At 33.5% G+C, this 125,596-nt stretch overlaps 1 protein-coding gene across 1 annotated transcript; it reads right to left on the bottom strand.

Moving 5' to 3' along the window:
• Positions 1 to 7,386: 7,386 nt before the first annotated feature.
• LOC132718068 (synaptic vesicular amine transporter-like) lies at positions 7,387 to 115,003 on the bottom strand. Its single transcript, XM_060701685.1, has 15 exons — positions 114,908 to 115,003; positions 63,837 to 64,438; positions 48,018 to 48,351; positions 47,260 to 47,318; positions 46,096 to 46,179; positions 44,942 to 45,034; positions 38,743 to 38,832; positions 33,201 to 33,302; positions 32,188 to 32,283; positions 31,087 to 31,217; positions 25,229 to 25,292; positions 22,129 to 22,248; positions 9,977 to 10,022; positions 9,326 to 9,413; positions 7,387 to 7,592 (listed from the first exon to the last, which is right to left on the bottom strand). Exons 2-15 carry the CDS (start codon positions 63,973 to 63,975, stop codon positions 7,491 to 7,493), a joined length of 1,548 nt encoding a protein of 515 aa, XP_060557668.1. The 5' UTR covers positions 63,976 to 64,438; positions 114,908 to 115,003; the 3' UTR covers positions 7,387 to 7,490.
• Between the last annotated feature and the right edge of the window lie 10,593 nt (positions 115,004 to 125,596).

Below are 125,596 nucleotides of genomic sequence, written 5' to 3'. Positions count from 1 at the left end.
AGCCTATGCCGCATTTCATCGGATAGTGTGGTTATTTCCAGTCAAAATTCACGTGAAGTAAAGCTTGCACAAGGCCAGAAATTTGTTAGCATGCTCCTTTGGATGTTGACAATGGATCCATAACATTCATTTACTCGAACACAGTTGGGATATGTTAAATATAGATGAATACTTACCGTCCGTCAATTGTGTTTTCTGGCCGACATGTATATACATGTACTGGTACAGCTGTCGACGCTTGAACTGCTGTCTGTACGGTGTGCTTACCCTTCGATTGACCTATTTTCTCCTTCATATATCCATCTGGAGCAGAGGAAATTCACAAATATTTTTTACAGATGCTCTATTTTGAGATTCATACGTGTTCTAGCACGTGAGTATCATTTAAGACTAAACAATATCGTCCTCGTAAACGAGCCTTCACGTACACTGTCATGACATTTTATTTAAACTCGAATGCATGTTATTGATTATAATGGCAAAAACGCCGGAGACTACCAAGAAAAAAATCAATATTTCGAAGCGACAGTTAAAGCTTTATTTACAACAAAAAGTACAGTACTGTTTTATAGATTCATACATACATGAAGATATAATTGGCTCTTTCAATATCACATGCATTAACAAACGTACAGAAAGGGAAAAATCGAGCAAACTTAATCATACCCGTTTCTGAAGGTAATTAGTAATTACCAATGTCTGCGCATTCGAAAGGATTGCTTCTGAGATTGTTAATGTTTTTGCTTATGTAGGAACTGGGTGAATACTTTTTGTGTAACTATGAAAAAAAAACTTAATTTTAGAGAGTTTTCTTACTGATCATAACCTTCCCGACAAATAATGACAATAGAAGTACGGAAACGTTATAGGGCCTCCATTTAGTGTGATCATGAGGCGTAAGACGGCTCATTTTTTTTCGATTTGATTAGATGTTTACGAAAGCTTATCAGGGCCTCCACTTATTTAAAAGTTTCACGTCATGTCAACTTGTTTCTTCTCGATTTGACCAAAAGCATCCCATGAACGTGATGGCTAATACGTAATACATAATACTAGAAGTTTTTAATCATTGCGAAAAAGAAATTGTTGAACTACGTGAGCTATTTGTCAATGCGAGTATCGCCTTTGCGTCTTACATAATATTTCAGATAGGTCGTGAAGATACTTGACGATAAGATAAAGGTATTTTGTATTTCAACATGATTAACCCGACTTTTGACATTTTTAACGTCTAGTACAAGGCCATTATTTATATTTATTTTTACCCCACGTCAGGTGATACTAATACGGTGGCACAAAGATGACATTTGTGCGTTTTTATTTATTTCGTGCGCATGAGATTATAAGTCGTGGCCACGAGATAATTAAGTGGTGCGCACGAGATACTATATGTCGTGGCCACGAGTTATTTAGTCGTGGCCACGAGTTATTTAGTCGTGGCAACGATATTATTATGTCGTTGGCACGAGATACTATGTCGTGGCCACGATTTACCAAGTCGTGGCTACGAGATAATTAAGCTCTGCGCACGAGATAAGTTACGAATCAGATCACACACTATATATATATATATATGATTTTTTTAAAACTTACATGCAACATTAATCTTTGAAAATATTGAAGATATTCACTTTAAACTTGATACATGTCTTTAGGATCATATTAGAAAGTCACCTTCCAAGGTCCATAAATTAGACATTACTTTTGACTTAGTTAGGCCTTTTGTAGGGACAATTCTTTGATAGAATTAGTCAGTATGTACGAACAACGGCCTGTAAATTTTGTTTATACGATAACTTGAAAACAAGTAAGTCCTTGTTTATTTTATTTGGCATGGCCATTGCCTGTGGGAAGTAGATTGGCTATAATGATGTTTGAGGGCAATGGTCAAGGTAACCATGACACTGCATGTAAAATCCTTGTCTGATGAATAATTTAGAAGGAGTAAGCCATGGTTTGTATAATCTAGAAAGATCATTGCACCTGATCAGTAGGTGACACCTTATCATTTTGAGGTCATTGGGTCAAAAAGCAAGGTCACAAAGACGCTAAATGTAAAATCATTGTCCAATCAATATCTTGTATAAATGGCACATTTACAGGCAGGTGAAGTAGGGGGTTCCTTGTCCTATAACAAACGTCTTGTTAACAAGGAAATTTCATTTAAAAAGTGTAATCTGATAAATTAATTATCTCGTGCGCACGACTTATTTATCTCGTTCCCACGACTTAATAACTCGTGGCCACGACATAGTATCTCGTGCGCACGACTTAATCGTCTTGTGGACACGACTTAGTAACTCGTGGCAATGACACAGTATCTCGTGGCCACGACAAAGTATCTCGTGCGCAGGAGATATATAAAAACACACACATGTCACCTCTGTGCCACCGTATATCAAGCATATCGAGAAAAGCTAGTCACGTGTCGTAATGTTTTTGTCGAAAATCACGAAGCGTAATTTTTGTCGACTAGATTTTTTGTCGAAGTTACAAAAGCATCAAGCATATTGAGAAACGTTCAGTTGCAGTAAATTTTATTGAGATTTGTAAAAACGTCTTATTAATGCGAATAAAGTTCAACATCTCATCAACTGTAGGCACTGATAAGCTTCCGTAGATGTTCTATCACAAATCAATCCATTTTATTCACAAAAAGTTGACAATGTTTTGTCATTCTTAGTCACTTTTCTCAATATGTTTGAAGTTTTTGTCTCAAAAAAAAGGACAAATATCTTACAAAAGACGAAAAGATACTTTTTCGCCAAGAGAGTGAAATTCAAGCATACCGAGATAAGGCTCGGCGATATGAACGTTTTTTTGTGTGTTTTTTTAAACATCTTTGTGAATAAAATTAATTGATTTGTATATAAATGTCTAATTAAATCAAATTAAAATCATCATGACTTACACACTTTGATCCCACTTGTTGGAGTCCCTTTAACAGTGTATAACGTTTCCGTATATAAGGATATATAAAGTCCATAAACTGAAACGTGTGAAATATCATATTAAAACAGCCATTTTAAGAAGATAGTTGTTGACAAGGACCATGTTTCATCTTAATAAAGAAGCTTCACTTATTATGTATAAAACGCTTTATGCTTTGCAAGAAATATTTTTTTCGTTTGCTAGCTTAATGATATACTATGCTCATCTTTGAGTAAAATAATTTCATCTAATAAATTTATTGAAATCTATGAAATTCTTACTAACTATGTCTTATTTGAACAAAAGAATGTACAAACTTAACTGTCTATTATAGGTCAGATAAAGTTGGCCCTTTCTTTAAAAAAACTGCCAGCTTTTTTTAATGACACTATATATTCATATTATAGCCTCCGATAGTGTTAAAGGTTTTAAACATAACATATCTACTTTGTGTGAAGTCCAAATATGTTTATTTCATATTTACTAAGAGACAGTGTAACAATTTTCAAATATCAAAATTGAGCATAATAAATCTTTAATGCATCTATAGTTCTCAGGAAAATAATAAAGTCGTGACTTTAAACTTAAATTTTTTTTACTTAAAAATGGTGAAATTTAAAGTGTTTCCAAATCTTTTTTTATACATTACATAGGCCATTTTTTATTATAATGATAATAAAAATGAAAGTGATTTAACATAATTCTTCAATACAAGTTAAGTAATTAAAAATACTGTACAACAGTGCACAATCACTTTACTTTATAACAAAAATCCAACATATAGCATAATTATTGAATATAATTCACACCTGGAAATAAGTTAAGCACACCCCGGAAATTTAAAATTGGTTGTGATTGAGATGCCAAGAAATAGTTATTTGATAAGTAGCGATACTACGGAAGCGTATCAGGGCCTACAGTTGGTGAGATGTTTTGCGCTAAGTCAACTTATTTTTATTCGCAATGATCAGATGTTTTTGCAGTTCTCAATAAAATTTACTGATAAAGATGAGAAGCTTTTAGGCATTGCAACTGATTTTTTCTCGATATGCTTGAAGTTTTTGTCTCTTCGACAAAAATCCTATCGAAACTTCTTGATTTCACGACTTTGCTGAAATATTTAGTAAGACGCAAAGACGTTACTCGCATTGATAAAAAACTCACGTAATTCAACAAAGTTTTTTTGAAATGATTAAAAACTTCAATGTATTACGTATTAATCATAACGTCTTTATGGAATGTTTTATGTATTACGTATTAATCATAACGTCTTCGTGGAATGTTTTAGGTCAAAACGAGAAGAAACAAGTTGACATGACGTGAAACTTTCAGATAAGTGGAGGCCCTGATAAGCTTCCGTACGATACCAATTAAGAAACATAAACCAGTATATTTTAGTTTATTTTTTTACCAAATTATTGAAGCATAAGCAAATGTGTTGTTTTCTTTACAAAAAGTGATTATAAGTATGGTGTAAGAGCGTTTACAAAACATTTACTGGTGGATATTTTTGGTAAATGTTGACGATTACGTAACCTAAAATGACATTGTGTAGCCAAATTTTTAATAACGTGTGTAACCACCATGTGTCCGGATGATAGCCTCAACCCTTCTCCTCATACTACCAGTAAGGCGTCTAATGCGATTTTGAGGTCAATTTGGACATTCTTGGTCCAGAGCTTGGTTCAGTTGTTGCAGGTTGACTACAGGTCCCGTGTTCATAAAGAAAAGATCAGGATCAGGTGATCCTGATTTTATTTCCATTGTTTTATAAAACTAAAATTGATTGTATTATGCTAGAATTCAATGGTACATATTCTTATTGTAAATAATTGCTTATTTGCAAAGAAACCAACCTATTTTGGGATAAAATTAACTAATAACAAAACAAAAACAAAAATAATCGGATCAAAATGAGGATCAATTTTAGGATCAAGATCAAAATTTGGATCAACTGTAAAATGCCCATTTCTTGTAAAAATAACAATAAATTTATTCTAAAATTTCATAAACATGCTATTTTAAGTCCAGTTTTATCAAGTTAATATTGAATATTTAATCTATGAGGATAAATAATGGAGAATATTTGAGTTTTTAAATTTGATCCTGATCTTGATCCTGATCCTTAAATCTTTGTGAACACGGGGCCAGGTGGTTCGTACCATAAATTTAAAATTTCAGTTGTGGTCATGTCAAAATTTAGGCAAAATGCTGGGTGTGCTTAACTTATTTCCAGGTCTATATGTACATAGAAAAGTAAACATGTTAAGAAGTGTCTCCTCTAACTTGACAGCAGAACAAAATTTAAGGAGCTTATTGAATTAACCAATTTTATACAATAGCATAAAAGAACACAGTTAATTACATAATAAATAGATGACACTTAAAAATAAACTTTTGTTAATATGTCATCAAAGCCGAATAAAAATGTTTTTACCGATCGCTTGTGACAAACTTAAAAACGTATTATTTGGAGAAGATGTGACAAAAAATGTGATTGTAGAAAATAATTTCAATGGGGGTAAAGTTAATGTGATGGACTTTGGCGACGGAGCAGCCAATTTCTCTGGTTAGCGGCTCGGGTTATATTTACAAACAACCGTTAATATACGGCCATATAACCTGTCAAAAATCTTTATAGCTAATAATATAAACGTCACTATTATCCAATGAAAAGCGACGTTACAAACGTGCGGTATTATAAAGTTCTTTATAATACTGCATGTTTGTAACATCGCTTTTCATTGGATAATCGTGACGTTTATATACACGGCTGCTGTCGATTTATAAAAAAATCTCGCTTTATTCCACTAAAAATGATGCTTGCTGTATTGTAAATTCGTTATAAATATTTCTGACAACAATCAACAATCTTTATAACGAATAATATAAACGTCACTATTATCCAATGAAAAGTGACGTTACAAACATGCAGTATTATAAAGTTTTATAAAGATAGCTGCTGTCGATTTCCTTTATGTATCAACTGACAAAGCAAATAAAGCGAAACATGTATTGATAATTGGTTTTGATCTATTTGTCCTATCCTGTCGATTTATAAAGAAATATCGCTTTATTCCTCTAAAAATGATGCTTGCTGCTCGGGTTACATTTCCAAACAACCGTATATAGGGCCATATAACCTGTCAAAAATCTTTATCACTAATATTATACCTCAATATATCTGCCTATTATGTTTTCTTATATAGATAGCACATGCCTGTCGGGGTGATAGAGGATTTGTCAACCCTTGAACTGGCATGTTACCCCTCTGCGCATGTGTTTATTTTATTATACCAAAAGAGTATGAGAAAGAGTTATGTGTCCCATGTTGATACGGGGAATATATCCTAGGAGGGTGATATTCAATCATATACAGGGTTTAATCCGTCAAATAAAAACCAATATCACTCGTAGTGTGGCTGTAGTAGCTTAGTCGAATTGCTTTTGGCGTTTGTTGCAGTTGATATCGTCATTCAGTCAATTTTGAAATTAACTTAAAATATAATTGCTGCCTGTTATCATGTATTGCATATTTTTGATTAAAATATTATTATATCTCTATTTTTTTTAAAGTTATTCCGCAATAATGACTTTTAGCTTGATGCTCAGGGATTGTGTGCCGTTGTACATTTAACGACACACGTCTGATTTCCGAACTTTGATGAAAAGTAGAAAATTGCCGGGTTTTTTTCCACATATTAGGCATTCAGTAAAAAAGAAAATTTGTTTTCCGTGAATTCATATGCTATATATCACACATAGAAGAAGTGATATTTTATCACTTCTCAGTATGACATATACCATGTTCACCCAGAACACAGATACATCAAAAATCCTTTAATCTGCACGTGACCATGACCTAGGCAATAGTGACCTGAAACGTGCCTCACAATGTATAACTCACATTTATGTATATTAACCCACATATACACACCCTTTATATCCCTATAATTTTATCATTTATTCACACCCACACATTGATACCTATGCAATAATGATTGCACGTATACACTCAAACAGATCTACACAGTGACATTCGTATGATGAACAAATAGCATTTTGTATTTAGACTTTCACAATAACATTTTGCACCCAAACATTTTTTCTAGCAAAACATTTTGCATATATCTAATAACATTTTTTCAGCTAACAAAAACCTTGTTGTGTCTACACATTCACATTCATACCTACACAATAACATTTTGCTTTAAACATGGTACCCTAATTAATACTTGTTTGTATTTACTTTTATCCCTGGATACAGGTAATACTGACCAAACCGGAAAAAAATGACGATTTTGCAATATTACCCCAAAATATCTTTCATGTCACCAATTGGCCTCTCACGCCATTTCTTTCGTGGTATCAATTTCTATCAAATATTAATAAAGTGTGTTAAACGTGAAATCGCTGCACTTTGAAATCATTACAACTATATACGAAAAAACGTGGCACATGTCATTATATTTATATATTCATTATATAACAATTGCACGTGGAAAATTGGCATGCCAATCTTATGTTCGTTTACGTTCTGGCACGGAAAATATCTAATGTTATTTGTAGTAGCCGTCCTCGTCCTCTGAAACCAGATTACTGGTCTGTGTTTGGTTATATGTCACGTACTGCACCGGACACTGTTCATTCATGATCAGCGACTGAAATCAACAATACACATTTAAAAAAAATGTTAATACAAGAAGCGCCGCAGGGTGCGAACGACCAAGTATTGATTTTACAGGAATTAGGAATAAAAATAAAGTTGGTTTAAATAGTGCAAAATAAAATATATACCAGATACCTGAGTAGTAATGCCAGGCTAAACACATGCCAAGTTAAGTAGTGAACTTAAGTTATTGAGTAGAAGCTGAACATTCTATTGTAAGCAAGTGACTTTGACCTTGTTCACAGACACTGGGATAGCAATCCTAAGTTTCGTCTTGATATAGGCTACCAACATAACTAAATTTGGTACAATAAGTCTCAGCAAACTCAAGTTATAATGCGGAGACTGAATTTCTATTTTTAGCAACAGTGAACTTGATCACAGACGTCTGGGAAGCACTTGATATATGCTACCTACACACAAAATTTGCTGTCTATTGGTCACAGCTTACTCAATTTATTGAGTCGAAACTGAATTTCTATTTTAGCAACAGTGACATTGACCTTAATCATAGTCATCCGGGTAGTAACCCCAAGTAGCGTCTTGATATAAGCCACCAACATACTATGTTTGGTGTCAATAGGTCAACGCAAACTGAAGTTATTGAGCGGAATCTTAATTTCTTATTTTAGCAACAGTGACCTTGAACTTGATCAAACATATCTGGGTAGCAATCCCAAGCTGCCTCTTGGTATAAGCTACAGATACACTAAATTTAGCGTCAAAAGGCCAAAGCAAACTCAAGTTATTGAGCGGTATAGAATTTCTTTTTAAAGCAACATTGACGTTGACCTTGATCACAGACACCTTTGTAGCAATCCGGGTAGCGTCTTGATAAAGCTACCATCACACCTAGTTTGGTGTCAATAGGTCTCAGCAAACTGAAGTAATTACTTGGAAACTGAATTTCTATTTCATTGACATTGACCTTGATCACAGACGTCTGGATAGTAATCCTAAGCTGCCTCTTGATAAAAGCTACCCATACACTAATTTTGGTGCCAATAGGCCAAAGCAAAATCAACTTATTAAGCGGAAATTGAATTTCTTTTTTTCTTTTTCTTTTAGCAACAATGACCTTGACCGTGTTTACAGACACCTAGGTAGCCATCCAAAGCTGCCTTTTGATATAATCTACCCGTACACCAAGTTCGGTGTCAATAGGCAAAAGCAAACTAAAGTTATTGAGCGGAACCAGAATTTCTGTTTTAGCAACATTGACCTTGATCGCAGATACCTGGGAAGCAATCCCGAGCTGCCTCTTTATATAAGCTACACAAATACTAAGTTCGGCGTCAATAGGTCAAAGTAAACTAAAAGTTGACCCCGCCAAATAAAAACCTGGTGAATGATGTAAATAAAGATACATATATATTTTTCAAACACAATCTAAGATATGTTTAATATTATGAGGTTATGAAACATATATCTTAATGTATCTGTATATGAGTTCAATACTGAATTCATAAGCTGTCATATGTATGATGAACGGGGCGATATAGGTTTTGCAGCTGTGCACGAGTCGTTTATAACAAATCTTGTTCTCAACGATGTTAATTTTCACATTTTTTGACATTTTCACAGAGCACGTTTATTTCAAATGCAATAAGGAATGGATATATACATATATATTATCTTGAAAATGTAAATGAGGCTAGACAACAAAAGCAAAAGTCTACGTTATTGTGGACCTTAAACAATGTCAACAAGAATGAATATAATCACCATTTTTTCTTCCTTTCCAGGCGGATTCCTCAATAGCACTATAAGTGGGGTGTAGATAAAACTTGCAATTGCTATGATCCACAACATCCTGTAAACATAATGTATAACATATATTCAAGTAAAATAAAAAAGATTGTCCTCATATCTTCATAGACTGAATCAATTTTCATTTACGCACTAGCTAAGCGTATGTTTTTTTCTGTATTAACGCTGATTTCAACATACTTTTGGTCATATCTCGGCGTAGGTCCACCAACCTACCTTTCCTGTGGTAAATAATGGTAAATAAACAGAACCTGACGTTAAAATGTTAATAATAATAATAATAATGATAATATATAAATAAATAAAAAGGGGGAGGCAAAAATTATATTAAACTGTGTCAGTGTATCAAGCTATATATCTGCTGCAAACACCATTGCTTGAATTTTTAAAAATGATAGAAGAGATAGAGTTTGTTAAAACCAAGCGGTAGAACTACTTTCAATCCGTATTAACTCCTAGGTTCTTGTGAGGTTCTGATCGATACTAATGTCGGGTAGAAAAACAATCAATCCTGTATTTTAGCTCAATGACATGAAAACAAATTAGAACTATTATAGAAAGAGTTTTAATTTTGTAACTACAATAAAGAGGGCCATAGCCACCTACCAACTAAATCCAATTGCTTTTACTATCGTACCACTCATCATAGGCCCTGAAACATAAATCAAATTATTTTACCTGAATGGGAGATAAATGGTGTCACAAATTAATAACATATTTCGATTTATTTCCAGTTATTTCCCTCACCCACCTCTGTAATTTAGATGAAGAAAATCATATTTACGTACATTTATACCACCAAAAAGTTCTTTTTTGTGCAATAAAAGTTTTATAAGATTTTACTAAGTACATTATTAGACATTATTGCGATATCAGTACGGTACACAACAATATATGATAATGTCTGACAGGGATTTACCGGACGCAGGATCCTGCGTCATATACGCATACAATGCAATCTTGTACGCACAAAAAATAAATTCTGCGTACACATGGACGCAGAAAAATTGTCTAAAGTAACTTTCATTTCCATATTTTAAAATAAATACTTAGTACGGTAACAACACAAACATTGTTTAGAGTAACTCTCCTTTCCGTATTTTTACGATATCTAAAATGTTAGGTCATGGGAATCACCAATTGGTATTTATAGTAACGCGTCAGTTTATTGTCTAGTTAATGTCCGCATTTAAAATACCGACCAACTCTTTATTTAACATCACGCATCCTTGGCGTAAGATTAAATCACATTTAAACGACTGTGTTTTATACTATATTAAAGATACAATTTCTTCGAGTCCAATATGGATTTGATATGAAACGTTTGGACTCGGAAAATAGAAACGAAGCTAGATAGAGTTTAACGTCGATCTGATGGCTTGGAAAATGAAAACGAGGCTAGATGTAGTACAATTTGCATTTAATATGGATAATTTGGACTCAGAAAATTTAAAAAAAGGAAGCTAAACTGAGTATACTAGATCCAATTATTATTTATGTTGGAACATCATCTGGTGCTGGAAATTCATTGGTTACATTTTATAAAGTATGCATCAAGTATATTTATATTACGCATTAAATATGCCATGATGTACACTTCTGTTGCTTGCAGTAGCATGTTGCTCAGTTATTCCAAAGCTGGTGTACTTTTCAATGCATGGTAGTTACGAGAAAATTTTATATTGCTTACATATATAATAACGCGCCATTTTCATGCAATCTGAACAGACTAGAACACGGAGGGCTGCTATACCGTGCAATCTGAACAGACTAGAACACGGAGGGCTGCTATACCGTGCAATCTGAACAGACTAGAACACGGAGGGCTGCTATACCGTGCAATCTGAACAGACTAGAACACGGAGGGCTGCTATACCGTGCATTTCATTTTCACATACTGATATACTTTATACTACTTATACTACCAGTCAAGGATAGTTCTAAATTCAAATATAGCGGTTATGTCAGTATGACTCCAGATTTGTGTTGGTTTTATGAAAACATAAAAATTATTACAATAAGTTAAATGTTGTGAAGTGGACCAACGGCTATTGATATTGTATCATAAATAGTTTTATATCAAAAATAGATTTCTAGAACTTCTGGTCATATATATTGCAAAGAATCAATAACGTTAATTTTCAGATACAATGTATTTAATTTGTTACTTTTCACTCTTATTTTAAAAAACGAGATTGAAGTCCCTATTGACTGGTAAAATTAATTCATGAAATGATTTGCACGTGCTCTTACATGATGAACGTCACATCTCATCAATTAAATATGCCATGCTATTATTATTTGTCTAACCGTTAAAGCCGCTCAATAAAGCCTTTAAAATAACTATTTATTTATTACTGTTGACATGTTTCTAAGTTAAAATACAAATTTACAATATATGATTAATGATTTTTACAAGCAGGTCAATAAGTTCAATATAGCACACAAAGAGTGTCTATTATTTGTGTAGCCTTGTCATATTTACAAAAATTGTGACGGATCGGAATAAAATATTTAAAAATAGTTCCAGATAAAATATATACTATAAAATAGTACTTGAGCAAATCTTACACATGTATAAACTGTTTGTCTGCTGTTCATATTAAAGTGTTTAAGTTGAGTCGGTAGGTATCGTACAGTACGTTAAATTAAAGTAAACCCATAATGATAGAAACCCGTAAAATTTAACCCAATAGAATGAAACAGTATTTTCATTCTTTTGGGTTTAATTTTACGGGTTGCTATAAAAAGATGCGGCATATCGACAGAGACAGAGAAAATAACTTGTACAACCAAAATTCTTTTCGGAGTGGAAGACAGTTTGATTGCGGAAAACAAGCACTATATGTTGGAGCAAACGTCATGAATTTTACTGTTTATCAATCGCAATAATATAGATTCAAGTAAAACCAGTCATAGAAAGCTATTTTATCTTGAAACTAATGTTAAGATTTAAATTTTTTATACCAAAAGAAATAAAATGATATGGTTAAAGCAATAAAAATCATAATAAAAGTTAACTAGAAAAGGTTCAATTAATTATGGCGGTGGCTTAGAGGTGGTATTTGCGGGACTTGTCATCTTGTGGTTAATGATAGAAAGGTCCCCAAGCTATGATACAACAAGTCATTGTATCATAGTTTGGGGACCTTTCTGTTGAAAATGTGTCAGAGTTAAAACGTATACATATACATGCACAGTGCGTTAACTGGAGTGCAGATATTCGTTACCCGCACTCCAGAGCATGCCCATTGATTGGCTCATTTTGTCTAGGGGCTTACTTATTGTGGCGACAGAGAAAGGGATAGCGACAGAAATATCATATTTAGATGCTCGCTCATTGGTTACATTTTTCTTGGGTTTCATATTGTGACAACAAGGAACGTGTTTTTATTTTTGACTATGATATACAAAATTGAAAGAACATCAAAACACTCGGCAATCTGATTTATACTCGGGGGCTACGCCTCCTCGTACAAATCAGATAGCCTCGTGTTTCGATGTTCTTTCTATTACTTAACGAGGATAACCGGCTTCAGTACTACTTTACTCGAAAATTATTTAGGCGTTTTTTTCTATAGATAATACTTTGTCCTGGAATTACCAAATTGAGGTATTTTGTTCAAACCCAAACTCAAAAAATAGCGTTATCGAGGCGTATGTCTTATTATTTGACATATGAAATGAAACAGCCATTTCATTTGTAGAGCAGTATCGCTTGCATTTTGCGTGTAATATGCCTACCGATCAATCCCGTAAAGTTTCATTGAAATTGCATTAGCGGTTTAAGAGGAGTAGTCCAAATTTAAAAAAAATGAATCGTTAACGGGCCATAACTGACAAAAATCAATGATCCAAAAATATGGATAAGATGCACAACTAGACATATTGATCGTTCATAAAAGTTTTAATGAAATTGCACCAGTAGTTTCTGATGTCCAGTAGTCCAGACAAACTTCTGTGTAGCTTGCAACACAAAAAACACATTTTTTATGTAAGGGCAAAAATCATTCAACCGGAAAACTTGTGTATTATGTGCAAGTACTTGAACAACCAATCAATCCTGTAAAGTATCTTTGAAATTGCATTAGGGGTATATGACAAGCTTTATTAAGGCCTTTTTTTATTCAAGGGCCATAACCACACCGTACAATCAAATGGGCCGACAGCTGTTCCAGCGTCGACAGCTGTACCAGTATATACATGTCGGCGCGGGGAATACAATTGACGTACGGTAAGTATTCATCTATTTTAACATATCCAAACTGTGTTCGAGTAAATCAATGTTATGGATTCATTGTCAACATCCAAAGGAGCATGCTAACAAATTTCTGGCCCTGTGCAAGCTTAACTTCACGCGAATTTTGACTGAAAATAACCACACTATCCGATGAGATGCGGTATTTTTAGTTTAAAGTCACCAAAACTTATATTTTCTCATGATAATAAATCCTTTTTTCATACGATTCGTAAACGTCAACATTTCGTCATTAAATATTCCAAACCATACCTTCAAAAAAGCTTTTCTGTTAAAGTTATAAGGTATTTAAGTTTGAGTGTCATCATAATTTTAGTAACGTCATCAGCTGTTCGCCTCTTTTTAATGATAACATCGACAGCAATTCATCGGCAAGAATGAATAACGCTGAAAGCCGTTCAACGAAACAATTTTCAGCGCTTTTGTGCTACAGTAACTAGGAAAGAGTAAAACTTTTTTTTTTCATTTAAAATATTACTTTATTCATGATACTTTCTAATTATATAATTTTTATTATTACTTTCTATTATTTGTTGTATCTTAGCTCAGAGGCCTTTATCTCCATTTACCGCACTGTATTTCAATATAAAAATGTACCAAGATCTATTAATATGTTTCTGAAATGTTAAATTCAAAGAAAGTAAAGGCAAATTTAACGCTTAATACGAATACTCTGTATTATAAATAAATCCATCAAGTGTTATTATACGGGGAAGTCAAAGACCGGGCCCGCGAAGCGGGTCCGGGCTTTGGATTGCCCGGCTATAGACTACACGTGTATATTTAAAAGAAAATCAAATAAAAAAACAATTCAAAAATATATAGAATTCTATACCTATCAATGAAATTTTCAGTGTCAGTTCTAGTCGGGCGCCGCCATTTACAATGCTACTCAATGATAATAGGCGTGGTATTCCGATAACGGAACAAATCTCAACTGTTCGGATTAATAATAATCGCCGAGTGTTCCGAGTGAAAACGGAAGCGACATTCGGAACTGCCTCGGCTATTATCTATAATATTAACCTCGGAAACAATACGGATTGAAAGTAGTTTTACCACGTGGTTTCAGATGTAAACAGAAACAGAGATAATGTAAAACGAATGTATATATTTGACATCTAATGCCTGTTCCGGTACTCTTTTGCTTCAAAATATGTCTGACAACAATTTGTAATTTAAATATGCCCACTGATGTTCAATTTTAAACAAATCCGACGAAATGTCAACAGGTTGGTTTTTTGTACTTTCGGTTTCTACAACCATAATGATAAATATATAAATAATGAATTGTTTGCTTTTGTACCTATGATATCACTTATTTTAGGTGAACTTTTACTACATATATTGGAAATAAACTTGTAAACAACTCCGAGCATTAAATTACTATTTGTTTACATGTTTAGTTTCTTAGCGTAGGTTAGACCGAAATACCGCATCCGTTCTGTGTATTCATACTATTGTGTTCGAGGTCCTTATCCGAAGACTGACGGAAAGGGCCGAGTAGTTGCGATTGCGGAAGCGATGCATGAAATACCGAATGACACCTTTAAAACGGAAAAAATGAAAATAAATTTTTAACGACTTCCCCGCTCATAGGCTTTGCCTAATTTCATATTAAATAATGGCAAATAGTAGACGTGTCCCATGCAGTAAATGGCTTTGTTACCCGAGATGTCTGCCATATAAAATGATTTATTGCATATGTTACTATAAATAGTAATAAAATGCGTTTCTTTTTTCTGAATATGACATGCGAAAATCCTGTATTTGAGCAAGTGTGCCAATATGCCATATTGGCGCACTTGTCAAATGTGCCAAAATCCCATATTGAGGCTATTTCCGGTTATCACGCACCTGTTGTATAGTTACGGCAGAACGTCCGCGTTGTAATTGACAACCGTATCGCAAAAAAAAAAATGGCCGTCGAAAGGACGTTAGATAATATAATCGAACAACACGGATAGCCAATTAATAACTATATTAGAACAATTACGTTATTACTTGACTTTCTTACAGTCTGAAAAATTGCTGCAGAACATATGCAATAAACATAAAGCCCTCGGGCAAATAATTCACCAAGTGTGTCAATATGTACTAAAGGCACACTTGCCCCATGCTATAACCTCTACTTATTTAAAACATAAAAAATTAAATATTTTTTAAGAATGATTATTATTTCTATTGCACTATACATTAAAACAGATTTTAAGGATCAAAAACAACATCTTTTTCCATGCACTTTCATATCTCGGGTTACACAGCCATTCACTGCATAGGACTTGTCCACTATATGCCTTTATTTATAATAACACTTGATGGATGCCTTCATTTACAGGACTGAATATTCGTATTAAGCGTTAAATTTGCCTTTGCTATTTGAATTAAACATTTCATAAACCTATTACAGGAACTCCACTGAGGTTTATAAGCCTAAAAACATGAAATTTTATTTTTTCACATAGATAAACATGAGCACTTAAAACATAAATATTAATAAAATATAATCAAGAAATATAGAAGAAATACATTGAAAATCATATGTTTGTGCTATTTTCAGTCCGATTTTAGTGAAAAGCGTTTAAACTCTTTTCAATTTTGGGTCATTTTTCACTATTATAATAATTATTCTGGAAAAACGGAGCAAGCTAATGATCGAAAATTTTGCACATAAGTTATAGAGGATATTTGTTTGTTTTGCATGTAAGATTGAAATATAATTTCACTGAGTGAACATCAGATGCAATATTTTCACGAGTGGCGTAGCCACAGTGAGTATATAATAGCTGGTGTTCACGAATGGAATATATTTCAATCTTATATGTAAAACAATTAAATTTTCTTTTTATTTTATGCTTTTTAAGTGATTTTAAGTTATTTTTTTACTGATTTTGCCGCGTAACGTCGCGCATTCTCCTTTGTGACGTCATTATATCATGACGTCACATCATCAGTTTTGAAATCTAGTTCCGTTAAATTTCTCTAATTTTGTCAATGACATTGACTTTCTTATTCTTAAGAAGCAAAATTTACGTATGACGGCATTTATTTCTGCCTGTTATTCCATTTAGTTATGATTTTCTGTTCATCCGCATTCAGATATAGTCCGACTACAGTGAAAATTATATTTTATATTTCATTAGTGGTTTATCAGAATATAATCATCAGATATATTACAACAAGAAAAGCATTGATGCAAAGCATCAAAGGGCGACGCCAAAAGAATTTGATCCAGGTTTGCACCTAAATACTTAACAAAAGATGTGTACTTTATTGCAGTACCATTACATGTGACCTGGAGGCTAGGCCCAGTTTAAGTTGAAACTTAAACCAAAAAGAATAGACTCTGTCTTGCCAAGATGCAAAGACAATTTATAGTCAATTAAGCTATCTTATAAGACTCATGCTATAAGAAAGAATTTCTTCAGATTTATTTTACCACACACAAGGAGTCATCAGCATATAATCACAGGCACGAGTATCGGACCTGGGAAGAAAAATATGACCAGATTGATAAAAAAAATTTGATCATAAAAACCAAAAAGAAAATGTAAATAATGACCCCCTTTAAAAATATACTATTAACTGAAAGTATATTTTTAAAGGGGGTCATTATTTACATAGTTTTTTTTTTTTGACACTTTTTAAGATGAACACAGGTTTATTTTTCAATCTGGTCATATTTTTTCTTCCCAGGTCTGATACTTGTGCCTGTGCATATAATAAAAGCTTATTGCTTAGGTTTGCAGACATGTCATTGACATATATAAGACATAAAAGAGGACCTAAAATGAACATCAGGGGGACACCATAGGTACTCAGAGCAGTAGTAGAATGAGTACCAGCCACATCCACCAGCTGCTGTCTATCAGAGATAAGACTTAAACCATGTAAGAATGTCATTACATAATTGGCAGATGCTTGAAGTTTCATGAAGAAGAAGAAAAAGAACTTCTTCATGTGCAGTATAGTGTGATCAACTGTATCAAATGCCCTTTGTAGATCTAAAAGTATCATGCAATGTTGCCTTTGTCCATTTCAAATTTAATGCAATCTGCTAAATGAATCAAACACGTGTCACTTGAAAAACCACTTCTAAACCCTGACTGGAACTGCCTAACCATGACTCGAACCCATGACTTTCAGAAGACCAACTGAGCTATCCGGCTGGCTACACATTTTCTCTTTAATAATGAAACAATTCTAAACCACAACATATTTCCCCACTATATTGATTTGTGTCCTTGAATTTCTTATGTTTACAGAGCATAATAAATTGAACTCATGCTTATATGCAGTCACAGGATGAGAAAACCTTTCAGCTTGACCAGAACTCGAACCTGTGACCCACAGACTAATGTACCGAAGCTGTAGCGATTAAGCTATCTGGCCGCTTACACATTTTCTCCCCTAAATATAGTGAACAGTTCTAAACCGTGACAGATACTTGTAGATTTTTAAATTAACAGATAATTTATTCTTAATTAATAAATAAGAAAAAAACCTTACATACTCATAGTCTTAATTAAAGTAACAATTTAAGTATTATTGTATAATTATTTTTACTAAAAAGGGCTTAGACAGTTATTGGTTGTGCCATTATTTATAACAGGTCAATTTTGAGAGTGAACATAACTGTGCTAATACATGTACAATATCTATATAATTATATCTATTTTTTGTACAAATACAAAAACTAACCTTTTGTCTATGATAAGAAATTTTATGCACCGGGCGAAAACATGAAAATGCAAAAAAACGAACAACTTTGTGGTAGATTGTATTTTCATGTTTTCATCTGGCGACCGGTTACTTTTTGTACTATGTTGGTTTTCATGTAAAAAAAAAAAAAAAAAAAAAAAAAAAAAAAAAAAAAAATTATTATGATTATTATGTTTTGCACTGATGAAGGCATATAGCCGAAACGTTTGCAATTAAATTAAATTACTAAATGTTCGTGTTTGTGTGGCTTGTCTGATTATTTGGTTTTCATGTGGCACAAATCACCCACTATAAAATTTAGTGCACAAATTTATTCAAGGCAAGAAACAATCTACTCTATGAAAAGTCTGTTGTTGGGTTGACTCAGGAGACCTGGAGGTTGAGACCGGTGTCCCTCCATTACAAACAGATTAGACAGAAGCTGTCCTTTTCAAACTATGCACATGTTAGAAAAAAGTTAGAATAACTATTCAGAATATGATTTTTTGGTGACTTTATTAATTATATTGCTTTATCCAAGTTTAAGGACATTTTCAATCAATACATGTATTATCATTTATAACTTTAAATGAATTTTCATCCCTTTAATAATAATGACATAACTGTAACTCTTTAAATTCAGAAATGTTATAAGTCTCATCATATCAATATACTAAGATGCACATAACATTAATAATTTACAGTTCTATTAAATAAATATGAAATCCTTACATTAACATGCTTTTGATGACCTTACAACTGGTAAATTTTAGTAAGTAATACCTAAGAAAGACAGAAAAAAACAAATAATTTAGTAAATATGAGTTACTTCCCCTTAAAGAAAACCTGAAACACAAGAGAACACCCTAAACAGCAAAATTATGAAATGTTGCAGCCTCAGTTTTAATAAGCCATGCAAATTGATGGTAAAGTATTCATAAAAAATAGTTGGCCATGTGACAGCAGTAATTGCAGAAAATCGGATAGCGTTCAACATCCGGATACTGGTACACTTTGTAAAAACAAACATTCTGTGCAACAGATAAACGTAACATGGATAAAATCAATAGGATAATCGTTAACAACAGTTAATTACCTATCCTTATACTCATTTGCAGGTGAACTTTCCTCTTGTAGGAAAATTTTGAAAATATATAAATGAATGATGAATGTAGACCACAACGATATTCGAAATCCGGGTTTTAGTATTGTCAATAAAACTAAGGGACAAGCTGTTAAACTTAGCCTGCAATTTCCTGACAATAATATCACAATGCACATGCTTTTTACATAAAGTTATTAAATACAAATATAACAACATATTTGTTTACTTGATTTTTACGAATCAAAATAAAACTAATAAACTCAACATGACATTAACTGCTAATAATAACAGCTCCTTCCATAGGCCAAAATAAAAAGCGTTCCATAAAAGACGACGCCGCTCACCGGCGTCGCCAATAAAACACTGGAAAGCATGAAATAAATTAGTATAGATCTACATCAAATGGGGAAATAATCTCAAAAAATTATTTCCAGTCCCGTCATGTCAAAAAACCTTAGTGGAGTCCTTGAAATAGATCTTGGTGCGGTAAATGATAAAGGCCAAACAAATAATAGAAAGTAATGATAAAAATTATATAATTAGAAAGTATCATGAATAAAGTAATATTTTAAATGAACAAAAAAGTTTTACTCGTTCCTAGTTACTGTAGCACAAAAGCGCTGAAAATTGTTTCTTTGAACGGCTTTCAGCGTCATTCATTCTTGCCGATGATTTGCTATCATTAAAAAGAGGCGAACAGCTGATGACGTTACTAAAATTATGATGACACTCAAACTTAAATACCTTATAACTTTAACAGAAAAGCTTTTTTGAAGGTATGGTTTGGAATATTTAATGGCGAAATGTTGACGTTTACGAATCGTATGAAAAGAGGATTTATTATCATGAGAAAATATAAGTTTTTGTGACTTTAAACTAAAAATACCGCATCTCATCGGATAGTGTGGTTATTTTCAGTCAAAATTCGCGAGAAGTTAAGCTTGCACAGGGTCAGAAATTTGTTAGCATGCTCCTTTGGATGTTGACTATGAATCCATAACATTGATTTACTCGAACACAGCTGGGATATGTTAAAATAGATGAATACTTACCGTACGTCAATTGTATTCCCCGCGCCGACATGTATATACTGGTACAGCTGTCGACGCTAGTACAGCTGTCTGCCCATTTGATTGTACGGTGTGATAACTCGGCTAAAATCATTCAACCGGAAAACCCGTGTAATATGCGCAAGAACTTAAGCTACAGATGAATCCTGTAATGTCTCATTGATATTGCCTCAGTGGTATAAGAGTGGTCCGTACAAACTTTAAAAATATTTTTTTTAAAGGGCCGTATCTCTCACAAAAATGATTGAACCGGAAAATGCAACCGATATGCACATCTAGACATGGTACTGATCATTCCAGTGAAGTTTGGATGAAATTGCACCAGTACTTTTTGAGGAGTAGTCCGGACAAATTTTGTGACGGACAGACAGACGGACGACAAAGAAGTGATCCCTTTATGTCGCCACTACTCTGAAGGTTTAAAAAGGTTTAAAAAAAGTAGTCAAATGTGTAAGCTTCTTTTTAAAGCAGCGTTTTAAAAACTTACTATACACAATATGATGCAATAACTTTGGCTATTTTAAGCATATATGCAAATTTCTTATGCTCCTTTGCCTCATGACTTATCAAACATAATTTTCAAATGATTCGTGTATCTATATGAATTTTTAAATGGCACAAATGCTTTGAAGAGGGGCGAATCAGTAGACGATGACAACCAATCAGGCAGACGTCCGTCCGTAATGCCGGCGCATGTGACGAGGGTTGTCCAATATATTCGTGCACTGGTGGAATATGTTACATGTACGTTGCATAAAAACTACAAAATACTTTGCATCAATCATTTCTCTATTGACAGTAAAACAAATTATGACATAAAAAGAAAATGCCACTTTACAAGCAACAAAAAATTATTACAGTAACAGTAATGAACTAACCCAATTTTGTGTCGTGTGCCGGTATAACGTTACTTAGGAAACTATATGACGATTCGTTTTCACGACACGCCGGTTACATGGCTTTTTGTTTTCTTATTTGAGACAGATTTCCCCTTCAAATGATATATAATTCAGGTTTTTTATCAATAACTCTCACGACAATAACTGCAGTGGACGATTTTTTTGGACAACACTCGTAGCGAGTTGAAAGAAATATAGTAACTTCAGCAAAATCAATCGGTAACTAATTGTTCTAACCTTTTTTATTTTCTTTCTTTAAATTCTAAATTATTCTGGTTTTCATTAAATTGGAAGAACTTATTCATTAAGCTGTATATTAAAAACATAAAGAAAATGCCATGTTGATAGACTGTAAGAGCATGTTCCTTATTTGTTATTTTACAGATAACTTAATATTTAACGATCCTACAGGCAGTCCCTTCTTTTGTACAAAGTCTCATGAATAACATGACGAATTTCAACTTTTAAACATGCAAATTAAGCAACCAAAATGTTCGTCGGTATGAATTAACACACAACCTACTTCCAAGTTTAAAGCATGTCTCATGATGCCAGCATTACAAATCACGTATTAATTAGCAAGATGGACTTCTTTCAAGCATGGAAATATCCCATGGTGAACATTACATATAAATATGCAGAAAATAATATTCTAGCAACAAAGTGTATTTCTAATTTTAAACTATACTTTATGCGACATATCTTGCGGTAAATTTGGAACATACCTACTGCAAACCCCATGGCAAAAGCTATATCAGCTATAGCATACACATTCCCGTACACGGACACGTGACGTAAATCTACAAGGTAACCCATATGTGGCATCATTGATGCGTCGACCATACCTAAAACATATACATAAGAATTCTATGTGAGAAGTTAGCTAAGCAAAAAGGCATTACAATTTATATAGGGAAATCAAAGATCTGCTGTTATGTTCAGCTGGGTAAGCAATTAAGCGGAGCATTCCAAAATAATTTTTTAGGAATACCCTGCTAGATGCCCAAGACAGCTGAGTATTACAGCAGATCATTGATTTCCCTAAATAATTTGAAATGCCTTTTTGCTTAGCTCACTGTTCACTGCTAACTTCTCACATACAAAAAATAACTGTTCCGTAGAACTGCTTTGTAGAAATATAATTAAAATTCGAGAACATCAACTTTCGGCACTATCGTCGGCATACATAAGATCAAAAGTACTCGCATTTGGAACACCGTGTCGATTATCAATAATGCTTACCCAAAGTATGACGGTACTTTATTAAGTGCCGACAAAATTGTGATTCGCTTCTTATATTAAGATTTTATCTGGAAAGTGGTGAAGATAGCCGATATCTTTTACGAAATAATTGTCTGCCGATATCTTTTACGCAAATATTTGTCTGTACATGTAAATATTCATTTGATAACATTTTACATGTAAAAGTCTACATTTTTTAAAATTTTGTAGATAAACATTAACGTATTGTACGACACCTTCAAAGTAAGTTGTTGAATACAGTGAGTTTATGTTTAGTTGTACAGAATTTATTTCGGTTCGATTGAATAGGAAGCTATAATTACAAACGCTCGACGAAACAATACTGAGCAAAGTGTGTAATCAAGAAAACAACGGCTTGCCCCTAGCGGGATTTCAACCCACGCCACTAACGATCCTTAGATTATTTGCCCGACCCGTTAACCACCGGCCTTGCTGCCACTTCATGTATACTGCATATAAATTACAAGGAAAGCTGTGCACCGAATTTACGCAAAACGATGCGTTGCGATACTTTTGCGAATATTCTAAATATGCTCGGTGAAGTTGAGGTACTCCGGCGTGTGGTGGAGTATGAGTTCTCACGCGGCGACTGAAGTTTTAAATTTAGCGGATCGTGTTTCAACGAAATTTAAATACCAATTCACACCTTTATGATATTAACCTTCTGTTTTCATGTCATTACTACACTCCTGACAGATGTTTACTTCGCCAAGATACTGCCCAATCAAAACGAACTATAGTCATTTCCACGAACAAATAAACATAATTATCTAGAACGAGCCTGATCGTCGGATGAGAGTAAAATTCCACAGAATTCTTTCAGCTAATTGTTCATACACACAATATAGACTTTTGTAAAGCTGTGATCTCACTTACTCCAGGCAGAGCACAGGACCATCCAGGTAAGTTACCGGGATGATCCGGGACGATCCAGGGTAAAATTATTGTTGCGGTCACACTTACCCCGGCAGCACTACGGAAATTCCCATCTAACCACCCAGGATGCGCTCCGGATCATCAAGGCAGAGCCCAGGTGAAGCTACGGTTCATTCCGGTGCTTCCCCGGTCGTTCCCGGATGACACCGGAAGAGCCCCGGTTGATCCAGGCAGAGCCCCGGTCGATCCAGGCAGAGCCCAGGACGATCCAGGCAGAGCCCCGGTAGAACCCCGGTGGATTAAAAGCGCGCGAAAATGATTACATTGATACTTAATTTTTATTTAATTTAATATCTATCGTTCAAGAAAAGTAATTCATGATGATTTTCTGAAAAATCCTTATGCAAAACTGGATAGAAGGGAAATGGGAAGGGTTTTAATACAAACAAGTGCAATCATCGCAAATTGTCGTGATTCTTTTGAAATGAACCGGGCTTTGCCGGGGCTCTACCGGGATCAACCGTAGCTCCATCGTCATCCTCCGGGGCTCTGCCGGCATCCTCCGGGGCTCTGCCGGCATTCACCGGGGCTCTGCCAGCATTCACCGGGGCTCTACCGTAGCTCTACCGGCTATATCATACCCCGGATCATCCCCGGTTTGTGCCGGCAGAGCTACGGTGCTTCCCCGGTGTAACCCCGGTCGTTCCCGGCAGAGCTAAGGATGAAGCCGGCAAAGCTATACTTCCCGGATCATCCCGGACCACCCCGGTGATATTAAATATTTTATTCCATCCGGGGTCGAATGCCGGATGTTCCCGGATCATCCCGGACGTTGCCGGCAGAGTTACGGATGTACCCCGGTTGTTCCCGGTCGTACCCCGGTCGTTCCCGGATCACCCCGGACGTCTACCGGGGCTCTGCCGGGATGTCAGTGAGACTGTAGCTTAAACCTGTGACTTTATAATTGTCATAAAATACAAAAGTGTAATATTAATTGAAATGACATTCCTACGACACATTTGTTCAAAGATTCATGCAAATATTTTGTCATATCCATTGTTATAATTATCAAAATATAAAGTTGTTGGTGTATATAGTTCATAGTCATGAAATCTAAAAAGGAACTAAATAGCAAGAGCAGCGCTGTCCTCTTTTCTCAGAATAGGATAGTAAATACTATATTTTCTAAATAAGATTCTAGATCCCAGGTGTATTTTTCTCATTTTAAGCCCCAGAGACCTTGCACTTTGACCGTAAAGTTGGTCTGGAAATTTCAAGTTCCTAAGTCAATGCACTTGTATTTAATGCTGGGATTAATGTTTTATTATAACAGATCCTTCAATCAGTTACCTTGAACCTTTGACCTGTAAATGTATGTGGCTTGTATCTACATACAAAGTTTGAAGTTACTAGGCCAATGCACTTTGTTTGCACGGCCAATTTTATTTTTTATTAAAGATCCCTGTTACCTTGACCTTTGGTAGATAGAATTCATCAATGTAAAAAAGTAAAACTCATTTACTTATCTGCCTGCAATTTCTTCCAATCCCTTATAATACATTTTGTACTAAATATAGTCAAAATAAACATCCGACAACCCGGTAACAAGGTTATGGGTGGGGCTGGGGGTAGGTAGGGGCATACCAAACCCTCCCTCAAGAAATATTCACTTAAATCTCTACTCACCTATTGAAAACCCCAGTCCAAACATGGGAGCAATTAAAAGTGCAGTAGTTCTGCAGAATGGTGTCTGAAATAAATAAAAGATCAATACATATTCCCCCATTGTTCAATGTTATATAAGCTATAAATACATCTTTATTTGCAATGTATAAGGCCCATGGCCCAAAATTAAACAGTTAGTTTAAATTTTAGCATTCACACATGTTACTCAATAAACAACAAGTTAACAAATTATATAGGACACATAAAAACATATAAACATATAAAGGTAAATTTATACTTAATAATCCCGTTTTATTCTTATTTTAAGTATACATCTCTTCGAACTTATAAAGAATAGATGTCTTGAATATAACGTAAATAATTTCAAATCTTGCTCTTGGATCACAAATCAAATCAAATCAAAATTTATTTATAGTCGGTGAAACATATTAACATATCACAAAACATAAGGTATGCTTTATGGTGGCTGATTTGTGCCATTCGTGTTTTCGCCCCGCGACCCGCCATGCGAAAAGTCGAAAATTAACAAGTTAAAATGGCGGGGGCGGGGCGATAACACGCTAATTAGCGAGGGCGCGAGCGAAATTTAAAAAATAAAACTTTGCCCCGCGGGGGCGCGGAGCGGGATTTACGAAATAAAACGACGGGATCGCGGGACGAAAACACGCTTATTAGCGGGGGCGCGGGGCGAAGTTTAACAAATAAAACTTCGTCGCGCGACCCTGCTAATTAGCGTGTTTTCGTCCTGCGAAAAGTCGATAATTAACAAGTTAAAATGGCGGGGTGGGGGCGGAGCGATAACACGCTAATTAGCGAGGGCGCGGGAAAAGTTAAAAAATAATAAAACTTCGCCCCGCAGGGGCGCGGAGCGACAACAACAACACATCTTTTATTCACTCAAACATGCATACAACATGTAATATGAGGATAATGTCAAAATGTTTAACGAGGCATTTATACAAATTGAGCTCAGACTATAATTACTAAACAATATCAACATATCTATTACATATTATTTAATTACATGCATATTTTTTAAACTTCTTTAGAAAGTGCAAACCTGAATTATACAACATTTAAATACTAGTATTGCTTAAACAGAATGTAAGATATTTGTTACTAGGAGAAAGTAGCTATAAATGTGATATAATTTGTCATAAAAGTTATAAAATGTAAATAAAGTAGTAGTTTAACTTCCATACAAAATACATATTCACTATACTTGTATTTATTTCTAAAAAGCAACAGTTGAAATGAAAGATGATTCATGTCATAAGCCTGTGATTAATCTTTTAATACTATAAAAGTACAGCAAAAACTTAGTCTTATGAGAAATGAAAATAAAAGTATATGTGAGGCATAAAGGACCTTTGCTGTATAGTAAGAAAGTGGTAAGTGAATATCAGTAAAACAAAAAATATATCTCAGAACATTACAAAATCATAACTGACTTTAAAATGAAAACATAAATATTTGATTACATTCTTACATTTCTTATAATTATCATTAAGAATTTGCATAGTTTATAAAATGCAGGTGAATCTTTCATTGTAAAAAGTTGTTCTAATTTATACATATTAGGACGTCTATAAAAATAAGGTTTTATAAATTGTCTTCTTTCATTAGAAAATCTATTACATTCAAAAAGATAATGAAACTCATCACCGATTATATTTCTACAAAAAATACACATTCTTTCATTAACAGGTATATTTGACCAATTTCCAGTTTCAACTGGTAATCTATGGTTTCTTGTTCTGAATTTGACATAATTAAAAATCATTGCATTTTGGGAGTACGAAGATAAGGTTCAATTCCAAAAGACTTTTTAAAATTTTTGTAAAAAGAACTATTGCTCGATTCATTTATTTTTGAATACCATTCATTTAAGAAAAGATCTTTTAGCTTTTGTTTTACTGTTAATTTTAACCATTTGGTACCGGGAAAATTATGATCAATCCAACATTGTTGATACCGCATTTTATTAGTATTGATTTTAAATTATAAATCCACGGATAATAACGTTCAAAATCATTATCATAACTATCTATTGTATTTCTAAGCATATGATGATATACAAAGTATGATAATTTATTTGGTATTAAACCATTTTCGTTCTGAAGGAGACGCGCCCAAAATGAGACTATTCTTTCCCCGATATCTACAGACAATGGCATGCATCCCGTTTCACCGTATATGAAATAACTGGCCGTCGAACGTTTAAGTTTAAGGATGTGTTTTAAAAATTTGAGTTGTACGCGTTCAATAACGTCAATATTACCGTATCCGCAGATTTCAGAACCATAATATTGGTTTAACAGTTTTATTAAAACGTTCAATTTGTAAGTCAATTGGTAAATTTAATCTATTTAAATTTCCTATCAGGCTGTACATCGATCTTGTAGCTTGTTCTGCAATATGTGTCTTCGTTTTAGCGAAAGAACCACTTCTATTAAAAATATGCCGAGGTATTTATATTTATTTACTATTTCGATTGGTTCATTTTTATAAGTGAAATGATAATTTCTTTGTCTCCCTTTTGAAAACACAACTATCTTTGTTTTAGAAATATTGACTGTAAGTTTCCAAATATCGCAATATCTTTCATATGTATATAGTGCTTCTTTTAAGTCATTTGCTGTCTCAGCCACAATAACAGTTACATCTGCATATAACAGAATAAAGATTTGTAAAAAATTGTAAAGCTGAGGTTGAAAAACCTTTTCTAAATCCTGCTTGTGTGTTATTAACAATATCATTTGACTCTACATAATCAGTGATTCTTTTATTTAATATGCTTGTGAAAACTTTGCCTAGGCAACTTAATAATGTAATTGGTCTATAATTTTCTGGTTTTGCAGGATCACCCTTGTTTTTAATGATTCCAACTGTCCAGTGTTCTGGGATTAGACCCGTATCAAGCACTACGTTGAATAATTTGACATAAACATGTTTCATCAAAGAGAGAGAGGCCTTAATCTGTTCATTTACTATGTTATCATAACCACTCGCTTTGTTATTTTTAAGATTTTTAACTGCTTTAACGACTTCATTGATATCAAGAGGCATATTAAGTAAGTTATTATTATTATTGCTATTATTATTGTTGTTATTGTTGTTGTTGTTGTTATTGCTATTACTGTTATTATTATTATTATTTGTTATTGCTATTACTCTTCTTATTATTATTATTATTATTAATATTATTATTATTGGCACCACCATTGCTTTCACCTTAACTATAGTTTACTCCTTTGAAATAATTGAATAAATCTGTTATATTTGCTTCAGTTTTATTTTCCTTTTTGCCTTTCAGAATTTTCCCGAATTTTCTAGATTTTGCCTTTATCTTAACTTTAAATTAAGTTTGTTTTTGTTGTTTTTATTTATTTTTTATATATATTCCCCTAAAAATTTTCGTTTTTTGTTTTTAATTTATAAATTGCGAAATTTGTTTTCTGGAATTTAAAATTTGGCCCCGGGCAAAAAGAATTGCGGGGGGGGGCAATTTTTCTAATAAAATTGCCCCCCCCATTCTTGTTTTTTGGAATTGAAAAAAATTAATTCAATTTAAATTAGAAATTGCGTATTGTTGCAAAATTTTTAGAAATTGCGTCATTGGTTTTCCTCATTGTTTTGCTTTTTTCATATTTTTAGAAATTGCGTATCAAGATTTTTATTTCTTAGAAATTGCGTGTCATTTTTTCTATTTTTAGAAATTGCTTGTCATTTTTTTCTATTTTTAGAAATTGCATCATTTTTTCTATTTTAGAAATTGAGCATCATTGTTTGCTCATTTTTAGAAATTGCATCATTTTTTCTATTTTTAGAAATTGCGTCATTGTTGCTATTTTAGAAATTGCGTCATTAGTTTCTATTTATAGAAATTGCGTCATTGTTGCTATTTTTAGAAATTGCATCATTGTAGCTATTTTTAGAAATTGTGTCATTTTTTCTATTTTTAGAAATTGCGTCATTGTTGCTATTTTTAGAAATTGCATCATTGTTGCTATTTTTAGAAATTGCGTCATTTTTTCTATTTTTAGAAATTGCGTCATTGTTGCTATTTTAAGAAATTGCGTCATGTTGCTATTTTAAGAAATTGCGTAATGATGCTATTTTTAGAAATTTGCTTAATGTTTCTATTCATATATATATACAAAATATATAAACAAGACAGACCAATTAATTTATAAAAAGGAAACATTAAGATATGTTCAAACCTTTCTATGTTTGCATTTAGAAAAAGTAAAAAGTCGAGCGTTGCCCCCGCCCGGCGGTGGCTCTTGTTATTCTATATTATCATTAAAATCTTAAGCGTAAATCATACAAATTACGGAAACCAACGAAAAACGGCCAGAAAATTAATGAGTCTCGGGTCAATATTGCCATTTAATAACTATTAGTAAATTTGTTCAGCAACGTGTACAATAGCCAGTGGTCATTAAATACAGTGAGATGTTTTGGTATTCAATCACAGTAATCACTGTGGTGGCTTTTCCTATATTTATAATCGACTCGCTTGTCTTAAAATCTTTTATTCCAAATATTGTTTCTAAAAATACATATATTATAATATTTTATGATGAATCCCAATCACACTGATATAAAAATGGTATATTTGAGATCAGTTTTCATATGATATTTCAGATTTCTCTTCACTACTTCACTACTCCAAATAGAGAGAGAAAGCTATGAAGATAGAGCACATCGTACAATCAAATGGACAGACAGCAGTTCAAGCGTCGACAGCTGTACCAGTATATACATGTCGGCGCAGGAAACACAATTGACGGACGGTAAGTATTCATCTATTTTAACATATCCCAACTATGTTCGAATAAATCAATGTTATGGATTCATAGTCAACATCCAAAGGAGCATGCTAACAAAATTCTGGTCATGTGCAAGCTTTACTTCACATGAATTTTGACTGAAAATAACCACACTATCCGATGAGATGCGGCATTTTTATTTTTAAGTCATAAAACCCTATATTTTCTCATGATTATAAATCCTTTTATCATACATGTACGATTCGTAAACGTCAACATTCCGTCATTAAATATTCCAAACAAACCTTCGAAAATGCTTTTCTGTTAAAGTTATAAGGTATTTAAGTTCGAGTGTCATCAAAATTTTAGTAACGTCATCAGCCGTTCGCCTCTTTTTAATGATAACATCGACAATGAATAACGCTGAAAGCCGTTCAAGGAAACAATTTTCAGCGCTTTTTTGCTACAGTAACTAGGAAAGAGTAAAACGTTTTTGTTCATTTAAAATATTAATTTATTCATGATACTTTCTAATAGACCTCATGCTTACGAAATCAATCTACTTTTCAATAATTTTTAGATTTTCCACCATAATAAACGATTTATTTTACAGCATGTAAATTAATTTAAAGTATGATTATTAGTTAGTTAGTTAGTTAGTTAGTTAGTTAGTTAGTTAGTTAGTCAGTCAGTCAGTCAGTCAGTCAGTCAGTCAGACAGTTAGTTAGTTCTCTTGACGGGTTATTATTTGTTGTATCTTAGCTGAGAGACCTTTATGTCCATTTACCGCACTGTATTTCAATATAAAAAAGGTAGCAAAATCTATAGATATGTTTCTGAAATGTTTCATTCAAATTAGGTAAAGGCAAATTAAACGCTTGATACGAATATTCATATTTATATTACCTTTATTATATACGGTACATTGTAATTGTATATCATTTTTGTTTTTGTAAAAAAGTTTTTTTCTACTAAGAACGTGCAATTCTAATTATTACTGACCTATAAATTTAACCATTTGACGCAATTGTTATTATTTGTAGTAATAGTAATTTTATGAAGTAATTGTATTTCTATACTAACCGCAAATAGACATATTGATATAACTATCATTCCAAGCATAGTTGATAACCAGCGTCCTATTTTGGAAGCTACAGGCCCAAATATATTAGTACCCAACAAGTACGATATGCTGGCTGGAAGGAAAGCTAAACCTGTAAGAATAAAAAAGGTACAGTTGTCAAAAAATGAAAACGTTATAGAAAAGTATGAATAACGAATTGTTTAAATGGTTAAAGCAACTTTTATTTTTGCAAAAAACATCAAAGAAATATTTCTTTTGTTGTTTTGGTTCTTTAGTTTGCATGGCATTTCGGCTGTTACTACAGTGGATATGTATATCATGTATGTGCCATCAACTGGACCAAAATGCTAAATGGCAAATTATTTTGATGGCTGGCTAAATGGACCTCAACATTTATTTTAATCTCATTTAGACATTCTTTATTTTCTTATATTTCAGCTCAAATCATATAAATATTATATGATACTCTTTTGTTTACACTTGGCAAAACGTCACAACTAGAGAACTTTGCATTGTGTATTCTTAACAGTTCTACAGATCTAAGACTTAAGAAATATATATTTATATATATTGAACTTTAACGAATGCAAAAAGACCTAAAGATGGAATAAAATGAATTATTTCCTCGTTTTAATATTTTACCAAATCCATTTGTGTCACCTGTTTGTTCTGTTTTGAACTGAGAAAAAATCAAAAAGTTTAAAGAAACCCCTTCCCCCTCCCAACCAAAAAAGCTAATTTATCTGAACCTTTTTTGTTTTTACTAAGCAATTTGATTTGAAGACAAACAACGGCTTTGTTTATGTTTTGCTACTTTATGAAAAATAAATTCATACTCATTGCTGCATTTTACCTCTGATAACCATCTAATATCAACTAAAGATGTTAATAAAACGTTTCAAACACATGTATGTTTTCCACAGATAGCAAATTGTATTCATTTTAGGGCTTAATGTATTGTTAAAGGGATTCGAATATCAAAATAACCAACAGTAAAAATCCTGGTTAGACTGCATTGGATGTGCAGGATCTCATAATAATATGCTGTTGGCAAGCGATAATCATTTTCGGTCCAACAGGAGTCAAACGGTCATAATTACCTTGCTCCCATTCTTCGGCGCCCATCACTTTATTCATCCATATGGGTAAAGATGGTTCCATCATGGCAATTCCCATGTTCGCAAAAGTTATAGAACCTGTTCATAAAAAAAGAAAAAGAGAAATAATTCACACAAAAGTACTTTATGGTTACATTGGCAAACAATACGTCATCCCAAATATGGAAATAGACTTATCACAAGACAAATGTTTGATGTAAAGAATCAGATAGAAGCCTTTATGTCTCGTTTCACAATTTGACATATAACATTCTTAAAGACATGTGGTGTTTGACTGTTTGTTACCTAATCAAGAATGGTATATCTTTTCCAACAACTAAAACTGGTGTCCATGTATAGGGAATGTAATACAAGTGCTGATATTTGAATTGAAAGAATAAAATCTATTGAAATGTAATGATCTCATGATTTGCTTTACCAAAGATTATAATTATATATTTATATCGGTGTCCGTATCTCACCTAAAATCTTGTTAATTTTTTCTGGATTTTAACCCGTTTTTAATTAACACAATTACTCCTCATATCTCGGCAATAGACCCACTTAACCGGCTTTCCCGAATAAGTTACCAATTCCTCCAGAAGTAACCGACTACAAATCTCATATAATTTCTGAATCAGCAGTTAGAGACAAATGACCATTTGAGTTAATGTCCGAGATCAAACGTCTCGGAGTATTTCACCTCGCCCGAGGATATAGCTTAAAATTTAAATGTAAATAGATAAAAATCAGATTGGTAAAATGCTCATTTATATCAATGCAACGCCTCTTATTCGTTGTTTGTAATGCATGTAAACATGATCGTAATTTCTTTGAACACCTTTCTATGTTGTTAGTGAATATTACATAACTGATAGTAATAATTTCCTCAAAGTAAGTTTTTTTAACAATATATACTTAAAAGTAAGCACTACTAAATGAATAATGTTAGTCTTAATGAAAGCTCTTTAGAGCATTTCTTCCGTATGGTGGAAAGAAATTTGCGACGAACAAACCTGCTGCTATCAGTATATATGGATCTTTAAGTAGAGTAATGTAGGATGTTCCCTCCTGGGATTCCGGCTGGACGGTCGGCTGTAGTACAAACATTTGTAATGCTGAAATATAAATATCACGCTTTTCACATTTAGTTTATATTGGGCTGTCTATATCTGCCAAGGCTCTTCTAGTAATTAAACCTCCATATTATTATTATTATTTCAGTTTTTCTGTGTATTACAAACTCATATTCAATAAATGTTACTATGAACCTGTTACTTGCCTCAAAGATTTTTTTTAACTTTCTTATTCAAGGTTTTTAGTTCGAATCTTGATAAATTTTATAACATTATTTTTTATATACATTTATTTTCTTTACTATTTCCTTTGCTATATCGAGCTAAACTTGATCATTCTGTTTGTGTGCATGCGAATCATATATTGTTCGACTTGACATATTATAAATGAAAAATGACATACGTTTTTGTGAAGGTAATGAAATGACAAAAATGGACATTGGCAATTTAACAATAGCTTATTTATTTAAGCTGCAAATGATTAAAGAAAAACGAAATAATAAGCTAAAATATCTAAATGGTTTGTTGAAGACTCGAACTTCTTAACCAACCATTTACAATTCCGTCTTTGGTCTTTCGTCGTAATTATTGATTAAAGTATCGAGAGATCTATACAATGCCTTCATTGTTGTAACTTACAGAAATTATCGAAAACATCTAAAACCATCAGTGACAGATAAGTGTTGACAAACAAATACTCATGACCATTAATCACGTCAAACAATATAACCAAGTAAATAAAATAATATGCTACTATGAACATGTACCAATGAAACCAATATGCTAATTTGAACATGTACGGGTTCTCAACATGCTAGTATGAACATGTATAAGTTCTCAACATGCTAGTATGAACATGTAAGGGTTCTCGATATACTATTATGAACATGTATTCTCAATATGCTAGTATGAACATGTACGGGTTCTCGATATACTAGTATGAACATGTACGGGTACTCAATATGCTTGTATGAACATGTACGGGTTCTCGATATGCTACTATGAACATGTACGGGTTCTCAATATGCTAGTATGAACATGTACGGGTTCTCAATATGCTAGTATGAACATGTACGGGTTCTCGATATACTAGTATAAACATGTACGGTTTCTCAATATACTAGTATGAACATGTACGGGTTATCATTATGCTAGTATGAACATGTACTGGTTCTCAATATGCTAGTATGAATATGTACAAGTTCTCAATATGCTAGTTTTAACATGTACGGGTTCTCGGTATACTATTATGAACATGTACGGGTTCTCGATATACTAGTATGAACATTTACGGGTTTTCAATATGCTTCTATGAACATGTACGATTTTTCTATCTTTCTGCTGAACAAATAAACGACAAAACTGTTTAACGTTTGGGAGAAAATCATACACATTTTATTGCGATGTGCAGATTTTTAATGACACTATATATTCATATTGTGACAACCTATAGTGTTTAGAATTTTAAACATAACATATCTATTTGTGTGAAGTCAAAATATGTTGGGTTTATATTTACAAAAGAGACTGTGTAGCCATTTCGATATTTTCTAATATAAAATTTGAGCATAGTATACCTTCAATATTCTATGTGCAATTACGTTTTATTGCCTCCTACAACAAATTTTAAACGTGTCCGAAACAAAGATCAATTTAAAAGAGTTGTTCGTGAAATTTAGATGACTGCTGATGTTATTCTTAGAATTATCTTCTAGCTGAAAAATGAATTATCCAATGTTTATCTTCTAGTTGAATGATGAATTATCCTAGGTTTACCTTCGAGGTAATTTTGATGAATAATCTAATGTTTATCTTCTGTTGAATGATGACTTACCCTAGGTGTATCTTCGAGTTGAATGATGAATTAACCAAGAATTAACTTTAAGTTGAATGATGAATTAACTTAGGTTATTTTCGAGTCTATAAGGTTTATCTTCTAGTTAAATCATGAATTATACAAGGTTTATCTTCAAGCTGAATGATGAATTATATGCAAGGTTTATCTTCTAGTTGAATGATGAATTATGCAAGGTTTATCTTCTAGTTGAATGATGAATTATCCAAGGGTTATCTTCGAGCTGAATGATGAATAGTTATTATCAAAGGTTTATCTTCGAGTTGAATTATCAAAAGTTAATCTTCGAGTTATACGATGAATTATACAAGATTTATCTTTGAGTTGAATGATGAATCATCCAAGGTTTATCTTCGAGTTAAATGATGAATAACCAAGGTTTATCTTAGAGTTAAATGATGAATTATCAAAGTTTTATCTTCGAGTTTAATGATTAATTATCCTAGGTTTATCGTCGGGTTGAATGATGAATTAACCAAGGTTTATCTTCGAGTAGAATAATTAATTATCCTAAGTTTATCTTCGAGTTGAATGATGAATTATCCAAGATTTATCTTCGAGTTGAACGATGAATTATCCGAGGGGTTATCTTCGAGTTAAATAATGAATTATCCAAGGTTTATCTTTGAGTTGAATGATTTATTATCCTTAGTTTATCTTCTGGTTGAATGATGAATTATTCTTAGTTTATCTCAGTGTTGAATGATGAAAAATCCAAGGTTTATCGTCACGTTAAATGATGAATTATGCAAGGTTTATCTTGGAGCTGAATGATAAATTATCCAAGAATTATTTTCATGTTAAATGATGAATTATCCAAGATTTATCTTCGAGTAGAATGATGAATTAACCAAGGTTTATCTTTAAGTTAAATGATGAATTATCCAAGGTTTATCTTCTAGTTTAATGATGAATTATCCAAGGTTTATCTTCTGTTGAATGGTGAATTATCCAAGGTTTATCTTCTAATTGAATGATGAATTATCCTAGGGTTATCTTCTGTTGAATGATGAATTATCCAAGGTTTATCTTCTAATTGAATGATGAATTATCCTAGGGTTATCTTCTGTTGAATGATGAATTATGCAAGGTTTATCTTCTAGTTGAATGATGAATTATGCAAGGTTTATCTTCTAGTTGAATGATGAATTATCCAAGGTTTATCATCTAGTTGAATGATGAATTATCCTAGGTTTAACTTCTGTTGAATGATGAATTATGCAAGGTTTATCTTCTAGTTGAATGATGAATTATGCAAGGTTTATCTTCTAGTTGAATGATGAATTATGCAAGGTTTATCTTCTAGTTGAATGATGCATTATCATAGGTTTAACTTCTGTTGAATGATGAATTATCCTAGGTTTAACTTCTGTTGAATGATGAATTATGCAAGGTTTATCTTCTAGTTGAATGATGAATTATGCCAGGTTTATCTTCTAGTTGAATAATGAATTATGCAAGGTTTATCTTCTAGTTGAATGATGAATTATCCAAGGTTTATCATCTAGTTGAATGATGAATTATCCTACGTTTAACTTCTGTTGAATGATGAATTATGCAAGGTTTATCTTCTAGTTGAATGATGAATTATGCAAGGTTTATCTTCTAGTTGAATGATGAATTATGCAAGGTTTATCTTCTAGTTGAATGATGCATTATCCTAGGTTTAACTTCTGTTGAATGATGAATTATCCTAGGTTTAACTTCTGTTGAATGATGAATTATGCAAGGTTTGTCTTCTAGTTGAATGATGAATTATGCAAGGTTTATCTTCTAGTTGAATTATGAATTATGCAAGGTTTATCTTCTAGTTGAATGATGAATTATCCAAGGTTTATCATCTAGTTGAATGATGAATTATCCTACGTTTAACTTCTGTTGAATGATGAATTATGCAAGGTTTATCTTCTAGTTGAATGATGAATTATGCAAGGTCTATCGTCTGCTGAATGATGAATTATCCAAGGTTTACCTTCTAGTTGAATGATGCATTATGCAAGGTTTATCTTCGTGATGAATGATGAATTATGCAAGGTTTATCGTCTGTTGAATGATGAATTTCCTAAGTTTATCTTTGAGTTGAATGATGAATTATTCTAGTTGAATGATGAATTATCTTAGGTTTATCTTTGAGTTGAGCACTTGGCGGCAGGCAAAACCATGGCATTACAGTATTTCAATCCAGCAAATATACTTGGAAATAAGTTCATAGAAACGCTCGCCATGCCACACAAAAGCCGAACAATCTGAATTCCTAGCCTTGATGCATTATTTTTTGACACGTCTGTGTATTTTTCATAGAATATTTAAAACATGAAACTGAAAGAGAAAAAGAATATTAACAACATTTAATCAAAATTGTATCGATGTTAAACAATAAACGTAATTATTTTACAGCATATACAATGTACTAGTCAATGTTAGCAATGAATTTCAAGCACGACAATTTTATATGATGCAAATTTTCAATCGGAAGCCGTCAAATATTGGTTTTACAATCTAAAATACAAATCATGAAAATACTATCGGTGTTTGCAACAGAATGGTATATCTGTTCTAACATCTAAAACTTGTGTCCATCATATGAGGGAGTCTGTAAAGTCTTACATCAAAATCATCTTCAAAGATATACGAGTATAAACGTGTTGTATAATTACATTTCATTAACCATCTAGACGTTTGGTTTAAACAGTTTGAATCTAATTCATATGCAATTTTGTTTAGCCAGAGTTTGTAACTTGCATTTAAGTTCATTTATGCACACGTTTTCTGCGTATACCGTCTTATTTCTTAAGAAAAAATGTTCTTATCACTTAAAGAACAACACAATATCGTGATTCGAACCTAACACCTCACATATACGAAGCGAGCATTACGGGCTTGCTATAGAGTCATCAGGAAAAAAACAGAAGCAAACAAAATGGTTTTTGATTTAGAATTTTTATGAGAACCTTAATTTAACTCAAAAGTAACAAGAATATGGATGTTTTTGTTTACAATCTCTTCATTGCATTCCTAGAAAGAAGAAATTTCAGACTTCAAAATATCCATATCAAATCACTATCATACTTCAACATATCAAATCACTATAATTATACTTCAACATAATATATCAAATCACTATTATACTTCAACATATCAAATCAATATACATTTGAGTTCCATTTTAAAACTTAAAATATCAAATTGTTCCATGTGATTAACAAGTAAGCAAATATAAGCACGATCTCACCTTTATTTCTTTCCTGGTGTCACAGTTGTTTCTGTCCCTCGATAATAACGTGGTCTCAAGTAAACTGGATGACCATGTTTGTGTGACCAAATCGTGCGGAACATTCTTCGATTCCTCCATCAAATAATAAAACAGTGTGCCAAAGATAATAACGCGAATTGATTTCGATAAAAAATTCGCTTGTTTGACAATAAAAACGAAAGCTGTATGCGCTTCCTCTGCTGATAATAGTACTGGTGTTCTGACATGTTGAGAATCAAGAGAGGCTTAAAACACCAACATTGAAATGTCTATGCACACTTCTCTAAATAGGTTTGTCACGGTATTGACTATTTTGTTATAAAAAATAAACTTGTTTTCTACATTGAACCACGGTTAAACAAAAAAAAGCTTACCTCCGTCAAAGAGGGCCAAAGCAGCAAGGATAAGAAACGGCGCCTCTTTGCCGGCAAACTGGTACATCACTCCACCGAACGGCGGACCAACTGATAACATTAAAGTATACAATTAAAGTAGTTAAATCAAACGAAATATCTAATGTTTAATAATATACCAAAATTTCATAATAGATTCTTCTTTTGTTTTTGATAAAAATATCAAAGTTTAGGAACAATGATAAATTATTGTTTCAATGATACAAATACGTTTATATCATTTTATTAATCAAACTCATACATCAAAACTTACATTACAAAACTGTTCATGAAACACCATCTGATGTCATTTATGTCCATTACAAATGTAAAATATACTTATAGATAATTTCTTTGATACTGAAAATTAACGTTATATTATTATTTATAAGTTAATAAATTTTTTGTATAAATTTAAAAAAAAATGAAAAAATGATTTTATAATTTTGGTTGCAACATCTCAAAATGGATAAATTGGAAAGTTATCATTGTAGTAGCACATTTGTCTCGGAGCACATTTGTCTCGGAGCACATTTGTCTTATGTCAGACCGATGCGGTCGCATTTGTCCCACATGCGACAAATGTGCTCCGAACAAGTTTTTAAGGGACAAGAAAGCACATTTATCTCATGTTTTAAGGGACAAGAAAGCACATTTGTCTCGTGTCATTTTTTATGAATTATTTGTCACAAATTTTCCAAATGCAGTTTTTTTTCGAGGTTCGCCGTTTTACCTCATGTCAAGTGTAATCATCAATAGGTTTGCTAATGCTTTTTATGAAATCTTAAACCTAAAAAACTACACTGGAACTATTAATTCTTATATCTCTAAATCAAGAAATTTGATTGACTGAACCTGAAGGCATACACTGAAACATTCGGAATTCCGTTCACGATGAAGCGCGGTGACCCAATGGTACGATGATAAAAACGCGATGGAACGATGGTGAAAACACGATGGTACGAACGTGAAACAACGATTGTACGATGATGAAACAACAATGGTACGATAGTGAATCAACGAAGGCACGATGATGAAAACATGATGGCATAATGGGCCTTTAATTTTAAGGAATACATTCACAATTTATGTACTAGAGTACTTTGTTTTATGGACACAAATTTAAGATATTTCAAGTGGTAAAGTAAATGAAACTTTTATCACTTAAGGTGACAACAGACACTTTCCGTGGTACTACCATAAATGTCATTTAAACCAACTTATTTTAGTAAAAATTGTTATTTATTTAAATTTTGTGCATTAAATGTCTTTAATCTTCATAAAAAATAACATATTTGAAAAAAATGCCTTTGTAAATTATTGATTTTGATAAAAAAAATCTATTTTTCTAATTTTAAATCGTCATATCAAAGTCATTTTTTATATTTTTGTCATCAATATTTTGGAATATAAAAATAATTATAATATCTGGGGAACCGTGCCTCAGATTTTTTCTCTCTCTTCTCAAAAAAATATTACGTAACGTCAAACAATTTATGTGACTTTTTTTCACCATACATATTACGTAATTAAAGATAATTAAGTCGCTGATTGAGCAAACAAAAATCCCTGACACGGTTCCCTCCGTAATTAAATTCCCTTTAAAGTGCTTTAAACCGCATGTAAATTGCTTGTTTATTAAAAAAGTTATGCCGATTCAAAGTTAGTCCGACGCACATCAAACGAAGTGTCATAAATCGGCTGTTCTCTCCCAGACCCCTACGTTGTCCGTTAAATTATTGTATCACACCAAAGGGGGTGACATGATGCGGTTACAAACTCTAACAACTTTAAATGACCCAGTGACATCTGACCAATTAAAATGCTGCTGATAAATATCATTTTATAGCAGAATTTCTTCAAATCTTAATGTGATCTACTGTCCGTCTGGTATCTGTCGCAGATGTCACGTGGCTATCGGTAAAATTTGAGGCACTCAGGGGGGAAAAATAAAAAAGAAAATTTAACGGTTTGTACTTTTTGGTTTAAAAATTTTTAAAGTTAATTTTTCCCTTTTATTAAAAGGGGCACAACATTATCATTATTATTATAATATTATTAGGATAACAGTGCCATTAGTATATATGAAATTCCGTTAATATATATATTAAAATAAAACGAAAAAAACTGTGCTCCTGACAGACTTTTTTAAGTCCGTGCATGGTACGCTGTACAAATAAGAACGGGATATTATATATTTTTTGTCCGGTCAGTTCATATAAATGCTTGACATAATTTAATAGAAATAATAGGTATTTCCCGATCAATATGATCTGACGTTTTCATGACTTTTATTATCCCGTATTTTATCTATGGCACGGCATACATAGATTCAATTTTCTTCTGGGGACATACAATAAATTGTGTTCGATTTACAGTGAACAACATATGCAAAAACGTTCACTGAAAACATATTTTTCATATCATTTTCATTGATTTATAAAGAATTAATCTTTTCCGAAGACTATCGTAAAAATATTTTAGATATGTTGTCTGTTTCTTTTAACATTGTTAGAAAACGAGGTTGAATGTAAAGCAAGCTTCCGTACTTAAGTTCATAAACTCAATATAATGTCTATCCGATTACGGGATAAATAAATAACTATTTTACACATTATGGATAAAGGCAGCTACATTGTTTTAACCCCCTCATGGTCGTGCGATTTACCGCTATGCTTAATTATTTGTTACATCTCGGTCGACAATTTCTTAATTTATAAAATGGCTACTTAAATGGTAGACGATATAATGTTGACATATTCATAATAGATGCACAGTATTTTTATGATACATGTATTACGTGTAGTATCGACTAATAACAAATAAACCGGTGATTCATGGATATAATTATGGAACTTCCGATTTCCCTCATTGATGCCTCAATAGGGGGCGGCGCGTTATCGATAATTGACAGGTTACTCGCATAGCAGATAAGAATTGTAAAGGTATCGTTTTAAAAAGTTTAAAAACATAGTTTCTGGACTAACTGCTTCCAAAGTTAAATCATGAATGTATAAAATTTTAGAAAAGGTTAATAAATCTACTTAGCAAAAAATCTCATTTTAGGTATTTTAGTGATAATTGACTCCGTTGTCACCTTAAGCATCAAATAAAGTATCGACCGCCATCTTGAACTTCACCTCAAACATTTCAATGTCAAGATCAAAAATAAGTCAGTATACAGTTTTTAAGCAGAACTCAGTTGACACCTTCAGACCTCTGGAACCTAAAGTGCGTTAATATGTAGCATATTAACGCACTTTGCGGTCAATTTCTCGATTTTGACCCCAAAGTGCGTTGGACCCCAAAGTGCGATGCGAAGTTTAACGCACTTTGGGGTTAGACCCAAAGTGCGTTGGACCCCAAAGTGCGGTGTTACAATGCTCTGTATACAGAACCATAATTATTCAGGGGCCAAAACTCTATGTTCAAAGGTCCGACAATATCCCCTCCCAGTTTAATCGGTGGAGGATAATAATATGACATACTTAAAAGTTTTCATATCTTCAAGATTCCAGGCCAGCAAGAGGTGAAGTTCACACATAGGTCGGAAGAATTGAACGTCTTGTGAAAAGGATTATTGTGTACAACTTTGAAAGAAATACATCAAACAACAAAGCATTTGAACGGAAAACGTGCATTAATATACAATATTATAATGCACGAAGAATTAATATCATTTAATTATAAAGTTGGACTTTATGTTTGGTGGTTAAATTTGTTTTCGCCTCAGAGTTTCCAATAGAAACGTTCCCTTTTCCAGTGGGTTGAAAAAAAACTGTCGTTAAATCTACCGTGTGTAGAAACATTTTGAGAATATAACGAATTTTGAAAACGTTGATAAATCTTTGTTTGTTTATTTTATTTCACTCTATTTTTTTCAAGCGAAATACAAATTATTAAAAACTGAAATAAATGTAAAACTTAACTCGTTTGCGACATTAAAATAGCGTACTATATTTGATTGTTTTGCACGTGCTGTTTGGCGCTACATTGTGACGTCACGTAAACAACACTTTAAACGTCAGTACAGCGTTTACGACTGAATAAAAAGATATTGGTGTTCTGATTCATTTTCTTAGTTAGACCATTTTCTTTCATTCTAGATAGTTTTCACAACAAAATTCGACAACAAATGTTTTTATTTATCAGATTTTTCAAACAAAATTGGCGCCCTCAATGTGAAAATACACAGGGAGATAATTAAGAAACGGCGAGTGCATTGTTTAACAAATAATATATCCCAAACTGTGATTTTTATCGTTCAGCAATAACATCCACTGTTTGAGTTCGGATTGCGAGGAATTATATCACCGAGGGCGTTAGCCCGAGTGATTATATAATGATGCGCACCGAACGACAAACAGTGATGTTTAGTCCATAGAAATCATTGTTTAACAAACACACACTTTCGGTTCTTCTATTTTCAAAAGGGAAAATGCGAGTCGTGTTAGAATGTAGAATAATGCACGCTTCGGGCCGTCTTTGTTTATAAAGAAAAAAATCCGATAGTGTTAGAATACCTGAACTTTTTGCATCCCAGTACCATTACAAGTAATGCAAATTGGCATGCAGTATCATTACATTGCATTACTCTCAAGAAAAGTAATGCATTCCTACCGCATAACCATTACCAGTATCATTACCCCAAGCCTGCTAGCGTCACATTTGTTACTGTCAAATCACTTAAAAAATCTCTGCTGTGACGTGGAAGAACCACCAATTCACTTTATCAAATACAACCTTTGCTCGCATTTTTTTTCTACCAAAATGTCAAAAACATATCCGTGATGAAATTTAAACAGAAAATAGCTTAAATTTAGACATCTATGGCCATGCAGCGTGAAAAAAAATTGTCCAATAACCTGTCCGCCATTACGCGACAAGCCAAGAGGGCTCCCGCATTGGTTCAGTCAGACCTTTGAGAAGCACAGACACGAAGCGATGCGCGAGAGACACGAAAAGTGAAATTCTGGCAAAACATGAAGCGAAGCACGATATTCTACCTGGAAATCTCGCGGTACGGGATACTTCGGCATTGCAAGATCTCGTGTTACAATATCGCGCCGCGCTTCGTGTTTCGTCGGAAATGTCGCGTCTCGCCCGATTCTTTGAGTTCCGATATTCCATAAATATAGAATTACCCGGATTTGTTTAGGAACTCATGCACGTTGAATGTGCTTTTTCAATGGTGGATCTGAAACAGCAATTCTCGGAAAATGGCGATTTTTTATATACATGTATTTCTGATGAAAACAAAATACGTGTGGGATGGTCGTCTCATTTTTTTCCTTAGATCATTTAAAGGTCTCCGTGTCCGAGTGAGTTCAAAAAACCACTTGCCCCTAACCGCTGTAGGTTCGACACTCGGAGCGTCGAACTATTCATGCGAGGAAGCCGGTCCAGGGTCCAAATGCAAAATACCTATCCGCGTGCTCACATAATAGTTATCGCGTGCGCACGCAATAACTATCCCTTAGAAGGTAATAGCTATCCGTGCGCACGTAATAGTATCGCATGGCCACGTAATAGTTATCTCGTGCACACGTAATGGAACTATCCCTATAGAACGTAATAGCTATCGCGTGCATATGTAATAGTATCGCATGGCCACATAATAGCTATCTCGTGCACACGTAACGGGACTATCCCTTTAGAACGTAATAGCTATCGCGAGCGCACGTACTAGTATCGCGTGGTCACGTTATAGCTATCATGTACACACGTAATAAATAAAAAATCCTATGTACCCTTTATGCCATGAAGATACTTGTTGTTGCTTAGAATATTTCTGAAATCACTTATAAAACTTTAAGCATCGGAAAGAAACGTGTCAAAATTAATTAAGATAAAAATGGACTCGCTTCAGATTTTCTTTGTGACACACAGAACAGGGATATTCTTTAAGTTAATATGTGACTCATATGCAGAGGCGGGAAGTTTTTGATTGACCGGAAGTGACCTAAAACGGTATTATAAATACAGAAAACACAGAACAATGGCTGGTAGCCGGAATACGGACGGGAATAATTATTATCTTTTTAGAATTTTATGGAAGAATGTGAGACAAATGTGCTTCAAGTGTCCTGCTGTCTCATTTCCAATTGTCGCAAATAAGAATGTTTACGAGCAGATCGGTCACACCTCGTGAGACAATTGTGCTCCTACAATGCATACTTACTGAGTACACCGAGGGCAAGTCCACCTAGGGCGATACCCATTGCCCGCCCTCTCTCGTCGTCGTCGGTATACCGGCAAGCTAACATCCCCATTCCTGGTTTAAATAAAATATTACATATTTATAATAAGCAAAATTCTATATCAGTATAGTGTAGGCGTATTTTAAACAAAATTGTATTGCCATCTTTTCCAATGGAGCCTATCAAATTAAAAAAATCCGTACAACAGTAAAAAGCCATTGTTATTAAGGCATTGCTTGTAAACGTGAGAGGCACGAACGGGCACCTGAGTAGAACAAGCGACGTTCCGTAAGCTAGCTGGATAGCTTCCTCACATGAAAGAATCCAAAGAACCCACAGCGGTGAGGGGCAAGTGGTTTGAAGTCAACGACCCTAACCACTCGGCCACGGACGCCCCTTGTCCTGGAATTACAAATCGAAGCCCTTTACAAATCGAAGTCCTTTGTTTCACGCTGAACAGACGCATTTCTAATTATTCGACAGACTAAATGAAACAGTTGTCTTATGATGCATACATGTCTAATTTTGATAATTGCTGTGCTGTTTGGAGCAATGAAAATTTTAGGTCTTTAAAATCAGTTTAAATACAAACAAGATCTACCATGATGGTTTAAAGCAAAATATCTCAAATAAGAAATCAAGATATTCTGAAAGAACCTGGGTGGATATCATTCATTGAACGATTTGTCTAATAAATCAAATTATTGTTTGTTGTAGAACCAAATCTTAATTGACTCAATGGAATAATTGTTGTTGTTGTTTGATGTTATTTTTATGTGTTCTTTATATATGTTTTAGAAGACCACAAATCAAATTAAGATATATTATTTGTTTGTACGATGACATAACATGTGTGACCTTTTTTCAATAACGATACATGTGTATTTTTGTAATTAAATATAAAAAAATGTGGCACAATTAGCTTTGAAAAAGTAAATAATATACATTTAAGTGCATCCGCTAATGTAGAATACACGTTGCTAGATGAATCAATGGATCTCTGTTGATTATATATTACCATACTTTCATTTGAAAACCATAAATACATGTACATCCCAGCAAGCATATTCTCTCAAACGTAAAGCATAATTTATATATTTAATTTATATTTTATATAAACTTTCTAGAATGTTACCTGCAACACTTGAGCAAGCGGAGCCAATGCCCTGGAATGCTCTGGCAACAAATAAAACTGCATAGGTTTCTCCAAAAGCAAATACTGAAACAAAAGTAATGAAACCGTTATATAAGCAACATTTACATTTTCTTAGACAAACATCAGTTTCTCCGTTACATTGAAGTATGATCGATAATCAAGTAGCGTATTTAAACTGTGATAATTATTAACTAACAAGTATATTGAATGCAATGCAAGAATATAATTACTTAGCACTTGGGTACTTATAGAAATTAGCTTAATGTAATATGCACATTAACCCTCAGAATTGAGTACTTTTGTCTTCTTCAAAACTAGCATTATGTGTTTTTTATCATAATGTATCAAGAGCATGTTTGATGAGTCTAAGGAAGGTAGTACTGAGTCTTAAAGTAACCGAAATGTAAACAAAGTGGTATTTTGCAAAAGAAGCAGAGGATGATTCAGTTCTATTGACAATTAGTAACTTTCTGGACACCGTAACAGGATGCCAAAGATAAAAAACATAGGAGAAAACAAACTTTATACCATTGCTGTGGCTTAATATGCCTTTAATTAAGTTAGATCTTCCTAGAATTGTTAACATCGATTTACATTGAACAATCGTGATATTTGTTTAAAATGTATGTATATATTTACATGTATTGTAAAACATGTTTAGTACAACGTTACATTGTAACTGCATTAATTTGTGTGTAATGGAATCAAAACACAATTAAGCAATTTTAAAGATATGTTACCTTTGACAGGTTACATAGTCATTTATAAACGGGTTTTTTATATATAAACTTGGATTGTAATAGCTTACACTTTATTCATATTGGGCCATTTAACCTGTTAAAACTCGTATATCTACATGTTTAATTTGGGCATCTTTCAGTATGAGTGGCAAAAAAACAACTAATGAAATTTGTAGCATACAGACGTATCTTTTAATAAGACAATATTTGTAAAGCTAACATATCATGAGATCAAAGTATCTTTGAATACAATTATAACAACGTAAATCATTGAGAAAAGACATATTGAATTATTTGTATCTCGCACTCCCTGGCAATAATTTCCCTAACGCTACAGAGCACTATACGAATTCAAATTAGCAAGATAGGAATTAATGCCTGTAAGCCGGGCATCTGTACTTACTTACTGTTGATGTCATCATTATAACGAAGCCGGTAAACATCGGTATAGTATAGCCGATCCTACAACGATATCAATGACAAAAAATTAGCAAAGACTTTAAACTGTATCCTTTATCCTAGCACATTACCTGTTTTTTGTTGTTGTTGCTAAATTCGATAATTGTTATTAACAGATACAAATAAATACACTTCTCGAGAAATAAGGCATTATTATAGCAACTTAAATTGATTGTCTTTCTTTAAAATAAGCAGCGTGCTAAAGCCAAGATGCTAAAATGTTCAATAGAAATGTGTTTTTAAAAAATTTCAATAGTCAATTATTTCTCGGGCCCAACGGTACGGATTGACTGGCGGTCTTTTCCGTGAGCATAGAACATAATGTGTCATACTTTTCGGAAATAACATTCTACGTGGACTTTTGTTAAATTTATAGCAACACAAACTTTGGGAACCCTTCATGATTTACATGTTAAACTGATTTTGTTTATAGGCAATACTACAAAGCAAATCTTCTATTTACATTTTCTGCCAAAACGTTTATGATAAAATTACAAACCATTTAAACTATGAAGAAGATTTTTAAATAATATCCGAAAAATCATGTTACGAAAATATATTGTTAAAATAGTAAAGAATTAAAAAAATAATAATGTATAAGTGATAAGTTATCAAAATTCAACAAGTAAACAAAATAAAAATGTATAATAGTAATTATCAAAAAAGTGTTTATGATCGCTGAAACCTACTAGTATTACAGACCTGTTCGTAATGGGTCCAACAAATGGATTGAACAGCATCTGTACAAGGGCTTTAGATCCGAACATGATACCTGCTTTAACGTTGGCGTCCCCATATTCCGCGTATTCCTCTTCCTTCGCTTCCTTTTTAAGTATCTTTTCGGCAGTTTCGTTTCTTTCACTTTTACATTCTTTGGGATTTTTGGTAGTAAATTGTATATCACTAATATTAAAGCCAATGACTTGATCGTCATTGAGAATAGTTCTATCTTCACAAACTATGTCTATTTCCGTGACATTGCGTTTAGGTTCAGACTGTTGTTCCAACTTAAGGATAAAGTTCGGTACTATAGGCACTGTAAAAAGAGTCATAGCATGTTAATTACATGTACGAAATAAATCCGACATAAAACCATTTTATAAAATCATATAAAAATCTCGTTATAATACTGCTTTCATGCGGGCGTGCTTCATTAATATGCTTCAGTGTATTCGAGTATTCTTACGAATGATGCGTTAAATGCGTTGTACATGAATACATCAAGATTTTGGAAAATGGTTAATGGTTAGATGAGCTAAAGGCAGAAAAAGGGTGAAGGAAAATGCGTTTATAAAACAGAGAAGGAGGTAGTAGTAATATATGTAATCACTCTAATAAAGTTAAGTAAAATAAACCTGTTAAATTAACTGCTACTTATGTGATCACTAAAGTCAAAAAAGGTGGCTACTGCGGAATTTTTTTATCATTGGACAAACTAGATTTACTAGGTTAAAACTCTATTTATAGATGTAGAAAAATCTTATATCTTTTAAAACTAAATCTATCTCGTAATCTTCCGAATTTGTTAATTATCAATGTTATTAGATACTAAGATGGACTTCTCACTAATGGGTCGCAGAGAGAGAAGCAGCTATCAGCAGCCAGTGGTCGCTATCAGCAGCCAGTGGTCGTTATAGCTACGGTCAACATGTGTATTTTAAGTTGTTTATATAGACCGTTGTTTTACCTTTTTTAAAACTAACACTTTATTTCATTTTATATTTAAATACTTAAGTGCTTAAATTGTGAGTATCATTTGAGAAGGGAATATTGTGATAAAAAAGTAGGTTTCCTTTTATCGTGTATTTTTTTATGTTAAATTTAAACGGGAAAATTGATTTAGCTTTTCTAAACATAAACACTCATATATGTCTGGACGTCAGACAGTATATTTATGTATCCATGTGTAGTTATACATTATATATAACAGCAATGTTTTAAAAGCCACCTATTGTCTAACACCACAGAAATGCATATTCGTTGACTTCGTAATAACGCTTATATCCGAACTCCATTGAAAAGCCACCTATTGTCTGAACACCCACAGAAATGCATATTCGTTCGTAATAACGCTTATATCAGAACACCATTGAAAAGCCACCTATTGTCTTACACCACAGAAATGCATATTTGTTGACTTCGTAATAACGCTTATATCCGAACTCCATTGAAAAGCCACCTATTGTCTGAACACCCACAGAAATGCATATTCGTTCGTAATAACGCTTATATCAGAACACCATTGAAAAGCTACATTCGTCTGATCAGCACAGCCAAAGTACATATTTTTTCGTTATAATGCTTAATATCCAAACACCATGGAAAAACTAATATTGTCTGAACACCACAAGCAAAATACATATTTGTCTAAAAACATCATGGAAAAGCCTAAATTGTCCGAACACCACAGGCAAAAGACACGCTTGTTCGTAAATTGTTACTTATCCATACACCATGGAAAAGCTAAAATTGTCTGGACACCATAGGCAAAATAAATATTTGTTCACAATAATGTGTTAATTACTGATCATTTAGCCACATTGGGCAGCTTCAAAACAAACAATTTGTCGCTTGATAAAGTTAATCATGCGCATATTTTGGTAACGACCAGACGATAAATAAATCAGCAAACTGGAGCAATGCAAAAAATTTTTTACTAACGGTTATAATAAACCGTTGTAAAAAAAAGAATGGAAAATCATTGCAGTTATTCTGAATATTGTTAATTATTAGTTGAAATAAGAAGCAATGATATTCAGTAGAAAAGGAGTCATTGATCTATTAGTTAGGGCAACGGTGGCAGTTAGACAGTACCATGGCGAAGCACGACTAGTACATCGTATGTCATGTTGCGCCATCGCACTGTCTTTCTGTCACTATTGTAATGTGTAGGCGGCTGGATAGCTCAGTCCGTAGAGCCGCGGTACGGTATTCCTAGGGTTCCGGCTCAGTCCGTAGAGCCGCGGTACGGTATTCCTAGGGTTCCGGGTTCGAGTCCCGGTCAGGCTGCACATTTTTCTCACCCTCTGGCATTGGGCGCCAACGTGGGCCGTGACTGAATATAGCTCCGAATTTAATATCATTGCTCTGAAACCCTGAGAAATTCGGGGACGAATTTCAATAAAGCGGAGAGTATGTCACGGTTCAGAACTATCAACTATTTTGAGGAGAAGACAGGGGTAAGCGACCGGATAGTTCAGTCGGTTGAGCCGCGGAACGGTATTCCGAGGGTCCTGGATTCAAATCCCGGTCAAGCTGGACATTTGTGACACGTAGTAAATGTAGGCAGGGAACCAGACTGGTTCAAGAATGATGCAATGAAACATATGGACTTGTCCGATTGGACAGCGGAACACTATGCAATTACAGAAAACAAAGGATTAATATTAACAATTAGTTTAGCCTACCAAAATTCCTTCTTGAACAACCCTAAATTTAGAAACATGGTTATAAACAGGAGTAGAAGTATAAAGAAGTCGGAAGCTGACTTAACTTAAAATTTTATTCTGATAATACCTTGGTAAATTGCACTTCAAACTATTTAACAATGAAAACCCATGGTCACTCACTACCACTCGCTTACTTCGTTCAATTACATAACAACACCAGACAATTTAACCTTAAAACAGACTATACGGAGTTTCTTCCTCTAGCACTTCTGAAGGCAGGGAACCAGACTCAATTATACGATGCAATAAAACATGTGGACTAGTCTGATTGGAAGGGGGAACACTATGTAATAACAGAAAACGAAGAAATAATAAAAACAAGCAAAAATGACATTTATATTATAGTTGTGATAAAATTTCTGATGAGGAATTACATATTTTGCCATTTTGTTACTAAACCTTCTCCGTTTGTTCAATGATCTCAAATACATTGTTTTCAGGTTACGTTGTTTACCTCTTAATTCAAAATAAAACTTCCTAATATCAAGAGGTGTGTGCTCATACATTCTAAATGTCAGGAAGTTCAATGTCGTCACGTCTCAAGTTGAGTTTCAACAAACATAGAAAAGGAATTATTCATTCATTATCCCTCATGAGAAGAAATAATAATAAAAATGTCCATTTTCTTCCTTTTCGTCCCCCCGCGAGGATGTAGACAGTGGCGCGTCAAGTCACTAAGAAAAGAGTGAAATAAAAGAAGACGTATAAAAGATACATGTATTATATACCTACAAGTTTACAGTGGAAAAATTGAAGGTTGTGATAAAAGTAAAAACAGTTTTGCACTCTTTTATGGTGAGATATGCTCAAATTTGCTAATATTGGACTGGTTTAGAGTGGATAGGCTGTTCCAGTTCATGTATAGTAGTCTGTCTTGACTTAGATTATCCTATAGCTAATCATGTAGGCATGTTGCGAGACATTCCCTCATGGGATAAGATGATCTTCTATTGGTATGGCAACTATATCATTAGTGTATTTATACATCATGGAGTCTTTCAGTCAATACGACAAAGATCTAGTATTTTCATCAAGTCGTAAAATGTCTGAAAACAGGGCAGATTGCTACGTGTGCTTGCTTTACCGTGGCAGCTCTCGAAAATTTTAGAATTCAGTCACGGTTTTGAGAAAATTCTACAAGAAGATTATCACATCATTTGATATACATTAGAATTCCGGGTACCCTCCAATAAATTTCCAGGATATCTTAAAGTAACAGCAAAGTTATCTATAAAAATATTACTTGTAATAAATCGAGTAATATTTTCTTTGACCGTATATAAAAGTCACGTGGGTTGGCTACATTGTAGAGGTGTTAAAATATAATTGTAATACACCCTTTGTTAGCCATTGAAATAGTATTAAATGTATAAAGGACTTTCAAAAATGGTTATTATTCAGAGCGGGCGCTATGGTGCAGTGGTAACACTGTCTGCCTTCAAATCAAGGGGTCGTGAGTTCGATCCCCCGCTACTCCACTGAACGAATGAATGACTACAAGACTGACAAAACCAGGACATCGACACAGAATGACGTCAACGATAGATACAAGAAAAGACCTTAACGGATCAGGTAACACGAACCAAAAGTACAAGACCGAAGACGACGACTGATAAAAGAAGAAAGAACGGGTACAAGAACTGAGAACGAGCACCGATAACAGAAGAACAGAGACAGTGACCGATAACAGTAAAACTGACAACAAACAAACAGACACGTCGACCGATAACAGAAGAACAGAGACAGGGACCGATAACAGTAGAACTGACAACAAACAAACAGAGACGTCGACCAATAACAGAAGAACAGGACAGGGACCGACAACAAACGAACATACCGATAACAGAAGAACAGAGACAGTGACCGATAACAGTAAAACTGACAACGAACAAACACAACAAACAAACAAACAGACACGTCGACCGATAACTGAAGAACAGAGACAGGGACCGATAACAGTAGAACTGACAACAAACAAACAGAGACGTCGACCAATAACAGAAGAACAGGACAAAGACCGATAACAGAAGAACAGAGACAGGGATCGATAACAGAAGAACTGACGACAAACGAACAGAGACAAAGACCAATAACACAAGAACAGAGACAGGGACGGATAACAGAAGAACTGACAACAAGACAACGGAGACGAGGATTGATAACAGAAAAAAAGAGACAAGGACCGATAACAGAATAACAGAGAAAGGAACCGATGACAGAAGAATTGACAGGGTAACAGAACTGACAACAAGACAAACAGAGGCAAGGAACGATAACAGAAGAACTGACAACACAGAGACGTCCACCGATAACAGAAGAACAGGACAGGGACCGATAACAGAAGAACAGGACAGGGACCGATAACAGAAGAACTGACAACAAACGAACAGAGACAAGCACCGATAACAGAACTGACAAGACAACGGAGACGAGGATTGATAACAGAAAAAAAGAGACGAGGACCGATAACAGAATAACAGAGACAGGAACCGATGACAGAAGAATTGACAACAAGAAAACAGAGACCAGAAGAAAAGAGACGAAAACCGATGACAGAAGAACGGAGAAGAACGAAGACGAGAACCGATAACAGAACAGGACAGGTACCGATAACAGAAGAACTGACAACAGGACAACAGAAACGAGGACCGATAACAGAACATCTGACAACAAAAGAACTGAGACCAGGACCGATGACAGAAGAACGAAGATCACGACCAATAACAGAAGAACTCACAACAAGAGAACTGCAACGAGGACCGATAAAAAAAGAACATAGACGACGACCGACGACCGATAACAGGTAAACGAACACCAACACCCAAGAGTAATCAGATAAAGGTGCCTTTAATAGGAATCTGAGTAGCCACACTATGTGCTTGCATAGAGTGTCAGATAAAATACATGAAAGCTCTATATCTAGCAGATAGGGCAGGGAACAAGAGCTGTCCGTAAGACAGCGCGCTCGACTTTTTTAGTGCTTGCCTATAATACAAAAAAATTGACAGTTAAGGGCCATAATTCAAATAAAATCTTTGACAGAATTACCTTCTCCTGGACATGTTTGGGAATCATGATTGTAAACAAGTATTCCAACTTTCAAATTAATATCTCAAACAGTTCAGTCAAAAAGTGGACTGGTACTAAAAACTTAACCAAGATTCTAAGTCGATAAAAGGCCTTAATTTTTAAAACAAATCCTTGACAGAGTTACCTTCTCTTGCGTACAGATGGGGGTAATGATGTGAAATAGCATTAAAAGTTTCAAAGCAATATCTCAAAGGGTTAAGGCAATAAGTGGATTTTACCCATATTCAATGTATTTTCTAAGTCAAAAAGGGGCATAATTCTGTCAAAAACCTTGACAGAGTTATGTCCTCTTGTCTGTTGATGAAGGTCGTGATGGTAAACAAGTATGGTCAGTTTCAAAGCAATACCTCCAATGGTTTTGAAATAAAGTGAGGTGGTACAAAAAACTTAACCAAGCTCAATACACTTTCTAAGTCAAAAAAGGGCCATAATTCTGTCAAAAACCTTGACAGAGTTATGTACTCTTGTCTGTAGATGGAGGTTATGATGGTGAACAAGTATGGTAAGTTTCAAAGCCATACTTGTAATACTTCTGAAATAAAGTGGGGTGGTACGAAAAACTTAACCAAGGTGTGACGCCAACGCCGACGCCGGGGCGAGTAGGATAGCTCCCCTTTTCATAGAAAAGTCGAGCTAAAAATGTATGTGCCTTAAAATTTTTACTTCTATATTACTAATATTGGCCTAAAAAATGTTCGCCATCTTGGATTTTTCGACAAATATTGGATTGTTTTGTTTTAATTCTGTTTTTGGTGTCTAATTTGTTTTTACCTGAACATGCTTTGTGACAAATTTCAGGCTTTTCCATTCCTTAAAAGTTTTATTTGCTATATCATCCACTTATGATAAAGAAATTTGGCGGCCATTTTAGTGGTCATTTTAAATGGCCATTTCAATGGTCAAGATCAAGTTTTTCAATTTGGTATCCACCTTTATCGGATTCAGCAAACCTAAAATAGGTAAAATACACCAAGATACCACTTGTACTACAAAATGCCTCTAGCATCTTATAGGGAGCCAAATCCTCAAAATCAGTCCTGTCTATAGTAGGCGCAATTTTCAGTAACTATAGCATCAAACACTGGATGTGCGTCCAAAGTCAGATTTGCCCCAACGCTTCTTCTTTGGATATATTCCTATCTGATCAATTTTAGTTTGACTATTGGGAAAGGGGACCAAACTACAGATGCATATTTTAGTTGTGTTGAACAAGGATATGCCAAAGCCGTAAAGGGTTCTTAGTTTACCTTTATACATATGTATCACGGCACAAAAAGCATATATGACATTTATAATTAATTGTAACTTTTTCGTGCCACATTTTACAACAAATACAAAATTTGTTTCCCACTATGTTTGAAACGATCACGGAGTGCGTGCGTTCCGGATCACTAGTCATGACCCGACGCGGTATAAGAAAAAAGGCGCGAAAATGTCAAAATATGAACGTTTCAAAGCGACATTTCTATGTCTTTAATGTTTTTGAAGAGAGATTTTGAAATATAAGTACAAAGATTGTGGCACCGTTATATGTCGCAACGACGCTAAAATTAATGTTGCACTTGCTGCTAATTGTCGCATTATTGCCGTTATATGTCACAATCGCCGCTAAATGTCTCCAAATTTGTTGCCGTTAAATGTCACAACACTACCGTTAAATGTCGCAATATCTTAATTCATATATTCATTATAATTTTACTCATTTAGCAACGTGGATTCGAGCTACGACATCAGCCTGAGATTGATCCAACTCACCAATATTTTGATTCTAGAAAAATTCAATCTCAGATCAGAATTTTTTATATTTTGTGTCGGCATTTCGCTTACAAGCATATCTGCCTGCGGTTTTATATATGTGTTATTTTTTGCCACAATCAGACTACAGTTAAATAAATTTCATTGATGCAATCATCACTTATGGTCAAGATGTGCAATCTCAGTTAACTGTCGTGTTGTGACATTTAAGGGTAAGGGAAAATGGTGAGACATTTAACGTCATCATTGCGACATTTAACGGCAAAATATTGTGAGACGTTTAGCGGTGGTTGCGACTTTTAGCGGGCAATATTGCGACATTTACCACAAGTGCTATATTAGCGTCATTGTGACATATAACGGCGCCACAAATATAAATTTTTGTTTATCTGCTGGAGGACGGGTTGTTTTAAGTTTTTGCATTTTCACAGAGTATACTAAATTATGATGTCTTTTATTCACATACTTCATTTGTAAACCAAGATAATTCAGTTTATATTACAGTGCTTTTATCTTATAAAGATCTTCAAAAAACTGGTTCATACTCATACAGGATGTTTTACGTTGGGTGGGGGTATTAAGACTATGGAACTGGATATAAACTGGTAATAAAACAAATCTTCCTTATGTCATGACATTATGAAACATCTGAATAAATCCTTGTGGATTCTATTGTGGTGAAAAGTAAATGGAATTTCTTCTTGCATGCTTTCTCCCATAAATCTTCAAACAGAATACTCTGGACAATAGTCAATTTTGAAGAAAAAAATCCAGAAAAATATCAATGGTAACTTTTATAGTTTACAAAAATCAAAAATGGGATGTTTACAATTTAACCTCGTTTTGTTACGTTTTTATTTCAAATAATGAAATAAATCATTTCCATTTGAAATGCGACTATATATTTTTTTCATATCAAATTTGTTATTTCTATGTTATATTATATATATCTAAGTTATTACTTGAGCATACTGTCTGTAGATGCTTGAAAGAAATGTTTTCTTGTGTCATATTTTAGTATCTTACATTATTTAAAGTATTTGTTAATATTCACTCATTTAAAGACAATCCCTTTAATATTGAATCTTTAATAAGGACAAGTTGTTCATTCACGTATTTATACTAAGGTTTTTGAACGTAAAAAGAAACAGATGAGATTTTACGACACAAGTCCATTGGAAAACTTGTAAGTTTCTTGTCTGAAGAGGTTTTCACTATATCCATTTATTCTAGTGGAATGAAGATCTAACGCAAATCCCTCGCAAAAGAGGCAATAAACACTTTAACGTCTTAATAAAACACGGCAGGCTTTTAAGTTCTCTGGTGCGAGACCAACTCATTTCCACCTTACATGGAAAGAGGTATTATAAAAGTGGACCAAGATCAATAGATGCAAAGCTCTGAAATCTTTACTTTAAGTGGCAATATTATCAGTAAATGGTACTGAGCAGCTTGAAATACTGACACGTGTTAGACTGTACGGGTATGTAGGATGCCCTGACCCATGCGTATTGTCATCATTTGAAAAAAGCCCGTTTAATAACCACGTGATTTCGGACTAGACTATGTTAAGACAACAGACAATGGTATTGTTTGATTTCTATTTTGTTTGATTTCTATTTTTAGGAAATAGATATCAATTCTGAGTGCATTGTTGTAGAATAATGCACGATTTGAGTTCAAATGCGTAGTATATATAATCACGAAGGCTGATAGGCCTGAGTGATTTCTTACAAAGCATATGAACGAAGAGCCGTGCACACGGGGGAGGAAGTGTTACACGAGGGATGGAATTCTTATGATAACTTGTCAAGGAGTTCTTGTGATAACTGCCACGGAGTTCGTCGGAAAACTATTGTATATACTGCAAAAACACTCGTCAAAAATGCTTAAAATCTGGTAGTTTTTAGTAAACATTTTTAACATTATATGTCCTCATTTTTGTGCAGAAAATGAGCGTACTACATTTCATAATGATTTACAACCTTACTGAATAATAATAAAACGCTAAAACGTGACGCGCAAGAAACACATTGGCAGTAACAAAAGTTATCATAAGAACTCCAGGACATATTTTGAGTTATCAAAAGAACTCCGGAACATTTGAAAAATCGGGTATAAATTTGTTAGCCGGGGTTTTATGTTTGCAATTTTGCATTATAATTAGGTAATTATGTTTTCGCCTCAGAGTGTCCAATAGAAACGTTCTTTAAAGGGGCTGTTCCAGTCAGTTGAAAAAGACTGTCATTAAGTCTACTGTTCGCAGACACATTTTGAGAATAATAAATTTTGAAAACGTTGATTATTGTGACGTGACGTAAATAACACGTTAAACGTCTGTACAGAGTTAATGACTGAATAAAAAAAGATATAACTGTTCAAATTTATTTTCTAAGACCATTTTCTATCATTCTAGATAGTTTTCAGAACAAAATTCAACAAAAAGTTTTTTTTTTCAAATTTTTAAAACAAAATGGCGACGTAAATGTGTCGGATTAAAAATACAGAGGGAAGAAAAAAGAACGGCGAGTGCATTGTTTAAGAAATAATATATCCCAAACAGTGATTTTATCGCTCAGTAAAATCACTGTTTGGAGTTCGGATGCGAGGAATTTTATCACGAGGGCGTAGCCCGAGTGATATAATGATGCGAATCCGAACGGCAAACAGTGATGTTATCACCGATTTGGATATATTATTTCGATTCTAACACGACATCAACAAATAAATGCTGCCGTACCTGATTATGATATTAACCTAAATTGCGCCTGATTTGTTTCCGTACTTATTATCAGCGCGTCACATTTTTAGTGGTTACGTCACGTGAATAATGATTACGTCACATGTCTAAATATAGAATGTCAAACTGTGATTTTATTGCATATTCTAACCAGACATGGGGCGATTACTTGACAATTGTAATCGATTAAATTATGATTATTTGTTGAAATGCTTGATTAAATTAAATTACTGATTACTCCATTTTGACATTGTAATTGATTAAATTACTGATTACTGACAGGAGTAATCAGATTACATTTATGATTACTGATTACATGTACCTGGGAAGTGATTTTTCTCACTTAATTGGGAAGAGGCCTGAGCCTCTTGATTTGGGGAAAAATTATCGCTAAAATTGCTGATTTGGGAAGTAAAAAAGCTGGTTTAAGTTCAGATTTGTGGGAAAACTGCATGATTTTAAAGAAAATTTCAATTGGGAAGAGGCCTTTTTTCGGAGTCTGTTATATAAGTAGGAAAATCACTGCTGGGACATACATCCCAGCATGTGCATAAGTTAAGAAATGCAATGGTTCAACACTATCGTTTTATTGAACATTTCAATACAACAAATGTACAAAAAAATAATCCAGCTTAGTTTTACAGTAATTAATTCTGTCTACATATGTACATGTGTTGCCTCCTATTTACTAAGCTGTATTCTCATATTACATTTAATGTTCATTAGTTTTTCAAATGTATTTGGTTTCAGGAGGCACAAATGTATTTGGTTTCAGGAGGCACCTTGTAGGAGTAAAGATACCACTTTTGTCAGTAATTGCAGCATACATGTATTTTTGCTCTTTACTGAACCTGTAAGGTTTTTTTTTTTTTTTGATGCGTTTATTTAAGGTCGCCGCCGGAAAGCCCATATGGGCGACCGTACACTCAAGTCGGATCATCCTAGAGTGTCCCGCCGAGATTTTTTGTCGATTTTTTCCAGCTTTATTAGTGGAGGAAGACCCCAGGTGCCCCTCCGGGCATTATTTCAGGCACGAGCGGGCACCTGGGTAGAAACACCGACCTTCCGTAAGCCAGCTGGATGGCTTCCTCACATGAAAGATGAAAATGTATTTGGTTTCAGGAGGCACAAATGTATTTGGTTTCAGGAGGCACCTTGTAGGAGTAAAGATACCACTTTTGTCAGTAATTGCAGCATACATGTATTTTTGCTCTTTACTGAACCTGTAAGGTCTTCTCAATTAATGATAATATACCTATCCAGGCCATTGTTATAATTTCACACCTAAATTTAAGTGGTATAATTGTGACAATCATTTATGTATTGGGTCAATCTGTCAGTGATCTTTTCACCACCTTATTAAAACACAGGTGTCATCAAATCTCACCTGGGTGCCTGCATTTAATTTATCTACAATACTGAAGACAATGAGTAGGCATTGACACTGGTACTTTTTAACTTTTATATGTACATGTATGTTTGTTCAGAAATTTTGTTTAGCTTAACAGGTATTGTAATCATACATGTAATCATTGTGATTACTGATTAATTGGTCTTGTAATTGATTAAATTATGATTAAATTACAGGAAAAAAAATTATGATTACTGATTACTGTGATTACTCAAAAAATTGTAATTGATTAAATTAAATTAAATTACTGATTACGATTACCCCATGTCTGATTCTAACACTTCTCGTGATTTTGTCACTAGAGACAAAGAAGAAAAAAAACCGGTGTTAAATTGCCAATAATCACTGGAAAGGGAATATTTGTATATGCGGCTGTTAGTTAACAAAGCCATTTAAAGTAATAATAAAAAAGCATTTTTATTTATATTTTCAGTTTTTATAATCTTTTTTCTCATACAATACCGAAATAATATCTCACATACACTAGATCTAATGCTACAGATTTGAAAACATATCAGTGACAAAACGGCGCCAATCCGTATGCAGCTTAATGACGTAATTCTAAGTATATAACTCATTTATAAACGCTGACGTCATTTCAAACATACAATAATCACAATACAATCCATTCTAAGATGTAAATTTTTAGTGTTGAAAATTTGTTAAAGATTTCTTTTTTCTTATTTTTTCTTTTGTTGAATAATTTCTATATCTTAGTAACAGAAGGATGCGAAATCGAACAGCGTTATACGGAAATCGGAACAAATTAACATTAGTGATCTCCCTTATTTTATCTTGTTAGAATCGAAATAATATCGGTCTTATCGGTGTTTATCGGCTATTTAAAACCGATTTTGTCGTTTTGATGCGAAAAAATTAACCACTTAGGCCTACGGCCTTCGTGGTCAATTCCTACGCATCAAAACTCCAAACCGGTGATAAATAGCGTAGAATTACGAAATATTAATTCAGTTTTACGAAATAATAATTCGTTTTTACGAAATATTTATTCGTTTTTACGAAATATTAATTCATTAGTACGAAATGTTAATTCGTTTTTACGAAATATTTATTCTTATTACATGCTTTTCGGTGGTTTATAGAAATATATCCGTGAAATAAAAACTGATAATTACACTGTTTTAAACAGTGAAATTATCAATTTGATAATTTCACTGTTTTTAATATTTGAGCCCGTTACGTTGTTTCAGTGAAATACAAGCGTTCACAGTACTGGAAACCAACTTAATGACGTCACGTCGTAAATGACGTCACGTTGTATTATTATTTTGCGCCCTTTTCAACTAGTACTAAGTTAAAATGCCTTTTTAAACGTTTCTTTGCATATAATAAAAAGAAAATTTGTTTAGTTCAATGTAAGATTGAAATATATTTCACCTCGTGAACACCAAAAGTTCATATTTCACTCGTGGCTGCGCCACTCGTGAAATATACCTTTTGGTGCTCACTCGGTGAAATATATTCCGATCTTACACTGAACTAAACAAATATCCTCTATATTATTACGAAATATTAATTCGTAATTACGAAATATGAATTCGTTTTTACGAAATATTAAGTCGTAATTACGAAATATTAAGTCGTTATTACAAAATATCAATTTGTTAAGAAATAATTAATCGTTTTTTACGAAATATTAATTCGTAATTACGAAATATTATTCGTAATTACGAAATATTTATTCATAATTACGAAATATGAATTCGTTTTTACGAAATATTAATTCGTTTTTACGAAATAATAATTCGTTGTTACGAAATATTAATTTGTTTTTACGAAATCTTATTTAATATGTATAATAATATAAATTATATTCATATACGAAACTCGGCTGGTTAAGTGTTAAACAGAACAGAACAGAACATGAATTTTAAATACACATTAGTATGTCATGTTGCGAATTTTGACGGCAAAATGTAATAACTTTAATGACAATGAAAATATAACAAAAATGTAATTAACGGTAATTAAATGTAACGTTGATAGTTTTAATTAGCGCTCAATTTTTCATCAATGGAATTTCCTCTGTTCTCATCTTTGTTAGTGTACACTATATGATACTATTGATGTATTTAACACTTCAAGAGTGCAATATTGATACATCCCACAATCTATCATTGAAAAATATTGGTTTTCTATAACCAGATTTGTATAGAGTTTATTGCTGAAAAAAGGCCGGATTTTATTACATCGCTATTAAGTACATTTATTTCACTACTCGTATTTCGAGGGGATTCAGAAAAGCATTCTCTTTGTTGTTTTTTCTATCCCATCTAGTATCTATGGCGTTGAAACGTCATTTCATTATCGAATTAGTGGAAGCATACTTATTTTAATGTCTATTTGTAGTACTTAATCAAAATTAGTGAAGGTAAGGATCAGAAAAAAACCCAGATCGCAAATAAAGTTAAGTAATAGATAAAATATGTAGATCATTTTATTATATTTTGGAAGTATGCAACAAAATATTTTAGCCGATGTCAATTATTTAGCTGTAATGCTTCCAAAAAGAATCTGATTTCAAAAAAATCAATAGGTTCGACAATTATAACGGAATTAATATCACCCCGTCCAAGTACGGAATTAGACCTGACCCGTTGCAGTCATAAAGATCATTCCTTAAAATGTTAATACAGTGTAGTTCCCAGGTTGACTAATTGTACCGGTATATGTTAAAGTGTGATAACTTCAATTTTTGCCTCCTTACTTATGGGAATTATAAGTATAATTATTGTACTCATTACCACCAACATGACACTTTAAGCTAGACAATTTTAACGTTGTTTAAAAACAATTGCAGAACAATGTGGATCCGAGCTTCGAACTATTTCTTTGGTGAAAAAGTTAGACGTTGATTTCTTAACAATGACGGTATCAAGTTATGAATTTCCATCACAATAATATATGTCAACTTTTTTCCTGTATGCTAGTTAAGTAGCCACCTCGACCTAAAACCAAACAGTTTTCATCTCTGAATATTTTTATAGGTAACATTATGGAAAGTTTAAGAAAATTATTCTGGCTTGAAATTCTACTTTCCTGGTAACAAAAACTTGGTTCTACTCAGACCTATCAGGAAGATTGTATATCTTGTTCTTTTGAAGTCGCGGATTTGCAATTCATCAATATTTCGCATTTGAACAGACACACAGGCAACGGAATATATAACCTGATACCGTATACGGTAACGTATTTGGTCCATTAACAGCCGGAAACATAGCCCCATAATGTCTATTATGCGACGTAAAACTAAAATCTGAGATGTACTATATAAACTGGAAGGCAAAACATAACAACACTTTTTCATTTAAAGAGACAAATTCAAACATGTTGTAGATTAGTTTATATTATCAATATATACATATGTCTGGGGAAAATGAAACAAATTGTAATATATATATAATTTGTATTGAATTTTGAATGGGTTATCTACACATAATTTCAACATCCATCGTTGTGTGTATATTAGTTTCGATTTTTTCGATGTTTTGATAAACTTTGTAGGTTTGTGATCTTTTTATTCTATAAAGAATAATATCACATCTTATAAAGAGTTAGTTAATAAGGAGTTACGTAAGAGATAATAATCTGTATGTGAGATAATGATTGACTAGCGAATGGGTAAGTGAATTAGTGAGTGAGTACGTAGGTTTGTTTAGTAAAAAGAGCTTGAAACTGATTAATTTCGCCAGAAATTTACAATTCAAGCAAATAAAAAAAAATTGAAATATAAATCAAATTTTTGGTATACCTCGATATAAATGGATTAACATTGATTAAAGATATTTATTCTTTGAAATTGTAGGTACCAATTAAACTATAAATTCTTTTAACCACACAAATATAGCAAACTGTTTTTTTTCTCAATATAAGAACTGAAAGCTATTACATAACGGGCTACAATAGTATCGTATTTATATATCACAATTCAAATAATGTATTTACAAAAATAAGATTTTCGAAGGCTCAGACTGAGATGTTTCCAATTGTAAAACAGTTAGAAAAAAAACTAATTTTATCAAGAAAGAAATATTAAAGACAAAAATCTAACTTACCTACAGTTGTAAGCAGCATATTATCTAGAAATATCGCTATAAAAACTATAAATAGGATCAACTTCCGGGAACCTCGACAACTTGCCACATACTCTTTTACTTTTTTCACCTTGCTTGTCGACGCATCTAAAAAAGTCATATTTTTGTGACCTCTATCCCACTACTCAAACAATTTATCACGGAAACTTTTTCTTAATTTCTCCGCTAAAGTATAAATGCTCTCTTTTTTTCTATTTCACTTTTATTATTATTATTATTATTATGATTACTATTTTTATTTTCTCGTTTTGAATACTGAGAACCCTTCTGTTCGCTAGAAATTAATATCCCTCACGAAATAAAATTCCAGATTTCATGAATTATTTCAAGCATTTTCTTAAGGGCAGAAAAGTTTTTGTCCTTCGTTTCGTATGAATATTTGAAAAAAAAATCTCAACGCATATTTCACATATTGTAACTTCTCCGTAATTTGAGATAGCATCTGCCAATAAAATTCCAGCAATAAGACTTAAGTCCAATATTCCTCCCGTTTGTGTCTCACGACCATGATTTATTGACTGTTTAAGCACGGTCCGTCCATCCAGTTTGTTCACAGTTGTGCGCTATTTGACAAATAAATAAAAGAGTGTTTATTAGCATGTTACATGTGGGAGTAAATACTAAACACTAACAGAACAGTCTTCACCTGTATCTGATTAATTGATGCAGATTTCAATAAAACAACTGTATAGTTTGTTTATTTTCATGCAAGCAACACTTCAGTTACATGTAGAGATAATAATTTATATTCAAATTGCCTATTCACAATGCTACCATTTGCATTTTCAAATCTCAAATGAGCGAAAATATAATGAATTCACAATGTAAATGAATAAATAAATCAATATGACTATATCAAATTACATTTTGTTGTTTAAAAGTATTTACATTTTTCTTATATTATATTAAACAGCATTAAAATATACAACGATAATGGAAACGATTTTTTTTAATTATTAAATGATATAATATTTGTTTTTAACTGAAAACTGATATAAAACACACTGCCAAAGCTAATTACGTTTTGTTTTCCTTAACCACCATATGTCTTTAAGTTTTAGAGGAGCATGCATCAAGTTTTTTATCAACTGTGCTAATTTGTATTCTTTGTTGAAAAGTGATCACGATATTTTTGAATATGCAGATTCAGTTTACGAAAACATCAAAAAAAATATTTAAAGCGTTTAGTCATACTTTGCAATAAATTAGCTCTGAATGATTGATTTTATTAAGGACAACCATTTATGCATGGCGTAAATTCTGTGAAAGGTTCAAAACGAAATTAGAATACTTGACGTATTGTATAGTGTAAAATACTTCAAATCTGCAACAGTCCGGTATATAGATAACACTAATAAACGTTACATGTATTGAAGTGGCATTCAACAACAAGTTATTATAGTGAGCTATGTTGGGTCTATAAATATGATTATATGAATAACATATCTCTTATAATAGTACATAATTCTCAAATGAATCCTTTATTTATTATATACGAATAGGATAAACATTTCATAGCAACACCTGCTTTTCTCTATGATTCACATAGTGGCCTTATTAGCCTCCCGTGCATCAAAATATTAAATAAAGTTATGTATATATTTGGTATCATTCAGTAAATTACTGATGGCCACCTTCTATCAAATTATAACCTTTAAGGACTAAAATGCTGACATGTTCGGGGTCTGTACTCTCAGTGACTTAAAGGTTGGATGGACCCTCATGAAGCCAAGCATACATACATACATTGTAAAAAATACTTTATTTTCTAATTTTCGTTAGAATAAAATGTCCATACTGTATCAACAGTAATGAGGCAAGCAGTTCAAGCCCATCACAGATTAAACTATTTTCCCTTTTTGATTCATAAATATATTCAGGATTATATCTTTTGGAAAAGAGATTGAAAAGACAACTGACAACTTTGCCAAATACATTTGTTTTGTTACACTCTTTTGTGATTTCTTTTCATAAGAATAAGCTTCGGACATATTTCATGATACCTTCTTTATTCAATGTTTCTTCTCGACTACTCAAACACATTTGAGACGTGTCACGACAAAACCAACATAATGGGTTTGCGACCAGCATGGATCCAGACCAGCCTGCGCATCCGCGCAGTCTGATTAGGATCCTTGCTGTTCGCTTACCAACCCTAATACAAGTAGAGAAACTGATAGCGAACAGCATGGATCCTGATCAGACTGCGCAGGCTGGTCTGGATCCATGCTGGTCGCAAACCCATTATGTTGGTTTTGTCATGACGCGGCTCATTTGTATTTGAGCCTTTATTGCCCCGCCGCCTTTGTGGTGCTGTTGTTTTTTCTTAAATTCAATTTTTCTTCTTTTTTTCTATTTCTTTAAAAGGTAAGATCATTAGTTAGCCGTCATGAGATTTCCGTTTCAGTATATTCATACTGTTTTTTGGCATTATAAGCCTACATTACTGTTTTCATATATAGTAAGTTATTTTACACATATAGACTGTCACCAATCAACTTCCAACTTTGCGCCATGTGATCCCAAAGTATAAAACACAACAATCCTTTGGACATGATATTAAAGATGATTTAATTGAACTTGACCATAATTTTACCTCGGCACTAAAGATCAAATTATTGAATTTTTGTAACAATTGGCCATTACTTTGTTATTTATTTACGGATTTGATTTATACTTGGACAAAAGAACCCGTACGACAAAACTGACATGTTGAATAATTTTGATATGACCTTGACCTTAAATTAACCTTGAAAGTCACGAACATAAAATTGCAATTTGTTTAAATTGTCATAACTTTGTAATCTATGTACGGATTGGATTTTTTTATTTATACTTGAACAAAAGGAACACACATGACAAAAACGACATGTTGATTTTTTGTGACATTAACTTGACCTTTCTATTGAGATTGACTTTCAATGTCAAAAAATTGAAATTTGCTTAAATTGCCATAACTTTGTTTTGTTTTACGCATTTTGTCGCTAGACGTGAGCTATATACGGAAAGACGGAATATCATTTTCGAATTTGATGTACGAGTTGTACTGTTACAGTTAAAACTGTGATGATAAGTGTTATGACGTCGGGTGAAAAGAAAATAATATAGTCTACGACATTTTGGGACAACTCTCGTACATATCCGACGTAAAAAAACACTTTCTATTAATATGTAAAATCATACAATTAAATATAATATGCATTTTACTTTCTGTCATACACACGGATCAAAATTATTTGCATTTGTTTTGTATTTCTAAAATTATTGTCATCTACTGTAATATTACAACTTTATGAGCTTTATTGATTTTGTGTTATGTCTGACCTTTGACTCACAACAATATGGAGAATCAATAGAATGAGAAACTATAATATAAAAAATAACCACTTATTTGAATGAAGCAAATTTAAATCAAAGTATTATTAATTATTCATTTTCAGGAAATGTTTCGAATAATATTTCCTTTCACCAAGTAGGAAAACAAATAGGATCAATGAGGCTCGCAGTGAATGCAGTAATTTGGATATAATGGCTTATAGAATTACTCTCGTACTACACACAAATTGTATTTAAAACAGAAATTTGGAGAAATTAGCAACGATCCGCTTGCAAGATACTGTTTTCGACGTTAAACAATCAAAATAATTTGTTATAAGAATCAATAGTGACTTTGTCCTGAAGTTATATAAATATTGGTGATAGCTTTACAACGTTGACAAATAGTTTTGTCATCCTGTTTAACTGAGTATATTTGTAAGAGCCGGCCTAAACTAGATAAAAATCATACGCTATAGGAACAATTAAGAGACTGTTTGTACAATCGATTACATGCGATAACAATAATGAAAAAGATAGCGTGGGTTACCCGCACTTTATTACAGATGATCACAAAGGCGAATGACTATTGAATTTATTCTCAAACAAAGATATGCGACCTTTATTTCTTTCCTGCTATTACGTAAATGCATTTTGTTGTGTTTTGTTTACTGTCGGATTGATACCAATCCAAAGGTTTTCTGAAAGTATTTTGATCAATGAAACATGCACAATTAATTGATGAATGAGCTGAATTTCTCCAAAGACAAGGACTATCGTTAGTGTAGACATGATGGTTTTATCACTTCGTTATTCAAGAGATTGTTATAGCTAGTGGCATTATTTTATGATTATAGACGTTCAGATCAATAGATAGTTTTTAACAATAACAACAACAACAACAACAACAACAATTTCTTTTATAATTATTAGATTACAAGCATGTACGAGGAGTGTTCAAATATGAATGCATCTAGAGCGTTATATTGTCCAATATTGCGAAAAAATCGAAGAAATGAAGGTTATCGGGTAGATATACATGTACATGTTAGCTTTACATTGATACCACAATCATTAAAAACAGGCCACTATGCATCGCAAGAATGTAATATATGTCATTGGGACCCGCCATTCAGGCTGCTGTTCCAAAAGGCAAATCAGTTAATGCGAAATTTAGCAAGCCAAAGTTCTTCGAAAACTAAACAAATACTTTCGAACATGAAGACCCGCAACAGGGTTTGTCAATGTTTCATTGCTGCATGACATCGCTTCATGTCACAAGGCGTTTAGTGCAAGACTTTTTGAAGCATGCAGAAAATAGTCATTGTGCTCCTTTATCCTTCGATTTAACTTGAGCTTCTCACTTGTGACTTGTTTTTGTTGCCAAAGCTAAGAAATACCTTTCAGGTCGGACATTTGTTCAGCGCAAACACCTCGGTTCTGAAATACCCAAGTGTCATAGACTATAAAAGGCCGTCAAAGATTGGATCCGGAAACACTTTTTATATCTGTTAGATGTTAATATTTTGATGGAACAAAATAAAAAATCCAGTGAAACCTCTGAAGAATCAAATTTACGAGTGCTGGGATGCATTCATTTGTAAACATCTCGTATCAACATAACTCATTTTTTTTAAATATAGGTGTATCGTTTACCACTATTTTAACAGAGTAAATTTTTTTAAAGTTCTTATTTTACGTCATAATCTAAATATTATTTACGTGCGTAAAAACTTTAATGATAATAAATAAATTAATATATTGTTTATTATTTGTTCTATTATATAGTGTTTTCTTTACTTTTTGTTCTTTTGGTTTTGTTTTATCGATTTATTGCGGGTCAATGGTTTAGAATTGCGTTTTTACACGTAGAAAATCGAGTGGGGACGACCTAGCAAATATACGATCTTCCCTCCGAAATATTGATTTGTTGTTCAAAAACGGTTTAAGTGGGAACAATAATGCTATTGTCAACGTCTAGTAATGTCATTTAGCTGCAAATTGATATATAACTTAATATGATTTACGTAAAAATGACTTTGCAATCTGGACTTATACTGGACTAGTGGCATTCTGCCGATTTGGCGAGTTCGACCCCTTGTCTATATATTATATATAAACTATTTTGTTTTCTTCTAGAATTACTTTTTTACACTATCCAAACACTGTGCCAGGTTCCTTTGAAAGCGGCTAGCAGCAAAATGTTAGCGTCTATTTAACGATGAACATCGTAATATTTATTTGCACCTTTTCGGCCGTTTCCGTAAATATTCGGAAAAGAAATTCGACTACAATTGTAAGATGCGGTATTTAAATATAACCCCCGCTACGGTGGCACAAATGTGACATGTGTGTGTTTTTATTTATCTCGTGGCCACGAGATACTATGTCGTGGCCACGAGTTACTAAGTCGTGACCACAAGATAGCTAAGTCGTGGCCACGAGATGCTATGTCGTGGCCACGAGTTACTTAGTCGTGGCCACGAGATACTAAGTCGTGGCCACGAGATAGCTAAGTCGTGGCCACGATATACTATGTCGTGGCCACGAGTAATTAAGTCGTGGGAACGAGATAGCTAAGTCGTGGCCACGAGATAAATAACCAATCAGATTACACTATATATATTATGAATCTTTTAAACTTAACAGCTTACTTTTACATGCAACATTAATCTTTGAAAATGCTGAAGATATTCATTTTGAACTTGTCTTTAGGATCATAATAAAAAGTCACCTTCCAATGCCCATCAGACATTAATTTTGACTATAGCTCTTTGTTGGGACAATTTTGTGATCGAATTAGTCAGTTTGTACGTACTACGGCCTATTAACCTTGTTTATACGAAAACATGAGAAGGAATAAGTCCTGGTTTATTTGTAAGGGACATTACCCATGGACAGTAGATAGCCTATAAGGTAAAATCCTTGTCTGATGAATAATTTAGAAGGTATAAGCCATTGTTTATATAACCCAAAAAGTTCATTGCACCTGATCAGTAGATGACATCTAATAATTTCGAGGTCATTGGGTCAAAAATCAGGGTCACAGTGACACAAAATGTAAAATTATTGACAAGTCAATAAGTTGTATAAATGACACTTTTACAGGGGCATCCTTGTACTATGGCACATGTCTAGTTCATTAGGGAAATTCATACAAATGGTGTAATCTGATTGGTTATTTATCTCGTGGCCACGACTTAGCTATCTCGTGGCCACGACTTAGTAACTCGTGGCCACGACATAGTATCTCGTGGCCACGACATAGTATCTCGTGGCCACGACTAAGTATCTTGTTGCCACGACTTAGTAACTCGTGGCCACGACATAGTATCTCGTGGCCACGACTTAGCTATCTCGTGACCACGGCTTAGTAACTCGTGGCCACGACATAGCTATCTTGTGGCCACGACTTAGTAACTCGTGGCCACGACATAGTATCTCGTGGTCACGAGATAAATAAAAACACACACACACATGTCACCTACCCCGCTGAAAACTAAATTATGTAAACAAATAGTATGTAAATGCTGAAATTTTTTGAGTTAATTTATTCTTCCTTCTCATGTGAAATTACAAGCTATTTGTTTTTGCACATCTATAAGACCGAAAAGATAAAAAAATTTGACCTTAGCGATTTTTTTTCTTACAGTACTTAATTGAATTAAAATGATTTACTCGTCTAACTTTTCTTACGCAATTTGCGGACAGTTTTGCTTTACGAAGAGAACTGTGAATTGACTTTCAAAGCTATATAGATCGTGAATGGTAATTGTGCATTATCACAGAGAAAACCGCAGCTTTATTGGCAAAATCTTTGTTTCCCTGTTAGAATGTACAATGTTGGTGCTTTATGGCAGTGTGACACGCCAAGTTCATATTACTATTTATGTCAACATAGACGGGATTTTCCTTTATTGTTATATTTCATACAGAACTCATTAAGCGATGATAATTATTTGGGAACATACAACCAGACATTTATAAACATATATGTATTACCACCAACCAGTCCTATAAATTGTCCCATTTTCGTAAAAGATTTACTGAAAATACAAGTAAAGTGTCGTACACTCATATTTTCATAAACCATTCCATAATAAATCATATCAAGATTTTTGCGGCTAGTCGCTTAAGCTAATACATGTACCTATAATTTAAAGCCAGAGATGATTTTTTTAAATGGCCAAATTCAAATCTGAATTATGATGCGCAGTAAAAAATAGTCCCCCGGAAGATGAAAACAAAATGCTCACTCTAAATGTCATTCGCTTGATAAACTAAACGATCATTCTGTTTTATGTATGTTTAGTTACAATTACACTGACTATATCGGCATACTTTGTTCATATTATTATATTTCAACATAATGCCTTTGTGTGAAGAATCTGCGGTCGGAGTGTCTTAAAATCATTTGCGAAGTGTACCGAATGCTAACCTTGCAGCACTCTCGTTATTCTAATTGCCAACACTTATTTTATGTTTCTTAAAATGAATTAGGCAATTACTGTATGTGTACACTTCATACCTATAACTTGACATTTCACTTAATATGCTGGTCACAAAAAATTATAATGTTACAAAGTTTAAACTTCATTTTTAGGTATAATAATACCATATCTATATTGATTAATTAATTAGTGTAGGCCTTTTTATAACAAAACAGAAAATGCCTATATGTATATAGTGATGCATAAAAAGATAAAAGATGAGGTAAAATTATGTTGGTTTTTTTTTTAAGAAAAATAACTTCGTCGGACGTAAGAATCAGTGAAATTAATTTAATTATTAAAAAAAATCCGTCAACATGCATGCGCATTTGAATCTTTTAATTTAAAGTTGGTTGAAATTAAGTCTTATATATAAGGACATCTTGTTCCATACATGGCTACGTTGGTACAAACTAATGAAGAACTGGTATTATCAACTTATGTATTGCTATTTCGGACAATATAAGTATATTGAATAACTGGTACAATATCTATTGAAGAACTGGTACAATATAATTATATTGAAGAACTTGTACAATATAATTATATTGAATAACTGGTACAATTGTTGTGCAACAGAAAAATGATAAAATTCTTTTAAAAAAATAAATGAATAAATATGCATGATGATTTTCTTTTAAACAAAAATATTTATAAATATAATCATTTTCTAAAAGGTCAAATTTTCAGAACAATGTGTGAAATTTCAAATATGTTAAGTTACAAACATTATATGTTTTAAAAACAGATGTCAAATTAATATTTATGTAACCAGAAGATTAAATATGGCTTTTCCTCTTTGTCCAATCAACAGTGCTAAAAGTTTTATTATATTTAGGTGATAATGTCAATTTAGTCGTCTGTATTTAATAAGTTGTTAAATCAATGTCCAGGTGATGATTGTTGTTATAAATTCTATGTTGCTATGTTACCATATTTTGTAGTGAAACCTGATTGGTCATTTTGTTATTTAAGACACAAAAATGTTAAAATTCTATTGGTCAGTTTAAACCGAAATCCTATTTAGAAATGTTGTAAAGATACATGCAGAAAAATTTATATAGTTAGATTTTGGATTTCCAAGTGATAACATTGTGGCTTTCCACTAGAAATATTTGTTACTGTTTTTCAATATCTATTTGTTAACATAAGGATAACCTGTGTATATGTTATATATTATTTGTGGTATTCCACTAAGAAAGATTAACATTAAAATATAAAACGGAACATTGTGTTGAGATTCAATCCACCTTCAGTAGAACTACAAAGTTAGCGCATAATACTTGGTGGGAATCAGTGTCTTTCCCAACCTCTCAATTTAGCAAGCGAGACTACGAATTCAACTTCTCCAAGAAAAACAACAATGAGTTTCATAAATGGAATACCATTTAGAAGTGAAAAATCATGTGGACAATGTGGACTTAATCATTATAACAAAAAGGAGACGTGTTGTGCAGAAATGGCAAGATGCAACAAATGCAAAAGAATTGGACATTTTGCACGAGTTTGCCGAAATCAAGCAGTCAAGTCAAGTCTATCTAAACAACGGGATCAAGGACGTATGGCAACTTTTATCAGACGTAAGACAGCAGCAAACATGTTACCATTCTATAACGAAGACGATGCCTTCTTTAAGTATATTTTAACAAACAACTCTGTTAGTAACGTTTCTAAAGCAGAATTTCAGAAGATACAATCTTTAAATGATTCAATGAATAAACAATTCACGGTTTAAAATCAGAAAATGTGGCTCTAATTTTGAAAAATCAAAGACTTAAAAACTTTAATGAAAACCTGCAGAATGAGATTTCCCTCAAGAAATCACAAATATGTAATTTTCAAGAAGCATTGTTGCAAGAAAACAACTCGCTAAAAGAAAAATTAAGTGCTGACTCGTCAAAACTAGAGAAAATGGACAAACTTATTTTAGAATATAAGAAATTGAGTGATGATTATGTAGAATTGAGACTCCAATACAAACAGAAAGCTTATGACGAAGCATTGATGACAGAATCATTGAATGACCAAATAGATGACCTCAAAAATAATCAAAGGGCTGCAAGCTCTGTGGTATTTTCTGATCTTTGCAATCTAAATCATACTGACTATCTGTATGTATTTTCCTATTAAGGTTTATTTTTATATACTATAATTCATCTTACGCAGCGACTGCGTTCAGATTTTTTTCTTTAACAGTTTGAGATTGATACATATGGAAATTTTCATGACTAGAGTTGCATCAAAAATCATTTTTTATGACAGCCACACTTTATCCTTGCATATCGTGGCTACTTCCTTAAAAAAGACACTTCAAAAAAAAGGTTGCCTGGACTAGGATTTGAACCTTAGGCCTCTCACACCCTAAACGAGCGCGATACGAGCGCGATACCTCGGCACCACGGTGAAGTAATACGTAATATGCAGCCTGAATAAAAACAAATACATTGTAATTCTTAATTGAGAATTTCCATTTCGTGGTTGTAATCCTTATCAATTTCGAGGTATTCTGTTCACGATAAACCTGTTTAACACTGATAAAAATAATTTAGCGAAAATCTTCTCGCCAAAACAGTCCGATCAACATGTATATATTCCACTTCTCGGCAGTCAGATTTATTTGTGTACTACGCTCTCGAGTATTCAGTAATCGACATAGCTAAAAATAGCATTTTCATTGATTAAAATGATATTCATCCGCGAAATTTGTGATTGTAACCTCATATTTCTATTGACTAATCTGAACTTTCAATGCACTGTAATTCGTTAAATGCCTACATTAAAAAATATTCTGTCTTTTAAATTGCTGGGTTTTAAGCAGTTTTGAGTGAGAACTACTTTGCGTTGTTAGGTCTGTTAGGAAATTTTGTGTTAGACCGTGGATGTTAGCTATGTATTTACTGATCTTGCGATCAGAAAATACAAAAACCAAACCTTGACAGATGAGATTACTCAGCTTAGAGACAGAACAAAATATCTTTGTCGTAAAAGAGGAAATAGTAATCAGGACCTTTCAACAGCATGTGAAACCGGGTTCCCACACGAGTATAGATCAGGAAGCAAATTTCATCATGGAAGACAGCAAGGACAGAGGGGGCAGTATAACAGAAGTAGACGTTATTGAAAGTTTATTGTTTACAATAAATCAGTGACATACATGTATGATATATTATAAGTGGATGGTACTTATGCTTTTCAGCAAAATCGGTGCATTATGTTCACAATATATTTCTGTAACTGAATATCTTACGTAAACAGTATTCTAATTTAATGATATTTATTTTTGTTATATACATATTTATGCTTCATTTCACAGGAGTGAAATAATCTTAAAGGAGGGAGAAGTGTTGTGCAACAGAAAAATGATAAAATTCTTTTAAATGTTCTTGTACAATATAATTATAATGAAGAACTTGTACAATATAATTTTAATGAAGAATTTGTACAATATCTATTGAAGAACTTGTACAATATAAGTATAGTGAAGAATTTGTACAATATAATTATATTGAAGAACTGGTACAATATCTATTGAAGAACTTGTACAATATCTATTGAAGAACTGGTAAAATATAATTATATTGAATAACTGGTACAATATAATTATATTGAATAACTGAAACAATATAATTATTTTGAAGAACTGAAACAATATAATTATATTGAAGAACTGAAACAATATAATTATATTGAAGAACTTTTACAATAGATATTGAAGAACTTGTATCATAACTTATATATTGCTATATTGGCACATTACCTTAATAAAATGATTTTATATACATGTATTGTAAAATTCATTGTAATTGTAAATTGTAAAAATACGGACATGCGCATTTGAATCATTTATTTAATTTAATGTTGGTTGAAATTAAGTCTTATATGAAAGGTTATCTGGCTCCATACATTGCTTTGGTGCCATACATTGAAGAACTGGTATCATGTAACGTAAAATCAACTTATTTATTAATACTTTGATTCAATGCGTTTCATAAATTGTAAAATTGAATTAATATACTGATAATTCGGTTCCATATGAGAAGACCTGGTTCCATACATGGCTGTTTTGGTTCCATTTAATGAAATATAGCTTTCATATAATGGATTATTAACTTATATATTCCTAATTTGGTTTCATATATTGATTAAATGGTTTCATATATTGTAAAAATGATTTAATATATTGATAATTCAGTTTCATCAGGGCATCTTGACCTATACATGGCTTCTTTGGTGCCATATATTGAAGAACTGTTATCATAATTATAATGTGAAATCAATTTATATATTGATATTTTGATTTCCTACATGATTCTATATATTGAAATATGAATTGATGTATTGATAATTTGGATTCATATAAGTATATCTGGTTCAATATATGGCTACTTTTGTATCATATATATAGAAGAATTGTTACATTATATTGAGAAAATCAACTTATATATTGCTATCTTGGATTCACACACTAACGGCATTAACTGCGGATTTATTTAATGGTTTTCGGTTTAATAAGGTGTTTTCAATTGATATATTGTCGTAGTGAACTTATATATTCATATATTCATATTCAGATGTTCTATCATAAAGAGATTTTAAAATGGTATTATGCAACATGATATGGTCTGTTATGAAGAGTTTTGCATATGATATTATGCAATATAATCTATTTTCCTATAAGGAAATATTTCACATAATAATTATGTTCTGATATAAAGAGTTTAGCATGTCGTATTATGCAACATAATCTGTTCTGTTATAAAGAATTTTGCAAATGGTATTGAGAGGTTAATACTTGGTTGCAGCTCGCCATAATACGATAATGGCCCGAAGATGTGCATAATGGCCTGCACACATATCATGGGCAACGAACCAAATAGGAAAAATACTTAATTTTGATATGACCTGATACTATTATATCAAGTTATGAAATAACAATTAATGATAAAAATACTGTTTGGCTGGCTTTAGTTATGAGTATACTAGTAAGCTTAGTTTTGCATAATGGGAACCGTCTCGACACTTCGAATACATGAAATACTGTACAACACCCTGGTCACGGACTGCAAGAATTTAGGATACCCATATATTGGGAACATCAACGTGGTATGATATCTAATAATATTTATGAATTTTTAAATACTTTATCTCTCTCTAGAAATGCTAATTAAACATTGATGTGTCAGTTATATACCGGGCTAAAACCGTGGTGGAGTTAACCGGGAAACAAAAGTATTGTAATGGAAACAAAGTGTTCACTAGTTGCAGTCAACATTTCTGTAGGAAAAATGGCAATATTTTGACAAGCGTTTATCAGCAGGTCGAGAATAAGAATATAACGGTGGCACAAAAGTGACATGTGTGTTTTTATTTATCTCGTGCGCACGAGATACCACGACACGATATTCGTAATAGTAAATCGTCAGATAGAAATTTAAATGGTCGCGTTTAAAATACCTATAACAATATCTGGTAACAGTAATTTCTTTGCACCTGTTCAAGAAGGAATGTCAGGAAAAATGATTGAGAAATGATTCATTTTAATCTGACATTACTTGGATGTGTTGATATTGCTAAATACTTGTTTATTTTTCATCAGACCATGTAAACGGAGATGTCCTTGTCAGCGACAGAACCACTTCACTTTAATGTAGATGTATTAGACAAGATTTATCAATTTCCGCTACCACTTCTCTTGACAAAGAATCCGGTTGAAGAACGTATTAAAGACGACAGATCTAAGTCTAAAACTTAATGTGTATTTATAGCAAATGGGCTAAAATAAGGTTATATGTCATTACCAAAAGCATGGGACATTGACAGTACAATGTTGTTTTGTTTTTATTGGGTTTTTTTGTCTCTAAACTGAATCCCAGGATATAAGCTTCTTTTTTCACTTCAACTTCCTGATTACTTTTTTGAGCTTTTAATATAATTGTCTTGACCTTTTTTTTGAAACCTTATCTGTCTGTCTTAATATATTGGTTTCGTTTATTTCAAGTAATGTTAAGGAAGTTTCGGACATATATTGTGTAATTATATAAAGTAATATGATGGTAGGCAAAGCCTATGAACAGGAAAGTCAAATAAAGGAAATCGTTCATTTTACATTTTCGTTTTAAAAGTGCCATTCGGTATTTTATTCACCGCTTCCGTTTCTAATCGGAACACCTCGGCGATTATTATTCCCTGCGGTCTGGAGACCTAAAAATGAAAAAATTTGTATTTCAGTGTGACCAGAAACACAATTTCAAAATATGTTTCACAGGCAGATAACCAGTTGCACAGCATTATTCAATGATATATGACATACATTGAAAAAAATAATAGTTTGCATGCATTGCTCCTTCAAAAAATGACTGACAGCAATTTATATTTACCCCCACCCAGCCAAAATCACACCTAAAATATACCAATATGGGCAATCATCATGAAGGTGCAGCATACTCCAGATTCCGCCCGATTCCTTTAAAAATATCAATAACACGCAGTGCAAGCTATGGCATTTTCAGAAATGACAAATAAAGTGTCTGTCATACGTTTAGATTTTTCACAAAATTCATCTGAAATTTCTTACTTGTTTGGCGCCAACTTTTCACCTCCATTCGGAGAGTCAGAAATACATACAAAGCTACCAAAATGCTTAGTTTCGGGTAAAAACCCAAAAATATATCTCATTTCCTACACACAAACAAGAAAGAATTACAATGACAGAGAAATATCAGAAGTTATCAGTACCTTCAAAACACCATGTCTGAGTTATTAAAAAAATTGACCGGGGCCATCATTCGAATATGTCCCCCGCCCCCTTAACTTTTGAGGCATGGAGGAGCACGTGACCTGTTTTCGGTACATGGAGGAGCATGTGATCTGTAAACCGTATATGATTGGTTAATTGACCTTTTCGAAAACCAAGCTAAATACCGTTTGCCGTTACGTTACGGATTTACCTGTAGGGAATTAGTCCGAATTATACCTAATTGAGAACAAAAAACTATTACGTGATTTTCTAATTTTCTATAATTATTTTACCGTTTTAGTGGAAAAACTTGAATGATGTGTTTGAAAATTATCAATGTTTCTTTAATATCTATCTCAAATTTTACAAACAATAAATTGTTTAAACTGAAAATCTACAAAATTAAAATATTCGTAGTGGCATCTGCTATAAATAATATAGAGATATTTTTCTGCGACTAAACTTGTGTGTTTACTTTATTTATTTTTTTGCTCGAATTATTCATAAACTGGCAGGCCTATTTAATCATTTTCTTAAAAGAAATAATTGTTTTATGTTCGACCTTCTCCGGTCTTCAAACGGTCACCAGTTTCCATAGACCTTCTTCTATATATTGATCGATTATTGTCAACTATATTCCTGATACAAACTTTTATTTATCCCCCCCCCCCAAAAAAAAAAAATAAAAAAAAAAATGTTGAAAATAGTTAAGTGAAATAATTTTATATCATTAAAATGTTCACCGCAGGAAAAATGAGGAAATCATTTTACTTGTAATTATTCGGCGATAAGCCGAAAAGTTGCGGTTGATATGTTATCGGAACACCCCGCCGTTTATCTAGATGTGTGAAGTTGGCGGCCTAGCGACCCAGCGGCCTGGTGGCATGAAGATGACGACCTGGCGACCCAGCGACCTTACGGCGTGAAGTTTCGGCCTGGCGGTCCGGCGCCCTATTTTTTTTTAATTTGAAGTAATGTTATAAAACGATAAAAACGACAATTAATGATGTTCTTAAGCTTCCATGTTATTTTAAGTTATACGGGGAAGTCAAAGACCGGGCCCGCAAAGCGGGTCCGGGCTTTGGCTTGCCCGGCTATAGACTACACGTAAATATTTAAAAGAAAATCAAATAAAAAACAATTAAAAAATATAGGCGGGGTATTCCGATAACGGAACAAATCTCAACTTTTCGGATTAGTGATAATCATCGAGTGTTCCGAGTAAAAACGGAAGCGGTGTATGTGATATCGAATGACACCTTTAAAACGGAAAGAATGAAAGGATTTTTTTTAACGACTTCCCCGTTCATAGGCTTTGCCTAATTTCATATTAAAAGAACAAAAATCACTGTGAGACAACTTATTTATTTAATTATTTTTGTGAAGTTGGCGGCCTGACGGCCCGGCGGCCTAACAGCCTAAAGTTTGTAATGTCAAAGAAATTAAAACGACTCTTAATTAAGTTCTAAAAGACATATCATCTAAAGAGAGAAAACACATTCATAAATTTTTGTTTTCCAGGGGCCTGGGATCCGGAAATTTTACTGTAATACGGGGAAGTCAAAGACCGGGCCCGCAAAGCGGGTCCGGGCTTTGGCTTGCCCGGCTATAGACTAAACGTGTATATTTAAAAGAAAATAAAATAAAAAACAATTAAAAAATATATAGAATTCTATACCTATCAATAAAATTTTCAGTGTCAGTTCTAGTCGGGCGCCGCCATTTACAATGTAACTCAATGATAATAGGCGGGGTATTCCGATAACGGAACAAATCTCAACTTTTCGGATAAATAATAAACGTCGAGTGTTCCGAGTGAAAACGGAAGCGGTACATGTAATACCGAATGACACCTTTAAAACGGAAAGAATGAAAGGAATTTTTTAACGACTTCCCCGTTCATAGGCTTTGCCTTATTTCATATTAGAAATTTATAAAAACAATAAAAAGGCACTTATTGAAACTCTTAAGATTATTCTTGATATTTAAAAGGTATCGGTATATAAGAAGAAAAAAAATCATTTTGAGTGGTTTTTTATTCCATCATTTTGTGAAGTTGGAGCCTAGAGTACAAAACTGCACTCGAATGTTCTCAAAAACCATTCAGAGGTTTACAAAATTTTGATTTACTGTGGGTAGCTGATATAATTACGGGTACTCTGCGCCTTATCTGATCAAAATCGGTTGAGTAACAGCAAAGTTATTAATAAAAAAACATACCTGAATCAGTGAAAAATCTGCGTGTACCGTACCCGAAAAGTTTCGTGGTATGGCCACATTGAATAATTGATAATTGGAATAATAAAACAATAATGAAAATAAAATAAACAACAGAAATACCTCCACCTTAACTGTAGTTAGAGTAGTTTACATTTTGTAATAAAACTTGGGGTTTTTCTTTCATTGTTTTCTAATTATGAAAACCGTCTTTCAAACATCTACATACCTATCATATTATATAGAGGATATTTGTTTGCTTGTGTATAAGATGAAATTTTATTTCATTGAGTGGGCTTTAAAAACAGTATTCTCACGAGTGGCGTAGCCACGAGTGAAAATACTGTTTTTAAAGTTCACGAGATGAAATAAAATTACATCTTACACAACAAACAAACAAATTTTCTTTTTATTTTATGCTTAAAAACAAGTTAAAACGAAATTTTCATAATATTAATGTTAATATTAAAATCTGTTTTCCCCATTAAGAGCCCAATTTAGTCGGAATTTCTCATTAAATACTAGAAGATTCGTTCAACAATCAACGTTAAATGATGGTGATATTATTCATTTTATTAAAAAAATATGAAAGATCGCTTGTTTTAATAATAAAAACAAACAATTATTGTAGGAGAAAAAGTCCAACCATCCATCCATATTTTCGTTACTTACTGCGAATTTATATTAGACCTGGCTTTGCAGCCATTTTTTAAAGTTGTGTATTTCACGGGAGGAAAATAATTGTGTTTGATTCAGAGGGATATCAGTCATACACCTTTTTAAAAGAAAGAAAACTTATTTAAGGATTGTAACAGACAAAAGATAAGTGTTGACAGATGTGAAATCATTCAAAAAGCAGCAAGGAAAATGGAAAACTTTAAAGGCTAGCTCAGGAACGCTGGGTTGTTTACTTATTCTACGGGGATGGCTGTCATTGCTTTTCAAGTTTTCAAAAAGCATACGGCAGTTATTGCACGTAGGATACTTTAATATGCCCAAATGTCATCAAGAGCAGTTTGGCATGTTGAAGGAATGTATTTTTCAGACTGTAAAAATGAAACAAAAGAAATTAGAGACGAAATTTGGTGAATGGAATTTGAATGAATAGAAGTAAGTTTTCTTCTTTTTATTACTTTTGGCATTTAAGTTATTTGTCAATTCAGCTTTGCTTTTCTTTAAACAGCCTGACATTGTCAGAATTGTCAGCAAAAAAAAAAAATGAGGTACCACATGGGGAAAATCTTAAAAAAGTAGTTTCGTCATTGAAAAGTGTGAAATTATATTTTGATAATTTTCACTGTGAAATTATCAAATATAATTTTCACGGATAAATCAGTAATCCACTGAAAAGCATGAAATAAAAAAGTATCATCACTGATAATTTAATTTCCTACTACAAAAAAACCACTGCTTATGGTTAAACAAGTAAAATATTACATACAATTCGTATGTAATATAGGTACGATTGCATACTAACTTCTGTGAAGACTTTTTATGCTTGCTGCATGATAGGTGTTATGTAAAATGAACAAACATGTCATCAAATATTTTATACTTTTAAACATTTTCATGGAATGTAATAAATTGCGGATTTATTTGTAATATAAATCCGTGAATAAATGTATCATAATATTAAAGTTGTATGCCTTCAGATGAGAAAAATGATTTCAAGAAAAGAACAATGCACGACCAATTTACTGCTTTAAAACATAAACACAAAATTACACATCTTCCACTGAACAGACCATATGAAAATCTTGCAAACCCACAGAGATAGAAATATAAACAATGATTTGCTCGCGTATTTCTTTGTTTTCTAAACTCGTAAATCTGGTCACCAGTTTATAAAAAAAACATAGCTAAAACGGACACGATATTTTTTCTTTCTTTTCTTTTTTTCTTACAGAGCATTAAAAACCATTCAAATATATTAAAGGTAGATTTTCATTGAAAATCATAGTCACAGATTTGAGAAATTATTATATTTTTACAAAAAACATCATCATTTGTTATCGATTGATCCAAAACCCAAAATATACGGTTTGTAAATATTTATTACAAATAGATATAAAAAGGTATTTCCTATTCAATACGACGCGCCCATGTTAGCTATATTTATCATTTATTCACGTGATACTGTAACGGCAGCCATTTTACGATACGAAAATGCCTCTTCGGACAGTTTCTTCTGCCGAAAAAATAATATGAAATTAATACTTGCAATTCAAAGCTTGTTTGCTACATAAAGATTATCGACTTACGAATTGCAAACCTTTTCACTGCCCGACTATGTTGATGTTTTGTCATTGGCTGAAACCATCACGTCATCAATACACAGGTATGAACTAGTTTCATGGTCATTAAAATTATGCCTTTAATTGGACATATAACAATTTAATTTACTAATAATTTGATAAAACAATCCCAAAATTATTTAAAATAATTGAAATCATTGAAAAATAATAAATGCATATAATTTGTAAATTTCTGTAATATGACAACACACCCCTAAAACAAAACATTATAGGCTCAACCAAAAAAAGCGTCTGCTTCTTTACCTAATTATGTAGTTGCATGACAATGATTTGCAAACTAGATTTAAGAGCTAAAGCTATTGTAAAAATAATACTTTGACCACAGCAGATTTCGTACAGAAAATATGGTCTGACACAGAGCTGTAAATGATTTTATTACGTTTTGTTTGAACTATCGAGAAAATGTGACAAACCAATTAACAAACGAACCCATCATTGTTGCGACTATCTATTAAACTACGACGAAGTTTTTCTTTGCCTCTGTTAATTACAATTTGATCACGTTGACAACTCGCAATCATTAGCGTTCTAAATCGGGTGTTGTTATAATCAATACACGTTGTGAGAATCACCCGCTACGAAGACTTTATAAAGTACAAAGCCATTCCATTAGATGTAATCAATGGCTGGTAAAAGAGCTGTTTTCATCAGCACCACTTATAAACAGACGTTTGCAGACAAATGAATGGAAGAATAGGACTTTAATAGTCAAAAGAAAATATCTAAAGGCCGGATAATGTAACAGCACAAATAATTGATCGCTGGCTTTTAAAGTAAAGGTCACGATGTGTTAATTTCACTAACACCCCGATAATTAAGTAATACATTAATCATTTTCGAAACGTACTATTTTTCTGCTGCAAATTATTCAAAGCGAGAGATAAATCGTATTTATTAATTGACGAGCTATTAATTAAATACCGGTACTTAAAAACAATAAAGCGAGAGAAAATAAATGGAATTTTGTAAATAATAAGCTAGTTTGAGTTTATCTCATTACGATCACCTCGTTTGATTACTGTGTTTGAACAAATACATGGGACAAAGTGCAGAGTATAAAGGCAAAGGAAAACCGAATGGTATCTCTTGGTATCAAAAATCACTCGAAAATATAGTTTAGTATAGTAGTAAAAGTAAAGGAAATAATTGTGCAAATTCTCCTTCAGATAGTACGGACTTGTATTAGAGCGGTTAACTCCTCGAACACAAATAGTGCAAACCTTTGCTAGAGCGGTTAACTCCTTGAAAATAAATAATGCAAACTAGAGCGGTTACACTTCTTAACATAGTGCAAGTCTCTGCTGGAGCGGTCTTACTCCATGAAAACAGTTAGTACAAACTCTGTTAGAGCGGTTACACCCATTGAACACACTTAGTGCAAACATCTGCAAGAGTGGTTACACCCATTGAACACACTAAGTACAAACCTCTGCTAGAGTGGGTACACCCATTGAACACACTTAGTGCAAACCTCAGCTAGAGCGGTTATACCCATTGAACACACTTAGTGCAAACCTCTGCTAGAGTGGGTACACCCATTGAACACACTTAGTGCAAACCTCAGCTAGAGCGGTTACACCCATTGAACACACTTAGTGCAAACCTCTGCTAGAGGGTTACACCCATTGAACACACTAAGTGCAAACCTCTGCTAGAGTGGTTACACCCATTGAACACACTTAGTGCAAACCTCAGCTAGAGTGGGTACACCCATTGAACACACTTAGTGCAAACCTCTGTCAGAGCGGTTACACCCATTGAACACACTTAGTGCAAACCTCTGCTAGAGTGGTTACATCCATTGAACACACTTAGTGCAAACCTCAGCTAGACTGGGTACACCCTTGAACACACTCAGTGCAAACCTCTGCTAGAGTGGTTACACCCTTTGAACCCACTAAGTGCAAACATCTGCTAGAGTGGGTACACCCATTGAACACACTTAGAGCAAACGTCAGCTAGAGTGGTTACACCCATTGAACACACTTAGTGCAAAACCTCTGTCAGAGCGGTTACACCCATTGAACACACTTAGTGCAAACCTCAGCTAGAGCGGTTACACCTATTGAACACACTTAGTGCAAACCTCAGCTAGAGCGGTTACACCCATTGAACATACTTAGTGCAAATCTCAGCTAGAGTGGGTACACCCATTGAACACACTTAGTGCAAACCTCAGCTAGAGTGGTTACACCCATTGAACACACTTAGTGCAAACCTCAGCTAGAGTGGTTTAGACACCCATTGAACACACTTAGTGCAAATCTCAGCTAGAGTGGGTACACTCATTGAACACACTTAGTGCAAATCTCAGCTAGAGTGGGTACACCCATTGAACACACTTAGTGCAAACCTCAGCTAGAGTGGTTAGACACCCATTGAACACACTTAGTGCAAACCTCAGCTAGAGTGGTTACACCCATTGAACACACTTAGTGCAAACCTCAGCTAGAGTGGGTACACCCATTGAACACACTTAGTGCAAACCTCAGCTAGAGTGGTTACACCCATTGAACACACTTAGTGCAAACCTCAGCTAGAGCGGTTACACCTATTGAACACACTAAGTGCAAACCTCAGCTAGAGCGGTTACACCTATTGAACACACTAAGTGCAAACCTCAGCTAGAGCGGTTACACCTATTGAACACACTTAGTGCAAACCTCAGCTAGAGCGGTTACACCTATTGAACACACTAAGTGCAAACCTCAGCTAGAGTGGTTACACCCATTGAACACACTAAGTGCAAACCTCCGCTGGAGCGGTTACACCTATTGAACACACTAAGTGCAAACCTCCGCTGGAGCGGTTACACCTATTGAACACACTAAGTGCAAACCTCAGCTAGAGCGGTTAAACCTATTGAACACACTTAGTGCAAACCTCAGCTAGAGTGGTTACACCCATTGAACACACTTAGTGCAAACCTCAGCTAGAGCAGTTACACCTATTGAACACACTAAGTGCAAACCTCAGCTAGAGCGTTACACCTATTGAACACACTTAGTGCAAACCTCAGCTAGAGCGGGTACACCCATTGAACACACTTAGTGCAAACCTCTGCTAGAGTGGTTACACCCATTGAACACACTTAGTGCAAACCTCTGTTAGAGTGGTTACACCCATTGAACACACTTAGTGCAAACCTCAGCTAGAGCAGTTACACCTATTGAACACACTAAGTGCAAACCTCAGCTAGAGTGGGTACACCCATTGAACACACTAAGTGCAAACCTCAGATAGAGCGGTTACACCTATTGAACACACTAAGTGCAAACCTCAGCTAGAGCGGTTACACCTATTGAACACACTAACTGCAAACCTCAGCTAGAGCGGTTACACCTATTGAACACATTTAGTGCAAACCTCAGCTAGAGCGGTTACACCTATTGAACACACTTAGTGCAAACCTCAGCTAGAGTGGGTACACCCATTGAACACACTTAGTGCAAACCTCAGCTAGAGCGGTTACACCTATTGAACACACTAAGTGCAAACATCAGCTAGAGCGGTTACACCCATTGAACACACTAAGTGCAAACCTCAGCTAGAGCGGTTACACCTATTGAACACACTTAGTGCAAACCTCAGCTAGAGTGGTTACACCCATTGAACACTCTTAGTGCAAACCTCAGCTAGAGTGGGTACACCCATTGAACACACTTAGTGCAAACCTCTGCTAGAGTGGTTACACCCATTGAACACACTTAGTGAAAACCTCAGCTAGAGTGGTTACACCCATTGAACACACTTAGTGCAAACCTCAGCTAGAGTGGGTACACCCATTGAACACACTTAGTGCAAAACTCTGCTAGAGTGGTTATACCCATTGAACATACTTAGTGCAAACCTCTGCTAGAGTGGTTACACCCATTGAACACACTTAGTGCAAACCTCAGCTAGAGCGGTTACACCCATTGAACACACTAAGTGCAAACATCAGCTAGAGCGGTTACACCCATTGAACACACTAAGTGCAAACCTCAGCTAGAGCGGTTACACCTATTGAACACACTTAGTGCAAACCTCAGCTAGAGCGGTTACACCTATTGAACACACTTAGTGCAAACCTCTGCTAGAGTGGTTACACCCATTGAACACACTTAGTGCAAACCTCTGCTAGAGTGGTTACACCCATTGAACACACTTAGTGCAAACCTCAGCTAGAGCGGTTACACCTATTGAACACACTAAGTGCAAACCTCAGCTAGAGTGGGTACACCCATTGAACACACTAAGTGCAAACCTCAGCTAGAGCGGTTACACCTATTGAACACACTTAGTGCAAACCTCAGCTAGAGCGGTTACACCTATTGAACACACTAACTGCAAACCTCAGCTAGAGCGGTTACACCTATGGAACACACTTAGTGCAAACCTCAGCTAGAGTGGTTACACCCATTGAACACACTTAGTGCAAACCTCAGCTAGAGCGGTTACACCCATTGAACACACTAAGTGCAAACCTCAGCTAGAGCGGTTACACCCATTGAACACACTTAGTGCAAACCTCAGCTAGAGTGGTTACACCTATTGAACACACTTAGTGCAAACCTCAGCTAGAGTGGTTACACTCATTGAAAACAAATAATGCAAACCTCTGCTACAGTGGTTACACTCATTGAAAACAAATAGTGCAAACCTCAGCTAGAGTGGGTACACCCATTGAACACACTTAGTGCAAACCTCTGCTAGAGCGGTTACACCCATTGAACACACTTAGTGCAAACCTCAGCTAGAGCGGTTACACCCATTGAACACACTTAGTGCAAACCTCAGCTAGAGAGGTTACACCTATTGAACACACTAAGTGCAAACATCAGCTAGAGCGGTTACACCTATTGAACACACTAAGTGCAAACCTCAGCTAGAGTGGTTACACTCCTTGAACATCATACACCTTAACAAAATTAGTGCAAACCTCTGCTACAGTGGTTACACTCATTGAAAACAAATAATGCAAACCTCTGCTAGAGCGGTTACACTCCTTGAAAACAGTATTTGTGTACATCAAGTAAAATCTTTCTAACGAGACGTAAAAACACGATCATTGTACATCTCATACACTAGAACCAGTGAATATTTTGAAATGGAAATAGGTTCGGTGTTAAATTTCGTCATTTTACTAGTAATTGATAAACTTTATCCGTTTTACTTTTTCATAAATTGTTTGAGGATTACGCGCTTTCTTTATAAAACATAACATCATTGCATTTTCATGATTAGTTATATTATTGAAGCATCCGTGGTAGCTAAATTCAAATCTCGCTAGGAACTTCCTTGAAAAGAAACTCTCTGAAGGTCATCGGTTGTATTAAGTCATGCTTGTTCATGTTAGAATTAATACATGAGAGGCTCTTTTATCTTAATCAGATTGATATTGTCATGATACCATGTTCTATTAGTAATGGTGAAGCGTTGTGTATTTGAGGCCTTCATTTCTGTTGTTTTTTTCTCTCTACTAATCTATAAAAAACACGTGCATTTGTCTATTTCAACATTGCTTGAAATTATGTCAATATTCTTTTTATATATTTCTCATTTGCATATAAACCGGCAGCTTTCTTGTGTACACCGACTCAGTATGAAATATATTCATAACGATTCAATGATTGCGGCTCATTATAAAGTCAAAATATCGAATTGACGGACAATCCGTGTACAGGACTCGTCGAGCCCGTCAATAAAATGTTCATGGCAAGTTAGTTGTGAAGTCATGCGCGTTTATAGAATTTTAGCGTATGGGAATATGTGACAAGCCGACTTCCGCTGCGTTTTATTGCATTGCCTTTTTGCCTTTTTCAGTTATGGTAAATAGGCATATTGTCTGTAAAAAAGCAAACAAACAACAACAAGACCCCCCATACACAAACAAAATCTACAAAAAAGACAGAAAAAAAAGGAACTTCAGTCTCTTGTTCTGTAATTTATCAAGTTGTTTGCCTGGCCACAATATGAGGTGCTGTAGTATAACACCCTGTTCCACCTATCCGTAATTTCCACCGATTTTTTATCATAATCTGTCGATATTCGCTGTCATCATAAAAATAGTTTGAGCATGCACAAAAGAGTTTGTCAAATTGAGCGTTCTGATATGTTTGGTTTAAGTCCGCAAAGTGTTCAGTAGGCTTCGGTCCTTTCCAATAAGTCTTTGTTTACACTATTCGTTGTGTTCGTACCGAATGACATCCGTCACCGTTCCGTCCAAAGTGCATATACATATTAATATACCGTTCTGGCCGCAATGGTTAACGAATTACCAATAAGCCATTTAATGCCACTCCGGCATTTAATGACTACATCGGCTAAGCTCATGTTCCATTACATGGATTTTTCCCTCACAAACTTCACCATCGCTTCCTCATGCTATTTGGTTCTTTTTTCTTCGGCTATTGCTGCAGATATCATAAGCTGGGAAGATAGTGAGACTGTAGAGGAAGACGTGAAACCCTCAGATGGTTTGGACATTCGCTACTTTTTATTGACAGAATAGGCATGACCAGTCTATTTTTGTCATGCCATCAAAAATTATCAAGATAGATATTTTTGCTTCGAACTTATCCGAAATACTGATTACAAGGAACAATTGTTCAGATGATTCCGGAGCAAGTTGATGCAATTTGATTAGCCGAGAGGTTTCGGAATATCCGGGATATTTGATCTAATGCCGCAAGTGATTTGATAGGGGTCGTAAATTGCTATTTTCAGTAAAGGTATTAGCGCGTTCGTTAAAATCGTTAAACTCAAACGGAAAGGGGTACGTCGAGATTTCTGGAAGAAATTAAGCATGCTTCTTCGAAAAAACGTTGGTATTCGACATATCCGTTGCAAGTTCGTTTTGTGTTCGGTGCATGGTCGGTGCAAAATCGTTGAAACCATAATTCACTGAATAAAAAGGCTAAAAAACTGGGTTTTTGGTATCAATTCGCTTTAAATTCGTGAAAGATTGGAGACCAAGATACTCATCCAATGACCTTTCCTGGTTTACTCCTCGCAGTCTAGCTAATATATATAATATATTTGCTATGATCGACATAATATCATCAACGTCATACATAACAATACGAACTTTGCCAATGTTTTGCAAGAAAAATATGTAGTTATACATGTCTGTAATAAAACCTAGGAACACACGATGTCCATATCGGTTTGATTGCTAGCTAAAGATCTCTCTAAAAAGCAAAATAATAGATCGAGATTTAATTTCTTGCCAGAAATTGCATTTTTATGTATGTTCGTTAAATATTTTTTGGACGACATTTATTAAAATTTTGTTCCTTTCAGATACCTTAATAAATACAATTTCACTTTAAACCATTTATTTCTCCATAAACCATGATACATACAATTTATAGATGACTAGACCCTTAAAATAGTTAAGTGATGCGCCTGGTATTTTTTTTATTCTTTTTGTTTGTTTTGATATTGCATGTTCAAAATTAAGTGGGAAAGTATGGTGAAATAAATTATCTTTTTTCTTTCAGTATCCTTAAAGTAACAGTTATTTATAGATGTAAGATGTTAAAAGTTTCTTTAGTGAATAAAATGCATTGTTGATCTATTAGTTCTGGTGCTTTGTCATTTTTACAAAAAGCGTATTATTGTTTAAAATAATGAATTGTATTCATTCAAAATTCAGTACCGTATGCATTAAAAATCATAAATAATTATACAAGTTTTAGCAAAGCATCGTATTTCTTTAGATTTAAAATTGTTTTACAACACTTTCATTTTATAAAATCATCAAAAATTCAGATAAAAATACTTTCTAATTGTATTGACAATAAAAATATCCACAAAGAACATACTGTCTTCAAATACGTGTTATGTTGGAGCGTTTGTCTAGTTTCCCGCTAATATAATGTAAATACAGACCAACAGAAGCTTCTCTCTTAAGCCGCTAACAAATCCCCATGATTTATAACCAAAGTTACATGAAATTCTAATTACCATTCTAGTCTTGTTTGATGCATATCAACACAGCTAATGGCCAAAGAGAAAGGGGTCTGCTGAAACTTGTAGACAAATAACCCTACTGGCAAGCCAATATTTGCATTTGGTAACTATAAATATTCTAGCGAACATCGATTTTTCCGCAACTTAAGGAGTAAAATATTCATTGAATGAAATTCCTGCCGTATTTAGAAAGCCGTTGCATTAAAAGGAGTTTCTCGTCATTACGAAATCAAGCGTCTATCTGCGTGACTAGAAACACCTTGAGGGAGTTCTTCTCTAAAAGGACGATTCAATGTCATTTATTACTATTTTTACTCATCCTATAACTTATGTCTATAGATAATTTTAGAGAAGTATCCAGTATATGTACATATCATTTGTGTATTTTAATATGTATTTGTTATATGCATCGTTTCCTAAATTTTTGAATTTTTTAAAAAAAATATTCCTAAATTTATTTAAATGAAAAAAACCCATAAAACTGAAATTTTGGGCGAAGTGATAACCGGGTTTTTTCCATAACATACTTTTAAAGAAAACTCAGTTTTTTAAACTATACTTATATTTATTTTACTTTTTAAATTCCCTTTTTCTAATGACTTATTGTTTTTTTTTAAATTCCCACAAAAAGTTTAAAATTTTCCCCAGAACAAACTGAAAATAAAAAAATTTTCGTTTTCGGGAAAAAAAAACAAAAAATTAAACAAGAAATATGTTAAATAAATGAAAATTTTAAACGGGCAAAAATTGATAAACTTGTGATGAAAAATGAAAGCTTTTTTTATTGTTTTAAACAAAGGGTTTTTTTAAAAGAAAACCGGTTGAAAAAAATTTTAAATAATTTGACACATTAAAAAAATTTACTTTTCAGGGGAAAATATAATAGATATGTAATTTAAATTAGATGCCCGAGTCAAAATTTAAGTGTGTCTAAAAAAAGAAATAAAGCTACTGACCAAAGCAATAAAAACCAATTTTTTCAATTAATAAAAAAAATAAACGGGTGGAAAAAATAAAAAAAAACTTTAAAGGGACATGACAGCGTTTTTCGATCTGTATGACGTTTTCCCAAAAAAAGTAGAAATTTTGAAAGTTTTTAAGCACATAAAAAATATTTAAAACAAAAATACCTTTGAAATCATTCCCAATTTATTTTATACCAATTAATGTAGGGTTTTTGTTTTTCTTTTTTTCTAAACCCTTTAAATATAAAATTTAATTTTAATTGGGGGTTTCTAAAAACTTTAGTTTTTGTTTGTGTAATTCATTTCCGCGGACGTTATAAATGACAATGTTTTATTGATTCTTGATCTGACAGAAGAAATATCTTTTAGTGACATCCAAAATATTTATTCAACGGTTTAATCTGAGATCGTATATTAAGATAAGTGCTGTATCGGTCAATTTTCTATGTAGTGTTGATTTATTCACTGTCTTTGTTGAGTCAGCATTATTATATTAATTCTCTATTCGATGATTTCATTTGTAATTGCAAGCTTTTATGCAAGTATTATATAAAATGACTTAAGCAAATCTTCCATTATATGCTTCACATTATATAAAATATTCAAAACAGCATCGGATAAATTGGTATAAGTATGGTGTTTGTTTGCTGACATATTCAATTTTCTTTATAAAATATATTCTATCTATATCATTTTGTTTCCTCGTGATTCTTTTGACACAACAAAAGACTTACATCAATTTGAAATACTTATATACCTTCAAACACAAATTTTAAAGTTTTTCGGACAAAGTCCGTCTGAGAACAGTTTAACTTCCAGCATACAGGAAAGAACTGAATATAGGAAGGGATTGCTTATTCTAAAATTACAAACTGAAATCAGGAACTCTTGTTGGTCATTATAAAATTAATTAAAGAATATAAAGGATTTTTCTGAAACGTATACACGTCTGAGTTCCTAATAAATCTAATGGAGTTCCGGAAACATAGTTTCTAGATAAATTTCTCGGATATTTGAGACCGATGAACCGTGCTTCCTCCTATTTAAACATTTTTCAGCACTGCTTTTATTTAACATAAAAATTAACTGAGATATTAACGACATTTTATAAGTCTTGTCTAAAATAGAGAGGCACGATCCCGGAAACTCATGTTCATGAACATTTTGAACGATTCTGAACTATTCCTGTACTCTCGATATATTGTGTTCAATGTTAATGATATTATATCATTATTGATGTGTGTGATTTGAATCTCATACACGTATCTTTACATTTTAATGAAGCACATGTTAATGTGTACATGAATACGTCAGTGTTATGTAGAGTTACCGAAACATGACAGTATTTTGTATTTTTATGTATCAGTGTGGCAATACCACGTGACATTGACGTCATTTCCGGCATCATTTCCAAGACAAATGTTGCTCGATTCGGAAAGAGAAAATAGCCGTAAATATTTTATTTCTGTACCAATTTCTTTGGGATATGCACCAGTCTACGGGGAAAAATATAAGCTTTCTACAGAAATTGGATCTTCGTCAGTTTATAAGCCGTTTTATCAAACATTTTGCATAACCTTGGAAGTTGCTTGTATTAGAGCGGGCTTCAGTTGCAAGCTATTTTCGTTTTCTGGCGTTATCTGGTCTACGTCATGATTAAAAAAGTCAGGTTTACATTCAACCGGGAGTACGGAAGGCAAAACTCTACCTAAATATGTTCAGTTTTTTATTATGAATGACATAAATCTTAAATTTTTCTTCAATTGTCAATTCTGGCACCAGTTCCAAGTCGAAAAAAAGGACTACAGTACAGTTTAAAACAGATTTTAGAATCCGTTGCAAATGCAAAGCAACATGCCTACCGCTCTCTTTCTACAATTTAGTTTTACATTGTTGATCTTTCACAGAGAGATTGTGAAAAAACTGATTGTTCCTTAAAGCAATAACACTTACTTGTATCGCAATAGTGCACGTAGATTTAGTCCTGTCGGAAAATAATATTTTGGTTTCGTTTTGAAGATGTTTAAAGTATTGCTCATTTTATCCTATGTAGTAAAATGTGTTTTATTCTATTTCACAATGGCGAAATTGATAAGAAATATATGTGCTCTCAGTGAGAGAAAGAGTTAAAATAAAAAAAAAACACTTTTGTATGCTATGGAAAGGGTTACACTTTAACGCGAGTGTTGTAAAGCTAAAGGTATTTTTTCAGTTTATTTTTGTAAAGAGTAACTGAAAAACACTGACACTCGTGAATGTGACGAATAGGTTTTTATGTCTTCAAAAGAGAGACTTTTAAAAGGTATATATTTTTCCTTGAATTGTTGTATAATAAATTTCTAGAGTTTGATAAACGAAATCACAATTTGAACTTGGAACTTTGCCGTGTAAATCTGATAGTATTGTTACTTAGTTGCATTACTTGTGATTCTATATTTATAAAAAAAGACCCAAAATAGCCATGAATAAGAACGAGAAAGGACGCCATGTGGAGTAAACAAAGTATAGAAAATAGTAAACAGATAAATGATTTTACAAACCAACAGCCATCGATCACAGTAAAATTTCTTGAAACAAAACATTCAAAAAGACGGAAATAACAATGATTATCAATAATTATATAAATATTTACATTAACATCTGTAATAGCAACATCGGCAAGATCTATGACTGGGGTCCATATGCCACTGATGCGTCCATTGAATAATTGATAGCTAACATAAGCTTAGTAAAATTACGATTACATTTGAAGAGTATATTCAATTTTTATCCTTCAACTGTCAAATGACTTACTTCTTTATTTACATATCAGATAATTCACTTATTTAGTATATGCGTCATGTTTATCATGTTTTAGATTTTAATGTGTAGTCCTTTTTTTAAATCTTAAAATGCTACAAAAAGCCTGTTGAGGACATCTGCAGGTCATGCCGTGTGCAATAATCCATGCATTTACAGCCAATGACTACATCGATAAGAAATAGTCCCAAATAGCCCGATCGTTTTTATTCAGTTGAAAGAGACATTATTGTTAAAAAGTTCTACTCGATTTAAATGTTTTCAAACCATAAATATTCCGTTCCCTTCCTCTCTTTACAACGAATATTGGTGAGCTCTCTGTGTTCTTAAGTGAACGAAGTTATATCCAGTTCACGAAAAACGGTTACCGTGGGTATGAAAACAGGATGTAAAAATATTTTTTATCAACGAGTGCCACTGTGTTAAAAAGCTGAATCTATCATACCAAAACATTGCTACAGGTTCTTTATATATATGTGGTTATACGTATAAATAACTCTTTACAAAAGAAAAACCTTTGACTTTCAAATTGCGCGTTGATGCGTAACCCTTTTCACAGCATACAAATCGAAGTGATCCTGAATGTGCACGTTCATTGGACAGGCTAGCTAAGTCAATCCGAGCCTGCAACATTTTCAATTTTGCCGTTTTGGGCGATATTTCGGGTTTCTGTTTTCAATTCCACGTTTAGTATTGCTACATGACACAAATAGATTTTTCATAATCATTACCGTGAAAGAACAATGATTAAAGAGCAAATCAATTTCTTTACAAATACAGACAACAATTTTACGACTTTTAAAATCACTTATAGCGCAGCGAGTAAAAATCATTTAAATATTTATTTGTGTTTATGTAAATCGTATAGTAAAATTAATGTTTTTCAATGTAAAACTAAATTGTAGAAAGAGAACGGTAGGCATGTTGCTTTGCATTTGCAACGGATTCTAAAATCTGCTTTAAACTGTAGTCCTTTTTTTCGACTTGGAACTGGTGCCAGAATTTACAACTGAAGAAACATTTAAGATTTATGTCATTCATAATAAAAATATGAACATATTTAGGTAGAGTTTTGCCCTTCCGTACTCCCGGTTGATGTAAACCTGACTTTTAATCATGACGTAGACCAGATAACGCCAGGAAAACGAAATAGCTTGCAACTGAAGCCCGCTCTAATACAAGCAACTTCCAAGGTTATGCAAAGTGTTTGATAAAACGGCTTATAAACTGACAAAGATCCAATATTCTGTGGAAAGCTTATATTTTTCCCCGTAGACTGGCGCATATCCCAAAGAAATTGGTACAGAAATAAAATATTTACGGCTATTTTCTTTTCCGAATCGAGCAACATTTGTCTTGGAAATGATGCCGAAAATGACGTCAATGTCACGTGGTATTGCCACACTGTGTATGTTCGTTAAATATTTTTTGGACGACATTTATTAAAATTTTGTTCCTTTCAGAGACCTTAATAAATACAATTTCACTTTAAACCATTTATTTCTCCATAAACCATGATAAATACAATTTCTAGATGACTAGACCGTAAAAATAGTTAAGTGATGCGCCTGGTATTGTTTTTATTATTTTTGTTTGTTTTGATATTGCATGTTTAAAATTAAGTGGAAAAGTATGGTGAAATAAATTATCTTTTTTCTTTCAGTATCCTTTAAAGTAACAGTTTTTTTTATAGATGTAAGATGTTAAAAGTTTATTTCAGATTCCTTTGATAAATGACAAAGTTATGGACCGGACACGAAAGTGTGACGGGCGGTCGGACAGACGGACGGAGCCTATTACTATATCCCCCTTTTATCTTCGAAAAGGCGGGGGACAATAATGCATATGGTTTCGACTTAATGTAAGCTTAGGTTATGCAATTCAAACAAATTAAAAAAACCTAGTCTGAAACCAGTTGTGCAAATGACATTGAACTTGAGTTTACAAACAAGGTTTTAAGCGTAAACTAAAATTATGCAATTGGCTCGAAGTATCCTTATTACATAAACGTGAACGGGAAATAATTTTACATTAAAAGACCGTCACTTTAATCATTAATATCGAACATACCCATATTAAAGTAAAATATAGATTCACTGGGTGCAGATTTTAAGATCAACGTAATCTCAAAGTAAGCAATTAAAAATGATATGAACGATATTCAAGTTAAATAAAAGCGTTTCATTAATAATACTGTCCAAAAACAAATATAACATCTTTCGTCAACTGACCTTGTATAGCTTAAGACTTTTGTTTTAATTTTCACCATAGTTAAACCAGTTTATTTTAGTGTAAAATATAAAAGCTCAGTCAGTATACTATACTGTAAATCGCAACAAACATTCACATATAAATTATCTGTACCAAATGCATACAAAATCAATTGATGCAATATACATATTGATAAAATCTTAAGTCTTTCATGATTTCATGATCCCACTTTCTCTAATTGGGTATTTCACTGATGGTTGAGATATGCATACTATGGTTAATAAGCATTTCAATAAAACATTCGTAGAAAAACTACTTTTCTTCAAAAGCTGATCTACGTTTGACGACATTTGATTTCCATAGTGATCATGAAAACAAATGAAAATATCAATTCACTTTAATTGCAAATTATTGTTATACTAAGTACATGTAAATCAAGTTATGCTCTTTAACAAAGTTAAATCACGTGTTTAAGCGTAGTGTTAATGTATATTTATATAAAATACCCTTTACTTATTCATGTTTAACAATGAACGTTTTTTAACATAGTATTGGTTTAAACGCAAGGTACAGGTTTTTTGATACATAAAGACGTTTTTTTCGAGAGTTTTTATATCAACATACACCATGTATAGGCAAATTTAAATCTGTTCAGTAGAATTTCTTCAAACCTCGCATGTTGTTAGTAAATTCGAACCTGGTGCACGCGGAAGTGGTAAACATTAAGTCTCCGGAGGTAGACTCAATCAAGGAATCTTGGAAGCTGGATTCAAACAAAGCTTGCAAGGTAAGATGTTTGAACCACAAGTCTTCAGTAGAAGAATTAAGAAATAAGTCCCCGGAAGTGGACTTGAATTTGTCCAGGGTAAAAGTCTTGATGTGCAAGACTCAAGACAATATCGTCCCCGGAAGAGGACGCTATTATAGATTCACCGGAAGTGATCTCAAGTTCCGTGTCTTTAGTATATGACACGAGGATAGACGGGCTCCCGGAAGTGGGCTGTCGTTTTAGTGGGTTCCCGGAAACGAACCATTTTTTCAAAATAATGTTTAAGATGGGCATTGTATGTATGGTAGTGATTTGTATAAATTTTCAGATAGTTTTGCAGATTATGAACATGATCAAGGATTCAGTGATAGAAGGAAAGTATCATATGTAGTTGGCGCATGACATGCGCAAGAAATAAAAGTAGTTCTACATGGAGAGAATAAGAGGATGTTGTTAAGTAATCTTCCGAAATTACATGATAAGAGTATCAAATTTTATACTGATAACAAACATTTAAAGTTTAACCTTCAATCAGGTAGTAATGTCGAGCAATTACATGAAACTTGCTTAGATTTTCACAAAACCACAAAACATGTGATGAGTATCAAATTACATTCGTAGTTGACTGGATTCCTCGTTCGCTAAATAGTAGAGCTGATCATTTAAGTAGATGTTTAGACCCGGATGACTGGTATATGTATTTCAGTATTTAGATAAAATGTGGGGTCCACACACTGTAGACCGATTTGCTACACACTATAATTGCAAGTGTAATTTTAATTCAAAATGGTGGGTACCTGGTACAGAGGGTATTAATTGCTTTGATCAGGTGTGGAAGAATGAAAATAATTGGTTGGTACCACCACCAAGCGTCGTTGCTAAGACGATAGTAAAACAAGAAATAGAGAAGTGTGTTGGTACACTTAATGTTCCAAAGTGGAAGTCTGCACCATATTGGCCTTTATTGGTAGATACACAGGGACAATTTAAAGATTTCATTAAAAATACATTTGTGTTACCCTTTACAGGCGCAGTTTGTAGAGGCAAGGGAAACAACGGTGTTTTCAGCAAAGAACCGTTTTCTTTCAGAATGATGGCATTGCGGTGCGACTGTACCAGCTAAAAGCGTTTAAATATATAACAGATAAAAACGTATAGTACAGTCAATTTTCAAGATTGTTTAATGTGCTTAATATATTTTCAGGTGTTGGCTTAACACGAAATCTGAAAAAACAATTTCTGGATGCCGGAGTTCCAGTGAGATATATTGACAATGTAGTGGGCAGGATGACCGATCAAATTTTACATTCCAAAGCGGATGGAACTATTTCAAAGTATTATTTACATGTTAAACAATTTAAAGAGTTTTATTCAAAACTTACTAAGCTTATCCTATCCTCTTTCGGAGTTAATAGATTAACACAAATCTGACACTCTTGTTTCAGCAGCGCTTTACGCAATTAGGTGGTTACATGAAATAAACGATTTAACTGATCCCACAAAGAATGCCATTGTGATTAGAATGCTTGAATGTGCAAAAAGAACAAACTCTAAGCCTGTACAGAAGAAAAAAGTGTTATTGCCGAAACATTTAGTGAAGCTTTGTGACTTATTTTCAACAACAAAAGACATTATAGTTTTAAGAGACTTAACAATGATTCTTTTGTGTTTTGCTGCTTTCTTCAGATATAATAAAGTTAGTGATTTACGATGTTGTGATATTAATTTTTTTGCTGATTACATAGAGGTTTTTGTTAAGAAAAGCAAAACAGATGTATATCGAGAAGGCAAGTACGTAGGGAGCACACCACACTAAGTGAAGCCACAGCTTCGAATGACCAGGGAGGATTTCATGGATATAGTGACTATTGTGGATTTAAATGACTGGTTGTCTTTAAAGTGCATTTTCAGCATGAAATTTGTTTTTGTGACATGTAATATGATCATTGGCAAATTCGAAAACATGGTTAGAAATCACATGCTGTTAATTATAGATGTCAAGGCCGCCATTGTTTGTAAACATTGCTTTGAAACAGCATGCTCGGTGAAAACAAGTAATTATACAGGGGGTACAAACTTTCAGCAATAGCAAAAAATCTACAAGGCCAAGCACCTATTTCTTTGTGATATTTTGCATGTATAGGGAGTTGCATAAGTAGTGACAGAGTTTCTGTAGCCCGTATATTTGCAGGTATGTTTCGCCAGAGGAACGAAATTTGTTGTTTTTGGTCTCGGACCACTGTAGATTTTTGGCTTTTACGGAATGAATTGGAATTTTTTAACTGCCTGATTGTTGCACATGGGATGCTTTTATTATAGATTTGCAATGTTATGACATATATGTTCTTAACAAAATGTGTTTTCTTTTTCCAGGTTGTGTAGTTTGGGATCAGATTTATCAGACATATTGCTTGTAGGACATTGACGGCAGAAACTTGAAAGTTAGTGTGGAGTGCTACCGTAGTAATTGCTAAAGGGGTCACTAGTGCGTGTCCGGTTGCTATGTTACAACGATACATGAATTCTGCCGGTTTATTTTCTAATTCGGATATGTATTTGTTTCGTCCAGCGTGAAGATCTAGTTCGAGATGTTTCCTTTTGAAGAAAGACAAAAAGCTTAGTTACTCTCGCGCACGTGAATGTATTGTTAGCAAGTTAAAATTAGTCGCACCAGATATGAATTTGGGTACGCATTCATTACGCGCAAGCGCAGCTTCCGCGGTCGCGAACGCAGAAGGTGTGTCAGAACGTTGCCTTAAGCGACATGGAAGATGGAAGTCTGATTTAGCTAAAGATTCATACATTAAAGATTCTATTTAAAAGAGAGTGTCTGTTTCTAGGACGTTAATGTTATAAACATATGTCTAATATACAAGTTTACTATTAGCTCTATTTTTTGTATTTGTTCTCGAATTTGAATATAAACAAGTCTCTAACATTTGTATTTGTTCTATCGAAGTCTTGCCCCTGCAACATTGTGTAATGTTATTTGTGAGTAGGCATGTTAAGACTAAGTCGAATATGGGAATTAAATGTGTACTTTGGCAAAAATGCCCCCAGGTTAACCGTTAATATTTGAAAACAAAGTGTGAAATATACCTGCGATATTTAATGCATATAAAACGTTTCTTAAACGTTCGTGTTTTGCAAAATTAAAATAATTCTGTCATAAAAATAGAATGAAAAGTAGAAATATCTTAAAACTAAAAAATTTCCATGAAATTAAATATGATCTTTTCAAAATTAAAAAGCGGACTTAAAATGACGTAAACTTATACCCCGCTTGGTTTGCATTACTATTGTTTTATATAAACCAATTCAAGACATATATGTTAAAATTAGCCTACTTATCAATAAAAATAAGGCAATGGCATGATTTTTAAAGTCTGCCCTTTAATAAAAGCGCGGACAACTATTTGTCCCTTTCTCGTAAGAGAAGGGGGAAACTTGTGATGTGTTTGTGTGGTCGCACGGTCACTTTCTTTACATGTCCTCGATGCATGTATGTGGTCGCATGGTCGAAAATTTCAAATAAAACGACAACGATTTCAAAGGTGCAAAATCTTTATGTTATGAAGACCTATTCGCTTTTGATAAAAATGACCTAATTAGGACTTTCATTCCCCTAAATAGGAATAGTAGAAAAGCTTATTACAATTGGTAAACTAAATAGGATTTTTATCTCATAATTAGGATTATGAGATATAAACCTAATAATAACTTTGTAACTGTTAATAAGAAATTTAGTTTTAATTAGATGAAATAAAGGTATTATTGGGAATTGAGAAATATGAACTTAATTAGGTGCAACTTCGAAACACTAAATATAAAAGTAAAACCTATTATTCTAATAAGGTTTATTTATACCAATAATAAATAAGAATTTATTTCTTTTTATAAGTTACAAAACTTATTAGGACATGCAAAGTTCTAAATGGTTTTTAAACATTAAAAAAGTCCTTAGTTTAGGCTTTTAAAACTACCTAACAGAAGTAACAAAAAGGTCCTAACTAGACTTTTACGATTTTAACACTTTTTAAGAACATTAAGATTTTGCACCAGGCGGTTCAGTACCAAAACTCTTTAAGAAAATTATGTTGTCGTGTTAGATTAGGTTTTCGACCATACGACCACATACATGCATCGAGGACATGTAAGGAGAGTGACCGTGCGACCACATATACGCATCACAGGATTTCTTCTTCTCATAAGAGAGAGAGAGAGAGAGTGCAAAAAGTTGTCCTCCCTTTTATTACAAAATATACCATTTCTTACATGAATTTCTCTTTAATTGGTTTATATACGACAATTATAGTCAATTCCAGTAGTGTAAAGGTGCATTGTTGTTAACAGTAGTCATATTTACACAAACACTTTTGATCTAAGCTCATTCAAAGTTTAAATAACTTTTATATTATCCAGTTTTCAATATGCCTTTATACCTATGTAGCTGTAGCATATGCCTTAAAACTATCATTTGTTTCTCAAGATGTAAAAGTTATCAATGCAATAGGCGCACCGAAGTTACAACACTTTTTAATGACACATAGTAAACTTTATTTCAAATCATACGAAGTCCATCAAATCAAAGGCGTTTCACACTATCTGAAAATGCAACAAATAACCCTACGTCTATGAACTCAACAGTGAGTGACATAACAGATACATAACATACATATGAAAATTTGGTCGTACCGAATCTTATTTTGTCGAAAATACATTACTGCCTGCAATGACAGCATTTTGACTTAGGACGTCTATAACATTCTCAAGAACAGACACATTGGGTTGATATTTTGCATTTGCTTATGCATACCTTCAGTGATTATTGCATCAATGGCATTGTTGGTAAAATAATAACACATATATTTTAATACCTTTAATATCGATAAAACAGCAGGCAAACATGCTTGTAACCGAAAGGCCGACACAAAATATAAAAATTCTGATCTGGGATTGGATTTCAATTGATCTTTCTAGAATAAACTTTTCGGTGTTTTGGATCCATCTCAAGCTGATGTCGTAGCTCGAAATCACGACATCTGGGTTGCTAAATGAAAGACGTATACAAATGTGTTTTATCACCAAAGGCCCTTTGGCAGATATTGTGGTCGTCAGTTTATAATACCGACTAAGTTTGTACATCACATCAAATCCGACTAGTCCCTAGATCACTTACATAATATTAATATTGTTAAAGTGCAAGTTGTTTAACAAGAATTTAGATAGTGCGACATTTGCTCTTAAAGTAAAAAGTAAAAAGTGTTCTGATATGTATATCATATGAATAATAATTACTCCAATAAATAGGAGAGTATATTTTGTAGTTAACCAAAACAACCTTCAAACAAATAATTAAATAGTTCCCATTATCATATACAGTATACAGATAGACAGAACATTTAGCTGAAATGTCCTTTCAAAGTTTTACAGAGTCTAGGTTTTTATTACAATAATAGGTATATGGGAATGACTTCGCAATCACATACTTTTGGTGGTTTTTACGGTCATTAAGATAATTACTGCACTGTAAAAATTTACCGTAAAATTTTACGGGAAAAGTCCTGGCAGCTGGTTTCCAGGACTTGGCCCGTATATTTACGGGCTATCCGTAACATGTTTTGGCGTAAAAATACTGGTCAAGCAGTAAAATTACAGGCCTTAAACATTACGGAGGCCCAGTAAATATACGGATCAATGCTGGAGTCCAGCTGCCAGGTGGGTGGGGTAGTAATTTTCAGATATTAAGCATAATTTTATAAAAGCTTTATATCGAGTAATCAAATGACATTCTGAAAATCAATTAAATATAACTTTTTGTTCTTTGAAAATCGAAACAAAAAATCCGTAGCGAGCAAATTCTTGTACTAATTAGGATTTTTTGTAAGACATGTTTTACCTCTTGTCACACTTAGTAAAATGGCTGCCGTGGAACGCTATCCCGCAATGCAACGCAAACGAGGGTCCGATACCGTATAATAGTGTACGGGCTAAACCCGTTACGGAATACCAGTAAACGACTATAAATTTAACGGTAAATTTTTACAGTGTGGTAAAGGTGTGAAATGTATGATACCAAATCTATTGACTTACATCTCATATAACAATAAACACATAATAGTTTAGTTTCACTTTTAGTAAATTTATAGTATTGTCAGTATGATTTGATGCTCAAACACAAAATTCTTGCAATAACATCATATGTAAATAATCTAACAGTTACTGACAAGACCAGTCTTAACGAGAATAAGATCATATGAATAAAGGTGATTAATGACAAAAAAACCATATCAACAATCAGCCAGACGAACTATCTAGATAAAAACATTCGTTAATGTTGCGTGCAAACATCCCATATGCTCGCCATCGAAGAGTAGTACTTGTTAAATGAGACAAAAATATCAGATAAGACTTCAGAATGTCATACAAATTTACAGGAGGGAAAATATCTCAATTGTATGAGAAAAGGTTGGCACACGATTTAATTTTATCAAATTCAAAAGTTTTTGTCTGATTTGTGTAGGAAGGTATTATGTAATATTCCTATTTGAAAAGAGCAAGTATTAACTTGTAAAAGATATTTGAAATCAAAACAGTTATATATGCTTAAGGTGACTCTAAATTGGGTTAGCTGTTTGCCAATTTTCTTTAACCTGAAACTAATTTCATAGAAAGAGTATGTCACAAAATTTGACAAAACCACGGCTTTAACTTGCCTTTCCAAGCGCACGGGTTATGCACGCAGTACTGAAAAGTAACCCCCATACAAACAGGTTTTACATTCATTTTATAAAAAACTATTAAGCCTAGTTTATTAATGTTGTGAACATGATACTTTATGCCCTTAATTGTCACTGACTATAACATATAACACTGACTATAACATATAACATATAACACTGACTATAACATATAACACTGACTATAACATATAACACTGACTATAACATATAACACTGACTATAACATATAACACTGACTGTAACATACTCGTATAACACTGACTATAACATATAACATATAACACTGACTGTAACATATAACACTGACTATAACATATAACACTGACCATCAATGACATTTACACAGAATACTCCCAATAAGGATCTAACTGATACAGATTTGTAAATTATTTGAAAAAAAAACTAGTAAAAAATGGAATGAATACAGCCTGAAATATGTTCAATGGACAAGATTTTAATAATAATAAAAATAATAATAATAATAATAATAAGGGAAACTTGAACAGCCATAGGTCTGGCAAGAACGCCACTTTGTCTATAGGGTTTCTTGTATGGAACAATCAATCGTGCGGTAAGCATAGAAGAGTGGTAGAGGAAGGAACGGCCTACATGTAACATAAAGAGCATCGAAACACGAGGCTATCTGATTTGTACCATTAATCAGATTGCCGAGTGTTTTGATGTTCTTTCTCTTTTGTATCATAGTCAAACATAAAAACACGTTCCCTGTTATCACAATATGAAACCCCAGAAAAAAGTAACCAATGAACGAGCATCTGAATATGATATTTCTATCGATTTCCCTTTCTCTGTCAACAGTATAAGTAAACCCCAGCAAAAATGAGCCAATCAATGGGCATGCTCTGAAGTGCGGCTAACTAATACCTGCATGCCAGTTAACGCACTGTGCATGTATATGTATACGATCTAACTCTGACACATTTTCAACAGAAAGGTCCCCAAACTATGATACAACTTAATTTGTACCACGAACGTAGAAATAATTGCATATTCTCTGTAATGAAATGTATGTAGGTAACAAATACTTTTTAGTATTGTTTTTTTTAATATTAAAGTGACACTATTTCTGTCAAGCTGAGATAAATTAGATTAGATTATAATTCAATTAATAACGAATTTCCGTGAACGTGTTCACAACTTGTTTTTTTTGTGTTTTTTTTTAATATTTGATAAAAATAGTATCAAGTTGAAAATATTACTTTACCAGCTTAAATATATTGGTGTTATGTACGATTTTTTGAGAGTGCATTTTTGCCGACACAAATAGTATACATTCATGTACATTCAAAAGAATTTTTACTTTTTATGCCTTTACATTTTTTTTTGAAATTACATATATTTATATTGTTATTTTTCTTTGTTTTAGTTATGCTTAAATCAAAATGATTTTTAATAAACCGGTATCTTGCAATTAATCATTACGCCGCCGTTTTTCGAAACTACAGAATCCTTACATTTTTGAAACTAAAAATATCTTTTGGGTATTGTATACGATACATTATCTATATCTCTGGTATTAGCAAATAAGTACGATTTAACTGCCTGGTAAAATTTAAGAATCTAACGAAAATGGTAATCATGATCAGTTACCCAACAATATGGTCTACTATTAAAACAAATCGTTAACCTTATTATAGTAAACATTTTTATTCATTTCACCATCCTTTTTATGAAATATCTTATTCAATTACACAAAATTTTGGCAATTTCAATCTGCCAATCTTACAAGAGAAAGGATTAAAATCTTTATATCCCTCTATTAGTGTACTTAATCGTATCGGCATTGTCCACCGTATCCCCCAATGACGTCATCCAAGGGCGACAACTTGAATACGGTCTTAAATGAAAGGGCCTTTATTTCAAAAGATTGACCATTATAATGGCGATTGAATAAAAATTGATAATTACAAATGGTTAGGATGAAATATGAAAACACCCTGAAATATAAGTAGACTGGCCCACGCTTTTTACTAATTGAACATTACCGATATTTTCCGTTACGGGTTACGCATTACTCAGGTGTATATGCTGAACACCGACAACTTACTACTGGATGGGCAGGGTATTATATAATGTCACTTTAACATGGTACTTTTTAGCCATTGACATGATCCAGTTGTTAAGTATACTTTTACTCATTTGTTGAAAAACAGCCACATTTCTCAATACAGAAAGATAATAAATGATGAGCAAAATCTTCAAAATATCATCTATACAAGTTTCACGAAAATATCTTCAGTATTTTATAATTACAGGATCGAAGATCAAGTGTTATATGAATTACGAAGTCTGTTGAAATGAAATGTCCACCTCACTCTGATGTTTTGTAACTGTATATCTTAAAACATTTACGAAAATACTGTTTAAAAATATGTAATTCAGTCCCATAATTACAATGCCATTCGCGTCGTGGTAATTAAGAATTTATAGATGACGTCAAACTATCGAGTATTTTGACGTTTATTCAAAATATTCATATGGACCAGTTCACCATAAATACAATGGGTAGTTATCAACCACTCTATACTTCTACCTAGAAGTGGTTTGTCCATCATCCGGAACTGAAAGCGTTAAACATCTATATAACATTTTTATAGTTAAGTCGACCATTAAGTTTGATAATCAATATTCAGATTTTGTTAAATTGCGGTGAGCCTGACAAACTCGCTGACATTTTTTCTTTATTTATTGAAGACATCGAATTGTTTTTGCAACAAGATTATTTATTTGCTTTAACTATTCATGAAATATGTATTTTAACTATATTATTCGCGGATGATATGGTAATATGTGGCGATACGGTAGAAGATTTGCAGGCAAGTTTGAATTTTGTAGCAAATGAGGAAATGTTAGAATAAATAAACAATAAAAATGCAGTAGACTCCAATTACGGTGTAACATAAAATTATAATGGTCCCTTTGTTCTACACATTAAAAGATACATACATCCGGATATTTCATTACATTACAACATTCTGATGCATTTGATTGATCAATAGTGAAATACGTACCTATACCTACCACCTACCTACCTGTACCTTTATGTACCTAAACCTACAACCTACCTACCTGTTCCTTTATATACCTATACCTAACACCTACCTACCTGCACCTTTATGTACCTTTAACTACCACCTACCTACCTGTACCTTTATGTACCTATATATACCACCTACCTACATGTACCTTTATGTACCTATACCTACCACCTAAGTACTGTTCCTTTGTGTACCTATACCTACCACCTACCTACTTGTACTTTTATGTTACTATACCTACCACCTACTTACCTGTATCTTTATGTACCTATACCTACCACCTACCTACCTGTACCTTTATGTACCTATATTCACCACCTACCTACATGTATCTACCAACTACCTACCTAAAACTTACCACCTACCTACCTGTACCTTTATGTACCTATACCTAACGCCTACCTAGGTACATGTACCGTTATGTACCTATACCTAACACCTACCTACCTGTTCCTTAATGTACCTTTACCTACCACCTACCTACCTTTACCGTTATGTACCTTCACCTACCACCTACCTACCTGTCCCTTAATGTACCTATACCTTACACCTACCTACCGTTACCTTTATGTACCTATACCTACTTACTTGTTCCTAAATGTACCTATACTTCCTTCTACCTACCTGTACCTTTATGTACCTATATCTACTACCTACCTACCTGTTCTTCAATGTACCTATACCTTCAACCTACTTACCTGTACCTTTTAGCTTACGGAACGTCGGTGGTTCTACTCAGGTGCCCGTTCGTGCCTAAAATAATGCACGGAAGGGCACCCGAGGTCTTCCTCCTCCAGTAAAGCTGGAACGTCGCGATATGACCTATACTGTGTCGATGTGACGTAAAACCCAAACAAACAAACAAAACCCGTACCTTTATATACCTATAAGTACCTATACCTAACACCTACCTACCTGTACCTTTATCAACCAATACCTACCACCTACCTACCTGTACCTTTATCAACATATACCTACCACCTACCTACCTGTTCATTAATGTACATATACCTACCACCTACCTATCTGTACCTTTATGTACATATATCTACCACCTACCTACATGTTCCTTTAATGTACCTATATCTGCCACCTACCTACCTGTTCCTTAATGTACTTATACCTAACACCTACCTACCTGTTCCTAAATGTACCTATATCTACCACCTACCTACCTTTAACTTTATGTACCTATACCTATCACCTACCTACCTTAACCTTTATGTACCTATACCTACCATCTAACTACCTGTACCTTTATCTACCTATACCTACCACCCACCTACCTGTTCCTTTATCAACCTATTCCTAGTTACCTACCACCTACCTAACGGTACCCTTATGTACCTATATCTACCACCTACCTACATGTTCCTTAATGTACCTCTACTTACCACCTACCTACCTGTACCTGTATGTTCCTATACCTACCACCAACCTAACTTTTTTTCTTTTTTTTTCTTTTGTTTATTTTTCATCATAATGTTATGTTAATAAATATTTACTTCACCGTGTATACCCATTATCCAGAAATGTAGGAATGTAAAAATAACAAAGAAATTGTTCAATAGTAACGCAGAACTGTGCAATGCATATATTAGGCAGGTCGTCATTCTAACAATAGTCAGGTCGTCATTCTAACAATAGTCAGGTCGTCATTCTAAGAAAAGTCAGGCCGTCATTCTAACAATAGTCAGGTCCTCATTGTAACAATAGTCAGGTCGTCATTCTAACAATAGTCAGGTCGTCATTCTAACAATAGTCAGGACGTCATTCTAACAATAGTCAGGTCGTCATTCTAACAATAGTCAGTTCGTCATTCTAACAATAGTCAGTTCGTCATTCTAACAATAGTCAGGTCGTCATTCTAACAATAGTCAGTTCGTCATTCTAACAATAGTCAGGTCGTCATTCTAACAATAGTCAGGTCGTCATTCTAAGAAAAGTTAGGCCGCCATTCTAACAATAGTCAGGTCCTCATTGTAACAATAGTCAGGTCATTATTCCAACAATTGTCAAGGCGTCATTGTAACAATAGTCAGGACATCGTTCTAACAATAGTCAGGTAATTATTCTAACAAAAGTCAGGGCATTATTCTAAAAATAGTCAGGTCGTCATTCTAACAATAGTCAGGTCGTCAATTTAACAATAGTCAGGACATCGTTCTAACAATAGTCAGGACATCATTCTAACAAAAGCCAGGTCGTCATTCTGACAATAGTCAGGACATCATTCTAACAATAGTAAGGACATCATTCTAACAATAGTCAGACCGTCATTCTAACAATAGTCAGACCGTCATTCTAACAATTAAGGACATCATTCTAACAATAGTTAGGACATCATTCTAACAATGGTCAGGCCGTCATTCTAACGATTGTCAGGTCGTCATTCTAACAAAAGTTAGGACATCATTCTAACAATAGTCAGGACATCATTCTAACAATTTGTCAGGACATAATTCTAACAATGGTCAGGCTGTCATTCTTACAATAGCCAGGCGTCATTCTAACAATAATCAGACTGTCATTCTAACAATAGTCAGGTCGTCATTCTAACAATAGTCAGGACATAATTCTAACAATAGTCAGGCCGTCATTCTAAAAATAGTCAGGACATTATTCTAACAATTGTCAGGACATCATTCTAACAATAGTCAGGTCGTCATTCTAACAATAGTCAGGACATCATTCTAACAATAGTCAGGACATCATTCTAACAATAGTCAGGTCGTCATTCTAACAATAGTCAGGTCGTCATTCTAACAATAGTCAGGACATCATTCTAACAATAGTCAGACCGTCATTCTAACAATAGTTAGGACATTATTCTAACAGTTGTCAGGCCGTCATTCTAAAAATAGTCCGTCATTCGAACAATAGTCGGACAGTCATTCTAACGGTAGTCATGTCTTCATTCTAACAATAGTCAGGTCGTCATTCTAATTAAGAAATAATATATCCCAAACAGTGATTTTATTGCTCAATAACATCACTGTTTGGAGTTCGGATGCGAGGAATTATATCACGAGGGCGTAGCCCGAGTGATATAATGATGCGCATCCGAACGACAAACAGTGATGTTATCAAGCGATAAAATCACTGATTTGGATATATTATTTCGATTCTAACACGACATCAACAAATAAATGCTGCCGTACTTGATAGTTAAGCAAATTTGCGCCTGATTTGTTTCCGTACTTATTTTCAGCGCGTCAGATTTTTAGTGGTTACGTCACGTGTATAATGATTACGTCACATGTCTAAATATAGACGTCAAACTGTGCATCTGTTGCATAATAACACACACTTTCTGTTCTTCTATGTTCAATAGGGAAAAATGCGGGTCGTGTTAGAATTACAGTTAGACCGGTATCCTAACGTTGGTCAGTTCGTAATTCTAGCAAGTCAGGCCGTCACTCTAACGGTAGTTAGGTCGTCATTCTAGCAGTAGTCAGGTCGTCATTCTAGCGGTAGTCAGGTCGTCATTTTAGCGAATGATCTCTTAAAGTAAACATTATCCAAAACATGTTTGTTATACTGGTTAAAGTTTAATGTAATAGCAGCCGCATTCACGTATTCTGATTCAAGGGCAAATAACTCACTAAGTGAAATCGGTGATACTTAAGGTGACAACAGACACTTTCCGTGGTACACACATAAATGCCATTTAAACCAACTTATTTTAGTAATAATTGTTATTTATTTAATCTTTATGCATTAAATGTCGCTGATCATCATAAAAAATAACATATTTGAAAAAAATGCCTTTGTCAATGATTGATATTTAATAAAAATCCTAAAATTTTAAATCGTCATATCAAAGTCATTTTTTATTTTTTTGTTATCAAACTTTTGGAAAATAAACATACTTATAATATCTGGGGAACCGTGTCTCAAATTTTTTCAATCTTTTTTCAAAAAAATATTACGTAATGTCAAACAATTTATGCGACTTTTTTCACCATACATATTACGCAATTAAAGATAATTAAGTCGCTGATTGAGAAAACAAAAAGCCCTGACACGGTTCCCTCCGTAAATGAATTCCCTTTCATGTGCTTTAAACCGCATGTTAATTGCTTGATTATTAAAAAAGTTATGCCGATTCAAAGTTAGTCCGACCCGCATCAAACGAAGTGTCATAAATCGGCTGTTCTCTCTCGGACCCCTACGTTTCACGCTAAATAATTGCATAATACACAAATATCGCACCAGAGAGGGTCACAGGTTGCGGTAACATACTCTAACAACATTTTATGACCCAGTGACATCTGACCAATTAAAAAGTTGCTGATTAATATCAGTTTATAACAGAAATTTCTTCAAATCTTAACGTGATTTACTGTCCGTCTGGTATCGGTCGCACATGTCACGTGACTTTCGGTAAAATTTGAGGCACTCGGTGGGGGGAAATGGAACGTATTTGCGCACCGCTAGCGGGGTATTTAATTGTTTCACTTTTGAAGTTTATTATTATTATCATCAGCATTATTATTATATTATACCAGTGTCACTCTGTCTGTGTATTCGTGTATGAAATTCCGTTAAAATATAAATTAAAATAACAAAAAACTGAGCTTCTGACGGTATTTTAAAGGCCATGGTAGATGTACAAATAAGAACGGGATATTATATATTTTTTCCTCCAAATTGATATAAATGCTTCACATATTTTAATAGAAATAAAAGGTATCACTCGATCATTATGATCTGACCTTCTTGACTTCTATTATCATGAAAATCATCTATACACGGTATAGATATCCAGTTTCTACTGGATAAACAATAAATTCCATACTTTGTCCCAGGTTTATTAGAACTGTGTTCGATTTACTGGCGAACAATTTATTCAAAGCATTCACTGATAATATATATTAATATCTTTTTTTTATTGATTCATAGAGAAATAATCATCCTTAAACAATCTAAAATGGTTTAGAAATTTGTCAGGGACACCTTACCGCAAGTCATATAGGTGTTCACATAAAAAATGTTGTCTGTTTTTGTTGTTGTTTTACTTGACATTGTTAGAAAACGAGGTTGAATGTAAAGCAAGCCGTTGAATCCGTACAAAAGTCCATAAACTCAATGTAATATCTATCAGATTAACGGGACATACAAATTATTTTCACACATTATGGATATTTTAGCAACTATATTTTTAATCAACCCCGTGGTCGTGCGATTTGCCGCTATTTATGTTTCATACATTATGTTACGGACATTGGCCGACAATTTCTTATTTTATAAAAAATGCCAAATAAAAGGTAGACGATATTCATAAAAGATGTACGGTATTTGTACGATACATGAATTACGAGTAGGGACCGGTAATTCACGGATATATGGAACTACTGATTTCCCTCATTGATGCCTCAACAGGGGGCGGATCGTTATCGATAATTGACAGGTTACGCGAATAGCAGATAAAAATGGTACAGGTACCGTTTTAAAACGTTTAAAAACACATTTTTTGGACTAACTGCTTCCAAAATTAAATCACGAATGTGTTCAGAAAAGGTTGATAAATCTACTAAGCAAAAAATCTCATTTTAGGTATTTTCAGTGATAATTGACTCCGTTGTCACCTTAATAATGTTGATCTGTTTCGAATGATAAATTAGCTACGAATGGGAAACGTATTAAAAAGAATATTGGCAAAATAAAACTGTTCAATAAAATTTTCTAAACAAGTTTGGTGTTACCGATCTCATATAGTGAGTTATTTGCCTTTGCATCAGAATTATTTACACATTGACATATCAAGGGCAGATTACTTATACATACGTTAATAAAATCTTTTTTTTACCTTTGGGTTATTTTTCTTTGTTATTGCTGATCACAATACATAATAACATGTAATCTGTTCTTTATTTTTGAAAGTTGCATATTGACTCAAATGGAAATAAGCTACATGGTATAAAAAAGAATTAAGTTAATGTTTACCTTCATTGTGAATTATCCGCCATTGAATTAAGCAAAAAAGTCCAATTCAGGGACAAATAACGCATAACGAGACGGTGTCCGCGAAAAAAGGATGTCTGTTATATTCTAACAACATGCGAGATTGAAGAAATTCTACTGAACAGATTTAAATTTGCCTATACATGGTATATGTTGATATAAAAACTCTCGAAAAAAACGTCTTTATGTATCAAAAAACCTGTACCTTGCGTTTAAACCAATACTATGTTAAAAAACGTTCATTGTTAAACATGAATAAGTATGAGATAAGTAAAGGGTATTTTATATAAATATACATTAACACTACGCTAAAACACGTGACTATTGAACAAAATTAAATTTATTTCATCTGTAACACAACTTACGTTAGAAATTCGTAATACAATTTACAGTTATAACAAAGCTGACAATGAAGAGAGAAAAATCGATGATTGCTGTCATTGCAATGTTACGAATATAAAATAGATAGGACTTGTCTTAAATTATGATTAGCACTTTCTACAAGGTGATTAAAATCATCGTACAAGTCCGTTAATAGAAATGTTGTGGTTGTCTTAACAGAAAAGTTGTTCTTCTATGAAGGAAATGAACATATATTTATATAAAACTATAGACACTTAAATTTCCCAATGGTATATTTCACTATGAATTTAGTGAACTTATATGCTTCCAACACCATCTTGTATTGTGAGCTGCATTACAATCTATGTTGTATATTATAAAGTGTCAACTAAATTATACGATTTTAAAGCTATTGTAAAAATTGATTATTCGGGAGTACTATGTAGATGTATTGAAATGGTAGAAATGAAAACGCCTTTGTGCTTATGTTTGGCTCATGATCTATGTCATCTTCTTATTTTATCAATTATTAGTTGATAGAAACAATCTTTATCAACGTAACATTTTGACAGATTCAAATTAACTGTAATGCATTATATGTACGAGTAGGTTTTTGTCCAGCGTCCAAGTGCTTGCTTGCAGGTAATAATTAAACTTAAAGGCGCTCAGACAGTATTTGGGCGCTTGTGATGGGAGAGGATTAAAATGACAAATGAACATTTACAGTTACAGAAAGTCAAATAGATTTCGTTGCCAGATTTTAATTAAAAATGCTTTATCAAAAGCACTTGGTCGCTTTGTTAACAGCTTTAATCGGGGAACTTGCAAATTTGAATTTACAGTGAAATGTTATCTTAGATAGCAGCACTGTGTTAACAAGTAAAGGTAGTGATAAACAACGTAAGTTATTACACATATGAATATATCTATTAGCTATGTTTGCATTTGTATAAATTAAAAGAAGCACACCTTTAAAAATTTCAAACACTTTTTGAGTATGTTATTAACTAACAGTCTTAGGATTCTTTTAAATATTACAAAAAATACTGAACATTTATTTCATACAAATAAACATTGAAATTCTTTTCAAAATTATACAAGTATTATATATTAAAAAGAGACATGAATGTTTAAAAAATCCCACGTACCGTTAATCGTCTGCTGTAAATATTTCCCAATCAGTTTCCAATACAATCTCGGAATTCTGTCTTTGAATTGACGACAAGCACGCGGAAGTCGCTAACGAGTCACGTGAGTTTGCTCAATGACGATAAAAAGTATGATTTCCGGTTCAGTACAAAGTCAATCTGAATCATCCTTAAACATCAATACTCACAAAATGACATGTTTTTACCGGCCTTTTATTAAGTGTATATTGAAATATGTACAGAATAATCAATATTTCGTACAAAAATGTATGCATGTATTGAGATTTTAGAACCACCATAAATTAGATGAATATAGAAGAGTGTCGATGATCTTGACTTTGTATCGACCAAAAGTGTCATTTACCTTTCATGTCAAACAAAAACATGTTTAATAAAAACAATCGCGCGCACACTTTCTTAACATGTAAATAAGGAAAGTCCGTGAATATATATAAATGAAATATGTCTAAATCAATTTAACAAACAATACATGAATAAAAAGATTTTTTTCAAAAAATTATTTTTCTTGAAGATGAGCAAACAAATGGAATCAGTTGTGGTGTCTGAACGATAAATAAAAAGACTGTCAGTTTTCATTTCTTTTTTAACTATTGTTTGTTTTTTTTATCAAGACTTATTGTGTTATAGTACACATTATTAATGGCCTTTTAGCATTATTTATTAAAGCGACCGACCAGTTTATTGTTTGAAGATGACTTGAGGTCCCCATATAACTAGTCTTGAATGGTTATATACTATTTCTGTACTATACCATGTTTTAATAAACTAAGATGTATTTCATTAAACTTGAACAGTTTGGCCTATTTGATTAACTGTTTTTTTTCCTACTGTAAAACTGTTACGCATTATTTTAACATGGAAAAATTATCGGCAAAACTGTTGCTAGTTTGAATCGATTTAAACGGTTATTTAAAGCAGCACGCTTCCAGAAGATAACAGAAAAACTACCAACATATATTTTTATAGCTCTCTGCAAATGTATGTTTACAATATTAAAATGCAATACAATAAAACAAAATATTTTGAAAAAAAAAATTATTCTGTGTGCTTTTGGTTTTTATAACCTTAAATTTTTAAACTGTTATAATAAAGAAATATATTTTGTTGCAGTTGAAAGTTAATTTGATCCGTCACCCCCTGGTCCCAGACTGTTAAAACGGTTCATTTTATGCAAACAAGAAACACGATGTATTGATTTTTTCTTGAATTATGATGTCAGTTAAAACAAATTTACACATTAAAACGAACTCTACCATTATTTAGCGTTTACTTGATTTTTTTTTTCATTTTACCACCTGTAGGCGAGTTGTTTTAAAATCAGAAAACATATTTCTGTTCTTCAAATAATCATTAGAATATATAGGCTATTTTGTTACTTATATCTTAATCAAAATGTATTCAATGTCAGTTGTCTGAACCTTTACCAGCGATTTATTATTATTATGTTAATAATCACGTGTTACCACAATGGCCTTGTCATTGGGATGAAGGTAATTTGAAAGTCTAAAGTCCAATAACAAGGCTATTATGAAAACACTTAATTATTGACAATTTTATTAATTAACTACATATAATCTAAAAAAAATAAATAAGTACTTAGTGAACAAAAAATAATAACTGTGAAATTCCGTTGTTGTGAGGTATTGCAAATGAGATTCTTGCTTTAAAAATGTTTCGGAAACCTACCTTGCAGCAATTTAAAATGGCGACCTTTTTTCAATGAAAAAAAAAAGAAGTTTTATAATGGCCGAGCTGGAGAGCCAATCAAAATTCTCCAGTCTCATAATAGCCGAGTTTTCTCATAAAGGCCGTACTTTTTCCATAATGGCCTTGTTTTATGTTCATAATGTCGTGGTGAAGTTCATAATTATTAGCCTTACATTTGAAGTGAAAACGTTCCTAATATTGAAATGTTAATTAATAAAAAATATTTCTTCGACGGACATCTTATGACGTCATCGTAAAAATCAATTCCATGATGACTTTTAATAAAATAAAATGAATTCGGCCGATCCGATCTTATCCGGTCTCTCTAGATCAGCAAACATAAGAGACAAGAGACAATATAAATACTGTAAAATTTGTTATTTAAAATAACTGAAAGACCGATAAAAATATGTGAAGGTGTTAGCCGATCTCCAATATTTGCAGGCAGCGGTTACTAATGGTAGAAATTTTAACCCGATTAAACCCGATTACTCTTAATTAAGAGAAGAATTAAGTGTGCTTACGTGTCTTCAGTTCTTTATTGGAAAATGAATCTTGGGAGTTTGTTTGAAAAAACACCCACAAAAATGCAGTTCCTGGTTGGACTTGGAAAAAGACATCTCCCGTTAAAAAATAGATCGATGTCTTTTGGATAAGTCTAATTAGTTCAATTAGTATAAATGCTTAGCTAAGAGTAAATTATGATTGATCGGTAAATGTTATGGATTTCTTGACGCAGACGTCTCAATTCGTCTGCATAGTACGAACCGTTTATGGTACGACCAATCCTGATTATCCACTGACTATCCCAAACAATTGAAACCATCATCTTCCCTGCTGATGGCACCCTCTTGAATTTCTTCGGAGGGGGTGAGCCAGGGTGCTTCCACTGCATGTTGTTTTTTTTAAAAATCTGAATCAAAGTGATGGATCCATGTTTCATCCTGAGTTACGATCCGGTAGATAAAATCAGGTTCATCCTCGTAGTGAGACAGAAGATATCTTGAATTGTCTAGACTGGTCCCTTTCTGGTCGTCATTCAACTGTCTGGGGGGACCCATCTAACGAAAACCTTTGACATGTCATAGACATCAGTAAGAATTGCCGGAACTGAACCAAAGCTTATACCCACTTCCCTTGCAATGCTTCGCAGGTCTCGTCTTCTGTCACACATGACCAGATCGTGTACAGCTTCGGCAGTTTCATCGTTGTTTGTTTTTGGGCGCCCAGGCCGCTCATCATCCCCAATGCTCTCCCTGCCCAACTTAAATTCAGCAGCCCATTTTTTCACAAGTGTATCCATAAAGTCTTCATGGATTTCCTTGGGGGACATCCCTTTCTTACAGAGGTACTTAATGACGGCTCTCATTTCAACTTTCTGCATTTGGTCTAAATGACACACCCCTCTACTGACCAAAGTGTGTTTTATGTTATTTAATCTGTGTAAAATCGCGTGTAACTCGGTCAGTAATCTTCAATAATATATCGGTATCAACGTATCGTGTGTAAATGTCAGTGTAGTGGCTAGAAGTATATTGGGCCGAGAACTTTTTGATCATATCTTGTAACCTATTGGTTACATGTTTTCTACTGATACAGGGGAAAAGTAAGTGTTTTCGGTGAAAACCTACCGACTGGAAATTGTAACATGTTTAAAATACTATATCGGTGAAAATATTTGCAAATAACTGATTGACAACCTGTCTACAACCGATATCACCGATGGACCACCGATAAGCAACTGATCAAGTGATACTTAACCACCGATACAGTAAGAAGTTACACAGACGGTCGGTCCCCAATCGGTCATTTAATTTTAAATTTACTCGCTGTTATGTTCGGTTGTTATGCGTGATTTTATTTCTGGTTTTCTGTGTAAACGGCCATCGGAGACAGAAAACAAACCTAAACGGGGTTGGATCGGTGATAAAAATGCTTAAATACTATCGGTTTTTATCGTTTGTAAATCAAAGCTAAATCGGGCGTAACGCTGATTAATCGGTGTTTGATAGCTTGTCATCAGTGGTTAAACACTTTCCGTCAGATATGGCCGGTGATTCATATTTGGTTATCTTTGTCCGATCGGCGATATTAAAAGCTTGCATATCTCGTGACATAGGTTGCTGTCGGTTATTTGTAAAATACTTTTGGTTATTTTTCACCGATAAAACTTATCTTTCCCCAATAGCAGTTGATAGGTGGAAAACAGGTGACCAATAGGTGATATCGGTGTTAAATACGTTGTCATCGGTTCACTCCATAAATTGGCTAAAAAAAACTACCGATCAATCACCGATGGCCCTGTGTAACTGGGGTGTTATTTGACACACATATTGTAAGAATTATAACTGCAATATAAAGTTTGGTATCAATAAGCTTTATGTTCATCACTACGTCCCGAAGACATTTCTGCAACAGTTTATACATATATTTCCTTAAAATTGTATATGTAATCGTTAGATACAGTTATAATAAAAAGCCTTGTCTATAAATAATAATAATAATAATAATAATAATAATAATAATAATTATAATAATAATATCAAAATTTTAAATGTGGCCTCATAAACAATTATATAGAAACACAAAACATCATAAAACAATAACAACTATTCCATTAAGATTTTGCCCTACAACCTTTTTTGACAGACGCTCCATTAAGATATTAAATATCATTTATACAATTTTCAGTGACAAAAAGTCTTTTTACCATAGTATGTTCGGTGTTTAGGTATAACTATGTCTTATGTGATGCTGATTGTGAATTACATTGCTGGAAAAAGTCCAAATTTCAGATATATTATGTGGCTAGGTTATTACAAGCCTTATAAATAAGAATTCCAATATGAAAATTATATCGTTCATTGAACGACATCCACCCAAGTTCTTTTAGTATGTCTTGATTTCTTATTCGTGATGTTTTGTTTAAAATAGTCCTTGCAGCTCTTATTTGTAATTTACCTATTTTATTAAAGACCTTAAATTTCCTTTGTTTCCCTTGTTTTTCAAGATTTGTTATAACATTATTCTTTATAAACATTTCTTATTAGTTTAACGCTGGGCCTTTATATAATATACACAAGTAAATAAATATGCCACTGAAAGACAAATGCAGTAGGACTTTAGTGTCATATGGCCACATTTCTGGTTCGTTTTTACAAATGTATATTAGGAATGGCCGTTTGTCCAATAAAGGGAAATAATCGATGTCACATTCAAACATGAAGGCATTTGTATATAACCTCCCTTTTTACAAAATTTGTTTAATCAATTGAAGAAGAACGGAAGATATTTTTATCTCGTAGCGTTTGCATTTCCCCCTAAAACATGCATACTGAATAAGAAAAACTTGTTCTTTTCAAGGGTCAGACAAGATTCTAATCTCTTTCTGTTCATATAAAACTTCAAAATGAAATCTCTTGAGAATAAAAGATTAAAGAACAAAAACTTAAGTGGTGTATATTGCTAGTTGATAACATTTATATAAATGTCAAGAGCAAAATACAAAGGGCTTGGTTCACTACCGACATAAAAGTGATGTTGGTGCATTAAAATTTATACATCTTCGTTGGACAAAATTATTTTCCCAACGTGATTGACAACACTTTACTTACGTAACATCGAAAGAGCTTTTTATTGACAGTCAGTTGCAGGGAAGAAAAAATAAACAAGATTCACTACGACCAAATTGCACGATAAATTAGTATGAAAACATGTAATGTCCTATGTATGTAAGCATTATCTGCTGTGCCACTCACTGTTGAGTTCAAAAATCACATTGTGTACATGTATGTAAAGTAAATCCGCATAGCATTGATGGACTTTTGATTTTAAATTACGTTCACAGTGTGCCATTTAAAAGTGTTTCTTCGATACACCTATCGCATTGATAACTTTTCCAATCTGACTAAAGATCAGGTCTACTAATTTCTTACATGTAGATCTGATTACCCACGTATGTGTTTCATCCTCATTTGTGGAGAAATTCTTTTTTAAGCCATGCAATCAAACCGCAATTCATTACATAAAGTCATTAGACGAAATATAAAAATATCGTTGTACGTGGAAGTAAAACATATTGTTGAGTTTTGTTAGAAAAAAATGCTTGAAGTAATTTAAAACAAATAAACTGGAAATAATTAACTCCATTTTTGATGGGCAAGATTGTTTTTGCAAGTTTACCTGCCGGCTTCATGGGCAACGCCATTTTTGTTCTCGAAATCGTCAAAATTACCTACTCAGTGTTGTTAAAAATGTGAAAGCTCGCCGGGATTGGCTGTTTAAAAGATCATGAGAATGTGACATCCTGTTGGTGATCGTCAGATCCTAAAGCGAAGTGTTATTCAGGAGCTGATTTTAATCCGATTGATAACTTTTCAATTTTGCGAAAATACTACAAATGAAAAGTTAAAGGCCTATGTTACCGTTACATATACATAAAAGCAGCTTGAAAACGGTATATATAAAGCTTAAGATATGATACCATAACCATTTTAAGCGAACCCTGGTAAAAAAGTGTTGGTACGAAACATTGAGAATTTATATTATTGCTCCATGAAACTACGACTTGCCCTTGACGAGACTTGAACCCACACAGCCAGCAGTCCTAAATATTACGTTGTCCGACGAATTTGACCAAAAGTAATTATGTTAATATAACAACTGTAAACAACACTGTATCTTTACCCTGCTGGAACCGAAATTAATTCACCAGTACAGAGCCTTATCAGACTGTTGGCTAACTTTCTATCATGATAATAGACAGTTCGAAATGGAAGTTTGGAAATTCCATTTCACAAAATCATCAGGTACTGTCATACGAGTGTCGGCACTGTCCACTGTCGGCTGCTCAAGTTATAATCTATATATTCTTTCAGCCCATCACATTACCTTTTCTATTATAAGTAGGTGCGTTATTTCGAAAAAAATGCCTTGGGTAATATTTGCATACAATGTGTTTTGCAGAAATAAAATAGTTATATTATATGTATAGAATGAAAAATAGACAAAAACTGTTGATTCAACTTTTTATAGAAATCTTGAAACAGCTAAAACTGAGTAAAAAACTCGTAATTAAAAACTGATAAATCCTAATATGGTTTTCCAACTCCAAAGTTTAAAGTCAAAGTTACGAGGTATTGTCTTCCTTTTAGCCGCAAAACAGAGTTTTTGGACAGTCAGTCACTAGTTCTGTATACCAGTAAGCTTATGTTGACACAAACTATGTTATCTATTATGCACAATTTACAATAAGATATCCGTGCATGATAAGCTATTGAAAAGGTCATGCTTAATAAGTTCTTTTCTTGTTAAATGCGCCTATCTGCAACTGACAACTTAATGTAAATGGTGAAATAACAAGCAGTCATATTCCAGCCATAATTAGAGATAATTTTCGTTGTCTGGTAAAGGAAAGAAAAGATTCAGCGATAGGAAATAATATCAATTTTTTTTAAGACGCGTTAAAATCTGACAATCTCTTCAAAATACTGACAGTCATACTGTTCCAAACTTTGACAAGGGCAATACACAAACTAGAAATGTGTCCATAGGACACGGGTGCCCCCATCGCGCCACTGTTCTGTCAATCTTTTTACTAAGTCAAGGGAAATAACTCTACAAATACTGGATAAATCCACAAGCGAAACCCCAGGTGCAAATCTAAATATGCTGAGCAACCTGCCCATAAGGTTTAATGGCTATGTCAAATCCTTTTTGAGTAGCTTGCGACACAAGTTGAAAATTGCAAAAAAATTCTAAGTGAAGGGCAATAACTCTAAAAATACTAAATAAATCCAGACAAAAATACCTGGTGCACAACTGCACATGCTGATCAATATTCCTGTAAAGTTACATGACTCTAGGTCAAATACTTTTTGAGTTACATGCGACACAAGTTGAAAATTGCAAAATTTTACTAAGTCAAGGGCAATAACTCTGAAAATACTAAAAATATCCAGACGAAAATACCCAGGTGCACAACTACACATGCTGATCAACATTCCTGTAATGTTTAATGACTCTAGGTCAAATACTTTTTGAGTTACGTGCGACACAAGTTGAAAATTGCAAAATTTTACTAAGTCAATGGCAATAACTCTGAAAATACTAAAAATATGCAGACGAAAATACCCAGGTGCACAACTACACATGCTGATCAACATTCCTGTAAAGTTTCATGACTCTAGGTCAAATACTTTTTGAGTTACATGCGACACAAGTTGAAAATTGCAAAATTTTACTAAGTCAAGGGCAATAACTCTGAAAATACTAAAAATATCCAGACGAAAATTCCCAGGTGCACAACTACACATGCTGATCAACATTCCTGTAAAGTTTCATGACTCTAGGTCAAATACTTTTTGAGTTACATGCGACACAAGTTGAAAATTGCAAAATTTTACTAAATCAAGGGCAATAACTCTGAAAATACTAAAAATATCCAGACGAAAATACCCAGGTGCACAACTACACATGCTGATCAATATTCCTGTAAAGTTTCATGACTCTAGGTCAAATACTTTTTGAGTTACGTGCGACACAAAAGTGAACGGACGGACGGACGGAAGGACGGACGGACAGACGGACGGACGGACAAGGGTAAATCTAAATGCCCGCCACTATCTAGGGGGCACAAAAACAGGTAAAAGGCCAGCCGAAATCATTATCCGGAAATATCAAGTATAAACACTGCGGATGATCACGTGGACAAAACCGTACAATGGGCTCATAAAATGGGGTAAAAGTAGTAAAATTGAGGTAAGCTAAATTTATGTGTAAAACTAGGTCGCACGGAACCCCTGTATTGTTTTATTTTATTAACCTGTCAATTGCATACTGATTATACGGTCAATGCACACACTATATTAATCTTCGATAAATGGTCGGTAAATTTCGTGCGATGTGAGTAGTAAGATGTGATTAAATTCAAATTTTCAACGAAATAATTACACGGACCATTATAGCGCAAAAGGGTAAAACTGCAGTTTTATAATTTCTAAATGTCCTACGTGTTGTAAGATCGAGACCGCGTATGTCCATATACTTTTCTTATTGAAACTATTTTCAACATTATTGAAACTATGATGTTTTATGTTCATAATATGTTTTGCACTGATTTTGGTAAATACTATTACTTTTTTAAATAACATAGTTTAAGGATTAATATTTAAAATTAATTCGAATTAAAATCAACAAGCAATTATCATAGTATTGCAAGCAATCCATAAGTCGCCTACCGGTTATAACCCCATCAAAATTCTGAAGGGCCATTGGCCATTCACTAATCTTTCAATTTTTCTCAATTTTAAGTAAATTTGTTGGAAAAGTTCTTTAAAAGTGATCATAGGAAACAGTTTTTATGAACAGACAGACAGACGGACTAAAGGACACTCTAAAATTAATATTTGAAACATTTTTAAAAGCAAAATTCTTAAAGAGGAGATAACTCTTGAATTAAAGATGCAATTTCATAAAAAAATTCAGCTCTTTTTGACTAATCACAAATATTATTATATTTGCCATGTTTTAAGCCTATTTGTTGCCAAGGCAACCAATATTTTTTCAAAATAGGAAGAAAAGATGAAACATGCATAATCTCCAGAATGCCATCTACCCATATGTTAAGTTTCATAAAAATATTTCCAGTACTTTTTGAGTTATGACTGGATTCAGTTTATGTGTAAAATTTGTATGTGAGAAGTTAGCAGTTACCAGTGAGCTAAGCAAAAAGGCATTACGATTTATATAGAAAAATCAATGATCTGCAGTTATGCTCAGCTGGGTAAGCAATCTAGCAGAGCATTCCAAAATAAAGTGTAGAAATGCTTTTCTGGTATGCTCAGCTGGCTAAGCAATCTAGCGGGCCATTCCTAAATATAGTGTAAAAATGCTTTGCTGGTATGCTCAGCTGGCTAGGCAATCTAGCGGGGCGTTCCAAAATATAGTGTAAAAATGCTCTGCTGGTATGCTCAGCTAGCTAAGCAATCTAGCGGGCATTCCAAAATATAGTGCAAAAATGCTCTGCTGGTATGTTCAGCTAGCTAAGCAATCAAGCGGGGCATTCCAAAATATAGTGTACAAAATGATCTGCTGGTATGCTAAGCCAGCTGAGCATAACAGCAGAGCATTTTTACACTTTTACACTATATTTTGGAATGCCTCGCTTGATTGCTAAGCCAGCTAAGCATAACAGCAGAGCATTTTAACACTATATTTAGGAATGCCCTGCTAGATTGCCTAGCCAGCTTAGCATTCCAGCAGAACATTTTTACCCTATATTTAGTAATGCACTGCTAGATTGCCTTGCCGGCTGAGCATTCCAGCAGAGCATTTTATCACTATATTTAGTAATGCACTGCTAGATTGCCTAGCCAGCTGAGCATTCCTGCAGAGCATTTTAACACTATATTTAGTAATGCCCTGCTTGATTGCCAAGACAGCTGAGTATTGCAGCAGAGCAATTTTACACTTTATTTAGGAATGCCCTGCTAGATTGCCTAGCCAGGTTGGCATTCCACCAGAGCATTTTTTCACTATATTTAGGAATGCCCTGCTAGATTGCCTAGCCAGCTTAGCATTCCACCAGAGCATTTTACACTATATTTAGTAATGCCCTGCTAGATTGCCAAGCCAGCTTAGAATTCCAGCAGAGCATGTTTACACTTTATTTAGTAATGTCCTGCTAGCTTGCCTAGCCAGCTTAACATTCCAGCAGAGCATTTTTTTCACTATAACTAGGAATGCTCTGCTAGATTGCCTATCCAGCTTAGCATTCCAGAATAGCATTTGTACACTATATTTAGTAATGTCCTGCTAGATTGCCTAGCCAGCTTAGCATTACACCAGAGCATTTTACACTATATTTAGTAATGCCCTGCTAGATTGCCTAGCCAGCTTAGCATTCCAGCACAGCATTTTAACACTATATTTAGGAATGCTCTGCTAGATTGCCTAGCCAGC

This window comes from Ruditapes philippinarum, unplaced genomic scaffold, assembly GCF_026571515.1.
Source record: "Ruditapes philippinarum isolate M1 unplaced genomic scaffold, ASM2657151v2 ctg2287_1_1_1_1, whole genome shotgun sequence".
In the NCBI taxonomy this organism is placed as follows: domain Eukaryota; kingdom Metazoa; phylum Mollusca; class Bivalvia; order Venerida; family Veneridae; genus Ruditapes; species Ruditapes philippinarum.
This window is presented reverse-complemented; position numbering and strand designations above follow the sequence as displayed.

Coding starts and splice junctions, on each gene's coding strand:
- LOC132718068 (XM_060701685.1), bottom strand. CDS start 63,975: ATGACTTTTTTAGATGCGTCGACAAGCAAGGTGAAAAAAGTAAAAGAG. Junction 9,414..9,976: donor AAAGCAATTGGATTTAGTTG/GTAGGTGGCTAT, acceptor TTATGTTTACAG/GATGTTGTGGATCATAGCAA. Junction 7,593..9,325: donor CTGGAAAGGAAGAAAAAATG/GTGATTATATTC, acceptor TGTTGATTTCAG/TCGCTGATCATGAATGAACA.